The sequence below is a fragment of the Macrotis lagotis genome, chromosome 3 (genome assembly GCF_037893015.1).
Source record: "Macrotis lagotis isolate mMagLag1 chromosome 3, bilby.v1.9.chrom.fasta, whole genome shotgun sequence".
Classification (NCBI taxonomy): Eukaryota; Metazoa; Chordata; class Mammalia; order Peramelemorphia; family Peramelidae; genus Macrotis; species Macrotis lagotis.
Window position 1 is genome coordinate 109,339,230 of NC_133660.1, and position 144,179 is coordinate 109,483,408.

At 32.4% G+C, this 144,179-nt stretch overlaps 1 protein-coding gene across 1 annotated transcript; it reads right to left on the bottom strand.

The window, feature by feature from the left end:
- Window positions 1–9,479: 9,479 nt before the first annotated feature.
- On the bottom strand, window positions 9,480–110,712 carry GLRB (glycine receptor beta). The gene is made up of 9 exons (XM_074227428.1): window positions 110,591–110,712; window positions 81,976–82,082; window positions 79,085–79,152; window positions 44,698–44,927; window positions 44,504–44,586; window positions 39,144–39,284; window positions 30,253–30,405; window positions 17,131–17,423; window positions 9,480–9,776 (listed from the first exon to the last, which is right to left on the bottom strand). The coding sequence occupies exons 1-9, from the start codon at window positions 110,710–110,712 to the stop codon at window positions 9,480–9,482; spliced, it is 1,494 nt and encodes a 497-aa protein (XP_074083529.1).
- Between the last annotated feature and the right edge of the window lie 33,467 nt (window positions 110,713–144,179).

Below are 144,179 nucleotides of genomic sequence, written 5' to 3' on the forward strand. Positions count from 1 at the left end.
ATAGTAATATAGTAAAAAGATGAAATCAATGGGTTATAAAGGAATGTACTAGGAGAAAGAGAAAAAATAAGAAGAGGAAGAAGGAGCTAAAATAATTCACATAAGAGTCAAGACAAAGTTTTTTCAATGGACTGGAATGGGGGAAGGCAAGGGGGAATGAGTGGGCCCTCATTCTCATCAGAAATGGTTCAGAGAGGAAATAGCATATGTACTTAATAGGGTTTAGAAATCTATCTCACCCCAGAGAAAAATGAGAGGAAAGGGATGGGATAAGGGGGAATGGGGGGAGGGAAGGGGGAGGGAAGATTGTGGGACATTTAAATACAACACACTTTTGAACAGGGAGAGGGTGAAAGGAGAGAGAGAGAATAGAATAAATAAGAGTGGGAAGGAATACAGTGGAGGGAAATACAGTTAGTAATAGCAAATGTGGGAGAAATATTGAAGCAACTTCTGGATAAAAAAGCAACTTATCCCTGAGACAGAGTCACTGGTATCTGAATACAGACTGAAGCTCATTTTTTTCCTCTCACTAAAATATATTTATATACATACATATATATGAATATATATATACATATAAATATATATTGATATTGATATTATGATGATTCATCTATTGCCTTGGGTGAACTTTCTGGTGACATGACATTTAATACTAAGAGAACAAAGAATACATTGTTCATTACCAAAACTACTCTCAAATTTTTGGTGTGATATAGAATAATGACTCAGAAGCATAGATTTAGCTTTGGAGGATCATCTTGTCTAACTCTCTTATTTTACAGATAAGGAAATTAAGATCAGAGACAATTGGTCAATTGAGTAAAAAGTAGCAGAGACAGTTTGAACTTAAGTGTTCTTAGTTCAATTCCAAAATTCCTTCCACAATAATATAATTAGTATAGTTGAAATTTAATGAGAAAATAATGTGCATAGATTGGTCATACAATCCTTCCATTTGAAAAAAAAAATTAAAAGGCCATCAATTCTCAGATTAATGGATAAAGATACCTTGGAAGATAGGAAGGTAGGGGGAAAAACATTTAGATGCTTTTTATGTTTTTATTAATTTCATTTAAACCTCACAAACCAGGGAGACAGGTACATTATAATTATTCATATTTCATGCATGAGGAAACTGAGAAAGAAGTTAAATGAATGCTGAGGTAAAACAGTTAAAAAGTATTTGAAGTCTTTCTGACTGCAGGCCTGATCTAACCATTATATCACATGTTAGAGTTTTTTAAACTGATTGTCAGCTAGATTAAATTATTTTAGGAAGGATTTTTATGACTCTCCATTCCCATGGCTTCCTAGAATAGATAGACCCCATACAATATAGATTTTTATCTTTTGGATAAAAATCATCAAACTTACAAGTGACAAAGTTGCAGAGGACAGCTAGTATATTAGATGATAAAGTCAATGTTCAAAAAAGATTTTGACAGTTATAGCACTGGATTCAATCCAATGAGATGAAATTTAATAAGGATAAATTTCAAGTCTTATTCTAAGGTGCAGAAATAATTGGCTTCACATGTAAAAGATGGGGGAGGCATTGTAGAAGAGCAGCTTTCCTGAATAACATTTTAGTTCATAATAAATTTCAAGCTTAGAAATGACAATTATATATAACATTGCATCCAAAGTTTGTGCATCCTTGCATGGAAAATGTTGTGTCCAGAAGAGAGGTGAGAATTCTATTGATATACTTTAGTCTTGTTCAACCACATTTACACTATTGTGTTCAATTTCGAATGTCATATTTCAGCACAGTCATTCATGGAAAAACTGAGGACCATCCCAGTTCCAGGACCAACCAGGATCCTGAAGGACCATAAATTTTAAGTAAATGATAATAAGTAGCCTGGAGATATATCTATTTACATATACATAGTTGTGTATAGATATTAGATTCCTCTCATATATTTATATGTATACATAATATGAATTTATATATTCACACTTTTACTTACATTTATGCACATTTACTTAGTGGTGATTTAAAAGCTACTTTATATATTTGAAAATATTTGTCTCCATTTAAGAAAACTTTCCTAACATTTTACCTAACATTTACTGGGTCACACACCTCCTGATTGGGACCCCCAGATCTTGAGAAGCTCACAACTCATCTATTTCCTGCTCACTCCCTAATCTGCTCCATCTCCATACTGGCTGCCTTGTCTCCAAGAAGTCTGGGTTGAAAGGTCTTTGCAGACCAAAGGAATCAAGAAAGTCTTTCTAAAGGAAGTAGCACATGGAAATTGAAGGACAGAAAGTCAGCAAATCAAGGAATAGGTGGTGTTAGGGAACTTCAGGTATAGATTAGAGTCTAAGCAAAGATATAGTTTAGTAACAAGAAAGCATTTTTGTATTAGAGACAAAAAAAAAAGGATCACTTGACCTTAGTCCTTAGTAGGATGTTGTTACCCTAATCTTTACCCAATTATTATGGTTTGTTTGTGGCATAGACTAATTAAAAGAATTTGGGGGACACAAGCTCACAATCAGGAATGTAATAACGTAATAAGGATTATAAATCTTAAATCAAATACTTATTAATCCTAAATTAGTTAACTGCTTGGTTCCTTGGATATTAAGAAGAGAATCAGAAAGAATAGGCAATGTATTCTTGGAACATTCTACAGCACTTTTTTTTGGCTACCTGGTGAAATGCTGTGGCTTACAATCTCAGTGCCAGTCTTCCTTTTTTTTTTTTTTTTTTTTTTTTTTTTTTTTTTTTTTTAGGTTTTCACAAGGCAAACGGGGTTAAGTGGCTTGCCCAAGGCCACACAGCTAGGTAATTATTAAGTGTCTGAGACCGGATTTGAACCCCCTGAATCCAGGGACAGTGCTTTATCCACTATGCCACCCAGCTACCCCTAAGTCTTCCTTTAATAGAGAGTTCATTAGCCACTGAAGAATCACCAGAAGCACAACCGCTGATGACCATGCAGAGGTAAAGCCCAGCAGGTGGTAGCAGAGAGCTGCTTGGCAAATACAATACCAGCAAAAACAATGGAAGGGAGAGTAGAGATGCAAAGTCCAAAGGAAAGTAGCTTGAAGACATCACCAAAGAACATTTGCAGCTCTTTAGTATTAAAAGGAGATTGTGCAAAGCTACAGCACAATGAGTGCTCAGGTGGGTTCAGGGAGCAAAATGTTCCAGTTCATCTGCCTTAGATTATTTTTTTTTTAGGTTTTTGCAAGGCAAATGGAGTTAAGTGGCTTGCCCAAGGCCACACAGCTAGGTAATTATTAGGTGTCTGAGACTGGATTTGAACCCAGGTATTCCTGACTCCAGGGCTGGTGCTTTAACCACTGTGCCACCTAGCCGCCCCTATCTGCCTTAGATTATAAGAAGAGAAGTATGATGAAGCAGGAAAGATAGAATGACATCAGATGGTGGATGACCTTGAACACCATACAGAACAGTGTGAAATTTACTTGGAAATAAATAAAAATCATCTAGAAATTTCAAAACTGTTTTCAAAGAGTGAATTCAAAAACTCAGTAGTCAATAATCTTCTAATGAATAGGCTTGCGAGCACACAAGTAAATGACAGTGAAATTCTGTTGAAAAATAGACTTTGTATAATGTTATGGAAGACTTCTATATTATAATTTCAAGTTCCATATAATTTATAAGTGAAATATTATCATTGAAATCAGAAATCTTGAATCTGTTTGAGATCTACAGAGCAAAACAAAAATAAAAGCAATATTGCATTTAATGAACCGATGTGCTACGAATTTGAAATATCAAACATATGTGTAAATAGGAAATTCTAAATGATTACACCATATAACAGTAAAACATAGTAGATTGTGGGTAAAATCAATAAATTTTTACTACCATTATTGCTTATGTTTTTTGGTTTCTCAACAAGCATGTAAAGGAATGCTCCAAAGGACAGTTGAATTCAGATATATGAAATAAGCTAAGTCTAAAAGAAATCGCAATTTAATTTCTTTAAAAAAAATACTTTTCTCTTACATAGCCAAAAAATAAAAAGTTCTGTTTTGTCATGATCAATAACATAGGGTAAGGAAATAGTAATTAACTAATAACTCTATGCTCCAATGACAGCAATTGAAGATGGCCTGTAGTGGCTGCTTTGAAGTGCTTAGTAAATCAATCTGTCAGGTAGTCATTAAAGATGACAAGCTGTCAATGAAATTTAATTGAGTTGTAGTTGTCTGGCACTGCAAGATTAGATTTACCATAAGCATTTGGAGATTAGGCTTAGATGAAGATTTTGAGAACAAATATTTTCTACTATCATAAATGGCATCAGAAAATAAAATATAACTAATATAAATAAAGCAAATAAAATTTTAAAAGACTTCTGCCAGTAAGATTTTCATTAAGATATGACTTGGGGTTTTGTTGTTGCTGTTATTATTATTGTTTTTAATTGCTGAAGATTCAGATAAATCTACTTCATATAATAAATTTTATCTGAAAAATTGGATTTATTACATTAAAAATTTTAACATAAATTTTGTTGGTGAAAATAAAAAATATCACATTCCACATATTTCTTGTTTTAGAGAATATAACTTATATTCCTAGCAATATTAAAGTACTAGAATTATTATATGGTTTAATCAGATTGCTTTTCTTCTAAATCTTCAATCAATCTTACTTTTCTGTCTTTCTTTTAGTTCTTTATCATAAATTCATAAATATTATTGAACCTACATTTAACTCTCTCCTAGCATTGTCATTGACTTTGTTGCTTTATGAATATTACAATATTTCCTTACAACATTTCAATCATATGACTTTGAGCTCAAATATTGCTATAGCTCTATTTAGTTCTTTATTTACCAGTTACCATGCCACTGATAGTTTTAGTTAAAAAGTACTATCTTTTCATTTAAAATAGTTCCATTCATGTAATGTTTTCATATTGAAGATAAAATTATCAAGTGCCTACTATTCTACAGACATACAAGGACATCACATAAAAATATCTAGGTATATACAAGTTGTATAAAGTATACATATATATATATATATATATATATATATATATAGAGAGAGAGAGAGAGAGAGAGAGAGAGAGAGAGAGAGAGAGAGAGAGAGAGAGAGAGTCATAGAGTCATTGGTAGCCTAGGAAGTTCTTGTATAAGCTTATGTAAAATCTGAAATTTGGTCTAAATCTTGAAGGAATTCATGGAAAGTAAGAGGCAGAGGTAGGCATTTCAAGAATGGAAGAATTGTACAAAAGGACAGAGATCAGAGGAGTATCCTATAGGAACATTTGGAAGAAAATAATGACACGGTAAGGACTGAGAGGAATTCATGGAAATGGTAAACTGTAAGAGAATAAGAAAGATATAAGGAGACCAGGTTTAATTGTCAGAGAGATTTATATTTAAATCTAGAAGAAATGGGAATAATTTGGAGTTTACTGTGTTGGGGTGAGGAATGTTTTGGTTATACCTACATTTTAGAAAAATAACCTTGGCTGATGGATGGAAGTTGTCTAGAATGGAAAGAGTTGAGGCAAGGAGATAAATTGAAAGACAATAGTTCAGTAGGCATCATAGCTGTGTGAGTAGACAGTAGGTGGTGCAGTGGAAAAAGTACTGGCCTTAAAGTCAGCAGGATAGGATCTAGCCTCAGACACTTGAGACTTACTAGCTATGTGACGCTGGGCTTGCCTTGCATTCAGAGCCATCTCTAGTCATCCTGATTCATATCTGGCCACTGGATCCAGATGGTTCTGGAGGAGAAAGTGAGGCTGGTGACTTAGAACAATATCCTCTTCACTCAAATCCAATTCATGTGTTTGTCTTGGCATCACCTCCCATGAAGTCTTGGTCTTCTTTGAGAATGAAGGACAAAAATCAAAAGAGAGAAAAGATACATAGGAGAGATGGTAAAGCAGACAAGATTTGAAAATAGATTGAATATGTGGGGTGAGAGTAATGAGTCAAGGATGACAAAGTTGTTGACCTAGATGCACAAGTATATGGTGGTACTCAAGTAATTGGCAGATTGAGAAGAAAAGATTTAGGGGAAAATTGTTTTGCTTTGGATATGTTGGGTTTGGGAAGTCTGTGGGATATCTAGTTCAAACCATCAATAAAACAGTTGATGTGGGAATAGAATTATATAAGGATACACACACAAAACTGCATATATATATATATATATATATATATATATATATATATATATAATAAACATATATTTAACTTGCAAAGATGATAATTTAAACTAAAGAAGTAGATGAAATCATCAGATGAGAGGAGTAATAAAATATATGACAGATCTTGGGAGACACCCATTGTTAAGAGCATAGCAAGAATAAAGAAACAACAAAGGAGATCAAAGATAAGTCCAACAGATAGGGCCTACTATTTCATATGGATCCCAGTTATTCCTTATTTTTTTTCAATCATTTTCTTCCTAGTTGCCTTGCCTTCTAGGTCAGAGAAACCATGTCCTGAGGATTTATCCCCTTTAATTTCAGAACTTTTTTGGGAACTCTACTTATATGACTGGTGTTTCCTAATCCCTATTATTTCAGGCTGGTCATATGTATGACTCACTCTATTGCCTAGTCATCCTCTCACTGAAAGTTTTTTCCCCCTACTTAGAACTGTATTCCACTCCCTCACTTCCATTTGTTTCCAGGTCTGTAACCATTAGGTAATCAATTTAGGCATTACTTCTAGGAAGATTTGGTTCATTTATTACCCGATGCTTTTATTCAACTTCCCTGGAACTTTCAAAATCAAAATCAAAATCAAAATCTTTATCTACCACTTTCCTACATATGTAGTTAATCTCTAATAAAAGTATCTTAAAAGCAGGGATACTTTCCTTTATATTGGAAACTCATGGAATAGGTATCCTTTTGAAGAATCAATCACTTCATGAAATTAATGATATTTATGAATCTTTGAGTGACTGTCAATAATTATTAGAAAAAATAGTTATATAATTTAAATTTTGCTTCACTTGGGCATGTTTTTGTAAAAATATATAAAAATTCATTGTACATATAATATAAAGTCTAAATACCAATAAATATCTAGAAAAATAATTACTTAATTCTATAAAGTTATTTGTTTTTCATTCCATTCCTTAAGCTGCTATTTATATGCCTTAACAAGAGTTTTTCTAGATGCCTGACATTCATAATTGAAAGTATATTTATATTTCCACAAATAGGTACGAAATCCCAAGTTATACATTTCACACAAAGGAACAATCTCAAAAAAAGTTTCCAAGCTACCCGCACCTCTGAACAAGGTAGATGACATTAAAAAAAAAACTACCTTTAAGAACATAATTATAAACAGTTACTCATGTCATATAATTTGGAATACACACAACTCAGTTTTGGTTCTGCAGTGTAAAATAAAGACACACCAGGCATAAGCATTAAAATATTAGGATTATTAGGATTCTTTTATTTTGTAAAATATTTCACAATAATATTGTTACACAGCAGAAAATAAATTAATTAACACAGATTACTACAGATAAGAGGTACCATGAATTGAGAAAAACCTGCCTTACAATTTTCTTTTATGAGGTCTAATTTCTTTTAGTTGACATGATCAAAAACATTCAATAAAAATGGAATTTAGAGTGCTATTAAAGTACAAGTAAGTTCCAAAAGGATAAAAGGATTTTAAAGAAAAAAATGAAGATAATTTTGTATACAACCCATCAAATAAATGTTATTCTATTCTTTAGGACTTTGTGATTACCAGAAATGTTGCCACTTTGCAATTGTTCCTTCTTTAATCAATTGGTTAAGTCTATTAACATTTTACTTGTTTTTTTTTTTTTTTGCTATTTAAGTAATCTGATTTCATCTAATCCCATGTACATATATAGTACATATACAGCCAGAACATAGCACATTAGCATAGACATAATTTGGCAACTAAAGGGTGCTGAGAGACTATCATGTGCTTATTGTCTTTCCAGTTTAGAAAATATTAATGACTTTTGAAGAGTAATTAAAAAAATCAACATATGATACCAATGATTCAAATATAGCAATCAGAAGAAATAAACAATGGCAATATTATTTTAAACTGATACCTATAAAGGAACCTTAATATAGAATTTAGTTTTTATTGGGATGTGATTTACCAAAATCTTTGAATTTCAACATTGGAATTCTAAGATAAAATATAAAGACTTGAAAACATTTCCCAAATAAGAAGCATATGCATCATCAAATTTGAAATCACTTTTTAGGTTGGAAGGGGTCAAGTTGGTGAATATGAACTGGAGAACAGGGTGAGGAAAAAAATAGAATTCCTTTAAACAGCACCAAAGTTCTAAATTATTTTACTCTTTAGATAAATTGATAAAAACAAAAGACCAATGCAAAAATCGTGAATAAAATGTCTTACAACAAGTCACAAAAGAAATGGGGAAGCAAAAGAACTACAATTCACTCAAAGTTTATAAATGTGATTAAATATATGTCTGCACAATTACATAAAAGTTATGTGCATAATTATTTAAAACTATTAGAAATAATCTAATATTCTTTTGTAATTATAGACCTTTTTAACATGCCAAAATATATCTAACTATGGGACATTTTTGCTCCTTTGAGGAATCACCCATTTATTGCCTCTATATTCAAAAGAAAACATTACTCTTTCTTTCTTGAAGGCACTATGGTATTGTGCCCTCAGTATCACTTCAATTTCAATCCTATTCAACAATTATGTGCTATTTAATTTAAAAAAAATACTTCAGAGATTTTACTTTCTAAAGTATTTTGGTTTTTTTGCCTTTCCTAATTTGCTCTTTCTCATTTCATCAAAAAACAGGGCATGATCCATTTTCACACTCTCCCACACTCCTCCAAGTTTCCCTCTATGTTATGGCACCTTTTAAATGAATTCTTTTTATATAATTAGCAATTCTCTAGCTTTAATCTTCTTCACCGAGTGCAGGTTGGAATAACTGATTTTTTTCAACTTGCAAAGTTAAATGAACTGAATCATAACTTAACTTGCTCTTCAATAGTACCATAGAAAATTATATAGGAACAAAAATGACTTTATCTGAAAGCTACAAGGAAGGAGCACTGAAATTTTACATATACTGGAAAATTGACATTAACCAGAGCGCGTGCACATCGGTTTCTCATTTGTCCAGTTCACCTAAAATATTTTCATGTATATGGAAACAGTAGTTATTTGAGTTTGATCAGTGATGTAGTGTGAGTTATTTTTCACATATTCCTAGAGCAGGATGTATGCTGTACATATATACACATTAACTGGTCAGAGCACAGACATTACAGTGTCATGCTTTCATTCAAAATTAAGATGTCGTATTCTCATTACAATCCCACGACATCAAAATGCAATTATATTGCTTCAAAAATGCAAATGATTTAACAGACTGGTCTTTGTGATTGAGAAGAGCAATGATGAAATGGTCTTACACTTTGCATAAATGGACAAAAAATACATCATAAATATATCGACCAATATATAACATTGAAGAACAAGAAACAGAAAGGAAATAATGCCCTTGCATAAAGATCAATTCTCTTTGCCGCTGTAGGAATAACTGGTTTGGCAGGGGGAGGCTTCTTGTTGTTCTTTGCCTGAGACTTGCCCAGTCCATTGTTGACTTCAATGGGTTTTCCATAACAGTCATAGTTAGACAACTCAAAATCTCTAGGTAAGCTACCAACAATACTGAAGTCATTCGATCTCAGGTCAGATTTGGAAGTACAGACTTTTTTGCATCTGGTTTCACCAACCTGAGAAATGAAGAATTGTAGAGAAAATATGCATAGAACACTTTTCCATTTATAAATAAACTTTATAGAGTACATATTTTGAGATAACTTCAGCAATAGATAGGTATTACATTAAGAATTTGTTAATTTCTCCTAGCATTTTTTGAGCAAAAAGAATCAAGAAATAAACAACTTATCATTAAATTAGTTGAATACTTATGGTTCCATAGCACTGCCTGTATCAAATTATTCATGCCAAACAACAAAACAATATACCTACATAAATCATCAGTATTTCTATATACTACCAACAAAATTCAACAGCAAAATATAGAAAAAGAAATGCCAATTAAAATAATAACAGACAATATAAAAATACTTGGAGATCTAACTGCAAAAACAAATCAATATATAATGTGAACACAATTACAAAACACCTTTAAACAATTGAGAAAATATTAATTTCTCATGGATTGGCCAAGACAATGCAATAAAAATGACAATTCTAGCTAAGTTAATTTACTCATTTGGTGCATACCAATCAAATTATACAAGAATTATTTTATAAAGCTAGAAAAAATAGTAACAAAATTCATCAGGGAGTTAAAAGGTCAAGAATAAAAGATAATCAGTAAAATATGTTAAAGGAGGGTGGTTTAGCATTTTAAGATTTTAAAATCTATTTCAAAATAGTAAACATCAAAAATAATCTGGTACTTGCTAAGAATAGTGTGATGGATCAGTAAAATGTTTAGGTACACAATACAGAGTACTAAATGACTATTAAAACATTAGTGCTTGATAAACCCAAAGATCCAAGCTTTTAAGGTAAGAAATCAACATTTGACTAAAATTTCTAAGAATACTGGAAACTAGTTTTGCAGACACTAGTCATAAACCAATATCTCGCACCATATACAAAGATAAGGTCAAAATGGATAAATAATTTAGACATAAAGGATGGTATAATTTAATTAGGGAAGTATGGGGAAATGTGCCTTTCAGTTCTATGCATAAGGTTAAGACTTTATGACAAAAGGGGAATTAGAGAATGTCACAAAATGAAAAATGGATACTTTTGATGAAAGAAAATTTAAAAGATTTTGCACAAATAATTAATGCAATAAAAATCAGAGAGAACAAAAATAAACTAAGACTCTAATAAAGGTCTCATTTCTCAAAAATAGGGAACTAAGACAAATTTATAAAAAAGAAGAAAATTTGTCCAGATCATCTTGAATTCTCAATTGCCTTGGAAAAATGCATTAAGTGAAATACATACATATACACACACACAAGCACACACACACACACACACACACATTTAAATGTACACAAGCTTTCTTTAACATTCTGATTGACAGTTACTAATTCTGGGATATCAAGACAATTCTGTGTACCAGTTTTTCTCTACTAACAGTATAATGGCATAGATCATAGCAGTTTTACCTAATGAGCAACTATCATTATTTATTGTGGGACAAGACTAGACAACTCAAGATATTGGGATATTCTGAAATCTTAGAACGTTCTAAGTCTCTTTTAGACTTCTTTTAGTAGTCTAAAACTCAGAAAATGAACTTCAAAGAATACATTACTGTAATCTCCCTGCTTTATATTGCAAAAATATAAGATATATAAGATTAAGTTTTTAGAATCCACTCAATTAAAATAAAACTTTAGGATTATAGTGTATTCTGCTAATAGACATCTGACATATATGATTTCAAAACAATAGTTTCCTCTTTTTTATATTCAAGGTCAAAACTAAGAAAACTGCTACAAATCTTATGCTTTGTACGATCATGATTTTGATATCTGTAAATAAATAGAGGACAAGGGTCAGGTTTAGATGTCATACTATCCAAAGCTAGAGTAATGGATTTTAAATTTTAATTACATTTCCATAAACAACTATCATTTAATATTCTGAACAATTTTTAAGGCATAACTGAAGGTACTGATCTTCTGTTGAACCTCTCCCCTACCTTACTCTTAGATGATGGCAATAGCCTCCTGGTTTATTTCCTTCCTCAAGTCTTTCTATTCCAATTCATCATAGACTCAACAATCAAAATGATCTTGCTTTAAAAAAAGGAATCATACAGTCTTTCCTCTAATTCAAAAGTTCCAGTGGCTACCTATTACCTCCAAAATCAAACATAAAAACCTTCAGGTTGACTTATAAAACCTCTCAAAACTTGATTCTTTCCTATTTTTCCAGTCTTCTCATTCCTACTTCTCCCTTCTCCATTCCAGTTATGAACTCTAAAGTGCAATGAAACTGAAAATTTTGGATTCCACACACACAACCTACAGTTAAAAATGGGGAACTAAGACATTTATAAAAATAAGAACCTTCCTGCAGTTGGCTCGCCTTTTTTAATTGACTATCTCTTAAACCTAGAATTCTCTCTCTCCTTTCCTATAAATCCTAGATTCTCTGTCTTCCTTCAAATTAAGCCCCATCTTCTTTGCAGTCTTCGTTAATCTTAATGCCTTTCCTCTGAAACTACCACCAATTTACCTTGTCTGCGCAGCTGTTTGTACGTTGTTTCTCACTCCTTATATTATCCTTGAGAATAGAGATTTTTGTTTTGTTTTGTTTTATTATTTTGTATTCCTGGTGATTAATACAGTGCCTTCCAATAGTAGTGACATAGTAAATGCTGGTTGGTCGACTGATTATCTATACGATTTATACGAAGTCTATTCCAAATATAAATTTGTAGTATTCTTATTCTGATCATTAAATGGGAAATAATTGAAATATAATATGTAATATATGTAATAGATAATAAAATAAACTTAACTTTAAGAAAAAGAGTGATAATGCTAATTGCCCTAAAAGTTAATTATAAAAGAAGTCAGAGATGACTTGTAATTACAATGGATGTTGTCAATTCTGGAGAAGTTCGCAATTTCTACCTTTCTAATTCATGTGGGTTTTATGTGATTTGAAAACTTTAAAAGAGGACACATTAGATGCTCTATTCAGACTTAAGCATGACTTTTATTAGCTTTATGGATAATATCCAAAGAAAAATATATGCAGGAAATGATTATTAGTAACAAATAAGAAAACTGTTTCCCTGTAACACAAAAACTGACAAAACCATACTCAGAATACACACTTAAAAGGTGATATTATACATATCTAACTTAAATTTTATATTGTTTTAATATGCCTCTTTGAAAAGTATGGAACTTATTTCCCCTTCCCTCATGAACTTATATCACTTTCCAAAATTGCTGGTAGCAGAAATTTAGCATTGTCATAATAAGGTATTAAAGGTTCATAGGTGAAAAAGAAATAAATGGTCCTCAGTTCTTTAATTGTTTCATACTTGGACCTTTTTGCTACGAGTATATTAAAAATTGAGACTCTTTTGGGCAAAACAGAATTGATGCTAAAGAGAAGAAATGATTAGTATGCTGGAAAAGTACATAAAATCTTTTGTGATCTTGTATTGATCTAAAAGATGATATTCTGCTTAATCTTACAAGTTTTATTTGGGTTCTGATTTAAGAAACCAGAGTCAGGCAAGAATTAACTTATTTTATGAACATCTACAGAAAGGATTGTGTTTCCTCTTTGACTTAATGAGTGGAATTTGTTATATCATCTGCATGGGGAGTTCTCAATGTAGAGTTTTCCTCTGATAATGCAAATCACCACCTCGATTTCTCTATTACTTAGCAATTAAGTTCTAAGAAATTACCTGAGACACACAGATGTTAAATGATGTGTCCAGGATCACAGCTAGTAAGTATCAAAGGTGAAATTTGAATCCAAATATTGTAAATTCAAATGCTAGCCCTTGGTCCATTTTTGTCATGACACCTAAGACTATCTAAATAAATAGAAAACTGATCAAAACACTATCATGGAAGCGTCAGAAACATATACATTTATCTATTCATGGCTGTGAAATTCTGAAGTGCACTGCAGAGTCCAAATTTATAAAATATATATTTGAAAATTACATCCTAGAATCTGAGGATAGCTAGGAAGCACGATATGTAGTTTTTCTCTGTCATTTTCTTTTCTCAATAGAAGTAGTATTTTTCTTAAATTGACTTTAAATATAGTTCAGTTTCCAATTGCTATTATTCTTTAGTTTTCATTATCATCATCATTATCATAATCATTATAATTATTATTATTATGACAGAGACAATTATAATATAATGTGTTATTATGATGTAAATTATTCAGCAATGCTTGTATTTTGGAAGACAACATATTTTAGAATCAATAAATTCCTGAAAAGAAAAACATTATTGTATTTTTACATCAAAGCTGCTAATACAAGACAATCTAAGCATTTGTGCAACCAACTTGCATCCCTAGTTGCCATGTGGTTATTTCTTAACATATTTCAAAATTATTGGAAACTTATTTTAATAATTTTTAATACTTTCTTATTTTCCAATTTTATACAATAGTAGTTTCTACCTATCATTTTTCCATAAGGTTTTGAATTTTACAATTTCCCCCCACAATCCATTCCCTCCTCCTCCCCACCCACAGAAGGCAGTCTGATAATCTTTACATTGTTTCCATAATATGCATTGATTAAAATTGAATGTGTTGAAAGAAAAATTATATCCTTGAGGAAAAATAGAATATTAGAGATAGCAAAATTATGTAGTACATAAGAAAACTTTTTTTTGAAATTTAAACTCTACACTTCTTTCTTTGGATACAGAGGTATTCTCAATCACAGTTACCCTAAAATTGTCCCTGATTATTGCACTGATGGAATGATCACCTCCCCCAAAGTTGCTATTAGCATGTACAATGTTCTGGTTCTGCTCATCTCACTCACCTCAGTTCATGCAAGTCTTTCCAGGTTTCTCTAAAATCCCATCCCTCCTGGTTTCTAATATAATAATAGTGTTCCATAATGTACATATGCCAAAATTTGTTCAGCCGTTTTCCCCAGTTAATGAACATTCACTCGATTTCCAGTTCTTTTTCACCACAAACAGAACTGCTATGAATATTTTTGTTCAAGACATGTTTTTACCCTTTTTCACGGATTTCTTCTGAATACAGACCCAGTAGAGGTATTTCTGGATCAAAGGATATCCACGTTTTTATTACCCTTTGGGTGTAATTCTAAATTGATCTCCAGAAAAGTTGGATCAATTCACAGCTCCATCAACAATGCATTAATGTCCCACTAGATTTCCCACATCCCTTCCAACATTGCTCATTGTCCTTTCTGGTCATATTGGCCAATTTGAGAGGCATGTAAATCATCAAAGATGCTTTAATATGCATTTCTCTAATCAGTAATGATTTTGAGAAGTTTTTCATATGACTATAAATATCTTTGATTTCCTCATCTGTAAATTGCCTTTGTATATCCTCTGAACATTTGTCAATTGGGGAGTGGCTTTTTAATAAACTTGACTGAGTTCTCTATATATTTTAGAAATGACTCCTTTGTCACAAACACTAGTTATAAAAATTATTTCCCAATTTACTATATTTCTTTTGATCTTGGTTATAGGGGTTTTTGTTTGTGCAAAATCTTTTTAATTTAATGTAATCAAAATTATACAATTTGTTTTCAATGATATTCTCCATTTCTTCCTTGGTCATAAACTGCTTTCCTTTCCACAGTTCTGACAGGTAAACTATACCTTGATCTCCTGGTTTGCTTATAATATTGTCATTTATGTGTAAATCCTGCACCCATTTTGCTCTTATCTTGGTATAGGGTGTGAGATGTTGGTCTAATCCAAGTTTCTGCCATACTATTTTCCAATTTTCCCAACATTTTTTTTTATCAAAGATAAAGTTCTTATTCCAGAAACTGAGTGGGCTCTTTGGGTTTATCAAAAAGCAGATTACTATAATCATTTTCTGCTATCTCTTTTGCACCTAATCTATTCCACTGATCCACCACTCTATTTTTAGTCAGTACCAGACAGTTTTGATGATTAATGCTTTATAATATAATTTTAGATCTGCTAGGACTAAGGTACCTTCTTTTGCACTTTTTTTTCATTAAATCTCTTGATATTCTTGACTTTCTGTTTCTCCTAATGAATTTAGTTACAATTTTTTTTGTAGCTCATTAATGTAATTTTTTGGAAGTTTGATTGGTAAGACAATAAATAAGTGGTTTAATTTAGGTAGAATTGTCATTTTTATTATATTAGCTCAGCATATCCATGAACAGTTGATAGTTGCCCAGTTTTTTAAATCTGAATTTATTTGTGTCTAATGTTAATACTAAAACTGAATTAACTTATCCTGCCAAATTCTCATAAAAAATCCTGTGTCAAAGTACAAAGGTCAAGTTTTATATACATACATATATATATATATATATTATATAAATAATTGTTCTCTCATTCAATAATAATAATATTAAATCCTATTTCCTCCAGAAAACCAAAATCTCTCAGTATTCTTAACAGGATTCTAGCTTTAAGTGTCACTGGTTTGATTCAATATTAACATTCAAAGCCTATAGGCCTGTTGTTCTGGTAGCCCAAGAGTAGCATGGCTAGTAGCGAATTAAAATGTTGAATTACTTAGATAGGTTATACTACTTAGGGGTGCCTATTAGTTTGATTTTAAAGAATATTTGTGAAAAGGAAACGTAAAACATAGTATAACAGTACATGAGTTCAGTGAATTCATTCCATGCACAACTGCAGCAAAATAAAAATTTCATATCCTATAAAATTCTAGAAGATTTTTGCTTAGTAACTATAGTCCTTGTAGTTAAAAATATATATTTCCAGTTTAACTTACAGTTTGCAATATAACCAATTAAAGCTCTTCCTTCTTTAGATTAGTGCACTAAAACAATAGGCCTTGGGGAAAATGAAAATTTATTTTTTCCCTTACTTTTCTTTTTTTTAAAGTACTGTTTTGCTTTTGTGTATTTTTTCAACGAGTTGTATTTTAGATAGCAAGTATTCTTTTCATCTACCACTTTTTTCATTTTATTCTTAGTTTTTTGTTATGTGAGATAAGTGTCATATTGTAGAGAAAACTGGACATGGACACAGAAAGAATTAAATTCAGATTCTGTCTCACACATTTACAAGCTTTTTGTCACTGGACAAGTCATTTATCCCCTCTACACCCCCAGTTTTCTCATCTGTAAAATGGTGAAAATAATAACACTTATCTCACAATGCCATGGTGAAGATCAAGTTAAATAATATATGCACAGTGCTTCATAAATTTTACTCTGTAAATGATAGCTAGTCTTTTAATTTTAATCTCCAAGGATAAAAAACTGCACAAAAATTCCAAGTCCTTTTGACCAATAGAAATAATGGCTGTCCTGTGAGGTTGCAATGAGAATAAGGAAAGATTTTACCTGGGTAAAAGTATTCTCACCTGTAAAGTGCTGATGTGAACAGGAGTCCCTGTACCATTGACTGTGTTCTTCTTAGCTGCATTTCCACCTTTCCCTTCAGCTTGCTCTGCCTTGGCAATCCTGGCTTTCTCTGCTTCAATTCGTTTGGGATTGTTTAACATCACTTGAACAACAGCATATTCTACCAGTGATGCAAACCCAAAGAGAAGGCAAGCAATTAACCAAACATCAAGGGCCTTCACATAGGATACTTTGGGAAGTTCAGCAGCAAGTGTAGTGCATTCAGATGCCAAACTGAGGACTGAGAAGATACCTATAAAAGGAGAAATTCACAGTGTAAGAAAAAAATCAGCATTTTTTCCTCCATTTTTATTCATTCTCAATATTGCACACAACTCAATGTCTATAGTGCCCCTACCAATGGTCCATTTAAATAAGATGCACAAATCTCTTGCCAGAGATTAATAGATGTGCTTTGTAAATACTTAGTTATTTTGAAAAATAAAATAAAAAATTTGAATCACATTATTTTAAGATGTACAGATCCTGTATTTAATTGATTAAAATCTTATTTTATTTTCCTGTAATCCTAATAAGGTCAATGTGTCTATGTATAGTATTCTATGGCATATCCAGTTATATCCATTGTCTGAATTTTTGGCTTATTTTCAGACTATTTTCAGACTTATAGTACCATTTTATTCTACCCTGTGAATCAAAAGAAAAATATAAAATCAGCAAAATTCTTATTAAGCAGACATAATAAATATAATTTATTTAGATGGACAAAAGGGGAAAAGATTGTAAAGGACATATCTAATTCAGTCTCTTGAATCTATTTGATTAAAAACTGGTGTAACAGAATAGTAGTGAGGCAGAAATTAGGATTATACCAATAGCATCTTACAGTATCATCAAGAAAAACTCCTATATATGACCTAAATATAAAAAGGTAATATAAACAAATTAAAGGAGCAAGTGGACAATTATCTTTTGGACCAATGAAAACTTTAAGACTAAATCAGTGATATAATCATATATAACAAAAGAATAATTTTGATTATATAAAAATTTTATTTGCACAAATAATTCTTATGTAGTAAAAACTAGAAGTGGAACAAATAATTTGGAAAAATAAGATTTCATTTAAAAATGCATAAGGAATTGATTCAAACTTCTTAAGACTAGGTGAAAGTCATTCTCCAATTATATATCTATATATTATATAGTATATACATATATATATATAGTATATATAGTATATTAAGTGAAATTGTTCAAATTACCAATAATCATATGAAAAAAAGTCTAAATGACCAACAGAGAAATATAAATTAACCCAATTTTCCACCTCTATCAGATAAGCAGTGATAATAAAAGAAGAAATTGACAAATCTTGATAGGTTTGTGGGAAAATAGGTGATTTCATGAACTGTTGTTGGAGTTGTGGAATAGTTCAATCATTCTTGAAAGCATTTAAAAATATGCTCAGAAATTTAAAAAAGCAAATCTTTTTTTATGCCATTATTAGGTCCATATATCAATGTAATCAGAAAAAGAGGAAAAGGATCTATATGTACAGAAATAATTATAATACCTGCTTCCATGGTAGCCAAAGGTTTCAAACTAAGGAGTGATCCTCCATTTAGAGAATGGCCAAATCAATTATTACATAGGAATTGCATATGTGAATTAGAAATTATGAAACTGAATCAGAGCAAAAATGAGCAGAACCAATGGAACACATCATATGATGATAAGAATTTTGTAGTGAGAAAATACTTGGGAAGACATTAGTACACAATGTAATGACAAGCCATGAATTCAAAAGAGATGATGAATCATGCCATTTATCACTTGACTGAGGGATAAAGTGAAAGTTCAGGAAAAGATACTTTTTTGGACACTGTTAATGTAGGAATTTCTTTCCAGACCCTGTATGAATATGAGAGTTATTTTTAAAAATTCTTTTATTGATGTGTGTGAGGGGAAGGATAGGGAATATTTTTAATACCTGAAAAACAGAAATTATAGACTATTAAGAACAAAAATATTCTGCATTGTACATATTATTTATAATGACAAAAAACAAATAATCCTGAAATTAGCTGATAGCTAATGGATTTGATGGCTAATGGGATTGGAGAATAATGGCTAGTGGTAAATCACAGAGAGGACAATTTCTGGTGTATAGCAATGGAAAGTAACCATCATGTTGAAGCAAGTTTGTAGAGAGCAATTCAATGACATCTATAGAAGACAAAAGGAATTGTTTAGTGGCACTTTCATAAGCTGTCCCTCTGTCAATCTGACATACTCACATATATTTCCTAAATTTCCATCTCCTCATGTTATACAGACAGTATATTCGTTAATTCTTGAAATTTAATTTAATTCTTTAAAATGTCCACTTTTCCACTGTGTCTATACTTGTAGTAATTCAAAATTTATATAGAGAAGAATGATGCATATTGTTTTCATTTATACTTCTATTTAATTAAAATTCATTGTGAACCAACTATGTTATCAGACTGACTATTAAAGAGGTAAGGCTCATTAGATCCAATAGTTTGGATACTAAGTCTTAGAGTCTGAGATGGGTAACTAGAGGATCTCAGAATGTTGATTTTGGTCATAGAGTAGAAGCTGTGGACTATATTAATAATAAATATTCATATTCCTTAATGATAGCAACCATGAAACAAGGGATATTCCAGATAAACTGAAAAATCTTAGTATATGATATTCCAGAAACAGTAATGGCACATTGAATCAAAAAACAATAAGAAATCCAATATTGAAAATATATCTCTTGTATATTTCTCAAACAGGAAATATTACAACTTGAGAGCTGTGAAATTATCAACAAGTCAATGAAAAACTTGCTTTGGTTATATCTTAAAAATATTTTAGGGAAGAAAAATGAAGCCTGAACATATAAGTAGCTATTCACAAAATGAGATCTATTTCAAAGATATGTATTTGAATGTCAAAGCAACTTCAAATGATTAATACTTTATATGAAGTATATTTTTCCTATTCATTTGGGGTAAAAGGAATACAGGAAGAGAGAAGAAAATTGGAGGAAAAAAGAAAAGGGAAAATCTTTGGAAATATGTGATAAAAGACAAAAATCCTCAAGAGAAATCTATCAACTATAGTATATCGTGAAATAACAATCTGGGCAAATTTTGAAAATTTATTAATAAATGCCAAATTAGATTATTGTTATTCTTGGCCAGCCAGAGTAACAATGTGTGTTTCTAACAGAAAAGATAAATATGAATTCTTGGAAGTACATAATCATCAAACATACTTTAATATGCCATTGATAATTGAAATTTATCCGCATATTTCTCCATTTTTAATTTCTTCCTTGTTATCAATAGGACCACCCATATTATATCCAACATCCCCTTTACTGTTTAGTCTTCAGAATTGCACTCTCATGTCTCCCTAGTATTTTAGGAAAAAAATAATAATTTCAACAACCCAATATTTGCAAGGAGATAGGCCAATGTTTGTTTTTACAAAGTGCTATGGAATTGCTAGTTATTATCATAATTATAATTATTATTATTATTAGGCATACTAGACTAGAAAAAGCACTGACACTGACAATTCAAGAAGACGTATTTAAATATGGTTCCTTCATTTTCTAGTTAAATAGTTAAATAACATTTTTTCTTGGGACCCAGATTTCTCAAATGAGTGTGCTGTTGATGATTTATTTCAGGGATGTCTGAGTCTTCGTAACCACATTTAGAATTTTCTTGGCAAAGATACTAGAATGGTTTGTTATTTATTTCTCCATTTCATTTTACAGACGAGGAAACTAAGACAAATAGCAATGACCTACCCAGAATGACACAGTAAATATCTGAAACAAGACTTAAACTTGGGGTAAAAAATCTTCTTGACTACAGGCCCAGCACTCTGTCCACTATGCCATTTAATTGCCCTTAAAATGAGGATAGGGATCACATTTTATCTAAAGTATGTTGTATCTCCAATATTTTATCTTCTTTTTGCTAACATTTTATATAGTTTCATAGGCCCAATGCCTTGCTCTTCTAATTTATCTTCACATCAACTGTCAAGCACAATTTCTATTCATTATTAAATAATTTTCTATTAGTTCTCATTAATCATCATATAAAATCCACAACACTTTAATTTGTCCTTCTAAATCGTTTCACTTCTTTTATCAACCACTTATCCTTACCCCAAACTGTTCTTTCTTATTCCTTTCCTTTTCAGGGTTGCTACTTGAGATAAAGAACCTGTTAAGAATTTTCCACATACAATGACTGCTTCATGCAGCTATCTCCACAGATCCTTTTTGGATCACCACACTCATCTGTAGTCTTTGTCCATTACTTTTGAGCAATTATGACATATTTAAATATGTGAATCTACCCTCCAGTTATGTTCCATAAAACACAAAGAAGGATATTAGATCTTTTATTTATTATTTTTGACCACCCTTATATTTAAGCAAATATAAGCATATGTTTCTTGCCTGCTTTTACCTTAAGTTTATTTTTTATGAGAAAAAGAAGTTTGGGGATCTTTTAAAGGCATCAAATTGTGAAGAGAAAAAAATACAGCTTCATTAATTTGTGGATTCATTCTAGACTTCAAATAAAATATTAATGATCATATTACTTCTAGTTTAGAATCTTGGTAACCTGAGATGAGTCTTATTTTATTCATCTTTTAACAAAGTATTTTCCTGAAAATAAGGAACAGTATGAAAACAGAACAATTATTTTATTTCCAGACATAAAATACTTCTTGAGACCCAAATATACATATATGTATAAGTATATGTATTTATATATTCCATATATGTGGATATTCACTTATATAAGATTGATGTATATAATATACATACATCTAATTTATAACCTACCTTTTTGTCCACTAATAATTTCAAATAGAATTTTGACATTTGACTTAGTATTCCTCACAAAGGACCAAAAATATAACTTAAATTTTAGGATAAATTGAAGTTGATTTGTAGTTTCAAATATAAAATAATGGGGAGCACCTAAGATGCTAAGTCTTGGAACAGATGATATGATTTTCACTTAAAAGACTATGCTACATCTAGTAAAACTATGAATTAACTAATCCATCTGACTCTTAAAATATTTTAACTGAGTCATTAAGGGTAAAACTTGTTTTTTCTTCATAATATATTGTTATTCATGTATAAAAGAGTAATTCTTATTTTGTCTTCTATTTTTCTGGTTCTCATAAAATGGTCCTTAGTTTATAATGTACATTCTTTTAAAATAAGAAATTATAATTGATTCAAAAAGGATTTTGCTACAGAAAAACTTTGGTTTTATGCTGTATATCAAAGAAAAAGATGAAACTGACTTTCAAATAGATTGTCAAATGTCTAAAGCAATTCTTAAAAGTGAAATATAAAAATGTTAAGCTAGGATAATAGATAAAATTAAACTAAATATATTTTATCCAATGCTAATTATTTATTTCTTAAGCACAGTGATCTGATTTATTAAACTTTAGAAGGCTGACATAATCTCCATAACAAGAAAAATATCTAAGTTTATATTAAAAGTCAGTCTTTTAAAACTGCTAAAATGAGATTACAATGAATTTGCAATAATAGACTATAATGTATATTGCAAATTAATTGAATAATATTATTAGTTAGTAATGGTTCTGGTGATACAAGACAGATGTGTAGTAATCATTACATAATAGAAATTAGCCAAGGTTCATGTTTAAATTATAAGCAGAAGACAGTCAGCATCCTTTTGGACATATTTTTTTTTCTGCTCCATATTCATAAATATACATAATTGCACATGTTTGTATGTATATTTTGTTTATGTGTACATGTATATTTATATATAAATGTGAAATTAACATGTCTGTACAGACTCAATCCAACAAATCCCATTTTCTGTCTCAAAAACAATGGAAAACTCCTTTCCTTTAATAACCTGTTTTTTTAATGGGTCTATAAGTCTCAAAAGTAGTTAGATGATTCCACCTTTTGGTTGCACAAACCTGGTTTAAAAGTATAAAAATAGAGAGTAATGAACATAAATCTTCCTATTCAGTCTTATTTCAAATGATCAACAACAAAAAAATGCAAAATCCAGATAATAAATATATATGGGCACTTCTCCACTGAGCTTCTCAAGTACAGTGCTTTCATAGATCCATAATAAAGAATACTACATATTTTAAAGGCATTGGATAATGACATGACTCCAACATTTGTAGCTCTCAAGGTGGAAATGGCATAATAAAATATCATATCACATTATGTATCAAGACAGAGAAGAATTACTAGGAACACGGTACACCTATCAAAGAATACAATGGAGGTTTTTGTGCTGATAAAACAAAAAGGAGTAACCAGAAAAGGATTTCCAAGGACATTGAATTACTCAAACAGTATGGTAGCCTTATATTAGCAAGCATCTCTCATCCTGTTTTAAACAATTGTCATATTAGTTTGACACCTATCTTTTAAAACAAAGTTGCTACTATGGTTTCTATCTGTGCTTTTCTATATTCTATATTAAAATTATTCGACCAGATTTAACCAGCATTAATGATAATCTGAAAAAACATTGAAAATAAATCAATTCCAGCCAGGATTTATAGATGTATTCACTCTCTTAACCTTCTTGAATGAAAGAATTAGTATGTAGTTTTTTTTTTTATTATTCAAATAAACTGTGGTAAAATCATCCCTCTTAACCTACTGGAAATTTATTCAATCCTTTTATTCTAAATGTAAAAAGTTTTATGTTATAAACTTGAATTATTATGGAGGCAACTCAAAAGGCTTTCAATTAGGAACACTGTGTTTCTTTTACCTCATTTCCTTTACCTTCTTCTCTTCACTTCACAACACAACAGTACAGTCTTGTTCCAGGAAAGATGTTTGACCATTTTTGACATAGTAAATCTTTCTAAATATGACTGTCCCTATATTTAAAAAAGACCAGGTTGAGTCTTCTGGGTGAAAATATTTCCATTTTTATTTGATGGAAAGAAACAAGATTTAGAAACTATCAGGATTTCACTATTTTTGACCTATGTAAAACTGCATTCTTTCAGATAAAACAATGGAAGAAGATTCTTAAAAGTACTAATTGGTAGTTGGATACAATAATGACTAGAGAAATGGACCTAGAGTCAGGGAAGATTTGGTTTCAATTCTATTCTCAGACATTTACGAACTGTGCAACCATATATAAATCACTTAACATCTGATTTCCTCAGCTTCCTTATTTGTAAAATGAGGATAATAATAGCACCACTCCTAGTATTTTTGTGAGGATAAAATGAGAGCATATTTGTAAAGTGTTTCACAAATTTTAAGATAATATATAAATATTATTTATTATTTATTATTTATTATTTATTTATTATTACTACTACTACATTACTATTGTTATTGCAATTGCTGCTACCGTTCCTGCTGCTACAACTATCACTACTATCACCACCACCACCACTACTATCACTATCCCCACTAATACTATTACTGCTGCTGCTTCTGCTATTACTACTACTACTACTACTTCTACTACTACTACTGTTCCTCCTCCTCCTCCTACTAGTACTAGTACTGCTACCACTACTGGTAATAATAATAATAATAATAATAATAATAATAATAATAATAATAATAATACTGCTACTACTACTACTGCTACTGTTGCTGGTACTGCTGCTACTCCAACTACTACTACTACTGTTACTAGTGCTACCATTACACTAAAAGAAGAAATATAAAAAGGGCTAGTCTTTGGAAAGAAGAGATGAATACTCTCTCCAAAATTCTGGCCAATTGGATATCTGGGTATATTCAATAATTGAGTATCAAGTTCACTTCAAACAATTTTGACAAGAATCAAAACTTTCTTTTGAAATATAAGATCTACTTTGCTAATTTTCTGTGTGTGTCCCTATCATACTATTTGCACCATTTTAAAATTATGGTCAACTTTCAATTTTATTAATAGAAGAGAAAAGGATAGAAATAAAAAAATAAGTATTCTTTATATTAATGCTGAAAGGGAAAAATAAAGCTTCTATAAACAAGTAAGTTATATAGTATAAGACTTGATCAGAAAAGGATAAAAAGGTGAAGCTATTTTTTTCTACACAAGTCATTTGTATGTCAGTATCTATCTGTAGCAGAATAGATAGTTTTTTTGGAAACTTTTTGTAAGTTGGATTTTTTTTCTAGGTCACATTTTTTTAAAAATTTATTTCACTTTGTCAATGGGTACCTCATAGAAAGCTTTTCATTACTTATAACCTTGAAGGCAGAGCCTTTTTTGCCTTTCCTTGGACATTCAGTACTTAGTGTGGTGCTTGGAATATAGGAGTTTAATAAATTTTGTGATGGTAAGGATAATGAGGAGGAGGTTGAGAAGAAGGAAATGTTTGGCTCATATAAAATTAAAAAAGGTTTTAATTCTTGATCATTAAAGTAATAAAGGTAAGAAAAAATGTCAAAGAATAGATTGAATTATTTTGCAAGATAAAAAATCCTTATGTAAAGGGAATTCCCAACTTCTAAAAACCTAGTTTGGAAATCTTATTGTTCATATATTGAGTTTGTACAGTGAGATAAAAATGGAATTTAAAATACACTTTTAATTCAAGTGTACTGATTCTAATTTTAAAATAGTGTTGCAAATTGTGAATGTATAATTAATGTAACTACCTATTTCATACATATTTATTAAAAGTATAAATTTCATCGTGTTCACTTTTTCCTCTGGAAGGATCATAGTGTTGCCAGATAGTTTACACTTGGTTGTAATCCTACCTAATTTTTTCCTTTTAGAATACCATATTCTAAGCCCTCTACTTCTTTACCATGGCTTGCAGCTGCTAAGTATTATGTGATCCTTACTGTTGGCTGCACATTTTTTGAAATATTTCTTTCTGGTTGCTTGAAGTATTTTCTCTTTGCCCTTAAAGTTTGGGAATTTGTCTATAATATTTCCGGAAATTTTCACATTGAGATAGCTTTCATCTGGTTTGTTTCCATCTAGGTTGGTTTTTCTTGACAATTTCTTGAAATAGGAGCTCTTGGTTCCTTTTTTTTTTTTTTTGGAGCATGATTACCAAGCAGTTCAATAATTCTAAAATTAACTCTTATCAATCTACTTTCTAGGTGAGTTGTTTTTCTGATTATTGTATATTGCATAATTTCATTACCTTTGATTTTGTTTTATTATTTCTTGATGTCACATGGAGTCATTAACGTCCATGTGTTTAATATTAATTTTTAAGGAATGACTTTCATTGAAGAAACTACATAGTTTTCTCTTTGGCCATTTTTGTGATTTTTAAGGAATTATTTTTATCAGATAATTTTATACCTCTTTTTTCATTTGACTAATTCTGTTTGTAATTATTTTCTTTATTTTGTACCTCTTGCTACCAAGTTTTTAATTCCCTTTTCTTAATTTTGTTCTTTTGTTCTTTTCTTTACCTAATTTTCTCTCAACCACTCATTTCATTTTGAAAGTTGATTTTTAAATTCTTCTAGGAATTCTTCTTAGATTTTTGTCAACTTGCAATTTCCCTCTTTTGATGATATCGGTAGCAAAAGCAATAAAAATCCATATGATTATATAAATAGATAAAGAATACAAACTTGACAAAAATATAACTCATTCTTATTAAGAATACGAGGAAATTTAAGGAAATGGAGTCTAATCTATACTCAAAATTAGGAATTATCTGTAAGGCAGATAAACTTAAAAATCTTCCTAATAACCTCAGAGATAAGCAAAATTGTCCATTATCACCATTATTATTCAGCATTGTATTGGAAATGCTACTTATAGCAATAAAAAAAGAAATACGTAATTGGAAGTTCAAAAATAGGAAATGAGAAATAAAACTATCATTCTTTGTAGATGATCTGATATTAAACTTAGAGACCTTTAAGTGAATCAACTAGAAAAACTAATTGAAACAATTAACAACTTCACCAAAATCACAGGATATCAACCTCACAGAAATCATTAGCATTTTATATCTTCCCCAAAAACGCCAGCAGCAAAGGATAACAAGAGAAATTTCATACAAAATAATGGTAGACAATATAAAATACTAGGGAGTCTATCTGCCAACACAAAGCCAAGTATTATATGAACACAATTACAAAACACTTTTCACTCAATTAAAGACAGATCTAAATAATTGGAAAATATTAATTGCTCGTTCATATGCCAAGTCAATGTAATAAAAATTACAAATATAAATTAAATTACTTATTCAGGACAGTACCAAACTCCCAAAGAATTATTTATTTAGCTAGAAAAAATAGCAAAATTCACATTTAAAAATATTTGAGAATATCAAGAAAAATAGTGGGAAAAATCTGAAGGAAGGTGGCCTAGCAATATCAGATTTCAAATTATATTGCAAAGTTGTAATCATCAAAATAATCAGGTAATGGCAATGGATCAAACTAGTTACATAATATATTATGATGAGACTAGTATTTGATAAACACAAAGACCCACAATTTGGGGGTAAGAATCTGCCATTCACAAAATATTCTGGGGCAATTGGAAAGTAGTTTGGAAAAAAAGGAATTATAGATCATTATCTTATAATGTATACCAAGAGAGTCAAAAATGGATAAATGATTTAGACATAAAGGGTGATGTCATAAGTAAATTAGGAAACACTATTGATGAAACACTACTGTGCCATAAAAATGCTAAGCTCATTGATTTTTAGAAGCATATGGATAGATGCACAAAATAATGAAGACTGAAATGAACAGACCCAACAGAACCTTGTAAAGAGTAGTAACAATATTATTTTAAGAACAACTTTGAGCAACTAATTATAAAGACCCAAATTAACCTCAAAGGGCATATAAAAATGCTATTCATATTCAGAGAATGAACTGATAAAGAGAAGTATGTTTAGAATAATTTTACATGTATATTTATATGTAAGTGTACATATACACACATATTTGTGTCTAATAGAAGTCATCTCTAGGGTGCAGTTGGATAGAAAAGAAAATAAAGAGAAGAAATTAATGTGATAGATTATATATTTAAAAAGAAAAGCAAATTGTATACAAATAATGCAATCATCTTAATGCTACTATGGAAAGAAAAGTCTTGTTTTATTTCATAAATTAAAAATAAATAAAATTTTAAAATAAGTTAATTATAAGAATATGGAACAATGTGCTTTTTAGATCTATGGATAATTGAATAGTGTATTGCTAAACAAGAGGTATAGAGGATCATGGAAAATAAAATAGATTATGTTTTTATTTCTTGAAATTAAAAGATATTCCTCAAACAAAATTAATGTAGTCAAATTAGAAAATTCGAAATTATAGCAAATTTATCTGACAAACACCTTATTTCTCAAAAACATAAGGAATCCAGGCAAATTTTTAAAAAAAGATTCATTTTCCAATTGATAAATTGACAAAGAATATAAATAGGCAGTTTTCAGAAGATATAAAAATCATCAATGCTCACATGAAAAATGCGCTAAATCTCTACAGAATAAAGTACTTCAATATAAAAAACCACTGTGAAATACTAGGTCATACCTATAAGATAGGATAACATGAAAAAAAATAGAAAAATGACAAATACTGAAGAGGATGTGGAAAAATTGGGACATAAATACACTGTTGTTATAGATATGAACCAGTTCCATTGGTTATATACAAAGGGTCATAAAACTGTGCAAACACTTTTAACCCAGTAATACCACTATTGGGTCTATTTATACTAGTTAGTTTTATGGGGACAAAGAACTGGAAACAAGATATGGTTCAATTGGAGAATGAATGAACAATTTGCTGTATATGATAGTGGTGGAATACTACTGTGCTATAAGACATGACTTGCAGGATGATTTCAGAAAAACCTGGGAAGATTTATATGATCTGAGGCAAATTAAAGAATATAGAATATAGAATCAGGAGGACAGACATTATATATATGTTGAACTGAAAGATTGCTACTCTGATCATGATAACTACTCAAGACAATTCCAAAGATGTATGATAAAAATACTATTCATTTCTGAGTAGAGATTGAAGCATACTTTGTTTTAACTTTATTTTTCTGTTTTTGTTGCATGACTAATATGGAAATATGTCTTGCATGATTTTCCATGTATAATTGATATATCTTTCTTGCCTTCTCAAAAGTTTTTCACATAATTGAGAAATATCTAATAAAAATAAAAATATATTTTAAAAGGAAAGGAAATAAATGTGATGATTAAAAATGCATTGAAGAATATAAAAAGATTTAATGAAGAAAATCCATAGCCCAAAATTCAATGACAGTGCTAGGTACTGAATAGTCTGAAGAGAGGGAAGACAGACTATTATCCTGCTAATATAGTCACAAGGAAACAGATAAGGGAAGTTCCAGTATTTATTGAAGAGGCAACTTTACCTTTTATAACCATGACATAAAAAGTAGACCAATCAGAGATTATTTATTGTAGGGTACTGCCTATCTCAAAAGCCCTGAGATTATTGCTGAATTATTGCAATATATGCAACTATTCATAGGTAAGACTATGAGTCATCAAAAAAGTTTAATTTATTTCCAATAAAGTTAGAATACATGAACAATATTATAGAAAAAGTACTATCAAAATAGTCAATTTTTAAGAATTTGGAGTACTTATAGGAATAAGTTTTAGTTATCTAAAAAATCTTCATGTATAAAAACTAGGACAGTTGGAGACCTGGATGATACTCCTGGTTCCCCCAGTATGATCTTGCAAAGACCTCATACATGAAAAGTGAAAGTTAATATAGATTACTTCTGAAGTGACTTTCTATTCTAAATTCTACTTCTCAATTAAATATTATGCATTTATTTATTTTGTCCTAATTATTTCAAAGATTTCTGGTGTGCATTAGTTCTAGAGAATAGGTTATACATTGTAAAAAAAAAATACCGGAATATTAGATCAGAGAGGAAAAATTAGATAGCTCTTGCTTTTTAAAAATTCATTTCTAAACATTTTGTACTCCCAAACACCTGAACAAGGGAAAACTAAGGACTCAAAGACTTTAATAATAAATAAGGGTGGAGGGAGGGTTACATTACCCAATGGAACTCTTGCAGCACTTGCATCAGGATTGATCCAAAAAGATAGCCAGGACAGGACTACAATGAGCAGAGTAGGGGCATACACACCCATCATGTAAAATCCCACTTGTCTTCTCAGTGTAAAGATTACTTCTACACACGTGTAATAGCCTTTCAGAAACAAATATATAAATATGTTATATGTTGAAAAGCAATATTTTCAAACATCAGCAAATGAACCACTTACCTGTTGATTGTGGGTCATTACTATTTGAATCAAATTGAAAAAATAAATCCCCTTGGCACTGTGGATAGAGCACCAGCCCTGGAGTCGGGAGGACCTGAGTTCAAATGCAGTTTTAGATACTTAATAATTACCTAGCTGTGTGTCCTTGGGCAAGTCACTTAACCCCCCACTGCCTTGCAAAAACCAAATAAAATAAAATAAAAATAAAGAAAAAGCAAATCCCACAACCATCCACCATGCCTCCCATGAAAAAATTTCCTTCGAGTGGACAAAAAAATAAATACACATTTCTAAGAAATGAAAATAATTCAATGAAAGGTTAATCATCACAATGTAGGACCTGGTTCCTCTGAATTTTCCAAATTTCATCATAACATTGAAACACAGAGACCACATCCTGCTGCAATCTTTCAATATCCAGAGTTAGAAGTCTTTCTTCAGAAAATCAGAAATGGCCTTTCAATGTTTTCATTACTCATGGGAATTACTCAAGGAAGAGGATGTGCAATATTTGCTTAATGGGTATCAAATCAAAAGAATACTACTGGATTAACATCACAGATAGATCAAATAGCCTGTTTATGGGGAAGGATGGAGGCAGAGGGTTTAGAGAAAAGTTATTCACAACTATTGGAAGGGATCAAAATTCAAAAGCAACTGTGCATTTTCAAAATAGTTGTGCATAACTCAAAATAAGAGTGAATAAGGTGCTTGAATAGAAATGTTAGCAATAGATAAGAAAAATGAGTAAATAGATAGTATGAATAGTCTTGTAATAAAAACATTTGACCCCTGTTGTCCCTAATCCTGTCCCATTTGTTTACTCCTGTGACATGTCCAAATTTAATTTTCATTTGCCAAAATCAATGTTGGGAAAATCTACAGCAATGAAGACATTAGATTTTGACTTCTAGACAATCAAATAATTCATCCCCATTGAAGAATAACCTTGAAAGTTAATAACACATTTCTGATATTCTCATAGCCAGTATGTACTGCCAGATTGCAAAGGGAGGCATCAAAAATGTTGGTAGAGTACTGATAAAAATTAAGCATTTGAGAGTACTTGAGAACATTAAAAATTTTTCTATGTTAATAATTTAAATTAAAAATTCAAGCCTATTTTAAACCTCAACTAACAAATTAATTTACTATTTTATACAAAATAAACTAATTCATAAATTGGGTTTAATTATATAGTGATGCCTAATCCCATATAATAGACATTTAAAAATATGTTGAGAATAGATATTGAGTTGTTGTCCCCAAAAAAGGGAAATTATGTTGTGACTTTTTTTTCCTCCAGTTTTTATCCAATAAACTGTTTTTTTTTCCCTGAAACTTTGAATTTTCAAATATTTTTCTATACTGACATATTGGAATACATATTGATCAAATAACTTCATTTTACCAGGCCTAAAATTAATGTTGATGGGTCATATATTGAGAAATAAATTAAGCTAAAGATCAATTCTATTTGTGATGATTCAGCATCCTCTTTTCATTTATGATCAAAGTTGCTGTCATCAGTAAGTTTAAGAAAACATTAAAATTTTGGGACATGGAGAAGGCATCATTAGAAGTTGAACTTCCTATGTACTAAATTTTTCATGTGTATGTTGTGAGGAAGAAGGAAATGTAGTCTTTCTTTACAGAGCTGATTATACACAAAATGCTTCACTAAAATTTTCTTCTTGGATAAACCCACAACATATGTTTATAATTGTCAATCATATGAAACATCTCCAAATATATATCATTGCTTCAGGTTGCCGATTACTCAAACTTGGAGGGGATCACTGTTTCCTATATGAGATTTTTGAACTGCCTCTGTTTTATTATGGAATTTTATGTTGCAGATAATTACCTATACACCTTTTGTATATAAAACATATGGAAGTCACAGTGCTTTGCTTCCCAAATGAATTTGGCATTGTTTCAAGTAGCTTCATATTTTCCAGATATAGTCTCAGTTTAGTATAATTTTCTTATTTGGAAATGACTTATTTTTCATTCCATTCAATGGAAATTGAATGACAATTTTGATAAAATCTGTGTTTTGAGGAAGATTGAAGCCAGATCTTTGGAACAGGGCACACTACTCACTAGACTTGTGGGTGGGTACCTGGATGACTTCAGCAGTAAAGCACACAGAGGAACATTTTTAGTAATTTAGTTGATAAATCTTTATGAGAAATGCTTCTCAGATCCTGGCATTGAATCTTTTTTCTATTACCTATACCATTTGGGGGATAGGGAGAGGGAGAGAGAGAAAGACAGACAGATAAAGCAAAGGAAAAAAAGAAGAATGGGAGAGACAGAGACTTATACATTCAGCTAATTATTAACATTGAAGATTGGGCATATTAAATTTACTAACTATTCTTAGTATAGTTTATTTTTTTATTTATTTGAATCAACAATAAATTTCCAATTCAAGGTTTCTGAATATAAATATGATCAGATATTTAATTTAACAGGAAAAAAAATGACCTGACTTATAGGAAGGAAAATGAATCTGTCACTGATGGGTATATTAAAACTTGAGAAAACATGTAAAAATGTCCATGTTAATTGATATGACTTCTTCTTAAATCTAACTTTTCTACCAAATTATTTGTTCCAACTTTGTTAAGTATCCCAGCTTTATGTTTCAATATTGATCCAATTCAATCACTAATAATTCATTTAAACAATCCCTCCAAGAAAATGAGAAAATGGAATATTTTTTCATCATAACATGATTTTAAGTTCAAATAGTTTAGAATAGTTTCTCAAAATTGATACTTTTAATTATCTATATTAAGACACATTCAAAATTTAAAAATAATCTTTCTGAAAGATGTTTTAAATGAGAATAGTTTCTTTTTTTCTAAATTATATGTAAATAGGGTAAAGTTTAATGCCATTGGGTTTATTTCCATATAGAAGTGTACATCAGTTGACTCACTACAGAATTGGTTTCTATACAAATTAGTAAATTAACAGAGAGAAATTCTATATGACAGAAAAAATGTCATTTTTTTTTCCTTTTGCTTCCAGATGCAGAGTGAATCTTCAACAATGAAATCAATTCAGCATTTTGAAAAACATCATCTGGGTGAAGTTCCTTTTAAAATGTATGCTCAAAATCTATATCTGCTTTGCATTGTTTTATCCAATATCCTATAAACAGTAACATGTCCTTGTGGTCAATTATTAACTGTTCTTTCTAAAATGGTCTTGATGACTTTAGTAATGCATTATTTCTAATCTGAACATTATTATTCATGTATGATATCCATACTTCAACAAGAAAATAATATGTAATAAAAGACTGTCAAATGTTTGAAATACTTAGCTCATAGTATCAAATGGTTATCATCTATAAAGAAATTATATTAACAAAAGATGGTATTTATTTTTGACAGAAAATAAAAGATCAAAGAAGTTGAAAAAGTGACCCTGTTGAGAAAAGTATTTTATTCATTTTTGAGGTTATTCTTTCATGTCCTAAAAAAGACATTATAATGTCTGGAAATATAAAGAATTTCCTTAATTTAAGTTGTGTCATAAATGTAAGATAACTTATTCAGTGAATGTATTTACTGTCAGATATACTGTCAGATATGGAAGGGTTGCACAAGTTAACTTTCCATCAGTTTACTCATCAAAATGTCATCTCAATACAATTTCTATAATGAGCTTTTAGGAATCAGACTCATGAACAAAATACTATTTTGTGTATTTCCCAAGAGATTAGCATATCAGAGGGGACAAAAGTCACAGCTTACAAGTGCACAATAACATAAGGAGATACCTTTTATTTGTGAAGTGGTAGGGGGAGGATTCAAGAATCATAATCAAATAAATCTCTAAAGAAAATGCAAAAGCTAGGAAAAAATTGATTTTTCATTATATAAATGTGAAAGCCATGTGATACAGTGGATAAACACTCCAGGCCTGAAATCAGAAAGACCTGAATTCAAATACTTATTAACAGGGTGAATCATTTAATCTCTGTTTGTCTTAGTTTCTTCATCTGTAAAATAAGGATAAAAAAAATCCTACCACCTAGCATCTTTGTACGGATCAAATGAGATAATCATTGTAAAGTGCTTTACAAAATGCTCAACTTATAGTTAGTTCTGTATAAATATAAATCTATTTGTTTTAAAGAAATCAAAGGATTGCAGGCAGTTAGGTGACACAGTGAATAGGGCAGCAAGGTAAGGCAGTGGATAGAGCACCAACTCTGAAGTCAAGAGGACTTGAGCTCAAATCTGGCCTCAGACTCTTAATAATTACCTAGCTGTATGACTGACTGTGGACAAGTCACTTAACTCCACTGCCCTACAAAACACCAGAAAGAAAGAAAGAAAGAAAGAAAGAAAGAAAGAAAGAAAGAAAGAAAGAAAGAAAGAAAGGAAGGAAGAAAGAAAGAAAGAAAGAAAGAAAGAAAGAAAGAAAGAAAGAAAGAAAGAAAGAAAGAAAGAAAGGAAGGAAGGAAGAAAGGAAGGAAGAAAGAGAAACTAAGGAAGGAAGGAAGAAAGAAAGAAAGGAAGAAAGAAAGAAAGAAAGAAAGAAAGAAAGAAAGAAAGAAAGGTCAAAGATCAAAGTTTTCGGGTAAATAAAATCAATGTAACTAGAAGAGACATAAGTGAGAAAAACCATTGTAGCAAATATCTGATAAAAGTCATATGCACAGGATTTATAAGGATCTGTGATAAATGTATTTAAAGCCAAGAGTAAATACACAATATATAGTCAAAGGAAATAAGAAGTTTCAAAAAGAAGAAATACAAACTTAACAATCATATAAACCAAGGCTTCAAACCATAAATAACAATAGTAATGGAAATTCAAGCAACTCTAAAGAGAAAATGTTGACATAAATTTGGATATAGTAAATATTGTGAGGGTTTAGTAAAATGGACCTGGTAATAGATATTTTGGTGAATATTAAGATTAGTCTAAATTTTCTGGAAAACAATTTGGAATTCTTTGAAAAAGTTAAATTAAACTAATTTATATATACTTTAACCCATTCTCACTACCCATGCTCAAAGACATCAAAGATAGAAATATTACACACACACACACACACACACACACACACACACACACACACACACATATATACGTATATTAAAATATCCAATGTTGCAACAAAGTAAACAAAAAACTGGAAGTAGGTGACCATTGATTGAACAAAGTTTCATCTATAAATATGGAATATATCAGACTCTGTTGTATTTGAAGATTTCCTCCAATTAATTTGAAAAACTTCAGGACATAAATCATGGATCACATGGCAAGTTAAGTGTTGGAGGCTAAATTTTAACTCCGGGTTTTCCTGATTCCAAGTCAAGAAAGAAGTAGAAAGAGAAAGAGGGAAGGGAAGAGAAAGATATGGTCAGACAGACAGAGAGAGACATAGAGAAAGACAGAGACCTGAAGAGTCAAAGAGTTCAGAGAAAGAAAGTGAGAGAGCTTGAGAAAGAATTTTGAGAGATTAGAGACTTTGGAATTTCCTGAGTCAACTATGGCAAATGTAATATCATTACATCATAGGAAACCAAAAGCATTAAAAATTCTGGAAAAAAAAACCCAGAAGATTTACAAAGTAAAGCAGAAGTAGAAAAATAAACATAATAGTTACATTAATATAATTGAAGAAAAAATAAATTAATGTAAATTAAGAAAATACAATGCAGCTAAATTAGGTTAAATGTAATAAAAATTAAGATTCCTGAGGACAGATAAGAAAACATACTTCCTTTTTGTCAGTAGTGAGATAAGGATGGGGAGGTTAGATCCTGAACACTACATACATTGACAAATTTTTCTTTGTTACAAGGAAGGGTTTACAGTAGAACATTGGATAAATTAGAAATAATTGCGGCATAAAAATTAAATAACTTTTAAATTCACGTTTTTAAATTAATTATATTATTAAATAATCATTTGAACTTATTAAAGTTAATAATTTTAAAATAGACCACAAATTAACATTTAAGTTAGGACTTGACTCATCTAAAATATAGCATTACTCTATTTTGCTAAAATTATGCTAATATATAATTCTATAAATTATATATTATTTTAATTACAACATGATATGCAATTGGATACTTTTTAAAAAATAGCTATATCTATCTATATCTATATAGATATAGATGATATAGATATAGAAATAGATAGATATAGATATATAGATATAGATGCCAAATCCACCCCCCTCAAGGAACTACATACTTCATTCTTTATGTTTACTTTATAGGCATTCACTGCTACAAAAGGCAGTTTGGCATGCTAAGTTCATGTAGACATCCAGATATCACTGAATCAGTCCACCCTTTTAATCATCTATAACTGGATAACTATTACTGCTGCAAAGAATTTAGGTTTCTAATGTATTAATAAACAAAGATATTCAGTTTGTTTTCTAAATCATATATGGTATTGATAACTTTTTTAAAAAATTGAAGAGTATTAATTATTAAACTTTTATGCAATAATCAAAAGCATTTGCATTCAGTTTATAGTTGAATGGCTCATTTAAAAGGATGTAGAAGTTCCTCAATTATAATAATAGCTAAAATTTATATACTGCTTACTAAGTGAAGGACACTAAGTACTTTAAAAGTATTACCTCATTTGATCCTTTCAAATCCCAAAGGAGGAAAAAGGTTAGCAGAGATTAAGTGACTTGCCCAGGGCCATATAGCTAGTAAATGTGTGAGTGCTGAATTGAATTCAGGTCTTTCTGAGTGTAATCATAGTTGACTCAATTCCTGAATAACAGCAAACATGTTAAGAGAACTTTGACAAAAAAACTAATGTATTTTCATTTCTACAAATGTTAGAAATAATTTAATGAATGAGTTCAATTAGTGTTTTTTTCAGATCAGCTTCTCCTTTATTGTTTTCCAGTTCTTATTCTAAAGTGCTTTGTGTTTGATAAAAGTTATGTGAAGTAGTATAAATTAATAAAAATACAGCAAACTTCTTTGACAAAGACTTCTTTCATCAAATGTATGAGAAACTAAGCCAAATTTATAAAATTCATAATTTTTAATTTATAAATTTGTAGAAAATTACAAAGTTCTAAAAATTAGGAAAAACAAGAGCCATTATTCAATGGCAATTGTCAAGAGGCAATTTTGAGAAGATTAAATCAAAGCTATTTTATAGTTTAAAATATTCTAAATCATTATTGATTAGAGAATGGCAAGTTAAAATAACACTGAGGTGCTACCTCATATATAACAGAAATGGCAAATGCTGGAAGAAATAAGGAAAAATAGATACACAAATGAATTGTTAGTTGAGTTGTGAACTGTTCCAATTATTTTGTAGAACAATTTGGAACTGTGGTTAAAAGGTTATAAAATTATATACTCTCTTTATCCCACCAATACCATTAATAAATCTATATCCCAAAGAGATCAAAGAACATGGAAAAGGAACTCTACATAAAAAAACATCCTCTTTTTTTGTTTTGACAGAGAATTGGAAATTGAGGGCATGCCCATCCAATTGAGGAATGACTTAAAAAATTCTGACACATTTTTGAGATTGAGTTCTATTGTGCTATTAGAAATTTTGAGGGAATGGTTTCAGGACATAAGGGGAAGATATATAAGAACTGATACAGAGTGAAGTGAGCAGAACCAGAAGAGCATTTTATACAGAAACAGTAGTATTGCCGAGATGATCAACTGTGAAAGACTTAGATATTCTAATCAATTTTAATCAATAATCTAATCTAAGACAATGCCAAATGACTCATGCTGAAAATGTTATCCACAACCAGTGAGAGAACTGATGACTCTGAGTACAAATTGAAATAATGTTTTTTTCACTCTATTTTTTATTTTTGCTTTTCTTTTTTGTGATTTGACTAGTATGGAATTATCTACACGATTTTCCATATATAACTGATATCATTTAACTTTGTTTTCTCAATAACTGAAGGAGGGGTGAGAAGAGATGGAAAGAATTTGGAAGTCAATTTTTTTTAAAGACTGCTAAAAATAAATAATATTTTATTTGGGAAAATGGATTAAATGTCCTGCTCTCCTTGAGGGCAGGGATTTGTCTTTTGTCTTTCTATATATTTTTATTCCCTACATTTTACAAAGTACCTAGTACTGTTTTAATAAATGTTTATTGATTGGCTGATAGATTGATTCTCTGATCAGGACAAAGGTTGAAGAATATTTTGTTTTCCCTCAAAATGAAGCACACATGTCATCCATTACCCTAAAGCTGGCAAAATAAGGCATTGCTTGATTTTTCATGGAAATAAACAAACTCAATAACAATTTCATTTCCAATATGTTTTGCTGCTCAATGAGATCTTGCCAGAAATGATATTTCTTGATTTCACTGTAGAAACAATTTTCTCAGTGCAAGGTACAATTTCAGCACATAAAATTTAAGGAGTTTTACTGAAGATTTCAGATACAGAAATTATATACAAGAAAGGTCAAAATCAATAGTGTAAGATATCTTAATAAATGTGAAAGTTTTTATAAATTAAATAATACTAGTTTTTAGTAATTTCAAATTTAGTTTACATAGTTCACTTTTATTCTACCCTTTGTCATTTATCTTATTATCAACATGAAGAGTGTTATCTGATTCAGATTTTCTTTTTATCCTAAAATTTACTTACCAGTGCCTTTATAGTATTTGGTACAGTTACCATATTCAATATCTTCTTTTTTAATATCAAACTGTGGTAATGCTATTTTCTCCAACTGGACAGCATCCCCTGACTGCCAGATAAATCGCAAATCATCCGTTGTGTAACCAACTTTATGAAAAATAGAAACAAACAAAAATAAAAAACCAGTTAGTTTCAATTCTCTAATTACATTAGACAAAAATGTATTTATGAATAGCATGCACATAATAACCTTGATTTTAATTTTTTTCCTCTAGATGATTTGAAATTTTAACATAGCAAAGGTTATAAAATAATTTCATTGCATTTTCTTTTGTACAATTAGCTCTTAAAAGAATATATAAACATATGTGATGCTAACTGGACAGAGTCCAATACTTAGAATGACCTGTTTTCAAAACCCAGGTCTGTAACTAGCTATGAGATCTTGAGCAAGTCACATTTTGGACCTGATTTTGCTCTTCTTTATAGAGGAAAATGATCAGAAGATAGACTAAATGATCTCTACAGAGCTTTGCTAGATCTAACTTCTTTGACTACTATATATATATATATATATATATATATGTATATACATATATATATATGTGTGTGTATATATATATACATATAATTCCAAGCCCATAACTTTATCATAATTTCTATAAAAAGTTATCATATAACCTGCTTTTTTATACCTTGCATAATTATTCTAATATAGCCTTTTTATTGTCCCCAGATCAACATTAGCATTTTATGGAATTTAGGCATATCTCAAATTAGCTTATATAATATCATATAAAAGAGGGGCCATAAAATGTCAAATTACAAAGCATGTACAAAGGAAAAATAGCCAAGTATCTAAACTATTATATTTCTAAGTGCTATTACAGCTGCTGATATCACCTTTGGTACCCATGTGCCAGGATTCAAGCTTCTGAAACAAGTGACTTCAAAGTTATCTTTTGTATTTAAAGATGCCTATTGATCATGATCATCAATAGCATAAATGTCTCTCTAAAGTGGGATGTCCTGCATAAGATTAACTTGAAGTTTCAAAAACCAGAAAGCAAACTTTCCAGTTTTTGTACAATTTTGTTACTTGAGTGAAAGATGAAAATTCACTTTGAAAAAATAATGAGCATATAAGTATTTTCCAAAAGTATGATTCCAACTTTTTAAAATATGACAAGGTCATTTAGAGTGTCCATAATAGAAATCTAAAAAAAAAGAAATGAATGTACTAAATAAAATTTCAGAGTGAGTTCACAGTGATTTAGTGGCTCAAGGAATCAGAATTTCCAATTAAATTTCAAAGTTTCCAACCCTAAATGTCAAAGAATTGCTTATTGGATCTGAATAGGGTTCTTTCCCATCTAAGATTTAGTATTGTCTCAGGAAAAGCAGAGGAAAGATAGATAGATAGATAGATAATAGATAGATAGATAGATAGATAGATAGATAGATAGATAGATAGATGGAGAGAGAGAGAAAACAGAAGTAAAGCCCTGCTGCACCAGAGAACTAAACCTATCCTAAGTAGATATTAAAGATTATATGGACGTAAAGTAAGTTAGTAAAATGGTATGTGAAATTCTTGGAGGTGAATAATATCTTTGATATGGTTACAAATTATGACAGAATTATTTATGTATGTACTTTTTATGGCATTAACTGATGCAAAATATCTAACCTTGACTAGATGACAGTAGATATGACCTAAATTTATAAATTTAGTTAGTTCTCCCTCCCTTGAGCGCTAGATTTCATGCCACATGCATATGTTGCACTATTACTTTGTATTTCATTTTAATTAATTTTAATTTAATCTCTTCAAAAAAGTATTACTCTAAGGAATCTCATGAAGTTGTCACTCTTAACAAATATATTTCAACAACTACTAGAAATATTGAAGTGGCCATTGATGTCATTCAGTCCCATAACGACATAGAAGTTGCACGGAATTACAAATGGCCAAAAATAAAAATACCATGAAGTACCAGTGCATAACTGCTACAAGAGAGGCTAATTAATACTCAAAAAACAAGTGAAGACCTTCAGAGGGAATTAGCTATGAGACAAGTTGTTACTGATTCTTCTGTAGTGCCACAAAGGCTGCCTGATGATGGAGGAATAGAAAGAAGACTGGAATTTAGGACACACACACACACACACACACACACACACACACACACACACATATATACATACACACAAACAAGCACATGCACACACAGAGACAGCACACAATAATAGCAGCAGAACCAAAGTACTGTTAATCATTATTATGGAAGGGGGAAATTTCAGTAAGACAGTACAATGAAGAGGGTTCTAAAGACTGGAAAGGGGTAATTTTCAATGGTGAAATGTACTTTCACTTAAAAATATAACCAAAGTGCTGCAAGTCTTCCATATTAACCTGTAAGATCTAAGTATCTTCCTTAATAAAATATCCCACTTCTCTCCATCAAATTTTAGTGAGCAGGTGACATTATAGTTCTTGTCCACTTTGAAAGTATGATTAAATATAATAAATATATTTATATTTAGAGAAACAAAATTATTCTGCAATTATACAAATTTCTAAAAAAAATGAGATACTACAAAAAAAGCACTTACATCATGGTACATCACATGAAAAATTAAGAAAATGAATTACAAAATGGAGATTAAAAGGCTTCAAAGGCCTGAGGAGATATGACCTAGTGTAAGACATACTAGTAGGAGTAATAATTATTATCCAACAGCTCCTATAAGTTCTCCAAGAGTAATCTAAGAAGAAAATTAAATCAAGAAGTCATTAGAAAACTAAATGAGAAACTCTAGTGGGTCTTCTTTCTAACCCAAAATAGTAAACATCCAAAAAAAAATGAAGAGTCTTGGAAAAATTGTTATTGTAATGATGATATTAAAAGAAGTAAAAAATAATAGAAGGGGGAAAGGATAAATGGGGAAAGAGATTAGAGACTCAGTAATTGAATTTAAAGAATTTAATTTTTAAAAATGAAAAAAAAGGCCTGGTAACTCACCTTATTTAAAACTCATTAAAATTTGGAATTATTGTCAAGGCTATATTTAGGAAAATCATATATCAAAGATATATATTTAATCTCCAATATGATAAAAGTGATTTTTAAATAAGATAATTAAAGAATATATGTATGAAAATTTTATAAACTCAATTCCAAATTCTGTAAATCAATTGATTGCCTTAATGTGAGAACATATTAAAAAATTTAAAAATTTGTCAAGCTTGTATAAAGTTTATTACATGTTAGCATTTTACATTGTCCCAGTTAATTTGCATTTGTCCCAGTCAATTGCCACAATATTAGTCATGTATAGGGTTTGGGACTCTGAACTGGTAATTTTTTCTGACCAAGAAATTCTCATTGTGCAAGTCCCCTTCATCAAGAAAGATCCACAATTTCCATATAGCTTACAGCCTTAGTAATATTTTAGCAGAAAATAGAAAACAACTGACATTTGATTTTCTTCATTTTCCTACTCTTACAGAGAAATTCATTGATACTCAGTGGGTTCATTTTCCTGTCATCTAAAATAAAAAAAAAACTTTTTCCCATTTGACAGGTTCTAGCTTCCTAGAAAGCATGTATTTGAGAAAGACAAGAAAACCAGCATCCTACTCAGATATAAATCTCCTGAAGGCTCCAGGAGTCCCTATTTAACTGAATAGGACTTGATGTGTGTTCCTTTGTCTTCTGTTTTCATACAGATAACTACAAGAGATAATGAATAACTGTAGTGATTCTTTCCTCATATCCAGTGGCATAGTTCATTTAGAGAATCATCAAGATCACAAAAGAGGTATACTACATTAAGTCACATAATTAGCATCTTCTCTTCATGGATATAAGAACAAAGGTTCATATATCATTGAAATTGCATCCCTAAGCTCAAATATTATTTGAAAGACCACTGTCACCAAAGAACTTACAGAAGACAGATCTGGAAAAAAAAAGATTCAAATGGAATTTCATAGAGGAGATGAATAAAAAAAATACTTGTTCAATTTACTCCCTGGAAACCAGGGTAGCAGCTGTCAGTTGGTTATCTGGTTCTGAAATACTCACTAAAACTAAACCCAACTCCATGGCGGGGTGGGTATCACAATACAACAAAAATAACCCAGTAAATGGGTATATTCTGTATATTTTGTTTAATGGCAGGATGATTTCAGAATTTTAAAGCACAGATGGTGAAGATATGCAATGCTGACATAACTCAAGGATCCTGTATAATCTTGGAGCATACAATATAAAGACTCTATTGTTCATTTCTCAAACATATAGATTACTGAAGGCTGCCCTTGGGTCTATCTGGGAATAGGATCAAATACTAAATGCATAGTCTTGGAAACATCCAGAAATTTTCCTTTTGATAGCTGCGTGAACTTTCTTAAATAAGGGAAAAATCACTGTGCAATTTTAAGTTCCATTTCAGCACATTACAAAGAAAAATTTAATAATCACTGAACCATAGTAGTCTGTAAAGTATGTTGTCCAGCCAGGGTATGCATGATATTGAACAGAATGTCTTAATACAATGCAGAAAAAATAGTAACTTATTCATTTATTACTGGAAGTGACTTGTGGAACTTTGTGCTTGATTAAAATATTTAGCGACTTCGAATAAAAATATAGTTGGTAAATACAATGATAAACTTCTGAATGGGACTAATTTTATTTTGTTGATATTATTTTGCCATTATTTTCCAAAATATATCTAATATTAAGCTATCCCAAATTAAAATAATTCTCATCTTGTGTTTCATAGTCAAAGAATGAAAAAAGGACAGATTTGTGATTTATTTTGGTAGGGGGAACACCTACATGAAGAAATTGCATCTTTCAATATAGATCAGTATCTTGTCTACAACTTACAGGTCTAGAGTGTTGAAACAACAGCACTTAGAAGTTAAAAGACATACTTAGGGTAATATAGTTAGCATGTGACAGAGGTGGTTCTTGAACCCTAACTTGCCTGGTTTTCAATGCTATCATTCAATTCATTAGGACAGGCTACTTCTTCAGTTAAAGAATAAAACTACTCATTAAAAAAACCTTGTAAGATTATACAAGCTGTTTTTCTTTCTTCTTCCCTGCAATAATTCAATACTTAGAAATTTGCAAAAATCTATAATGCAAACAATAGAATAATAAAATGAGTATAATTTTTTGAAGAAATAGAATTAATACGTCCCTAAATAAAGAGGAAATTAGTGAAATGTTTATAATTAATAGCATTCATTTTTTATAATTATTCTCTATAATGTTAAAGATATATACAACTATTTGTTTTAGGCATGTTTAAATGAATTCATATAATGCAGAATATTATATACATACAGCTTTCCAATTGCATCTTGCAACGTTGTGTATCCATAGGAAATAAGGTCAAATCCAAAGGGCAAGAGAGAGTAATAGATAATCTGAAAATATAAATATAGTGCTTAGACACCAATGAAAACAACTCTCAAGTGTACCACTGTTTTTAGAAGAAAAAGATAAATGTGCATATTGGGTCAAATATGATACAGTACCTCATACTAACTAAGACATCTCCATCCCGAAATATAAACAGGAGGATATTTTCCTGTGTAACATCATGAAAATTTGCACTCTTTTCATTGGCAAAAAATAGGTCAGGCTTCCAAAGACACTTGAACATGGTAGGATCCACTGTCAGTGCATCTGAGCCCCTAAAATCATTAGGAAGCTTCAGCCGAGGATCATTCCATTTTTGCCTCAGGAAGATGTTAACCCTATAGTCCTAATTATGAAAAAAGAGAAAAAATTATGTCTTGCTAATAAAAGAAAATGTTAAAAAGCTTAGAATGAAGTTCAATAGTTTCCAACAAATATCTTAAGTTTATTGAACTAAAACTTTACTAAATTTTATTTTTTGAACAATGAGTAAACAAATTACTAATAATATAAACATCAAAAATTCAATGTTCTTTTATCTATTAGTATCATATAAATTTGCTTGATTCTATGAGGCAAGTAAGGAAAATTTTAAATGGAAGAAAAGAAAACTCTTTTTTAAGTGATGTAAGATTTCAGTTGCATACACCTTCCATTTTCCCAAATGAAATACTAAGAAAGGCTTACATTATCAGTTGCCAACCAAGCTGTGAAATATGTGCAGCTGGTGATGAGTTTCCAGGGCCAGAGAAATTAAGGTTCATGACACTCTGTGTATTCTTCCATGTCTTTATAGAACTACCGAAGAGGAGGGGAAAAAAGCAGCTTACTCTAATCACAGGCAGAAAGAGGATTTCTAAGACTGTAGCAACACTTCAATCATCTCTTTGGCTTGCTTATAATGTATTATAAGGGAATCAAACATTTTCAGAGATGAGAGGTCCCCTGATCCAATCCATCCCCCCCCCCAAAAAAAAATCTCTTCTCAACAAATGGACATCAAGCTTTGTTTAAGACTTGTTTAGAGACTTCGCATAAACTGCCTCCTGAAGCTACAGATTTCACTTCAGGAATCCTGAGTCACAGGGATCTATGGAATTTATAATAAGATAAGCTGAGAACTCTAGTGCTGTTAAGTTTTGTGTCCTATTTTTAAGACCCCATTTGGGGTTTTCTTGTCAAAGATATTGCAGTATTTTACCATTCCCTCTCTAGGTCATCTTACAAATGAGGCAACTTAAGTGACTCAACCAGAGTAATACATTTAAGAAGTGTTTTAGGCTAGATTGGAACTTGAGTAGATGAATCTTCCTGACTCCCAACCCACTGCCCTAACCATTGTACCACCTATCTGCCCATTTTGAAAACTATTTTTTTAATCTAAATGCTTTCTTTTATAATTTATTCTGAGAAAGGGCTCACAGGTTTTATTTATCTGATGGCCCAAAGGGTCTATGACACCAAACACAAAATGGTCAAACTTTTGTCTGGCTTAAGCATAAGACTCATCCCTCTTTCATATGACAACTCATTAAGGATAACTGTCTTATCACCTCTCCCACAATCTTCTCTTCTCTTCTCTACCCCAAACATTCCCAGTTTCTTTAACTAACTCTCACAAGGCAGGATCTCAAGATTCTTCATCAGCCTGGTTGTCCTCCTCTGGAAGAAAATCTTCTCAAAAAAACATGTAAGCATCCTTGCAAGTAATCACCCCAAGCTTCCATTCAAACACACTACTCATTCTTCAGAAGAATGATAAAAGCTTCTAGATTTGAAAAACTATGTTTGAGAAGCTATTGGAAATAGAAGAGGTGTGTTTGAATTTTAAAGTTTTATATTGATAGTAATTAAAATGTGTTTTCAATATGCTCAAACATTTTAAAATCAAAGGACTTCATTATAATATCCAAGAGATGAACTGAGAAAAACAAATTATGATGACAAGTGAGCTGCGATCTCTTATTGGTAGTCACAGCTATCTTGCAGGGATTACTATGCATGATAGGCAATAATACTTCATATTATTTGGGACTAACTGGTGTAAAGGTTTTTCAGAAATCATATTGTTTTATAAATTTTGTAAAAAGCATGATATACTTTTATATTACATTAACAATAACTTTCATAATGTTGTCCCATGCCCTGCCTTCTGACACATTAACCACCAAATATCAACACACACACACACATGCAAACATACAAATTTACACAAGGAAAAAAAGCCCTCTACTGTCTTTCTAAATAATTTTGCAGATGAGATTCAAGATGTACCTTCCTCAAACTGAGTTCCCTCTATTATAAATGACAGTATATCATGATTCCAGTACTGTCAATGGCAAAGCAGTGGCTAGCTCTCTGGACCTGAAGTTAGGAAAACCGGACTAAATCTGGTCTCAAATACTAGCTATCTACGCAAGTAATTTTACCTCTAACGACCTCAGTTTTCTCATTTGTAAAATGGGGATCCATTCAAAAGTTTTTATGAAGATAAAATGTAATATTTGTAAAATGTTTTGAAAACCTAAAACTATGTAACTACTAGCTTTTCTCATCAAAGTAATTTAACATTCACTAATATAGATATCATGACACATTATAAAATGGGGTTCAGATGTGGATGCTGCTTTTATAATGAATATTCCTAAGAAGAGTGGCACTGTGAGTAATGAATAGGTGTGAAATAATGCTTGACTTGAAGTCAGAAAGAGTTAGGTAAAAATTCCGCCTTAGACATTATCTAGAACCTTGTGTAGATTATTTGACCTGTACATTATTGGAACAGTTTCTGTTATTAGTTATTAAGTGTTAGATTTATAAAGGGAGTTCCCAAGTCAAAAACATAGACACCTCACATCTTCATATATTAATAGATAGAGAATTTCCAAATAAGGGCAATTAGGACAAGGAAAAACAAAATGAGACTCAAATAAAGAATGTTTAACATAGAAAAGAAAACCTTAGTGAAATATGATTGTTGTTCATTAATTCAGCTATACTTGACTCTTAAGTGATCCCATGGACCATAGCACATGAAGTCCTTCTAAACTACACAATTTCCCATTCTGCCCAAGCTCATGTTCATTATTTCCTTGACACTATCTAGCCATCTCCTCTTCTGCTGTCCTCTTCTACTTTTGCCGTTTTTTCCCCAACTCTCATCAGAGCCTTTTGTTTCTAATGGGTCTTCTCTTCTCATTATGTGATCAAAGTATTTAAGCTTCAGTATTTTTCATTCTAATGAGTAGTCTGAATTAATTTCTTTAAATATTGACTAATTTTATCCCCTTGTTGTTCAAGGGACTCTTAAAAGTATTCTATAGCAACACAATTGGCACCACAAAAAACATAGTTTTGACAATATGGACAAAAATATAACAAAAATATGCCAAAATTTTGATAAGGTGATGCTTTTTAGTATGCTGTCCAGATTTGTCATAGCATTTTTTTCCAAAAGGAAAGCTTTTTTTTTTTTAATTTCATGGGTGCAATCAACCTTTGTCCCAATCTTCAGACCAATACTTCTATTTCTTCTGACTCTACCAGGAAATTATGGGACTGGATACCTTAATTTTTTGTTTATTTTTAATATAAGTGTTTTTAAATGTAAATCTTTAATGTTGTTTTATGTTGATTAATTTCTTATGTTTAATTCATTTTACTTTTAAATAGTTTAAACTATTTATGTCTAATTAATTCCTGAATTTATATTTAATTTCTTTTCAAGTTAAGCTTTAAGTCAGCTTTAATACTCTCCTCTTTTTAATTCTTTACTTTCTGCCACTAGATTTCTATAACATGTATATCCAAGATTGCTGTCCCAGTAACCTTAATTCTAGCTTTTGATTGTGTACTTCTTGTGAAGTACTTTATTATAAATTAAATAAATAGGAAGAAAATAACTTTATTATATTTTCTAATCTTAAACCAAATTAATTATTCCATATTCAATTCTAATTATTGCTTCTTAACTCACAAGCAGTTTCCTCAAAAGAAAAAGATTATCTGGTATTACCATCTCTGAGGACTTGCCACATTTTGTTGTGATTCACACAGATAAAAACTTTCATGTAGTCAATGAAGTGGAAGTATATGTTGTTGTTTTTTTCTGGAACTCCCTTGTTTTCTTCATAATCTAACAATGTGAACAATTTGGTCTTTAGTTCCTCTGACTCTTTGAAAAGCAGCCTGCATTTCTAGTAATTCTTGGTTAACTCATTGCTAAAGTATAGTTTGCAGAATCTTAAGCATAACATTTCTGACATGTGAAATGAGCACAGTAGTTCAGTAATTTGAATATTCTTTTCCAATCCAGTTTACCCAAATTTGCTGACGTATTGAATGTTGCACTTCAACAGCATCATCTTTTAGGATTTTAAATAGTTCAGCTAGAATTCTTTCATTTTCGTTACCCTTTTTGTTAGCAGGGCTTCCTAAGGGTCCATTTGACTTCATTCTTTAGGATTTCTGACTGAAGATCAATAACCATACCATAACACGTATGAGTGATATTAAGATATTCCCTGCATAGTTCTTTATATTCTCAACAAATCTTCTTTACCTTTTCTCTTTCTATTTAATATACAATATGATAGCTGTCTTTACCTAAAGAATTTTTATGTGGAATGAATGATTAAATTCATGATGCATACTTATATTGATTAATTACAAAAGTATTTGTTAAGTATTTTGTGAAAAAGGAGACAGTACTTAAATTAGAGTTCTGGCCAGGGAGGGATATTTTAACAAACAAAGTCACTGGGATGATGATGAGTGGAGCATAGAAAAGTAGAGCAACATGTTATTTCCTGTAAGCAGTGGTGTTATTGATACAATTATGGTTGAAGAGTTGGAAAGGAATGGTGTGAAATGTATGCTTAAAGTAGTAGAGGGGGCAGAGCCAGCTATTTGATAGTGAGCCATATGACTTGCTTAGGAATGAGAAAAAAAAAACGATTCCAGAATGAGATATCCTCCAGGGCAAACTCTCCAAACCATTCTATACTAGACTTGTTCTGTTTGGCCCTAGAGGCCAGGGAGTAGAAAAAGTAGTCTTAAATTGTAAAGTGGCAAATTAGACTTGATCCAATATAAAACATTTTAGAATTTTTAGTGATCCAAAATTAGAGAGAGTTGTCTTAAGAAGTATTAGGTTGGGGCAGCTAGGTGGTGTAGTGGATAAAGTACTGGCCCTGGAGTCAGGAGTACCTGGGTTCAAATCCAGTCTCAGACACTTAATAATTACCTAGCTGTGTGGCCTTGGGCAAGCCACTTAACCCCATTTGCCTTGCAAAAAAAAGAAGTATTAGGTTAATCCCATAAAAGACTTTCAAATGAAATCTGAATGACCTCCTGATATGATATAGAAATAATTCTTCCGGGGGTGGAGCCAAGATGGAGGCATGAAGGTAGAAATTTATGGAAACTTGTTCCCCCCAAATTTCCAAAAGCTGTCAGATAATGACTCTAGTCAAAATTTAGAGGGGCAGAACCCAAAGAAAGTCTGAATGATACAATTTCCCAGTCCAAAACAACTTAGAAGTTCCACAGGAAATCTGTTTCACCAGGATTGGGGGGGTTGGAAAAAGCTTCTGTGAGCACAGCTACAACTGGTCAGGTGCCTATATCCCTGGGGTGCCTCATTGTGGCAGTGGGGGCAGTTTCCAGACCTCCTGGCCCAGGGATCACCAAGAACAGCTTGAAGGGGTGGTGAAAGAACACTGCCACATCAGAGTGAGTACAGTGCAAACTCTGACTTCAGAGAAGCCCAGTGGTGAAAGCCTGCATTGGGAATCAGGGAAGCCAGCCTGCACCTCCAGACCACAGGCATGGTAAGGGGGTCTGAGGAGACTGCACAAGTTTCTCTGCTCTCCTTGGGGCAGGACTGTGCTGTTTGCCCACAATCAGATCCAGGTTGCAGTTTGGGCTCTTATACCGCCATAGCCAAGCAGGGACCCTCCTCACAGCTCCAGGGCAGAGGAGCAGGCCTGTGGTCATGCACATAACAAAGCACAAGCAAGAGAGTAGTCAGAGTTTTCTCATAAGATCTGGGTGGAATTAAAGTCCCTATGGGTGTCCCCAAAACCCCCCAAAGCTTTGGAAGTGTGGTAAATCAGTCATAGGCTGAGGAAATGAGCAAACAAAAGATAAAGAAGAATCTGATCACAGAAAATTACTTTGGTCCCATGGAAGATTCAGAAGATGATAAAATCCAAAACCTCCAAGAGAAATAGAAAATGGACTCAGGCTATGGAAGAGCTCAAAAAAGACTTTGAAAAACAATTAAGGGAGGTAGAGGAAAAATTGGGAGGAGAAATGAAAGCAATGCAGATAAAATCATGAAAACCAATCAACAGCCTGGTGAAATAAATACAAAAAATACTGAAGAAAATAATATGTTAAAAACCATTTTAGGTTAAATGGAAAAAAGCAACACAGAAGGCAAATGAGGAGAAGAATTCCTTAAAAAAGCAGAATTGGCCAGTTGGAAAAAGATAAAAAAGCTCTCTGAAGAAAATAACTCCTTCAAATGCAAAATGGAACTAAAGGAAGCTGATGACTTTGTGAGAAATCCGGAAGAAATAAAACTATTCGCCAAAAGCCAAAAATTTAGAAGAAAATGTGAAATATATCATTGGAAAAACAACCAAACTCAAAAAACAGATCCAGAAGAGATCATTTAAAAATTATTGGGCTACCTGAAAGTCATGACCAGGAAAAGAACCTAGACTTCATTGCTATATTATATAGCAAAATTGCCTTGAGGTCCTAGAAGCAGAGGGTAAAATAAAAACTGAGGGAATTCACCAATCACGTCCTGAAAGAGATCCCAAAAGAAAAAAACTCCTAGGAATGTTTTAGCCAAATTCCAAAATGCTCAAGTCAAAGAGAAAATACTAAAAGTTGCCAGAAATAAACAATTCAAACGCCATGTTTCTATAGTCAGGATTACAGAGGATCTGGCAACATCTACATTAAGGGCTCAAAGGGATTAGAATATGATATTCTGGAAGACAAAGATATTGGTTTACAATCAAGATTCAACTACCCAGCAAAACTGAACAACCTCTTTCAGGGGAAAAGATGGATTTTCAATGGAACAGGGGACTTTCTAACTTTCCTGTTGAAATAACCAGAGTTCAACAAAAATGCTGATCTCCAAGTACAGGACTCAGGTGAACCACAGAGGGGATAAACGGGAAGGACTAATTATGAGGAACATAATGATGTTAAAACTGCTTGTATTCCTGCATGGGAAGAAGATACTGATAACTCATGAATTTTCTCATTTATAAGAGCAGTTACAAGGAGCATATATAGACAAGGTACAGGAAGGAGTTGAGTATGATGGTATAATATAGTAAAATGAAGAAGTCAATGAGTGATAAAGGAAAGTACTGGGAGGAAGTGAAAAGAGAGGAAGAAGGGGTTAAGATATTTCACATCAGAGTCAAGAAAAAGCTTTACCAATTGAGTGGAACAGTGGAAGGCAAGGGGGAATGAGTGAGCCTTCATTCTCATCAGAAATGGCTCAGAGAGGAAATAACATACACACTTAATAGGGTATGGAAATCTATTTTACCCTAGAGAAAAATGAGAAGAAAGGGATGGGATAAGGGGGAATGGGGAAGGGAAGGAGGAAATAGATTAGAGAAGAGAGGGAAGATCATGTGAGAGGATACTCAGATACAACACATTTTTGAACAGGGACAAGGTGAAAGGAGAGTGTCAATAGCATAAATGAGAGGGGGAAGGAATAGAGTGGAGGGAAATACAGCTAGTAACAGCAACTGTGGGAAAAATGATGAAGCAACTTTTTTGGTGTATTTATGATAAAAGAAGGAAACTCATTCCAGAAATAGAGCTATTAGAATCTGAACATACATTGTAGTACATTTTTTCTCTCTCACTATTTTTGAGGTTTCTTATCTTTTTTTGGGGGGGGAGGGTTTGTGTTTACTTCACAAGATTATTGTAATAATATAAAATAAACAAACAAAAAAAGAAAGAAATACTTTTTCTAAGATTGGCTCTAAGGGCTCTCTTTCAAATCTGAGTTGTAAGAATTCTGTATACAAACCAATAAAATTAAAAAAATATTTTTCCTCATATGAAGTTCACAGTATTATGTGCAGAAAAGTACCCTGCTCATACATATAGTTTAATATATTCTCTCCATATGAATTTCATTTTTCTAAATATTAGCCAAAGTATCATAAAATTTTCTCCCCACTAACATCTCTCTCCCTCTCTCTCTCTCTCTCTCTCTCTCTCTCTCTCTCTATATATATATATATATATATATATATATATATATATATATATGTGTGTGTGTGTGTGTGTGTGTGTGTATATATATGTATATATAAATGTCTTTATATCATTTGTCAACAAGTCAAGGACAGAACATTTTAATAAGGACAAACCTGATAAATATAGAGAAAGGACATTGTGAGCCTTTGGCATGTTAAGAACAACAGTTAAGTAAATATATATATTGAATTTCAGGATGATATGCCTTTGTTCAAATATATAATTGTCCTAAATATTAAGATAAAGTACAATAGAAATATTTCTCCATATTAATAAATAGTTGTCTATTCTAGCAAAATTATTTCACAAGAGGCCTACATTCTTCAGTGTCTATCTATCCACTGCATTTGCCCTGGTGCAACCTGACACTGATATTATCTTGAATGCAGTCTAAATTTGATTTCAGTCTGAAATTTATATCCTCAAAGGACAAATCTGAAACCAGTCTTCCAGTCCTTAATTTCATTCCAGAGGCACTACTGTATAAATTATCCCTTCCATATTTACTTAATGATTCCTAAAAATCCATCATTCTTTACCTTATAGTTGAATTCATGTAAAAATGGAAAATGTCCATGACAGGACTAATCTTTTCTATATTACTAATCATTTACCTGTTTTCAGTAAATTTCAGAACATTTCCTAGGAAATGTCTTGATAAAAGAACAAAAAAAGAAAGAGAACCTTAGAATAAGTGAAAAACAGGTGACTGAGTGGCTAATAAAGTTGTAAGCAACAATTCCATCTACTTCACAATTTTCCCTATTTCTTTTCAGTGATGTCAGATGTTTTTGTAACGTGGTCATTCAGTAACCCAATGAAACATAGTGTAACAGACCCTGCCATCCTCCACTATCACCTGATGTCTATCCAAGTTCACATTCTTTGTTTTCATGACTCTATCTATCCATCTCAACCTCTTCTGTCAGGCAGAATCAAGATGGCAGGGTGAAGGCAGCATTTCCTGGGAACTCCTTCCCCCCAAAACTCCAAAAGCCAACAAATTATGACTCTAACCAAAATTTAGAGGAGCAGAACCTACAGAAAGATTGAGTGATATATTTTCCCAGTCCAAGATAACTTAGAAGAAAGGTGTGTTTCACCAGGTCTGTGAATTAGAAAAAGCCCTGGTCATAGCACAGCCCCAGAACAGCTTGAAGAAGCAGGGAGAGAATTCTACTACACCAGAATGAGTGTGTAGTGAGGGAGCAAAGGCCGCAGAGCCTGCATCAAGAATCTGGAGAGGGCAGACAGCACCCCCAGAGCACAGCCCAAATTTTGGTAGGGGATTGGGGAAGACTTCAGAGATTTCTCTGTTCTCTGTCAGGGTGGGACTCTGCTATTTGCCCACACTCTGATCCAGGTTGCAGTTTTGGCTAGGTAGCCAAGTGGGACTCCTCCTTGCAGCTTCAGGTTAGAGGGAGGTGTGGTGGTCATCTACATATCAAAGCACAGGCAAGAGAGCATAAGACCTTGGAGGAATAAAGGTCCCAGTGGAGTGTCCTCCCCAAAAACCCCAAAGCCCTGGAAGTGATGTAAATTAGTCCTGGGCTGAGTAAATGAGTAAACTACAGAAAAAGAAGAACAGGACCATAGAGAATTACTTTAGTCCCATGGAAAATCAAAACACATAATCAGATGATGACAAAATCAAAATGTCTGCATACAAAACCTCCAAGAGAAATAGAAAATGGGCTCAGACTATGGATGAGCTCAAAAAAGACTTCAATTTCAGTATTTAAACTTTTGTGAAAAGTCTGATATAATTTCTTTAAGTATGGAATAATTTGACCTCTTTACTTTCCAAGGGACTTTCAAAAGTCTTCTCCAACACAATTCAACAGTGTCAATTGTGTAGCCCTTAGCTTTATGTATAAACTAACATAAGGAAACTATTCAGTGTTTCTTATGCTTCTGATGATACCATATGACTGTGAATCATTGAACAATTCCTTTTTTCTATCTTTTTCCATCTCACCTATCTCTTGTGCATTCTCTTCCACTCTTACATGCATGAAATCAAAATGTGCATACATATATTAAAAGATAGCTTTAGAATCAGGAGGACCTGGGTCTGACACATGCCACCTGTTCAACCCTAGGCAAGTCACTCAACATTCTTAAGGATGGAAATTGTAGAGCAGATAACAATCTGTCCTGGCAAATGCCTTTGCATTTACTAGAATTCCAGGGAATTCCCTTGACTAATGAAACCACTAATTTTGAGTGAAAATATTGTGTGCTATATACTATAAATTGAGAAATCTTTATAGTATTTTATCAATTCTCAAAGGAATTTCATCATTATGATACATACATACATACACATACACATATACACACAAACACACACACACAAACAAATTTAGGCTGGTAACTATTGATGTCTTTCCTATTATTTTGAGAAGACAGAAACCTCCATTATTTTCTCCAGTGGTTTGATATCTTCCCCAGTTATAGAAAGATTAAAATCTTATCCTTTTGCAATTCTAAAAGACATGATAGAAAATACCATCCATATCCAGACCAAAAATTACTAGGTTTAATTTTTAAAAGTTGTCACACATCATAACTTTTTTCTCTAAGGATTTAGTTCATTATTAACATGGATCTAGGTTTAGCATGGTTATGCATGTAAAGCTTATATTAGATTTCCTTCCATCAGAGGCAGAGGGAGTACTGGAGAAAAATGTAAATCTCAAAATCTTGCAAAAATGATGGATGAAGGGGCGGCTAGGTGGCATAGTGGATAAAGCACCGGCCTTGGAGTCAGGAGTACCTGGGTTCAAATCCGGTCTCAGACACTTAATAATTACCTAGCTGTGTGGCCTTGGGCAAGCCACTTAACCCCGTTTGCCTTGCAAAAACCTAAAAAAAATGATAGATGAAAAACTACCATTGAATGTAGTTGGAAAAATAATATTAATATTTAATTAAAAAATAAAAAACTGATTGAGCTTTTTAAAAAATGAAATTTTCAAACTTTCATCATGTCTATGATGGAAATCTTATGTCCATCCTTAGTCTGATGCTTTTTTTTTCTTTAGTGCTGCTTCTATTGGCTCATATCAAGATCTAAGTTACTAAAATTCAAATGCATTGATTCTACTGTCCTCAATAAAGACAATATTACTAGTGTCTGAGGCTGGATTTAAATTCTCATCCACCTGACTCCAAGGCCAATGCTCTATTGCCATCTAGGCAATAAGTACAATAAAGATAAATACTTTTAATTATTTTGTAATTAAAATTTTCACAGATCTATCTCATTTTATGTTTATTATTATCCTTACAGTTCTATTTATAGAGGGTATTGAGAAGATCTGTTTTGGTTGGATCTCAAGCCAGCTTATTTGTTAGTTCTTGAAGACTTTTTGCTCTTCTCCAGATTCTGGGGTTTTGTTTTTTTTTTGGTACTGCCCATAATTCATCACACTTCTCTTTAATATTTTGCAAATGACATCAGCAAATGAATTATATCTTACTTGCACTATATCTCTGTTTATTAAAAAATTCTGGGGCAGCTAGGTGGTACATGGGGCAACTAGGTCGGGCAGTGGATAGAGCACCAGGCCTGGAGTCAGGAGTATCTGAGTTCAAATCTGGCCTCAGACACTTAAATAATTACCTAACTGTGTGGCCTTGGGCAACCCACTTAACCCCATTGCCTTGCAAAAAACCTAAAAAGAAAAAAAAAATTCTGAGTTGTTTTGATTTCTTTGTTGGATTTACTGTTTTACATCAATTAAGTTTCTAAAATATTAGCAATGATTCTTTTCATTTCTTTTTTAAATTATTTTTATTTTTATCAAATTTTACAATTTTCCCCCTAATCTTGCTTATCTCCCCTCACCCCCACAGAAGGCAGTCTGATCATTTTTACATTGTTTCCATGCAATATACTGATCAAAACTGAATGTGTTGAGAGAAAAATCATATCCTAAGGAAAAAAATGAAATATAATACATAGCAAAATTAGATAATAAGATAACTTTTTTTTAAATTAAAGGTAATGGTCCTTGGTCTTTATTTACATTTCACAATTCTTTCTTTGGATATCTCACAGACACCCCAAAATTGTCCCTGATTGTTGCACTGTTGAAATGAGCAAGTCCATTAAGTTTGATCATCCACCCAATGTTGCTGTTATGGTATACAGTTTCCTTCTGGTTCTGCTCATTTACTTTATTTCTGCATATTATTCATTGTGTTTTAAAATGAATTATAAACAAAATTAATTGACCAACAATTATTAGGTATCTGCTATGTTCAATGAACTGGGGATAGAAGCACAAATAACAAAACATCGTTTTTCATGATCTCTTCAGGGTATATAGACACAGTAGTAGTAGTATTGCTACATCAGAGAGTATTCACATCTTTATTGCCCTTTGGCCTAATTCCAAATTACTCTTCAGAAAGGTTGGATGAGTTCACAGCTCCACCAATAGTGTATTTGTGTCACAGATTTCCTATATCCCTTCCAACATTGTTCATTGTCCTTTCTGGTCATATTGGCTAGTCTGCAAGGTGTAAAGTGGTACCTCAGAGATGCTTTAATTTGCATTACTCTAATAAATAAAGATTTAGAGCAATTTTTTCACATGACTATAGAACACTTTAATTTCCCCATTTCTAAATTGCCTCAGCATATACAGTGACCATTTGTCAATTGGGGAATGACTTTTTTTAAAATAAATTTGACTCTGTTCTCTATATATTTTAGAAATGAGAACTTTGTCAGTAATACTAGTTGGAAACATTGTTTCCTAATTTACTACATTTCTTTTGATCTTGGTTACAGTGGTTTTGTTTGTGCAAAAGCCTTTTAATTTAATGTAATCAAAATTACCTAGTTTGTTTTTCATCGTGTTCTCCATCTCTTCCTTGGTCACAAACTGATTCCCTTTCCATAGATCAGACAGGTAAACTATCCCTTGTTCTCCTAGCTTGTTTATAATATTTTCTTTTATTTCTAAATCCTGTATGCATTTGATCTTATCTTAGTATAGGTTGATCCAAATTTCTGCCATACTAAATTCTATTTTTCTCAACAGTTTTTATCAAAGAGCGAGTTTTTATCCCAAAAGCTGAACTCTTTAAGTTTATAAAAAATGAGATTACTATAATCATTTCCTGTTATCTCTTTTGCACCTTATTTCTTAGTCAATACCAGACAGTTTTGATGACTGGTGCTTTATAATTTTGGATCTGGTAGGGCTAAGCCATCTTCATTTGCCCTTTTTATCATTAAATCTCTGGAAATTGTTGACTTTTTATTTTTCCATATGAATTTACTTGCACTTTTTTTCCCTAGCTCAATGAACTATTTTTTTTTTTTGGAATTTTGATTAGTAGGGCACTAAATAAATAGCTTAATTTAGGTAGAATTGTCATTTTTATTATATTAGCTTGGCCTATGCATGAGAAGTTGATTTTGCCCAGTTACTTAAACCTGATTTTATTTGTGTGAGAAGTTGTTTTATTTATTTTAATAGAATTTCTGAGATTGCCTTGGCCGTTAGACTCTGAAATGTTTTATATTGTTTAAAGTTACTTTGAATAAGAATTCTCTTTCTAGCTCTTGCTGCTGTATCTTGCTAGCAATATATATATATATATATATATATATATATATATATATATATATATTTGTATGTATATACTGAAGATTTATGAGGGTTTGTTTTATATACTGAGACTTTGCTAAAGTTGCTAACAGTTCCTAGTAGTTTTTAAGATGATTTTTTAGGATTCTAGGTATACCATTATGTCATCTGCAAAAAAAAGTGAAAGTTTTGTTTCTTCCTTCCCAATTCTAATTCCATTTTTTTCCTCTCTTATTGCTGAAGCTAACATTTCTGATACAATATTAAATGTTTAGTGGTAGTAACAGGCATCCTTGTTCCACCCATGTTCTTATTGGGAATGCCTCTAGCTTATCCCCATTGCATATAACACTTCTTAATGGTTTCAGATAGATAATGCTACTAATTCTAAGGAACAATCTATTTATTCCTATGGTTTCTAGTGTTTTTTAGAAGGAATGTATTTTGTCAAAGGCTTTTTCAGCATATATTGAGAAAATCATATGATTTCTGATAGGTTTGTTATTGATATAGTTAATTATATTAACAGAATTCCTAATATTGAACTAACGCTGCATTCTTGGGATAAATCCTGCTTGGTCCTAGTAAATTATCCTAGTGATAACTTGCTATAATCACTCTGCTAAGATTTTATTTAAGATTTTTTTTATTTTTTGCAAGGCAATGGGGTTAAGTGGCTTCCCCAAGACCACACAGCTAGATAATTATCAAGTGTCTGAGGCCAGATTTGAACTCAGGTTCTCCTGACTCTAGGGGCCGGTGCTCTATCCACTGTCACCTAGTGGACCCTATTTAAGATTTTTGAATCTATTGTCTTTATAGAGATAGATCTATAATTTTCTTTATTTGTTTTGACTCTTCCTGGTTTAGGTATCAGAGCTATATTGCTGTCATAGAAAGAGTGTGGGAGTTACATCTTCACCTATTTTTCCAAAGAGTTTATAAAGACTTGGAACCAATTGTTCCTCAAATATTTGAAAAAATTCTGCTTGTGAATACATCTATCCCTGGAGATTTTTTTAAGGTAGTACAATAATGACTTACTGAATTTATTTTTCTGACATAGGGTTATTTAGGTATTTAATTTCCTCTTTATTTGCGCTGCACAACTTATGTTTTTGTAAATATTTATCACTTAGATTAACAAATTTATTGGCATACAGTTAGGCAAAATAATTCCAAATTATTACTTTAATTTCCTCCTCATTGGTGGTAAGTTCACCTTTTTCATTTATGATACCAGTAATTTGGTTCTCTTCTTTTTATCAAATTAACCAGAGGTTTAACAATTTTATTTGTTTTTTTTTCATAAAACCAACTCTTGGTTTTATTTATTAGTTCAATTATTTTTTGCTTTCAATTTTATTAATTTCTCCTTTAATTTTTAGAATATCTAATTTGTTATTTAATTTGGGGATTTTATTCTGCTCTTTCTCTAATTGTTTTTTAGTTGCATGGTTATTTCATTGATTTCCTCTTTCTCTGATTTATTCATGTGAGCATTTAAAGATATAATATATTCCTGGACAACTAATTGCTTTGACTGTATCCCATAAGTTTCACTATGTTGCCTAATTATTGACATTATTTAGTATGAAATCATTAATTATTTCTCTAATTTGTTGTTTGATCCACTCATTCTTTAAAATGAGCTCATTTAATTTCCAATTAGTTTTAGGTCTCTCTGTCCCTGGCATTATGATTTTTATTGCATTATGATCTGAGAAGCATATATTCACTATTTCTTCCTTTCTGCATTTGATTATAATGTTTTTATGCCCTAGTCCATGATGAATTTTTGTGTAAGTGCCATTTTTACTGAAGAGGATAAAAGTATATTCCTTTCTATCGCCAATCAGTTTCCTCCAAAAGTCTATCATGTCTGGGTTTTCTGACATTCTATTACTCTCCTTAACTTCTTTCTTGTTTATTTTATGGTTAGATTTATCTAAAACTAAGAAGGGAGGTTGAAGTCTCCCACCAGTAGAGTTTGCTGTCTATGTCTTCCTGTAACTCATTCAACTTTTCCTCTAAGAATCTGGATGCTATACTACTTGGTACATGCATATTTACTATTGAAATTGAAATATGGTACTTTAGGAGTGTGTAGATTCCTTCCTTATCTCTTTTAATGAGATCTATTTTTGCAGCTACTCTGTCTGAGATAAGGATTGCTACCCCTACTTTTTTCACTTCAGCTGAAGCAAAATATATTTGCTCTAACCTTTTACTATTGATCTATATGTACTTTGTGTTTTAATGAATTTCTTGTAAGCAACTTACTGTAGGATTCTGGGTTTTTAATCCATTCTGCTAATCATTTATGTTTTATTGGAGAATTCATCCCATTCACATTCAAAGTTATTATTAATAACTCTTTATTGCCCTCCCTGCTATCTTCCCTCTGTTTGTATTTTTCTCCATTTTTCACTTTATCCATATTCCCCAGTATTTTTTCTGAATACCACCACCTTCAGTGTGTTTGCTATCTTATATCTTATATCTATATATCTATATATCTTATATGCTATATTATATCTTATATCCCCTTTCCATTTGCCCCTTCGTCCTTCCTTTCCTTCTGTTAGTTCTTCTTTTCCTCCCCCTCCCCCTTTCCTCTTTTAATACTTGAAAAGTAAGATAAGTTTCTTAGCTTTAAGTAAGTGTGTGTATGTTAACTTTAAGCCAAAACTGATGAGAGTAAGATTCAAGCAGTTCTCACCTCCTCCTCCCTTTATCCCCTCTACCAAAATAGTTCTTTAAGGCTTCATGTAATGTGATTTTTCCCCATTCAATCACTTCCATCCTCCCGTCTCTTTACTATCTCCCCTTTTTTAAGGAGATAATGTTTTTAAATCATTCTATCAGAGTCACAGATAAGTCATGAGCCCATGACTTCTGGCTAAGTATATGTTCTCTAATAGATTTACAATTCTGAAGCATTAGGAGAATCTTTTTTCCAGGTGGGGATATAAGCCAGTTTCATCTTATTGGACAACACTTTTTTTTTCTTTTCCCTTTTCTTACCTTTTCGTGTGTTGGTTTTCCTGTTTGAAGTCCTAATTGTATATTTAGTTCTGGTCTTTTCATTAGGAAAAATTGGAAGCCTCCTATTTTTTTGAATGTTCATCTTTTCCCCTTGGAAAAAAAAAAGGCTCAGTTTTGCCAGATAGTGAATTCTTGGCTGCATTCTAAGCTCCCTTGTTCTTTAGAATATTGCACTCCAGCTCCTTTAATCCCTTAATGTTGACACATCCAGGTCCTGTGTGATCCTCATTGTGGATGCTTGGTATCTAAATTGTTTCTTTCTGGCTGCTGGCTTGGTTACAATATTCCTTGTTGTTTTTGTTTTGGGATCCCTTTCTGGAGGGGATTGATGTATTCTTTCAATAACTATTTTGCCCTTTGGTTCCATGATATTGGGGCAGTTTTCCAGCACTAATTCCTATAATATTGAGTCCAGGCTTTTTTTTCTTCAGTGTTTTCAGGAAGCCCAATGATTCTTAAAGTTGTCTTTCCTGGATTTATTCTTGAGGTTAGTGGTTTTGCTGATGAGCATTTTCTTCTATCTTTTTTGACATTTTGGTTTTGTATAACAGATTATTGTTGTCTCATGAAGTCATTAGTTTCCACAGATTCCATTTTTTAGAGAAGAATATTTTCTTCATTTACCTTTTGCAACTCCTTTTCCAATGGGTCAATTCTATTTTTGAAGGAGTTTTCCATTTTCCCAATTAAGGTTTTGAGAGAATTATTTTTCTTTTTGCATTTCTCCAATTGTATTCCCTAGGGATTTGCTTTTTTCAATGTGTTAATTTTCTCTTGAGTTTCTTTTCCCAAATTTTCCATTTGAATTTTAAACTCCTTCCTGATCTCTTCTAAGAAGTCTTTCTGGGATGAAGAACAATTCATATCCCTCTCAGAAGTTTTAGCTCTCTCTGCCAGTTAGGATCTTTGTCTTCGATGTAACTTTCAATGGAACCCCTTTCTGCAGGCCTTTCTTTTTCCTAGGATGTTGCGTTCACAGACCCTTTAAAAACCTTAGAGGATTTGCTCCCTGGGATGGCCAGTGGGCTGGCCAGTGGGAGTGCTAAATGCTTTCTCTGGAGTGTCTGCCAACATTTTTTGTGGTCCATTCCCTAGACCTGGGTTTGTGTGTGTGGGGGGGGGGGGGCGGGAGCAGCAGGGTCTGAATTATCCTTGGATAATATGGGCTGGGCCCTTGGGCTAAATAGTTAATCTTATTATTCACTTTGGACTGAGAGAGACCTGTTGGCGACACCTGAGCCTGGTGGGGGTGGGGAGGTTGCTACTCTGTTTTGGGTAGAGTCCTTTTCTCTCACCAGAGTGGGGGGGCTCAACAGGAAACATGGGGACTCTGCTGAAAATATGGGGTACCCAGGCCTGGATTGATGTCTAGCCACCGCACTGGAGCTCTCCCCCAGCTATGCTGCTCTTCTGCCTGCTCACAAAGCCAAAACTTCCAAAGCTGTTCTCAGGTTAGTCCTGAGTGGTCTCACCTCACTGCCCCTTGGTTGGCTCTCTGCTCTCTGTCCCTGGTTCATCCACATTCCTCTGAGGCAGGTCTTGTTGGTAGATATTCTTCTCCTTTGCTCTTTCTGGATTTTGTGGATCTGAATTCTGTTATGAGGCTTGATTTATATTAATTCTGATTGTCTGGCTTCTCTCTGCCATCTTGGCAAGAAGTATCTAGTTCATTTTATTTCTTTATATAATTCTAATTTTTAGATGGCAATACAAGCTTAACGTGACCATACTTAACTACTATAGTTACATTTAGTTTTTTTCTTCCCTTTTTATACAGTTTTTTTGCTTCATTTGGACAGTCAATAATTTTATTCATAGCGAAAATGTTATTGAAGTTAATGTAATTGAAGTTAATCTGTTCCTCCAAGGACAGATAAACTGTTAACTAGTCACTGTAAAAATGATCTCAAATTGAGAAGGTTCTAGTTAAATTAATATTTATAAATGGGCTACAAACCATGTGATTATAGAATCTTTAATCTCCCCACAAATACACTTTATTGATAACCTTCCACCATCACTGCATCAAAGGAAATAGAATACTTAAATAACCCTATCTTAGAAAAAGAAATTAAGCATATAATCAATAAATTCTCTATTAAAAAGTTAAATGACCATTTAAATTTACAAGTGAGTTAAACCAAATATTTAAAAATCATGAATCCCAATATTATATAAACTATATGAAAGGTAGTTAAAGGGAGAGAACAGAAACAAAAAAAAAACTATTGAAAAATTTTCTTAATGAATATCAATACAAAAGTTTGATTAAATACTAGCAAGGTGATTATAACAGTATATCACAATAATCATTTACTATGATCATGTGTCTACATCCAAAGTGGAAAATACCAGTAATACATTTCTGGTTCAATTTTAGGAAATTTATTAGCATCATTATCAATAATTACATCAATAATTGACCAGCAGCAAAAATCAAATAATTATCTCAGTAGAAATAGAAAAAAGCTTTTGACATAATACAACATTCATTACTTTTAAAAACATTAGAAGTTATGAGAATAAATGGAGCCTTTTCTAAATTGATATATAGTGTCTAAATAAATTAAGATCAAAGATTATCTTTAATACAGATAAATCTGAAACCTTCCCAATAAGATCAGGAGTGAAGCAAAAATGTTCATTATTTCCACTATTGTTCAATATCATATTTTATATATTAACTATAGCAAAAAAGACAAGAAAAAAATTGAAGGAACAATATTATGTAATAAGGTAATAAGAGAGAGATGAATACAAAACGAAGGGAACAGAATCAGAAGAACATTGTACAAAATAACAGCAATATTTTAAGAATGATCAACTGTGAAAGATTCAGTTACTTTGCTCCATAAAATGATCCAATCAATTCCAAGTGAACAATAATGAGAAAATATTATCCACCTCCAGAAAGATAAGCACTAAACTCTGAATACTTTTTGCTTATATTTAACTTTATTTTCTTTGTTTTCTTTCATATCACTAATATGAAAATTGATCTGCATTGTTTCACATCTATAATCACTTTCAAATTGCTTGCCTTCTCAAGGAGGACAGGAGGGTAGACGGGAGAGAATTTGGAATTCTAACATTAAAATTTAATGTTAGAAAACTTATGTAATTGGGAATTATTTAATGAATTAAATACAATTATATTTTTAAAAAACAGGTTCATGTCAAAGCCTCTCATGGGAGGATCAAATATAAATGGAGATCGACTATATAATATTCACTAACACATATCATAATGCACACAAAATTTATATAGCATTAGTCTTACCTCAATAAACTTACAATAGGATAGGGGAGATAAGAGATGCAAATAATTATAATCAGAGAGTACTTAATATATGCATCAGGTAAAGAAATATTCATATATATTTAACCTATATACATATGTATGAGCTTGTATGTGGGTGTGAACTCAGGCTATAGTCAAGATCACTTAGAAGCACAATTCATGGACAAGATGATATATAAATTTGATTGCAAAGGATGTATACAATATTTAAAGTATCCAGAGATATTAAATGGTATGAGAAGATAGAAATGAAGATAGCATTCAACACAAAGAGAATATTATGAGCAAAGATGAGAAAGATTAGCTTCAAAACAGTATACCAAAGAAGGCCCAGAGGAAGGAAAAGCTCAAAAATAGCCACATCCAGGAATATAATCAATTGATTAGCAATAAAGTTTTATAACTCAACATATTTAGACTCTATAGGTAAGGACAAGGGCAAGAAAATATAAAGTATGTATTGTATAAAGAGCTGAAATTGTATAATGGCATTAATTCATATTTTATAACTCTTTATGGATCATAGTTTTTCCTCCAAAAGTTACTTTATGAAATTGTCAGAATAAGTAGTATTGTCCCTTTTCTGGTTGAGACAAAACTGAGCTATAAATTGTAATAAGTATTCAAAATTGAATAGGATATGATACCTAACCCTAAGAAGGTTTCACTAATAATAGGGCATGTGACACTTAATCAAATAACCATAATAAGTCAATATTTAATAAATTCCATATTTAAAGAATGAACATGTGAGTTCAGCAGAAAGGAAGATTATTCATGGAGGAGATGATATTTGAATTAGATGCAAAGGATGAGTAAGATGTAAAGAAGTGAAATGGGGGAGGGGAGAGAGCAAAAGAAGGACATTCCAAGTGGTTAATGAATTCCCTCAAAATCATACTTGTAAGTATTCCTTAAAATAAGAAAAAGGAGGGGAAAGAATCTAAGGCAAATTTCCCCCAAAATATCCTAAATCCTTGAAAGATGAGACAACAGTGACAAATTTGTTCAATTATGCTATGGTTATTAATATCAAGTGAGGCATAAAATGAGATGACCTATTTCTACCATGGCATTTGCACCTGTCATGGCAGATGCCTAAAGAAAAATCCAAATGGAAAAAGCATTTCCTATAAATGGTGAGATCACCTGGAAGTTCCTGTTTTCAAATGAAAGTGATTTTTTACTTCATTTAGTCTTAATATATTTTAAAGTCTCAAATAAAATCAATATTTATTCAAAATTGTTGAGCCTAATTATCAACACAGGAAAAAATTGTGAATGTAGGTAGCCTTTTCAGATTATGCTGTATGTTTGGATGGGTACTTCATAAAACTGATCTAAAATATATCACTCGTAAAGACACTTAGTATGTACGATTAACTGGATCCAGAAATAAATAGAAGAGATTGGGGCAGATTGCATTTTTAAAAGTATACTGTGCTTTTATTGTTGCATAACTTCTCTCTTAAAAACAAGACCTCTTTAAACATAAAACTTCTTTTCATGCTGGATACTACAGTCTCCAAAAAATTAAAGTTGTCAGCTAACCAAAAGGCATTGGAGAAACACATGGCAGGTGTGACTAGATGAAGCATATCACCACTGAAGAATTTCCTGTAAAAGGGTTAGAAAGAATATTAGAAAAATGCATCACCAGAAAAGGAGATGGTTAGGTCATGTTAAAAGAGCAAGGGACAACCAATGGAGAGCCAAGTGCTGAAATGATATCCAAGCAAGGGCAAGAAAGTGAGGATGAATCTCACATGTTGACTGGATCAGTTTTGAAATGCATATGTATGAAAAGACATGAATAAGAACTTAGTCAAATATATGAAAGCAGGTACCTAATCCAGTCTCCAGCATAGGTGAAGCTGAATTCAAGCATTCAGTAAATATTAATTGATTGATGATTTATTGGATCACTCTGATGATGATTGTTATTAAAATAAATACCATATAGTATAGTATGTATAGTAATGATAGATATTTTCTAATGACTCAGTCTCTAGTGGTAATTCTAAAACTGTTTTGTGTAATAAGAAAATTGTTGTAATAAGGGTATAACCTCACAAAATGATTCCTTTAAAGAATAATATTCTTTTGGAAGTTTTAGGAATATTTTAAGAAAGTCATCACTTTCTTGGAAAATCGCTTCAGCTTTCTGATCTTTTTTATCTATAAAATAAGGAACATTTTATGATTTATATTCATGTTGCATGCATATTTTTATGTCACTGCATCAATAGATATTTTATTGTATGTTTCTCTGAATGTAATTGAACTTCTGCCTACTGTTTAGAATATTAAATAAGGAACTAGATTGTGCTGAGCAGAAACCCAATCAGAACCTAAGACTGATGCAAGGACTTTACTCATAATTATACATCTTATGAAATCCATATATCTTATCTGAAAACTGTCCCCATACTGATCAATCAGTTAGTGTTTCTATGTTCATTTGATTGTACACGGATATTTGGAGGGAGTGGAACACCTCTTTTTCTTCGGTTTCAGGAAATTTTACCTGTTAACTCCCAACTTGGAAAATCTCTAATCTGCCCTCCAATTAGAAATTAGTTTACCTAACCTTACATTTGGATTGTTTTCTTTTAGTTTGTTGGACTTATTTTATTAATTATTTTGATGTATAAAAATCTGTCACCCCCCACTGTATTTGGGGTCCAGTGCCAAAACTCAGGAAGGCACCTGGTCCCAATTAGTTATGCAATTGGAAAGCATTGCTAACTAAATCAAGATGCTCAGAAGCTCAAAACTTTGGTTCTTCAGTCATTTCATCTTGCACCCACCACATAATGGACCAAATCACTGACATTTGAAAAGAAATTGCATGAGTCTATGATCATAGAGTTACCAATTCAGAGATGAAAGGACCTTTAGAAAGTATTTAATCTAACCTCCTCATGTTAAAGCTGAGACGCTGGGAAATATTGTTATATAGAATTTTGGTATATGATATATATGAATTTCAATATTGCCTCATATATGTTAGTCGACAAGCATTTTTAATCACCTGCCTTGGATCATGTTAGCCCACTGTGCTAAACATTGAGGATATAAAGAAAGGCAAAAGGTAGCCCTGATTCTCAATGAGTAGTTCACAGAGCATTATGGAAGACAACATGCAAACAACCATGTAAAATTAAGATGCATACAATACAAATTTGAGATAATAGAGGGAAGCAATTTGGATTAAGGGGAGTCAAAAAAGGCTTCTTGTAGAAAATGGAAAACTGAAGTTGAAATATGAGGAGGGAGATTATTTCAGCCAGTGAAACTGTCTGGAGATGGATTATATTGGGTGAAGAAGAGTATGGATTTCATTTTCATAGTATCTTCCAGTACCATTGAGGGCAAGGGAGTAGAAATTTAATGTGTAAGAACAATTGAAAAAGTAGAAGTGTACTAGGTTGTAACATTACTGGGGACAAGTCACTTAATATCTTTCATTCTCATTATTTTCCTCTATAAAAATAATCATAACAGCACAGACCTCATTGTTGTGAGGAAAGGGGAGGTAAAGAGATAGGCACGCACTTAGCACCAGTAATATAAAATGAAGCACTTTACAATATTCTCTCATTTGATCCTTACAACTCTGGGAGTAGATGCCATTATGATTCTCATTTGAAGAAACTGAAGAAAACAAATTAGGTGACTTGCTCAAGGTCACTCAATGAATAAATGTTAGACTAGATTTTAACCCAGAACTTCCTGACTATAAGCCTGATGCTCCTTATCAGCCAAGAATCAAATGAGATAACATATGAAAAGTACTCTGCAAAATTAAAGCACTCTGCAAATGCCATTTATCATGGAAAGACTTGACCAATGTCACAAAGAGCCAGCATTTGAATCTAGAACCTCTGGCTCTAAGTTTAGCACTCTCTTCACCTTATCAAGTTACTTTGACTATTATTGATCATGAGATGACAGACTGACTGAAAGACATCTTAGGGAGCATCTAGTTTATCCTCTTCATTTTACAGATTAGGACACAAAAGCCCAGAAATGCTGCGGTCTTACTGGCAATAAGAATTTCTATCTATGTGGTTCATTTCAAAATCACTAGGTTAAAATTTGTACAATTTATTCCCACATTTGATCTGGCTGTCCACCTCTGGTATCCTTTGCCTCCTCTTCTCAGCTTAGTGATCTTTCTGACTTCTTTAAGTGCCAACTAAAATTTATCTTCTATAGGAAGCCTTCCCTGATCTCTCATTCCTAGTACTGCCCTTCCTCTTAATTGCTCCCTATCTATCCTATATATATAGCTTAATAGCATATATTTTGTTTCCATGTTTTCCCACCCCACCCATTAGATTATAAACTCCTTGAGAGAAGAGACTGTTATTTTTTTTTTACTATTTTTGTATCCCCAGGGCTTAGCATAGGACCTGGTCCATAATAGGCACTTAATAAATATTTATTGACTGACTGACCTACAGGCTAAAGCTGAAAAAGCTACCATGTTTATTCAATACCTCATTATTGTTTATCACACATCAAACCAGTTTGTCTGCCTTTCTCTTTCACAATAATACAAGATTAAGTCACCTTGTGGGAAACTGGTCTGCATCGCAGCCTTAGTATGTTTCCCAAACTATGTTCTCTGCTTTCAGCTGTCCCATTCTGCAACAGCTGTTTAAGCCTTTCCCTTAATTAATATCATTCTCCATGTGTTTAGGTCAGAGTACTGTTCCAGTGACCACCACTTCAATCTGAGTGGGTTGGCTGCTTCCCAAGCCTCCTTGTTAGGGACCATGTCCTGCTATTTAATGAAGCTAGAAAGAAAGAAAAGCATGTGTATGTGTGATTCTGTTTTAAGACAATTTCTGTAAATATATCATAATTCTTTATTCCTTAACCTACTATGTTTTAGAGCAGAAAAGTATTTCTTATAAGACAAATATCACTTGGAATGCTATAATTTAAACACATATTTGTGATTAAATATTTAAAAAGATACAATATATTTATGTGTTTGGTTCATGTTTTTATGAGTACATTGGAAGCACTCTGTAAAAGTATGAATTTTTATGGTATCCATTAGTAGAGCTCTCTTTGAACACGGTTCCTAAATTTTCAGAGCTTCTAGATTTTTTCCATTGAACAGTATAGAAGTGCCCTTTCAATAATGACTTATTTTTTCAGTGGAAATTACTTAACTGTGTTTTAATTAGTTGGTGACAAATGGGGTTCATTACTAATTTCTAATAATACACTATTACTCATTATCTGGATAATGAATGTTTTCCAATATTCTGCAATCCAACATCCAAATCATATACTCTCTTTAGGTCAATAAACCAAACATTGTACAATTAGAAATAACCCAGGGTTACTTTTCATTGGGATTTTTTGAAGATGGATATCTGCTATACCAAACAAAAGCAGTAAAAACTAGGGTTACTTGTCACTTAGCCTGTGAGGTACACATACCATCTCAGTTAATGATTTACTGGCCTTAAGTTATAAACAGTCACAACAACAAACCCCAACCTGTTCCAATCTAAAAGGATCTCATAGTTCTCATAGCATCTGGCTGCATCACAATTAAAGGTCTGTCAGCAGCATTGTTATATACATTATTATCAATCTCGTTTCAGAAGGATTTAAAATTTAGCTGTTGGCTAAGCTTAGTAATTTAATGAAGGGATTGAAATGCAACAAAATGTCAGTACTAAGCTCTTAGGTCATGCTTTAATTGTGTTTTGCAAGAATAAATTAAAAAAAAAACTTTTATTTGGAAAATATTTCTTATGGCACTACATCTAGTTTCTCCAAATAGTTGACTTTTATAGTTCAGGAGAATGGAGAGAGGAGACACAATTTAGGTGATTGCCCTGATCTATCTTCACCTGCCAGCATTTTTAAAAAAAATTTATATACAGTGGTTAAGCTGGACCCAAATTATTTCAGTTAAATAAAGCCCTGTAAATTGAAGGTGGTTGTACCAAAGCTAGCAGCACCTACACAGTTACCCCATTTATTTCATACTCCTTTAGTTATATTCTCAACCCTACTGGATGATATCACTGAAATAGCAAGTGAAAAGGTAAATTAATAGTGAGATCATATAGCAAGGGTGGGGAAAGGTAAGAAGAAAGATTTCAATGTAAAACCTTGAAGACTTAGAAGGGCTTAAAAAATATCCATTAAATAGAATGGAAGTAGAATGGATAAAATTGGGTGTTTTTGATTAATAAAAATATACATTAGTCCTTTAAGTTTCTCCTTAATAAAAATAATGATTAGCTCTAGTGAGACCCATTTAACAGAATCCCTAAATGAAAAACAGATTGACTGGGGAAGTTGAAAAAAATGTTATAGGAAATTACATGTGTGAGCAGAAACCTCTTAGAAACTTCTAGAAAGAGAAAAAGGTTAAGGAATAAGCAAAAATGTTTATTTCAAATAATGGATATTTTTTAAAAATTCTATGGATACAATAGGGCGTGACTAAGTTACTTCCTTAAATAAAGCTCCAATATGCTTCAATAGACCAAAATCAAAGAGGTGAACTGATATGAGAAAAATTACAATTTGTGAAATGTAGGTTTCATTTTTTTTATCCTATGCAGTACTGATGCACTGATTAAAGAGGGGGTAAAATTGCTACCACAATGTATTATTTGGTTAATTGTCCTCCCCATTCTGCTCTTTACTAAATCACAAAATCTGACCAAATTTCTCACCCTCAGTCCTCGCCTACTATAGTCTCAACAAACACAATTCAATACCTATCATGCCACTGTGTTATTATAGAGTGAACAAACAAACTTTAGCTTCTTCCATCTGATTTAGCCCAACACACAAAACCCTGATGCTCAGGACATTCTTTAGCTGCACAAGACCTTTCAACATGTGCCTTTTAGATAAATCTAGTTTATTCCCATACATTCACACACTCAGTTCCAACTACATTAAACTATTAAACCTTTTCCTATACATAACATCCCATTTTCCTTCTGTCCACTCTAGGCATTTTTCAGATCAACTTCCTCATAAGGACAAGTGGCATCCATTGGTTCATTGAAAATACAGAAAACAGCTGATTGGCAAAATATGCTCAAAATCTAAATCCTAGGAAACTGAACTTCTTCCTTACCATACTTTGTCTATTTACTCCACTAATACAGATGCATTAGTGAGCAATATTCTCCCCAATTTCTCTAAAAACTCAGATTAGGAAAGTCCTTCAAATAACCAATATTTTCTATCTAAAATAATAAATATCTATTTTTCAAAATTCTCAGTTAAAATTTTTTCAGCCACAATATACTAAACATGTTTACCTAAACTATTGAATATCCAGGATTTTGGACTATGAGTATACATAGGACTTTAAGCATGGGTGGTTTAAGCAGCAAGTCTACTTCCCTTTCCTAGGTTCTCCCATTTGTGTCTCTATGGGCCATTCCTATTTGAGCTTTTTTTGTTAATGTCAGCTGGTTTCCACATGGCAACAGTTAGCTCTCTGCTTCACCTTCAGTTTCCATACTTCATCTCCTAGAATAAGTAATCACTTATGTCATATGATGGACTGAAAAGACTACTTCACCTGAAGGCAGAAGGCCTGGGCTAACATCACAATTGAGTTACTTATGCATATATGACCTCAGTCCAATCACTACTAAGGACTTGAGTGCCTTCATTTAGAAAATGATGCTTTCTGAGGTTCTTTCTATCTCTAAAAGTATGTCCCTGTGACTACTTAACATAGTTATTAGTAGGAATAATTGGATATTAGAAAATACCAAGCCCTGGTGAGAAAGCACCTGAATTTTGAGTTTCCTCTTGTTTTAACAAGATGATAGGGTTTAAGAAGTGATTTTACTCTATACAAATTCACATATAAAGTCACTAGAGGTGGCCAAATTGATGGAGCAGACACCTTGGAGAAAAGAAAGCCTAAATTCAAATCTGGTCTTACATATTTTCCTCATAGGTGATCCTGGAAAATCATTTAAACTCTACATACCTTAAATTCCTCAACTGTAAAAATGAGGATCATAGTAATGCCTACCTCTAGATAGGCATTACTATGATCCTCATTTTTACAGTGTGCCTGGAACATAGTAACTGATGAATAAAAGTTTATCTCATTACTTCCACTATATTACTAATGGATTCATATAATTCAATTAAATTCATTCAACATTTATTAAGTATCTATTGTATACTAGGTTAAGCTTAGCTATACCAACATACAAGAAAAAGTCCCTGCAGCCAATATTCTATTTGGTCAATATAATAAAAGGGAAAATTATTAATTCGTAATATCCATATTAAGTTACTTCAAGAGGAAGAAGTGGGGAAAGGGCAGAACAGGAAAGGTTTCATGAAGGAAGTTGAACCGCTTCAAAGGAAGCTATCAATTTTGCAAGGCAGAGATGAGGATAAATTGCATTCCAGATATAGAGATAACCTGGTACAGGAAGTTAGGAAATGAAATCTTATGTAAAGAGAAAGGATAGAGTCCAGTGTAGCTGGATCATATTCTTCTTGATATCATTGGGGATTTTCTTGGAAAACATACTAAAAGATACTAAAATCATTTGTCATTTCTTCTTCCAGATCATTTTGTAGATGAGAAATCAAGGCAAACAGTGTTAAGTGACTTGCCTACAACTAAGAAGTGTCTGAGGTCAGCTTTGAATTCATGAAGATGAATCTTTCTGATTTCAAGTCTAGTGCTCTATCCACCATGCCATTTAACTGCCCATCTTGTGTATGGTTTTTATTGCAAGCTGATGAGCTGGTAATGATTCATTAAATATATCTAGAGAAGGAGGAACAGGGTGAGGAAGTAGACTGATGGGGTGAAATCTATTTATAAATGGAATAAAGAAGGTCTCATTTCATGTAGTGAGAGTATAGAGTTAGTCATTATATGACAATAGCATAACATTACTATATAAATTATAAATAAACAATTTAAATCTCTAGACATAATTGTCAGTTTAGGTAAATGGAGTTTTTTCTTAATATTTAACTCTTCTCACTTTAGAGAATTTTCCATAAAAATAAAATCATAAAAACTAGGATATTTAATTTTAATTTAGGTCATCAGATGATTTTCTTTGGGTTGTCAATGCTATCATTTGTTTTCATGATGAATTCTACAATTTTCCTAAACAATGAAAATTGGAAGTATTTATTTTTATGATAACTACATGCCTACATGCCTTCTGACATTCCTATCTAATAAGCAACAATGTCTCAGGGCATTTATCTTTGAGAAAACTGAATAAATCCATAAAACATCATGAGAAGGGAAATATCTGGGGCATATTGTTCATCTTTTCAAAATTTACTTCTTATGCTTTGTTGAATTATGCTTTTCCCATGTCTCAATTCTATGCATTTGTGGTCCGTTCAGATGTATTAAACACACACACACACACACACACATAAATATCTTCAAAACAAATGTTTTATATACCCAAAGTAGTATATAAAATTCCACTTAATGAACAGTTATATTCAAGAACTTAGTGTTCAGAAGGTACCAAAAAAAGTGATATTTCAAAAATATTTTATGAGTCAATCACAAATGATTTAAGAGCTAAGTGTCAGATAAAAGTTCTAAGTGTGAACTTAGAAAGATTGGTAAAAAATAGCTGTTAACATTCTAATGAGGAAGATGATTTAAAGAGAAAAACCAAACAAACAAAAAGCTCACCATGATATATATACACTAATAGTATTGGAAATGGAGAGCTAGAAAAAGGACTCTTGTAGAAAGTGGGAGATGAGATGAAATGCAAAAGGAGGAGCTAGATTTTAACTCTCAAAACATTTACATCAATGTAAAGTGAAAAAAGAGCTGCAAGTTACCTAGTTATTTTGGACATTTCAGACAGCCAATCTGAAAAATCCAACTTTTATAACATAGTTATAACATATTAATATGTTAATAACATATTAATGGCACATCAAAATTTTTTTATTTCACAATATAAACACATATTCTAAAAATTCCTATAACACATTTACCTATATCACACAGTTAGATATTTAGCACTTTTTGTGCCAAGTTGGTGAAAACTGGACTTTCTTTGTATTATCTTTGCTCTTGGCAAGTTGTCTTACACATCATTATCATTATTTGTGCACATAATTTATTCAGCCAACCATTGATGAACATATGAGAAAGGAAAAGACACATTTTCAAAAACGGGATTCTATGTCTTACCATATATATACACAGAAACACATATGACAAAAACATAATAGAGAATTCAAGAATCCACCCTGACTATTGTTATTGCCTTTAAGAATTTCTTTGTTTCAATGAAGCAAAGAACCATCTTTAAGTGTTTCTTCAATATATATTTTCTTTTTAAGAGATTCTTTGATAGGAAAAATAGAATTGTTTGACAAAGTTCTGTTTATTAATATCATTAGGCATAAAGGGAGAGAGATGTATCTTTGCCAAAGGTATTTGATACTATCATATAGAATGTCTAATTTTTATTTAGGTTTTTTTCAGACATTTCTGACTCTTCATGACCTAATTTGGGATTTTCTAGGCAAAGATACTGGAGTTGTTTGCCATTTCCTTCTCTAGCTCATTTTATAGATAAATAAACTGAGGTTAAGTGACTTATCCAGTATTACACAGCCAGTAAAAATGTGAGATCAGATCTGAACTAAGGAAGATGAATCTTCTTGATTCCAGGTCTGGGAACTCTATCCTTTGTGCCTCCTAACTGCCCTCAGGATGTCCAGGATAGAGTTCAAATGGAAGAGAAATTCCTTACATATGATGAAGTCCTGAAGCTCCTGTTTATAGATGGCAAAGTACTTCTTCAATGGAAAACATTATCAGGAAAAAAAGTTAAACCAAAATATTCAATTAAGAAAAAACAGGTTGGTGGAGAACGACTATCTCATTATGATGTGCATTTAATCGATCATTACCTAAATCTTGGACTCTGGTAATGGATAATAAAATGAATAAAGAAACAAAGAGGGTTAAATTAGATTTTGGGAAACTGATGCTACCAATTAATTATTGCTGCTGAATCATTTTTCTGACATGTTCAACAATTCATATCTTCATTTGAAATTTTCTTGACAAAGACACTGGAGTGATTGGTCATTTCCTTCTCCAGTTTTGCTCAATTTATAAATGTGAAAACTGAGGCAAACTGTGTTAAGTAACTTGTCAAACATCACACAGTTATTTGACCTTGGATGGATTTGAACTCAGGTCTTCCTGACTCCAGCCATGGTATTGCATTTCATATACCACCTAGCTACTCCTTCAATTAATTATATGTTTCTAAATCACTCCAGGGTTAATAATAACCCCACACATCTCTGAAACAAAAAATCACCAATATGCTTCTGGTGACAATAATATGGATACAAATCATAAAGCACTTAGTCCCTAGCACATTGTAGATTCTATATAATATTTATTCTATTCCCTTTCCTCATTTTCTCTCCATCTGCAAAGAAGCAAATCTGTATCTCATTCAAAGGGCACAAATTGACTCATACTAGCAATGACAAACCAAGACAAAAACTCTGCATAAAAGATACCCTCAAATAAATTATAATCAGAAAAAAGTGAAACTCATCATGGATCAGAGCAAAGAATAAGAGAAAAGTAATTCGCATAGTGTTTGGTATCCACAAAATACTGAGGCCTAGAAAAAGGTTCCAAAATTTCTAGGTGAGGACTCTTGGCCAGGATTTTACATTTAATTTTTGTTGATAAGAATGAGAAATCATGGATAGATTATAAGATTCTTTATAATGATAACTATCTTTGAAAGACTCATGAATTCTGATCAATACAATAACCAACCATGATTCCAAATATCAAATTAAAATGTATACATATGGACACACACACACACACACACACACACACACACACATATATATATATATATATGTAAGTATCTGTATATGACTTTGACGATATATGTACACACTAAACATAATATGTGTGTACATATAAATATAGATACTTATATAATTACCTATATATTTGCACAAGTTCATACAAGAATATGTTTTGCTAAATTGGTGTCTTATTTGCAAGAATTTCCTTTATTTTATCTTTGTCATTAAGAGTGATAGGAGGGGTTTGGCTAGGTGGCATAGAGGATAGAGCACTGGCCCTGGAGTCAGGAGTACCTGAGTTCAAGTCTGGCCTCAGACACTTAATAATAACCTAGCTGTGTGATCTTGGGCAAGCCACTTAACCCCACTTGCCTTTCAAAAACCTAAAAAAAACCCAACAAAGAATAATAGGAGGCAGAGAAAATGAATTCTCATTAATTAGAAAAAATGAATTAGATTAAAATTAAACTATCTGGGGAAACAAGGTATTTGCTATATGAAATGTTAAGTAAAACTTTAAGAATTATATGTAAAATACTAGATATGGTTCAAAAATAATACAAATTCCAAGTGTCAAATGAATTTCAAAAGCAATACTAGTTATGAATTTACATTAGAGTTGAAGATGAAAAGGTTTTATAGAAGAGGCAAATTTCCAAATACGTTGTGAGGAATGGGTAGAATCTTAATATGAAGAGATGTGGAGAAAGAATTACAAATGGGAGGAACAATGTTTGGAAAGATACACAGTGAGATTTTAAATTGTATAAATTAGGGGACAATGAGTAGAATGAGTCTTTCAGAATAAAGGATTTGAAGGAGATATGTTTGAAAGATTTAAAAAATGGAATTCCTAAGAATTATAAGGAATTCTCTTTATGTCCTCAATTCTAAACACTTCTTTTCTCCAGGGCAATACAATAAAACTCCGTCTAAATGAGAACTGAGATACTGACAGACATTCATTGGATTCTGATGAGGTATTACCAACCCTGACACCTGAAGATACAAAAGAATCTTCATGGAAGAAATATCAAATATAAATCAAAATTCTAGACTCAAATTAGAATAAGGAGTTGGATTTAGAGGGTCAACAATAGTGTTAGAAAATCCTGGATTCAAATTTTGACTTTAACATGATAACAGTATAACTGAGGGCAAACCACTTAAAATCTTGGTGCCCAGACAACTTGTTAAGACTATGTTACTGAACTTTTACCTATATGAGTAGATGGCATTTATATATAAAGAATTTTCCATACAAATAAAATCAACACTCCCTTCCTCCAGAAAACAAAACAACAACCAATATGATAGGGTTATGCAGGATAAACTCCAACAGTGGAGATACTAGAGGTCAGAAGACCAACAAAAGTACTACAAAAAATACAACAGACTCATCAAATCTTTCATAGTTATATACTGGGTCTGACCAAACAAGTTTTCAATTAAGAAAGCATCACTTACCACTTCCACTGGTCTGTTCGGTGGTGTAGGCAAGTAGACTGCATCTTATTTCTGACCAAAAAGGTTACTCCAAAACTAAACAGCAGTGCGTATTCTATTTATGAGACTTTTAAAAGAGAATATACACTGGTGTTTAGTTTGGGAGTATCTTGGTCTGCCTTGTGGAATGGATATGAATTTTGGACTTGCTTCCAAAGTCTCCTTTAAAACCAATCTCTAGAAATGTTCACATACAGACCATGGCAATAATACCTGTCTTGACTTATTTGTTTTTTTGTTTGTTTGTTTTTATTTTCCCCTAGGTAAAGCAATGATATCATTAGGTTAGCAATGATTCCAAACACACCATTACCCTCTTCCTAGTCTTCAAATGACATATTCTATAATCTCCTTGTTTAAAATGCATTACTAGGCCTCTATAGTCTATGGAATATGATTTATGGCAGATATATAGATAGATAAACCTATCTATACATAACACAGAATTGTGACAAGTGTAGTTTCAGTATTCCCAGGGCATAGATTTTTTTCTTGATTGTGATCAGTTAGATATTCAGGTATGTTAATTCTTTCAAGCTACTAGAATATCATGTAGCATTATTGCTACATTTCATCTAGGAAGTAAATTAGACTGGGGAAAATGGAATTCTCTGTTCCATACAGATTGATAAAACCCTGAAAGCCTTTAAATATTTTATTCTAACGATAGATACCTATTCCATATATTATATATATGTATGTATACACTTCAAATAAGAATCTAACCTTTTCAAATTAAAACTTCATATGATCCTTCATTTAAAGCTTAACTGTACAAAATGAGGACAGATGAAAATATTTAGACTCATCTGGACATGAATATTCAAATTTTATTCTTACCATTGTTGTCTCTTGTATAGAACCAAAGCTGTTAATAAAAATATTGACCACCACATCAACTGGAATACCTATAAATACAAAGAGGAGTTTGTGTAAATAACAGGGTCAGAAATATCTTTCTTCTAAGCAACATGGATTTAACGTTCATTGTGGTTTTATAGAATCACTATAGTATGGTTTTTGAAATATTTTCTTCACTTCAGCAATTACTACTGACAATATATTGCCTAGTGTAATGCAATGAGCATTGCATTCAATGATGGGAGAATTGACTTTGAATCCTTCCTCCATCCCATGCTAGCCAAATTACCATGGGTATGATATTATCTCTTTGTCTCAGTTTCCTCTATTAGAAAATGGGGATTAAAAATCCCTGCAGCACATATATCAAAGTACTATGTGAAGATCAAATGATAAAATATGTATAAATTTCTCTACAGAACTTAAATTGTAAAAAAGGTTGATTATCCCATCCCCACCCTACCCCCAAAACTTTAGATAATATATGTATATATATATATATGTATGTATGTATGTATAGTATGTGTGTTGAATTTGCTACTCTGAAAGAATATTAAACACTGATGTTACTATTTACTATTAAGGATATATATTTGTATATTTATATACATACAAAATTCACGGAAGGATATATATATGGAAATATACAAACATATATATATATACAAATACATAAATATAGACAAAGATTTTTTTAAATGTGATTTTAAAAAAGTTTCCTCCTACAAAGGTATTCATGGTATTCATGTTCTTCATTAAAAGATTATCAAAATATAGTTTAATGGTTTGCATATTTCTATGAACATTTTCAATATTGGCATTTAACCATTTAAGGAAACTTAATTTAATGGGGAAAGAAGCAATGTCATTGTATTTGATGCTAATTATAAACCTTTGCTCTAAACTTTGACTAAATTTTTTTTTTAAATCAAACTTACATGAAATTCATACTGGAGCTGCTCACCTCACTTTCATGAGAGAAAAAAACACATTTACAGGAGGGCTTTTGCAATAATTCTGCAGTCCCCTTTCTTGTTGCTTTGTGGACTTCTGGTGGATTAGGGAGGGGGGTAATGGCAGAGTGGGGTGCAGAGCAAAGGGAAAATGTGCAGTTGCCCTTTTAACCACATAACCACCTACTGATGAAAAACAGGTGGTGAATGGGTTTATGGTGGACATGTGACAACCCAGGCCATGGCTGATGTTGAAAGTAACTGAATAGGCCCTGGTAATGAACAAAACCCCTTATTTTTACAACAGAGTTGTGTAACTTTAGTTGACTCGAAGCAGCTGCAGACTGTTTTTCCTCTGTAAAGGAAGAAAAAACCTTATGATGTTAATCTGATATATGTTCATACCTGTCCTTAACTGCACAACTGGGATTAGTGTTTTCCAGGGGAGCCTTTTCATATATTTCATTTCTAAATCATCAGAAATAAGGTCTGCACAATCTGCTCATGATTTTAATTTCATTTTATGACAAGTATGGTTTTAGTTCTCATAAGGTGTGGGATAGGATTTTCTTAGAAGAGAAGCAAATCTTAATTATAGAAAACTCATTCTATTTTATCCGCAAAGGTAGCACTTTTTGATTAAGCAGCTAGAAAGAAGAAATGGAGTTTTGTTTTCTCCTATAATTTCTATACAAATAAATATGTTTCATTAAATATATATGTATACACACACACACATATATGTGTGTTTGTGTGTGTGTGTGTGTGTGTGTGTGTGTGTATAGATAAACATATATATGCAGGCATCATGGTGGACCACTACACTTGTAGTCATGAAGACTTTTGTTTCAAACCCTAATCATAAATTGTACTACGTCTGTGACCCCTAAGCAAGTGTTTTAACTTCTTTGTCTATCAGGAAACTTTTGATAATCTCCAAACTCCCTTCTAGCTCTACATTTTTGATCTGTATTCTAAGTCATGGAGGAACTCTCACCTGTGCTGATGGAGGATTCCCTGTATTTACAAAAGGTGTTCTCATTTGAGATCTTTAACTGAAAAGTCATGATGTAATACAAATATTAATCTACTATATAAATGTGGTAATGATTTTATTCTCAGTTAATTGTATTTAAGCTGTAAAGAGGTCCAATAGAATAATTATAATTATCTCCAATGTCCATATATATATATGAATTATTTTAATAATATGTCATTTTACATTTTACAAATATGCAAATTTGACAAATAAAAATTCTAGAAAGATGTGGGCTATAATGAAGAAATGCTTTGTCAAAGAAAAATTTTAGAGGTTTTTCAAATGGTACATAACAAACTCAGTAACTACAATTCATTAACAGACATCACCTTTAAAGCAAAAGGACAAGATGAGTTATAATCAACTAGCATCCACGCAGTAATAATGTGAGATACTAACATTACGATTTTTCCCTTCAAGGATTTAGTAAGTATAAATTTAAAACAGGTTGTTCAACTTTTCTGCTAAAAACATTTTAATATGTTACTCCCCTTCCTCTTCTCCCCCCAAAATTAAAGACAATTAAAAAATTATCTCATATATTAGTGTGGTTTATTTTCATGCAGATTGCTTGCCACAGGACAATTTATATTCTCTGAAATAAAACTTTGAATTTAATATTATTAGCTTATAAACTAATCCTACTCCTCCAATACTAGCATTTTTTAAACTTTAGCAGCATCCACCTACTATGGGAGAAAAAAAAAACACAACATATAAGAGGGGATGATAGGACTTGCCAGTTTCAAATCATTGTGAATTATTTTCCATGCCCCTTTCCAAATGAGAAGATTTTTTATACAGATTTTTATATTGCATTTTTAAGAAGGCTTAAGTCTTAAGGTTCAAAGGATGAAGATACTTTCATAAAGACAAACCTTTGAAATTTGGTCTGATCCTGGGATCATAACTGACTAATAGTCTATTCAAGATATTGCTTGTGGAATTAGCTGGCACTCTGGCAAGGTCTTCAGCAGATTGCTGCCTGTAAAAGAAAAAGAAGGAAAAAGTTAGTATTACTATTGAAATAGCAAGCAATAGTATTAACACTAAGAAATAGCTTTCTAGGGGTAGCTAGGTGGCACAGTGGATAAAGCACCGGCCCTGGAGTCAGGAGTACCTGGGTTCAAATCCGGTCTCAGACACTTAATAATTACCTAGCTGTGTGGCCTTGGGTAAGCCACTTAACCCCATTTGCCTTTCAAAAAAAACCTAAAAAAAAAAAAAGAAATAGCTCTCTACCCATGCCAAAATGTTGATCTCAGCATAATCTGCAACCAATGTAGTTTTTCATTATACACTTTAGAGGGAATTAGATCTTATCAAGAGGATTTAGTAGAGCATAATAAATGCATCATCCAAGCAAAAATTCGAACACTTTTTAACTCGGGGGCCATCATCAATAAAAATCAATCAAAAATATTTACCAACTACCCCTTTTTCATTATTTCCCCAATTCCTATAGATCAATTTAAACCAAAATATTCATTTCTATTAAGAAGCTTGTAATCTAAAATATGAAACTACCCAAAAGACAAGACAAAGTCCAAGAACATACATGAATTAAAAAGGTGATTTGAAAAAATATTTAGCATTAACATCATACAAGGTAAGCATAAAAGTACATAGAAGAAGGCAGTAAAGTTAAGATGAAGAAGCTATAGCTCAATAATACCAATGCCTATACATGATCTTACTCCGAAGGAACATGTTCATTCCATTGTATTCATTTTTAAATGTTAGTGTTGAGGGGGCACATACTGTGAAGGAAACATTTAGTAAAATAATTTCCTCTACAATACAATTATTATCTTCATGGTACAAGTAAGAATTCCTGTCATATCTTCAATAGTACAGGAAGGCAGTTATGTTTAAATATGACTTTACATATTTAATATTTATATGACCCTGGACAAGGTATTTATCCTCTGTCTGCCTAGTTTCTTCATCCAAAAAGATGGGCCAAATAATAGAATATTATTCTCAAAGTTGTGAAGATAAAATAAGATATTATTCCTAAAGCACTTTGCAAACCTGCCATTACTGTATAAATGCTGGCTATTATTATTGCTATTTTCAAACTATTGTCCTTTCTTCTGACAACTTTAACTGAAAAAAGTTACTTAAAATCATTTAAAGATTCAAGAGATTATATGACTTTACTGAAGATTCTTCCATAGTAAGTTAAAAATACTTTACCTCCAGGTCTTGGGATTATGATTCACTATTTGACAAAATCTTGCATAATACTAGAAGGCAGCCTGTCATAATTTAGAGTGAGACTAACATCCCACACTCTATATACAAAAAGCTCCAAATAGATATGACTTAGGCATAAACTGTATCATCATAAACAAATCAGACGAGCAAGTAAGGATATTCCTTTAACAATTATAAGTAAGGGAAAACTTCATCACCAAAAAAAATGAGAGGAGTCCAGAAGAAAAATGAGCAATTTTGATAACATAAAATTGAAAAGTTTCTGTTCATATACATCAAATTAAATTAAAAGTTAATAGTTAATAGAAAAAAATTTTGTAGCAAGTTGTTCCAATAAAGACTACATATTCAAAATTTATAAGGAATGGATCTAAATATATGAAAGTGAAATCTAGTCCCCAATGGGTAAAAGGGCAAAAAAATTAACAAAAGTTGTCAAAAGTCATATGGAAAAATGTTCCAAATCACTGGCAGTAAGAGAAATGTAAATTAACAAAACGCTAAATTTCTACCTAAGCAGTACATGATTGAGAAAAATAACAAAAAAGGAAAACCGATGCTTTTGTTAAGGGACAGGATTAGGAAAACAAATACTATTGACATAACTGTGAGTTGTCCTTTTGCAGAGTAGCTTTTCAAAAAAATTATAAGCTATATTTGTCTTTTGACCCAGCAATATCAATTCTAGCTCTATAATACAAATAGGTCAAAGAAAGTAGAAAGATAGCCATATGAACAAAAATATTTACAGTAGTTTTGTATTGGGGTTGCAAAAAAACAACAGCTTGAAACTAGGAGACTATCTATTAATTAGATTATACCTGAACAAATTTTGGTATATAAATATTATGAAATATTTTTAACTATAAGAAATGACAAAATGGATGGTTTTAGAGAAAGGTGGGAAGACTATATGAACTGACAGTCATGGGAGCAGAACTTGAGTAACAATTCATGTTATAACAAGAATGTAGAAAAAATTTTTTGAAAGATTTAAGAACTTTGATAAATACCCAGAGGACTAATAATGAAATATGCTACGCACCTCCTGTCAGAGAAGTACTAGACTCAAGATTCAAAAGAAAATATACATTTCTCATGGAAATATGTTTTTCTTAACTATACATAATTGTTACAAAAACTTTAACTTTTGCTTTTGTTTTTATTTGTTTGTTTAACTTGTTGAAGGAGTGTTGGTAGAAAATATTAGCAATATAATTATTAATAAATAAAAGAATGGGGGAAGCACCAGCCCTGGAGTCAGGAGTACCTGAGTTCAAATCCAGCCTCAGACATTTAATAATTACCTAGTTGTATGGCCTTGGGCAAGCCGTTTAACCCCATTTGCCTTGCAAAAAAAACAAACAAAACAAAAGAAAAAAAAACAAAAACAAATAAATAAATAGATGAAAGAAAGAAAGAAAGAAAGAAAGAAAGAAAGAAAGAAAGAAAGAAAGAAAGAAAGAAAGAAAGAAAAGATCACTGAAACATTTTTGATATACAATAGAAATGCCTGGATCAGAAGAAACCATTCAAAAACAGTTTTAAAAATTACAGGTTGAATTGATTATATTTTTAATAAGAAAAACAAATTGCACGTAACATCAGTGAAGCTACATTCACAATCTTTTTTTTTTACATTGTACATTTTATGTGAGAATAATCGATTCTTATTCAGTGTTGTTAAGTTCAAGTCCTCAATATAAAAAGAAAAAAAAACAATCCATCTTATAGGTGTCACAGAACAATGTTAAACTTATTTTCCAGTTTTAAAAAAGGATCATTATCAAGTAATATTCAGTTGTTTGTTTGCTTGTTTTATAAATTTAGAAAATATTCTGAAAATACTTAAATATTCTGGGAAAACATATAAACTGAATTAACTCCTGGAAGTAGCCCCTTAAATTTCATCTACTCAATAAATTAATTTTCACTGGATCTAATTATAATCTGATTCAAATTAATGGGAGTGTACTAAGGGCAAGAAATTTTGCTAGTATATAACAACTGAATGAGATAAAAATCATTGCCCTAGGAAAGCTAAGGCTATCTACTAAGATAGGAAGATATGTACTAAGGAGATAAGATGGTTACAAGTAAGCAAAATACAAATTAAAACAGATAAGTGTACATCTGGTATAGTGGCTGGAGAGTGAGTTCTATAATCAGGTAGACCAAAGTTCATACCTGATGTATACTGATTATTTGACCATGAGCAAATTACATAACCCCTGAGTGACTCCACAGACTATCAAGGACAAATAAGAATATCTTATAAAATTAATTAGTAATCTTCATCAGGGAGGGGAATCTCCACCCCCAGAATTCTCCATATTTATGAAATCATAACCTCAGACCATGATCTTTGTGCCACCATCCCTCCTTACCTCCCCCTCCCCGCAACATGAATGGTTTAAAAAAAATTGAAGGGATAGATTTTTCCACTTGATTATCTGGGAAGGTTGCAAGGAAGAAGTGTTAAAAAAAAAAGTAGGACTTTTAGACTCAGTGAAGATATCAGCTAAGGGAAATTAATTTTAGGGAAAGTATCTAATGTGAACAAAAAAATCAGAAGTGGTACTTAATTAAAATTTAATATTTTTTATAAAACTACATTTTATTGAACTTTTGTTTTTACAATGCCTGTTTCCTATTATATCCTCCCCATAGAGCTGTCTCTTACGATAAAGAATTTTTTAAAGGGGGGAGTGGGGAGAGAAAAAGACAGAGGCAGAGAGAGCAAACTCAATAATACACTAAAAATATTTCAATGTATTTCAACTAAATGAATTTTATAACCACATGAATTAAAGAAATGCAGCTTTGATGAATACTATGGTGTGAGCTATGGTAGCCTAGGAAATAGTTCTCAAAAATAATTATTTTGAAAAAAATTTAAATTTGCTCTTCCTACATTTATCATTGTTGCCCTTTAGCCATCAACACTTTCCTTTTACTTCTCTCCAGAGCAAAAATCTGCACACAAGAAAGAATATCTACTTCCAGCAAATAAATTCAGAGTTTCTTGATAGATACTTCCCTCCATCAAAAAAAACCAAAAAAGAAAATTATTTCTGATTCTCATTTGAAATATACACACTCCAGTGCTGATATGGGATACATGTTGAATTCTAAAAGTCAGCATTCAAATAGACTCTAAAATGTATGGTCTGCAATAAAATTTCACATACATATCGTGTAAAAGGAAGAGTTTTTCTAGTGAATTTTCCAAACGCAATGTCTACCATATTCAGTATTGGAGAACATCTAATATGATTTCCATATAGTTATACACTGAAAACTTATTTATGAAGTACAATTTTATATAGGCCTTTTATTCTGAAGGGTTTCAAAACATTTGCACGTATTAAAATCTCCCATATTCCTAAAATATCTTTTCAAAGTAAGAAAATTGCAATTATTCTAATGAAAACTAGTTTATTGAGGGTATGTGACTATCACTAATTGATGAAATCCATGTTAAAAATAAAATCTATAATTGTTTTTTCACTTACAATGCAGACATAACTTTAATTATGAGAGTTTGTTTTCCTGACCATATAGAGAGTAGACTAGATTATCTTATATTATGTTATATTTATATTATATTATATATTATATTATGTGAGGTCTTTCCAAGACCTCATAATCAGGGATTCTTGGATCTTCTGAATTTCATACAATTACTCTATATTTAACTAAGCTATTTCAATAAATCTATTGATAATTTGATATATTATGCACTGTTATTAAAATTCGTGTACAAAAATAATAGGGTCTGAAACCTAGAAGAAAAACTCCTCCACAGACAAAAATAATCAATTAACTAGAAAAAGATATTTTTCTATTAAGAAAAAAAAGCAATCTTTGCATGTCTGAATCAGAGCTGTTGTCATTACTAATATGTAAAGTTATGTGTGGAATGCATATAGTTTTACAGCTATATGATGTAACACATTCCTCTACTACAGGAAAATTCATACTCAGGGAGGTAGATTTAAATTCTCACTTGACCATTAACTTGCAAAATCCATTCTTTGCTACCTTTTCTTTGGTTATTCTGTCACCCCCAAAAGTGGCTAAGTTCCATTTTAAAATGGAACATAGAAAACTATACATTCAATAATTAACTAAATTACATTACAGTTCTCTCTAGATAGGAATATTTTTTTCCTGAAAAGGATTTTTTTAATTAAGAATGTCCTTTGCAATTCTATCATAAAAATGAGAATAAACAGCCATCCTTCCTTCCAAAATGCAGACCAAATTCCATTCTGTGTCAATCTCATTGGTCTCCATATGGAGCATCGAAGGCCAACTAGGAAGTGCAGTGGATAAAGCACTGGTCTTGGGGTCAGGAAAACAGGAATTTGAAGTTAGCCTCAGACACTTGGCACCTTTGTGGCCCTGGGCAAGTCTCTGATTGCCTCCATCCAGGCCATTTCTAGTCATCCTGATTCACATCTGGCCATTAGATCCAAATAGCTCTGGAGGAGAAAGTAAGGCTGGTGACTTAGCATAGAAATCCCTTAACTCAAATCCAATTCATGTGCTTGTCATGACATCATGTCCCTGATGTCATGGTCTTCTTTGAGAATGAAAGACAAACATCATCATTATCATTGAGCATAGATAGGCTCAACTTGGGAAGGAAAGTAGGTCAATAAAGAAGCAAGAGATTTATTTATTATTAGTAGAATCTTTACAAAACAGGAGCTTCAATCAGTATTTTTTTATGAGGAGGCAATGTGCTCTTATTTAGTCATCACAAGAATTCTGGAAATTCTCTGAAAGAGAAAGAAGAGCAGAGGAAGAAAAATATATTCTAATTTTGGCATTACCTCCCTGATAGTATGGTATTCTTTGAAAATGAAGGAAAATATTATTAATGTCTTCATACTCACCATCATGTGCAACTATATGATTTAGCTGTAAATGGACTTGGAGTAACCAATGTGTCCATTATACTTTCTGACTATTATCTACCATAGTGATGAAGATGTTTGTTCCTTCACTTTTTGAGAAGGACTGTAACATCGGGAGGGTGGTACCAAGACATTCAGGTGAATTGGAATTGTATGAAGAGAATGCTGTGCTAAATCATCATACTACCATTCTCCTCTGGAGCCATCTGGATCCAGTGACCATATATGAATCAGGATGACTAAAGATGGCCATGGGTGCAGGGCAATCAATTTGCCCAAGGTCACACAACCAGTAATCAGATTTGAACACAGGTCCTCCTGACTTCAAGGCCAGCACTCTTAATCACTGTGCCATCCATCTATCAATGAATACTAACAAGGAAGCAATTTGTAAATAGAGGAAGAGGGAGAAAAACAGCCCAAGAAATAACAAGTTCTAGTTCATAATGGTTGTAATCCTAGAAGTTGTAAGTTACTTTCCTCACATGACCACATGATATTGCTCAACCCTAAATGCTTTTATATAAATACCAAATAAAATTTGATTTGTTGGAATCCTGAGAGGTGTTTGAGAAGAGAATACTCAGTATTTCACAAAGAATATTCTAAAAAGATCACATCTTTACAACTACACAATTGACTTACAGGTAGAGATCTTACCATGTTTACAGTTTGTTGATTATTAAAAAAAAAACCACACATTTGTTTTGAGTTGAATGTTGCCTTAAAGGTTCCATCTAACAGAGTATCTCCTATACATTAGTAGAAAAAATAAAAGATCCATAGAACCTTGGGTTTATAGGTAGAAGGCATCTTAGAGTCTACTGAAATCCTCATTTTACATGAGGAAACTGAGATTAACTATTTTTCTTAGGATTACAGAGTATCTGAGTCAAGATTTTAAACTATGTCTACTTGAATCCAAGTCCAATACCATACTCACAATGCCAAACTGCTTGCTTCATTTTTCAGATGTAATAATTAAGAACCAAGATGATTGGACCTTCTCATAACTAACACTGACTTAGGAATAAAACAAGAAAACATGTCCATCAAAGATGAACTAGTCACGGGGGACTTCTGGGGCAGAGCTAAGATGGTGACCCCAAGCTAACATGCTCCTGGATCCTTTCCCTACCAGAGGTAAATGAAGCCTCTACTTTGACAGAGCCCAGCAAGAAAAAGAGAAGATTCAAAGAAGTTTTCAACTGCAGACACCGTGGAGGATCTTCAGTGAAGGTCTGTTTCTTTGGGAGGGAAAGGGGAAATAAAGTCCAGAGGCTGGAGAGCAGGAGGCTCTTAACAACAGTGCATTTGAGGTCTGGACAGCATAATAATAACAGAGGTCCCAGCAGCTGGAAAGCAAGCCAGCAGGGAGGACTCCAGCTCCAAAAAACATCTGAATTCTGGGAACACAGGGGTAAAAGACAGGACTGGGTCTGATACAAACCACTTTTAAGTCAGAACCTGGACATAAAGGAGGAAAAAAACCAAACAAATCTCTGCAAAGACATGGCCTGGACTGCCTAGGTAACACCTTGGCCCAGGATCAGATCCCAGCCCCAGCAAAAAAGGAAAAAAAAAAAGATGAATCAATCACATAGTGAGAGCAGGGAAGAATTGCCATGTTGCTCATGTTCTCTGTACAAGGTAAAAAAAAAAGTAAGGAAAGTTTGAGACATTAATATTCATTAGAGTACCTTTTATATATATATATGCCTATGTGTTTGTATCATTCCTTGGGTGATTCCTTATGGATTCAAATTTAGGGGAAGAGGATAGGGTGAATTTTTAAGAATTTGGGGAGTTATTTATTTATAATTTATTACAACACATTGATAGCTAATACCATAGCATAGATTTTGGAAATTCATTATATGGATTCTGTATTTTTTTCATAAAACATAATATATACTCTCTTAAAATACTAGATTTAGTCATAAAACTTAATGGAATATTATATTTACATACTGAAAATTACATTGCAAAGCTTAGATTTTTGAGTCATCTTTCAAAAAGCTAAAATCATTTGCATTCAATAAATATCATTTATAATATATTAATGAATGTCTTATTTCTTAAAGTTTATTATAATTGTCTCCTACTATTAACAGATGGAATTGTGATGTGAAGAGATTTAAAGACAGATAGTGATGCTGCCTCTATCATTAGTGGGTCTTTAATTGGTTTACATTTATTTGAAAACTGTGGGTGTGCACTAGTATGTGTGGGGTGCTGCTTGTTATTTTAATAGCATTCAAGAAAGAAGATAAAGAACAGAATGTTCCACATCACTATTGAATTTCTCTTTCCATTTATACTTCAGGAATTGTTAGAGCCTGTTTGGAAATGTTTTCTTTTTATGCTTTGTCTACTTCATATGTATACTCTTACATCATCCATGGCTCAAAGGAGAAAACTGTCATGAACTAGAATCATCGACTAGAGGAAAAAAAACTGAATTATAGGCCTTAAATTTGACTATTCCAAAAATATTCAAAGGCTGTCTCTTGATCATTTTTATCTTTATGCCACAGAAGAAAATCTTCATTCCACAATTTCCACAATGATAATGTTTTATTTACTTACTGCTTTCTATAAGGAATTGTGAATGCTTTCTACTTTCATTATTCTTCATTGATTTTATGTTAAATTATACTTTTAGTTCATAATCAAATTAAATATAAACCAAACAATATGATTTCTTGTGAAGGCATTCTCTGTACTACCCAAAAGGCAAGATAAAGATTTGGAGCAGAAAACAAACCTTGGTTATAATCCTAACTCTAATTAGTAACCAGTCCAAAACTCAGTTTAAAAAGGAAAATGATAAGCTAGAGAAAATTCTGAAAGAAGCCAACAGGATGTAAGTGACCTTCAGTCTATTTTATATATAAACTAGTTGAAATGATTTGGTACATTTATTTGGAGGGAAAACAGCATTAGGAAGGACATGAAGAGTATATTCAAATATTTAAAGGGTTGCTATGAAGAAGGGTTTGGATTTTTGCCCTTTGTCCACTGAGGTCCTAATAATTAAAACTAAAGAAAAGTTAAATGGATATTTTCAATAAATAGTGCCCCCTCCTTAGAAATCTTCAAGCAGAAGCTGAATAATGACATCTCAGTTATATTATAATGGGAATTCCTTTCTTGTTAGAGATCAACTTGATAGTTCCTGATGTCATTCTCAAGTGAATATCTATGGCTCTATAGGACTTAACTGTCTTGCATGCCAGTTTTTTCATCTTTACAATTGGGTTAATGAAACTTGTACCTTTTTTCTTGCCACAGAAATTGTATAAAATCAAATGAAAGAATAAATGATAAAAAAACAGCATAAGATTTTCCAAAAAAAACAGAGACTGGGGGTCAGGAGTAAATAACTAACATTGTTGGTAGTTAATTCTATCTCCATCATCTCTCAAGATCTGTTTGCTTATCTCTAAATTTGTACTAGGGCACCTTCTAGAACATTCTATTACTCCATATAAACAATACAGAAGCAAAGTTATATAAATCAAAGGTACAGTTTTAGTTGAGTCAAAAGAGTTTAGTTCGAACTATGAAAGCCCATATCTATTTTCTTTAAGAAAAGTGAGTCCTTCTATTGCTTTACAATATGGTTGTGGGGGAGTTGTCAAAAGTCTGTTTGTTCATATATATCAGTCGAATTTATAACTAATTCCTTTAAGGATGAGATTTAAAATTAAATTATACCAAAAGTCAAATCTTAGAATTAAAACTATATAGGATTATTTATAAAATAGTTCTGTCAACAAAACACTATAAAGTAATAAGATCATTGCAAGTTTACTTGTATCAACTGTAAATTCATTTTAATTGACCTTTGTATGATTCTCTCCCATTGTTTTTGTTTATATGGAGTTGTTTAGTGCTTCAAATTGTAGGAAAAATATTTTTTTTCTACAGAAAAAAAATAACCAGTAAAAGATGTAAGGCATTGCCAATTTTACAAGTGAATAGGTTCATGCCTGGAAAAAAGTAAAAAAGTTTACTTGGATTTAAAAAAAAATTCATATATAAGTAAATAGTTTTCAAATGTTGCAGAAAATTAACTTTGGTTTAAATATAAAGGCTTAAATCACCTTGTAAAGGATATGCAATGTCTCTTTTGTATATGAACTGTCTTGTTGTTCAAATGATCAGAAAAACACTTTTGTTCATTAAAAAGTCATTAATGTAAATGTGAAGAACAAGTTTTTGGAGTCACAGTCCTGAAACTGGGGGAAGGGGGAATCCCTAAGGCTATCAAGAATATTAACCCTTTAGTTCATTTGTCTTTAACTGTTTTTAAGATATATAAAGCTAAAACTAACACAATGAAAAACCATGTTGTCTATAGATGAAGGAATGTACAGATATGAACTGTAGATTTCATAGGAAAAAATGATGCATTTTATTCATATAAATCCAGTCATTATAAGAGACACTGATTTAAGCTATTGAAAGCAGTGAGGAGTTTGGAGAAGGCTGGCTAGATTGGTCAAGGTCAGGATCAAAAGGGAAGACACAATAGGGAGTATTCAAAAAATAGTTCTGTTAATCTGAATAAAACCAGATAATACAGAAATGGCTGGTGGGTGAATAAATAAAAAAAAATTCATGGCTCTTCAAAATTACACAATTTTAAATGGAGACTCTCAAAAGTGTTTGATGCTCTCTTAAGTGTCAGAGGGAAAAGTAAAAAAGAGGAAAAGTTTTTCAACAACTTTACAACTGTAAGAAAGGATGCTGAGGTCTAATTTGACTGAGCAGATAGTGAATGATTCTTTGAGGTTTTTCTATATAAATCCAGTATAGTTTTATAGTTATCGAGTTTAAAGAGAAATTCTATCAAAATCAAGAGATAACATTTGCTTACTAACTTTTTAAGGGTGATTATTTACTGAAAAAGTTTCTGTGCAAGACAAGAGAAAATGTCTAGTAGGAGAGCAGTGAAGATCAGAAGAGAAGTGGTTTCATATAGTATTACAAATGTACCAATGACATAAAAAAAAGACCTGACATCAGGAAGACCTAAGTTCAAATCCAGCCTTAGCCACTTACTAATTCTGACCCTGGGCAAGTCATTTAACTCCTGTTTACCTTAGTTTCTTTATCTATAAAAAGAGGATAATAATAATAATAGCCACTATCTTGGTGGGTTGTTGTGAGGACCCAATGAGATAATAATTGAAAAATTATTATCATGGTGCTCTGTGTATAGGCACTATATAAGATAGAATATTATAATTTGTTATTATTGCTATTGTAGTTGTTATCAAAACCTTTAGTTCAGCATTATGAATTTACCCCAAATACCTGGACTTTCCTCAATTATGTGTTTTCTGCCATTTTTTTGTAAGTATGTGATCATTCCACTTCAACCCACCACCAATGTGATATTATTTCTTTACCTTTATAACTGTGATATTATTTCTTTTTCCTTATTGTTAAGTAGTTGTGGTCAGGAGTTAAATGTGTTATGATTTTGAGTATAAATGAAAATGTATCAGTAGGAGTTTAGTTGCTAAAGTTGCGAGTAAAAGAAATGGGTCTTCCTACGACCCTGGAAGAGTGAGCTTCGAGGCATGATAATTTCTCTTGCAAACTTTACCTGCTAATATGAGGGCAGGTTGAAAGAAGTAAACTGGTCCATGCTGATTAGGCATTTACACCTTTGTGAGAATAATGACATATTATCATATGGGCAAAGATAACTCACATACGCATTTACATTTTATATAGCTCCCCTACACACATGCACATAACATAATACACATACACGCAATTAAAATTGAATAGAAATTTTGTCAAAAATACTTTATCTACTTCCAGGTCATGTGAGCAACAGGATAGAGGACTAAACTTTTTCCATACTAAACCTCTCCAAAGCAGAAATTATGTACCAAAAATCTCAACTTTATCTATCTTTGTGATCTAAGATAATCAAGAATCCAAAACAAACAAAAAAAGGTTTTAAAAAAAACTTTTGGGGCAGCTAGGTGGCGCACTGGACAGAGCACCAGCCCTGGAGTCAGGAGTACCTGAATTCAAATTTGACTTCAGACAGTTAATAATTACCTAGCTTTGTGGCTTTGGGCAAGCTACTTAATCTCATTTGCCTTGCAAAATCCTAAACAAAACAAAACAAAACAAAGCAACACCTTTTCCCTTGCTATGTCATTAAAAATGCCAGCATATTTTGAACTCTAATTTTTAGAGAGTGTACAACAGTCAGAAGAAGGGAGTACAAAAGATTACCAGTCCGTTTCTTTTCAAAAGCAGCATCTATTAAAAGTGTTGTATAGGAAATGGTTTTACATACATGAATTCTACTCTCCTTCTTACAGCACATGTTGCAAAAGAGTTGTGTGCTGTTAGCTCAATTCCCGAGTATTTTATAGAAAGTTCATATTCTCTCATTTGGACATTTTCTTTCTTTGGATTACAAATTTAAAAAGACTAACCACACAAGTGTGGTGGGTGATTGCAAGTAGGAAAAAACATAGATTTGGGGAGCCATCATTTTATAACCCCCCAAAATATTTATACAATACACAACTTACCTACATCTAAACATTAGAGAAACTGGAGGTAGAAATGACCTCTATTTCAAGTTGTGCCTGAATAAGCATACCTTCTACAATACATTCAGCAGGTACTGATACAGTCTTTTTTAAAGCTGTCAGTAATAGGGAAGCCCCTATTTTCTTATAGAATCCATTCCATCTTTTGATAGCTCTAATTCAAACCAGTGCTCCTTGTTCTTCCCTATGAGAAGAAGCCAAGGGAAACAAGTTCAAGCACTTCCCATGTGACAAGGGTTCAGTAAAGAAAGATATAGTGACCTTTCAATGTCTTTATTTTGCCAGATTAACCCACCTCAGTTCCTTCAATGCCTTCTCATAAGGCAAGACTGCTTCAGGACTAGAACAAAACTTCAAAAATTATGAAATATGTCAATTCTATTCAATGTAGTTCAATGTAAATTGGGTATGCAATGCACTATGCTAGGCATTAGGTTCTTGTTATTCATTAGTGGGTCAGTCAATAAACATTTATTTAGCATTTACTGTGTACCACATACCATGCTAGAATAAAAAAGATTTCTATCACTGGTTATTTCTTACGTAATTTCTAATCTGACAAGTTTCATGTGTTTCAAAAGCAAAGAAAATTACCTCCATTGATAAAGATTTCATTGCATTAGCTATAAACAGAATATAATCAAAGACCAAAACATCATATTGATTATAAAAAAAATCAAAATTTTCTGAGATCTTGCATACTAAAGTTAAAAGACCACATTAAACAGTTATTCTCCTTTTGAATGTACTCTCTTTATAATTTGATTGGTATAAGAATGATAAGAGGTGGGTGGCTAGGTGGCACAATGGACAGAGCACTGGCCCTGGAGTCAGGAGTACCTGAGTTCAAATCTGGCCTCAGACACTTAATAATTACCTAGCTATGTGGCCTTGGGCAAGCCACTTAACCCCATTGCGTTGCAAAAAAAGAAATAAAAAGAATGATAAGAGATTTTGCTTATAGTTGTTCTAGACTGACACCACTCTCAGTGATCTAAAAGTAAACCAAAAGTTTTAACCTTTTACTTGGCACAAAAATCTTAACACTCCCACTGATACTCTTTCAATTTAAAAATGGAACTATTTTATTAAATCTCAGATCTTTTCATAAGCACTATCTAATAAGTCCCAGGCTATAAAGACAAAATAAATCTCTCTGCATTGGGAAGAAAATTCGTTGTATGAAACATAAAGACAAAAAAATTCTCAATGCAGGGGTTGATCAATAAATAATGTCAAGCACAATAGGATATCATCTAAAGTAATAAAAGGTAGTTTTTATGTTATGGGTGCACTTAAAATGAAACTTGCTAAAAACATTAGAGTACGGACAAATCTCAGAATTCATTAGCAATTGTTATATACTTTATGACTTTATTAATTATAATTTTAAAAATAATCATTTCTGAATGATGTAAAATTTTTCTCCTAATTTACAATTATTCCATTAGTAAAATGAGCATGAAAATAGATCATTAGAAGATAAGTATCTCTGAAAGTCAAATATGACGAAATACTGATACAAAGTATTATTTTGATTTTAGGAAAAAATGACTGGAATTCCATGTGGAAGGTGAAATTTCATGCCCAGTACATATAAATGTTTATCCTACAAGATTACTACAAGAATATTACTTTCTACTTCCTCTTACATAGGATTAAGCATGTTACTTTACTCATTGTTACAACAATATGCCATCTTGAAGCCTGATAGAACCATGCATTTCAAGTAAGATATCTTCAAGTGATTTCCATCTGTGTTTTTCAGATGGTAAAAGAGCTTACTGTAGGTGAGCTTAGTCAATTCTTGTAACAAACATATTTGTCAGATTGATCAAGACCAGTCCAATACCCAAACTTTTTCCTGAATAGTTCCATGTTCTTCAATAATCTGTAGAAGTGAAAGAGTGGAATGTAAATATTGATTCCCTTGGTAGAGGACCAAAGAATACAACAAAAATAACTGCACTTACTTTTTACTTGCACAATTAACTCTCCATTATCCATTAGCACACTATTCCTGAGGAATTTGTTTGTCTTTAGAACTCTTGAATTACTTCATTCTTTCACTAATGTAGTCTGCCTGGGTCTAACCCAGCAGAAAATGAAAGGGAAAATTTGAATGTATTAAGTTATCTGGAATTTTCTCTCACATCTTAACTTGACTGGACCTCTGGGACAATTGCTTTTTCTTCAAAAACCTTTGATCATTCCCCTGTGTCCTCTTCTCCTACCAGCAATGTTGGATGTCATGCAGAATGCAAGTTTTGATGTACAAAAGACACCTGCATTCAAGATTATACTTCTTGATGCAAGATGGTGACATTACTGCTGTCCTTTTAGTGAATGGAATTATTTGGAAAATAAAAAACAAATCTAAATTTAAGTTCCATTATTTTGTCAAATGTCATATAAATTTCCAAAGTATAAGTGAAAATCATAGTATAAAACAAATCATAGTAAAACACAAAGGTTAGGTTAAAAAATTAAATTTTAATAATTTGGCAGTTATATACTAATTGAAGGATAACATAGCATATTACATGGATTACAATCTCGAAGGCATGGCAAACATTTAAATTCAAGTCCTGATATATGTATACATACATATGCAGCTATATATACATATAAATACATATATATATATACACATATGCATTCATTCATACATATATACTGGTGGCTTTATATATTTGTTCCTATACACAGTGCATCAATGTAATGAAATATGTATATGGACATTATCTGTGAATATAAGTATGTATACACGTGTGTCTATATATGTATATACATGCATATATATATATATTGGTATATATAGATATATAGATATATATATATATATTTAGAGCTAATTGTACAAGTGTGCTCTAGCAGTGATGATCAAGAGATGATCTAAGTTCGATAAACAGAGGGTCATATATTGATATTACAAGTTAGAATCATTCCTTTGATCATGACATTTATAGTTACTGATAATGATTTACCTTCTTCTCATGGTTCTTGGACTGGTCCCAAAAGTAACTCCAGTTAAGTAGACCTAGGAGTATATATAACACCAAATGTCATCTTATTTCTCAAGTGTCTTAGATCCTGTGAACAGAAAGAAGAAAAGAAAGAAAAGAAAAACTATCAGCATATACAAATGAGTTATACAGTTTTATATATACATTAATTCTTAAGGATTCAATATTAGCACAAAACTCATTATGATTTCAATAAGAGGTTTCTAGTTAACTCACCTGTATCTCTTGTGAAGATCCTGAAGATCATCTTCAGTTTCATTCCTGAAAGTCTGTGGAAAATGGTATATACATTCTATGTTTCACTTCTGTGTTGGGAATTCCTGTTGATCTTTTACATCCTTTGTGTTGGGGGGAGTCATCTTGTAGAGCCATCAAATTTCAGGAAATAGTTAAGGATGGAATAATAATATCTAGTACAAATAGTGAAAAGGTGTGGTACCACGGAATGTACTCTGAGTATTTAGAGTCAGGGTACATTGGTCTCAATCCCAGACTTTCCACTTGCTACACAAATGATGTTAGGCAAGCAATTGAACCTTTCTAGGACTCTGTTCTTATGAACAATGAGGGTGGGATTAATAGTGGGTACTATTTAGGAGTACATGCTAAGATTTTCTTCAATGGCACCTTAAGTAGTAAATAATTGAAGAATATAATGAGGAGCATATTGTTAGCCTGAGTGTTCACAGCACATTATGTGGTTGTTGTTGTTGCTGGTGGTGGTGGTGATGCTGGTTGTGATAATGGTGGTGGTGGTGGTGGTGATGAAAAGGCCTTGAAGAACAAAAAATGTCAGGAATCACTGTATTAGATGGAAGAATTAAGTTTGAATATTATCTGAAACACTCATGTATCCCTGGGTCAGGTACTTATCTTTTCTCTCTTAGAGCCTTCATCTGTAAAAGGGATATAATAATATCAACCACTTTGTATGGTTGTTATAGAAATCTAATCAGGAAACATGAAAAACCTCGAAGTAGTATATTATTATTATTATTATTATTATTATTAAAATTATATCCTTCCAGATCTAACTCTATTATCTCATAATCATATATATATATATATATGTATATATATATATGATTATAAAGTATAAACTTTGCAGATGAGAAGAGCTGAAGTAGAAATATGATTCTTTAGGAAAATATATATATTGCAAGTCATCAGAAAGAGTAGAAATTTGAGTATCTGAATAAACCAAATGAATTAAATATTCCATTATTTAAATGACTATAATTTGAGACATATACTTTGATGAATCCAATATTTCATCAGTATAGTTGTTTCAATTATCAATATTTGAATAATATTTCCATTCTTTTGATTTGTCCAACTTTTTCTCCAAATATTCCAAGAAATATTGATTCAGCTACCTACAGGACAAGGACAACTTTTGATTTGCCTTTAATATTTAAAAGAGCATGTAGATTGTTCATCTATGGTCAATCATTTCTATATGACTAGTCCATATACATACATATATATTTATGTATACATATATATGGAGAGAGTGCATATGAACATACATATTTATATGTATGTATACATATATTCATACTTATATATGTGTTCATACCTACTTCTATGTATATATGAATTTAGATATATACACATTACATATACTCAATAATGTTCTTTATGTTTCCTCTTATAAACAAACCAACGTGCATAAAATATTAGAGCATAAGTATACACTTTGAATTACTTTAAATTTTGATTCTTCCAAAACCATGATGATCCATAATCCAAAAGTCTAAAATATTACTGAGAGAATGGTGGAATTAAAAGATGAGTTTCTGATTAATATGGAACTATGCTTTCAAATAAATAATTGATATCCTATTTATTGCATTCTCAGTAGGTAGAGTTGGGACTGGAGAGAGGGAAATAATTTTAAACCTATTTTTAAATGAATTCTAAAAATAAATAAACTTTTAAAGAGAGATGGGCTTTTGTAGCAACAGTTTGGTGATGCCCAAAGGGAGAATAGCCTATTTTAAGAAAGCACTGGTAAACTGTGTGGTCTCACAAAAATACATGGTAATCAATTAGCAGACTGAAAAATTCAAACTCTCTATACCATTTCAATTAAGAGAAAATTATGAACAGATGTTCAAGACAAATGTCAAAGGAATTTAAATAACAACACAGAAAAGGCTGCTATAGAGTGTAGCAAAATAGCTGGATTAACATGCCTGGTATGCCACTTGTTTCACTGACAGGTATATTTCAATACAAAGAATCCCACAAAGCCTCTGTTGTTAAGATTAACATTTGCTAAGCGTGATGTGGAATCCTCAGGCATGTGGATGCCTATTTTCAAGAATGCAATGAGATTCAGATATATCTGTCTTTCCTTAAAGATGAACAGCAAAGGTCAACTGCTTCATTTATCCAAAATATTCAATTACTGAGTTTAATAATGTTCTACTATTGTCCTAAATAGTACTCCTGAGATAGGATTCCATAATTATGTCATTCATTTAGAGATTTTGATGAGCATAAATTTGTATAACTTCTTTTATGAAGTAATTTATTTACAAAAGAATTCTGAAGATCAATGCCATGTGAAATAGAAATCATGCACCTATTTTGGGTAGTTAAATTAAAAATAAATTTCAATGATTTTTTACAAGTTCTATTATCCACCATGATATTTTATAGAAATAACTTCTTCCAAGGTACCAGTTACAAAAAGTGACAGAAAATTTGTGAGATTTGGGTCAGAACAGCTTGGTTCAAATCTTAGGCCTGCCATTTGCTACTTGTGTGATCTTGGGCAAGTGTATGGACCACTTTAGACCTCAGTTTGCTCATCTTCAAAAAGAGGGAGTTTGATTCCATGGTCTAGGATTCCTTCTAGTTCTAAAATCTAAGATATATTTGGGGAAACTAATTTCTTTCATTTATAAAATTTGATAAAAAATTTATTTTCATTTGAATTTCATCTCAGGTACCATATTTTTCTTTAATCCTTTCCTGGATGCTGAATACAATGCACACACATATCACTCGTGACATACACATATACATATGTACTCCTGTAAAATTTTTAGAGCCCTTTACATTTAATCTAACTTGTGCTTTGCATATGTCTATTAAAGAATACTAATGGGTCCCTTGAACTTTAATTAACACCATGCCATATGTCTATTGGATTATAAACTCACTAAGGGTAGAGACCACATCATTTTCAACTAGGTATACCAAGTACCTAAGAGGGTGCAAATACTTAGTAGATACTTGTTAAGTTGAATTAATTGAATCTATAGATGATAAATAGCAATAAATAAAAGTTCCACCCAGAAAATGAATGTTACACAATATGAGAATTAGATATTAGTATCAAGCTATCAGGTAATCTATTTGATTTAAAAATTTTTAATTCTGTACTATTCTTTCTTCTTCTTCTTCTTCTTCTTCTTCTTCTTCTTCTTCTTCTTCTTCATCATCTTCTTCTTATTTAGATTCCATATTTAACATAAAATAACAAAAGTGGAGGTGGAGCCAAGATGGCAGAGTAAAGGAAACACTACAGTAAAAGTTCTATAAGCATTCTCTTCTAAATAACTTTAAAGTAATATTTCAAATAAAATTCTGGAGCAGCAGAAGCACCAAAAGATCAGCCCAAGACAACTTAGGAAGTGTGATGAAAAACCCACGATGTGAGATTGACCCAGAGCCCACGTGGAAGGAAACCTAGTTGTGGGACACTGTGTGGGACAACTACACAATAGCAATAGCTATTATATCTAATATCTAATAGTCAGAAAAAGATTACAGAGAACCAATGTGCCAACACTGGGAAGAGGACCAGATTTTGTTTAGCACCTTTATTCTCTATATTCATTTCTTGACCAGAGTTCAAAGGCAGAGAGATGCAATTTTGGTCATGAGGGAGCAAGGGAATTGAGAAACAATATTTTTGACAGTGCCAAGGGCCCTTCCAAGGTAAGGACCAGAATATAGACCAGAAGACCCCCACTTGCAGACAGACCAACATTAATATAAAGTTCAAAGTCAAGAAATAGTTTAGAAAATGAGCATCAACAACAATAAAAATAACTCAACTACAAAATCTATAAAGATGACAGGGAAAACACAATCTCAAAAGACAATGATGTCAAAACAGCTTCTAGCAAAATCTCAAAGAAAAATGTGAATTGCACAAAAGTCAAATAAGAAATACTAGAAGAGCTAAAATGGTTTTCAAAATCAAATAAAAGTGGCAGAGGGAAAAATAAATAAAAAAGTAAGATCAAAGGAAGACAATTATTAAAGGACAATTAATAAGGACAACTAGGAGATACAATGTATAGAGCACTGTTCCTGGAATCAGGAGGATTTGAATTCAAATCCAGCCTCAAACAATTGATACTGACTAGCTTTGTGACTTGAGTCAAGTCACTTAACCCGATTGCCCACAAAAAAAATAGAAAAATCAATTATCAACTTGATAAAAGAAGAACCAAAAATAATAAAGAAAACACATTAAAATCAAATTGGCTAAATGGAAATAAAGTTCACTGAAAAAAATTGCTTTAAATTTAAAATTGGTCAAATGGAAGCTACTGACTTTATGAGTCATCAAGAAATAAAAAAAAAAACAAAGGTAAAAGAATAAAAAAGTAGAAGAAAATGAGAAATACTTCATCAGAAAAACAATTGACTTGGAAAATAAATTGAATTTAAGATTTAATGGACTGGGGAAGCAAGGTGGTGCAGTGGTTAGATAACTGGCCCTGGAGTCAGAAGTAACTGAGTTCAAATCCAGCTTCAGACACTTAATAATTACCTAGCTGTGTGGCCTTGGGCAAGTCATTTAACCCCATTGCCTTACAAAAACTAAAAAAGAAACAAACAAAAAGGTAAGCCTTAATGGTCTACCTGAAAGCCATGATCAAAGAAAGAACCTAGATATTATATTTTAAGAAATTAGCAATGAAAACTCCCCTCAAAACTCAAATCAAAATGTCAAATAGACCCTGAAAGAATCAAACAGTATATGAAAGAGATCACAAAAATGAAAACTTTCAGGAATATAGTCAAATTCCAAATCTCCCAAGTCAAAGAGAAAATACTGCAAGTAGACAGAAGGAAACTATTTAAATATTGTGGATCCACATAATATTTAGCAGCTACCACATTAAAGTAGTAGAGTGCTTGGAAGGCAAAGGAACTAGAATTACAACCAAAAACAACCTACCAAGTCAAACAGAATATAATCCTTCAACGGAAAAATGGATATTTAATGAAATAAAAGACTTTTAAGTAGTTAGGATAAAAGACCAAAGCAGAAGACTTTTAAATACAAGACTTAAAAGAAGAATTCAAAGATAAACATGGAATAGAAAAAAAGGTAAGATACTTAATAAGGTTAAAATAGCAAAGTAATTCTATTTTAATTACCTTTTGTGTTATAGAGATGATTCTGGCTTTCTGCAAGTCAAGTCAGCACAATAGAAACTGATAATTCTGACCAGGCTAGAAAATTTTTTAATACAAATCCAAAGACAGATGATCAGATAGGTTTGGACCTAGCTAAGTTTATATCAGCCAGTCACTCACTTTGGAGTCTGTTAAATTTTAAAAATATATATTTAGATTACTCTTATTTGATGTAATTGTTTTCCTTGAATTTCATTAAAAGTGGTAATGCTTTGGATTTTATTTTATGCATGTACAAACATTCTCAAAAGGGTCCAAATATTTCACCAGACTGCCAAAGGATGCATGACATAAACCAAAATGACTAAGAAATCTTGCTTAAGGTGATGAATATTTTAATCATAGCAACTTCCAAAACTTTCTGTTGAGAAGTCAAGTGTAATTTGTTTCAATGAAAAAACAACCATACCAACAAAATACAAATATTTAAAATATGAAATATCATCCTCACAGTATAAGCTATTGGTATTTTGATTAGGTCCATATTACACTTGAGTACTTCAGGCAGAGTGTAAGAATAAAATAAATTCAAGTCAATACATTTTACTACTTTATAGCAAATTTCTTAGAAATCTGGCATAGAAGGAAATTAGCAATAATAAATTCTAGGAATTATCTGCACTCTTCAAGTAGCCGTAGTATCTTTGTTTTGTTTTGTTTTTTCATTGAAATTAAGTAATTTGTAATCAAAATATTGAGACAACTGATCTATTAAAAGGGGTATATTATACTTCATAGAAAAGAGAAGATGAAACATTTTTGTCACTATTGATTTTCAATACTCTCTTGCAAAGAAAAAAAAAGAAAATAGCATGACCTCCATTGGTTAAGCTGAGCATTTGTTACAATTTAAAAAAAAAATGTATGTGTCCTTTCCATTATACCTGCTAAATCTTTGGCAAAGAAAGATTGGATTTTTTTTATAGTACTGGTAAAAAATAAAATAATACAAAAAAACAAAGCAAAGAAAAACTCTTTCTCTTTATTTTTCTTACCTCCTCCTTTCATAAACATTTAGAACATAATACAACCAAAAAAATCTAAGATTAAAGTATGCCAACAGAAAGTGTTATTTTGCATAGAATATAGACAAAAATGGGAGGTGTACTATTTCCAAGCTCAAGTATCTAGCCCCTCCAGAAAGTGGGGAAGGTATATTGCCTAGAATATGCTTACCATTTTTATAGTGCCTAATGTTTTAGCAAGCCATTGTGCTAAATGCTTTTTTTAAAATATCTGATTTGATCCTCACAAGAACCCTCACAGAAACTTTACAAATGAAAAGACATGTTAATTTTTAATTGATTTGCTCAGGATCAAACAACTAGTAAGAATCTCAAATTGCATTTAAACTCAGATCATTCTAATTTGGGTAAAATATTCTGGGCACTAATGGGAATTGTAATCAGAGGATCTGGGTTTGAACACCATCTCTATGTGACCCTAGGCAAGTCATTTTACCTCTAAAAACTTTGAGTTTCTTCCTCTGTAAATCGACATGGTTGAATGAGGCAACCTTTAAGGTTCCTTTCTAGCTAAACTTCAAATATTTTCCCCTAAGAATTTAGAGTTTATAGTATTCTTCCTCAGGACCAACCCACCAAGAATAAAATATCACAATCATCATTTCGCAGACAAGAAAATGATTTCTAAGTTAATAAATGACATGTACAATCATAAAAGCTCAGATCCATCTGAAGTGGAGCTGGAACCCAAGTTCAGGTCGTTTTCATCTGTCACAATACTTCTCAGAGAAGTAGCATACCATTTTATCAAAGTGAAATAAGAACTATTTTATAGGAACCTTTCTCCAACAGTGTTCTTTTGTATTACAACTGCAGGTAATAAGCATTCTACATAATAATATAGTATAAACAAAAGGACATACATTTTACAAAGTTATACAAAGTCCATTAGGATTTTAAAATGAATAATTTACAAATATCTGATATTAAAAGTAATAATTCTTGGATTAATTGACTAGGGGAAAATGTTGCTTAACTTATCACTCAGGGTTTTAATCAGAGATAACCAAGAAAATAACATTTTTTGAGTTTTTCAAGTTAAACAACAATAGATTTTAAAAATATGTTTGATTTTTGTTTCCCCTCAATTTTTTGCAAATATATAAGGTGCTAGAATTAACGGTATATTACTCAACCATTGTTTCTTTCAATTTAATCAATATTCATTGTGTGCATACAATTGACAATATGCAGAACTGATGAAACTAGAAAGATTAAATAGGACATGATACCTACCCTTAAAGAGTTTATACCCTAGTAGGAGAAAGAAACAGTATATGTACATATACATATACACGTGTGTGTATATACATATATACATATATGTATATATGTACATATTAGTAGAAAGAGGAAGGTTGTGTGTTTTCTAATGGGTACACAAAATAATACTTAAACTCTCTACTTCATAGATTAAAAAACCACTTTGCAAATCTCAAAGTACTATAGGAATGGGAGGTATCGATACTGTTATATAGATGAAAAGTAGAAACTTTTCATATGAGATGGGTTATAAGAGAAGTCTTCAAGAATTAAAATGAGAAACCTGATTAATTATAGATTTGAAAATTAATTTGAAAAGTTCTTCATCAGTTGTAATTTTAGATCTTAAAAAGCAACATAGGGCGGCTAGGTGGCATAGTGGATAAAATACCGGCCTTGGAGTCAGGAGTACCTGGGTTCAAATCCGGTCTCAGACACTTAATAGTTACCTAGCTGTGTGGCCTTGGGCAAGCCACTTAACTCCCATTTGCCTTGCAATGACCTTTAAAAAAAGCAACATATCCCTTTTTCCCCATATGCAGAAAATAGAACTAAGATTTAAACAAATAAAATTCGAAGCAGGAGGTAATATTCCATGGTCACATGACTAGAATAAAATTTGAAATGCTATGGTGACTTTCACTGAAGCAAGGATATATTTTATAGTTCCATAATTGATTCATTGTGATTACATCTGAACACTGCAGACAGAGTCACTAAGCTTGTAGCATATTATGCAGAAGGGTGAGTCAATAGTTGTTCTTTTGAACCCAGCTACATTTGGTCTTCTTTCTTTTTAAAGTAAAACTTATCCAAAAAAAAAGATAGCTACTGAAAAAAAAACCTGGATGATCTATATGTTTAGCCCTGAATTCTATTGCTATCTTGTTTGGGAAATCCACAAGTCAAGGATTTCACATTTGCCATCCTTCAATTTTGTAAATATTTTATGTTTAGTTAAGGCTCTTAATTCAAAGTTACAAAGTTAGAATATTCCCAAACATCATGACTAAACCAATACTTTTTTTGAATCCTAGTTGAAAAATTGAAGAGTATGGTACCAAGGGGTCTTATCTGAAATAAAATAATTCTTGTTTTAGAGGATGAATTCATAATCAAGAGGCAAATAGGTAGAAAGGACAATGAAGTAAGTGTCAGAAAACTGGAATCTAGTTCAAAGTTCAGCTCTAGCACTTATTAGACTTTTAGGTGAATCACTTAACATCTCTGATCACTATCTGTCAAATGGGGAGAATATTACAGACCAAGTACAATAGAAGATCAATACTAAAATTCTGATAAAATTTTTCTTTTCTCACATCAACTTAAGAACATGTCTTTAAAAAGCAAGAATTTGGTAAGCATGTGATTTACATAAAGATCAACATTAATATTCTAGACTTGAATTTAAGTAATCCATGTAATTTTTGTGGGTTGCTTTGTAAAAAATTAATCAAAGTAAATTTTTAAAAACTATTGCTATGCTTATCTTTAGTAATATAATAAATCACTTATTTTAGCACTCCCCCCCAAAGTCCAAAATATCCACTAATAAATTTACAGAATACTATTGAAAAATCTTTACCTTTTATTCAATATTCAATCATCTATCTGTTACTATTTCACAGGATGACAGGTAGGATGTGGATAGCAAACCAGATCTAGAGTCAGGAAACCTGGGTTCAAATTTTGCCTCTGACACAAAATTGCTTTTTGAGCCTGGGTAGCATTGAACTTCTCCAGGCCCCAAGCAACTTTCTGAGAAGTTGAAGAATAGCTGCTGCTCTGCATTGGTAGGGGTTTCCTCACTGAGAATGTTCTCTACCAATAAAATCACAAGTTCAGACATTTAATCCCACTAAAACTGAGAAAAAGCTATTATTATATTATTCCCTAAAGAAAAATACAAATCTGGCACATACTCCCTCCCCTTCCACCTTTAATAAAGTTCTTGATCTATTGTGTAAGTATATGTGTGATGAATCCCTTTATCAATCTGTTTAAAGCCCATGGACTTAAAGAAGAATTTTTGTTACCTCTATTCATAATTGAAGGAAATGTATTTTAGTTTGAGATTAGTAAAAGTAAAGATGCATTTTTTTTCTCTAGCCAGAGCACCTAGAATAATAGTATGACATGAATTACATCAAGGAACGTGCTTTTGTGATCTAAAGCAAATAAACATTTTTTTTTGAATCAGAACTTTAATTTTGGAACTATTCAATGAAAAATGAAATCAGAGACTTCCTAAACTCTATGATAAATGCAAAAATAAATGACTCCAGCCTATGAAATATCGATCTTGTTATACAAATTACAAAACAAGTTTGCACAGGCTTATCACTCTTTAGTTATGCCTGTATACACCCATTAAATATTTAAAGTGAGTAATTATGAAAATAAAATTTTATTTTGCAGATCATGTCAGCAACTCTGTGGTATTTTTTATTATTCTGAATACAGACTTACTTGAGAATTATGTAGGAGTCCCACCAAAAAATTCAAGGCATAGTGGCAAATCATACCTTCAAATATCAATTATCATTAAACATAATTAAAATTCTAAAGATGAAGTTTGTTAAGTCTAACTTGACAAAATTTCAGATTGAGGAGCATCAAATTTACCACAACAGAGTAATAATTTCATTTTTATTTACTCAATTTAATTATAAATTAATGACTAAGAGATGCTAAACATATATAATTACCTTTGATATGCTATAAATTAATATGATAGTTGCGTTCTGAAATGAGACAGAATGTTCGAATATGCAATAATTACGTAACTATTTATTTGGATAGCAAATATATACATTCCAAAAACAAAACTCCTCCAAAACACATATATATTCCAAGTTCATCAGAGATTTGTAAAGGTTGATAAGAAATATTCACTAGGACAATACACTGAAATGAGCTACTATCAAGCTAAAAAAGAAAACATTAACATGTATTGACTATGGAACCCTGAAATCATATTTAAAATTTAAATTTTTGCTTAAATTTAAATATTTAAAATTTAAATATTTGCTTAAATAATTTAAATAAATCTCTTAAAAGTATAGCTGCTTTGGAGAAATAAAACAATGTAAGAATCCACAATAATAGTATGTAATCAATTTTCTTCCTTAATGATTCAACTGGGCTTGATGATAATATTAAAATACCCAAAGCATGAAAGATTTCCAATATTCTCAGTAAAGATGAAACTACCTTGTGAAAGAGCATGTAGATTATCAGTGTCTACAATCCGTGTCCTCCTTCTGCTCTAAAGAGAGTAGAAGAAATCTGTTGAACTTTTAACTACCGCTTTTCATTCATTCCCATTTTTATCAAGGTTCAACCCAGTACTACTATGTCACTCCTGTATCTCTTCCTCAAATTATCCTTTACTTATTACTACGTGTACATATTGTCTATTCTTTTAGAATGCATACTTCGTGAATGTAGGGAACAATTTTATGTTTGTTTTTGCTTTGCATCCCAAACACTGATATCACATTGAGGGAATAAAAATAAATTTTTGTTGACTTGTTGAACTACATTGGAAGGTAATACACAGATAAAGAGCTCTCCCTAATAGATGACACACACTGAAAGATATATGAATTCAACAACTAACAAAAAAGCACTGTCGATTTCAGGAGTTTGAAAATGACATATGAAGTGTGTGAATATACAAATATGTGTGTATGCATATGAATATATGCTTATATTATATATATGTAATTGTGTGTATTAAAAAATTGATGTTTCTCTAGCATTAAACTTTTTTTCTCCATAAGAAAGTTTAGGTGAAAGCATTCCAGCATTTTTAGAAATTTACTATATCTATCTATATTCACTTACAAATATATATATATAGAAAGATAGATAGATAAACCATATATATCATGTACATATGCATAATATATATGTACATATATGCATAATCTAGAATTAATCCTAGCAATTTTATCCCTCAAAAAGTAGTGTTTTTCACACAGAACAATTTAAAAGGACTCCAAAATCTCTTATGAATCTCCAATGTAACAATGATCTACATTTTCAAGAAGAAATGACAAAGGAGTAATATAATATTGATGAGAGAAATATGGATTATTTTAAATTCATAATTGATAATTTGATTTTTTAACCAAATTGAATTTTCATTACAGTTATACTACAGAGGTTACCTAATTACCTATCACATGGCAATATTTATGCTACTAGATCTTTATTTCATTTAGAGGCAAGCCAATTTTTTTTTAAGCAAAGCTTTTTCAGAAGGCTATTATCCATTGTGATTCATTAGTTATAGAAATTGATTATGAAAAAATTAGTCAACACTGAAACATAAACTCTTGCCTTAGACATTTGGCACCTTAAATTTACACATTGCCACCAATTTTAAAAATACTGTGAAAATTATTTTACTAATTTTTTCAGTTTCTGTTTCTTTAAAAAAAATCACATTCATTAAAATGGTAAATAAGGTAATCACAGTTATTTCATTGCTTAGGTAGATGCCCATTCATTACACACACATACACACATACATGTTTATATGTATATGCATATTTACACATATGTGCTTATATGTGTTCAGAAAGAGAGGTTTTATGCACACACACATGTATACATGCACACAACCACAGAGATATCCAGACAACTTTAGCAGACTTTTTTCCTGACACATTCTAAAGAAAATGGAGCTTCAGTAACCCATGAAAAGTTTTTAGTCTGAGTAAGGGAGTTATGATGGGGATTTTTAATGTCTTTCTAGAAATTTGAAAATTTTACAAGTTCGTGGCATTTAATTTGAATTTTTTGTTACATAACGGAAGCTACCATTCAACATACTATCTCTCACCTTACCTTGTTCTAAATAAAAGAGAAACATGTTTAACTCCTAATGGGAAGCACTAATTCTGTGTTTACAATATGTTCCCTTTAGAGGTGAAAAAAATCAATCACTATTTGTCTGCATATAAAAATATAAAGCACATACGATGGGCACAGATACTGCTTCTTTTTCCCCTTCCCTTTCTTGGAAGACTTCTCTTTAGAATAGACTTCTTCAACCCAGAAGGAGAATAAGATAAGAAAGAGAATCCCCCAAAAGAACTTCATCTTGAAATAAGTCCAGAATGATCTATAAGAAAGGGAAACAAAGAAATGTTTATACTAGTGAAGTTAATGACAAATACCTGAATTTCTATTGCAGTGTACCTTAATTGTACCAAAAGGGTCTACACTCATTGTCTTTTCAAATCTTTAGAGTTTAAATCTCTTTAGCAGAAATCTGAGTTGAAACACCACATGCTCATCTTCAACCTATTAACGTTCTTCTCATGAGTATGTCATATTGATGGAAAAAATGCTGTGGAGGGAATTTACAAGGACTCAAAAAACACCAAATATGTATGGAATTTTATTAATCTCAATTTTAAAATTCTAACAAATATAAATAAAGCTAAAAGACAAAGTAATTATTAGGATAGTTTCAAACTATACATCCCATTCAGAACTATTTCTATGCTGAGGTTAAAATCAATATCAATAAGTCAATAAAAATTTATTAAACATCCTCTTTGTGCTAAACACTGGATTGTTAAAGTGTTAAACAAAGAAAAAGGTTGTTTGCTTTTCTCAAGGCAGATATGAGCCAGTAAAGTATTTAACTATACAGTATTAAATCATAAAAATAGTGTCCCTATAGTCAAAAGTAACATTAAAGAAGTGATACAACAACCATTCTGGGCCATATGCTTGATCACATTCAATATTTTTCATGCTGCAGTCCAGAGTCATATTTTTCACCCCTAAAGATGAAAATAGCTTCTGCCTCTGCATCTTTTACTTTCAGTACCATGAACAGCTTCCTCACTGTCTACCCAAGAGTGAAAGAGGCATTCCAATTTCTTTAATGCCATTGCCTTCTTCCCTCTTTGCCTTAGAGATTTTCACGGTCTCTCAAAACGAATGTTTTAAACGGTTTTAAATGATCTTCTTTATCACTGGACCATTTCCTTGCCTATTCCCCAAGGAGAAATAAAGTAGGCCCCTTTCTTTGCTCCTTTTACTGTAGGCATGGCTAATGGCAACTGCAGAAAGGTCTCAGTTGCCAACCACAGCATCAATGGTTCCCTTCCCCCATTATAGAAGGGGCCCTAGTTCATTCTGAGAAACACTCACCCATGCCATTAAGTCCCTCCTTCACCTTGATTCCCTGGGGGGAGGGGGGAGAGTAGAGGGAGAAGAATGGGTAGAGGAGGCCCTCCCCAAAAGCAGCAGGTTGGAATGGAAGCTTTCTTCCTTCAGTTACCAACCCCCAACCTTTCCAAAGCCAGCAATAATGACTGATGGGGCTTATTGGCAGAAAGATTGCTGTTGGGATCCCCTTTCCTTCAGTTTCCCAGTCCATTCCCTCTCCATCAGCACCCCTTGATAAGACAGGGCACTGAAGGTGATGGAGATGCAGTCTCCTCATTCTTCCCCATACTCCTGCGCCGCAGTCCCTGCCTCCCCCTAAAGGAGCTTACTCCCTCTTCTTGCCCCATCCTTCAATGGGTCTATTTAGCCCGGTTCCTAAAACCCAGCCAGCTCGCCTGCATCCTCGGCCCAGACAAGCTCTCCTCCTCCTCCCCCCCTCCCCGACCCTTAGTTGGTACCCTGGTACTCACCTCCAAGGCGCCCCCAGTCCGAGTCAGCCCACAGAGCGGAAAGCGCCGAGCAGGCAAGCGCCTTGGCCGGTGCACTGGCCCGCGGCGGAGGCGGGGGCAGCCCGGGGTCCACGCTGGGCTGCCAGCCTAGCCAAGGGGGCAGTTCTCCCCCTGATGGCCCGAGCCCAGCTGCGGCTGACGCGCCTGCTCCGAGCAGCGGAGCCTGCGCCGTAGCGAGAGCGCCTAGCAGCCGGGCGTCCTCGGCGCGGTCAGGACCCCGCTGCGGGCATCGCCAAGCTGCAGTCCCGGAGCGGAGCGAGGATGCAGGCGCGGGATGAAGGGGGGGGGGCGGTGCTGGGGCGGAGGACCAGGCTCGGGGCTTCCCTGACCTGAACAGGGCTCCGGGAACCTTTGGGGCTTTGGCAAGGGTAGCAAGCTCTCTGCGAGGGCACAGAAGAGATGGTCAGCGGGGGCAGAGACACTTGTTTGGGACGGTGGAATGGGATGGTTTCGGTTTGTGACCGCTTAGCATCCAAATCAGACAAAAATAGGATGGGCTCGTTTGTTCCCAGTGTACCCAGGTCAGGGAATTTACTAAATTAATTCCTCAACGTCAATCCCCAAGCGCCCCAAAGATTTTTGACAAGGTTAAGGTCATCCTTCTTAAATTTTTCTGTATTTCTTTCCGTGCTGAGAAATGAGTTCATGATACATTGAATTATTATTACCCATTAGACTTGAATATGGCCCTTGCTCTCTGAGAGCTGTCAATTTTCGACTCATTTGGTTTGTTGTTTTCTAAAATTTGGTGCTGTTTGGAGGGCAAGCTGCTCCTAAAGGATGATGAAATGAAGAGATTTGTTTTGTTTTTTTTTCTATCACCATTTGAGCTTGGTTTGTTCTTCTTTTGTGGCTAATAATGCAAATCAAGATCTTTTAGTGGGTCAAGGTCATCGTGGCATTGTGCTGCAGAAGACAGGAGTTCTGGTCAACAGATTCCCAAATTGCAGGATACCGGAAAAATAAACCCCAGCTTTTCCTAAAGCCATTTTGGTTTCCCTAGGATGATACTCTATAAACATAGTAAAAATGAAATTTAATTTTAAAATAATCTTCTTCTTAAGTTTGACCTTAGTAAACTTCAAAATTTCAAGGTCCTTGAAGTAGCCATGACTTTGGACTTTGAAAGTATCTGAAAACAATATGCAATGATAATTAAGGGTTTGGGTAATGATACTTCTAAAGGAATCGGGTTCAAATAATTTTAAAAAGTAGCTGATGGAGGGATTTTTTGCAATCTTTTAAGTATGTGAAGAAATGTTAAATAAGGAATGGGTGAACAGCTTTTCAATTCTTAGGTGAGAGAGAAAAAATGTTTCAGAAAAAAAAGTTTACAATTTGGAAAGGCCTTATAGTACTCTATAATTCTGAGAATGCATTGCTTCTGTACAGTGTTTTGCAATTTACATTATCTCCTTTGATCTTGTGTGAAAAGTAATTATCATCCCCATTTGACAAATGGGAAAACAGACTTGAAAGGGTAATGTGACTTGCCCAAATTCAGGTTTTTAATTACTGGAAGAATTTTCATTTAAACTCAGGGCTTCTGACACTAAGCTGAGAATGCAACCATTTCCTCAAGAAGTTTGTAAAGGCCCTTTTCTCCTTTGTATGCCTTGCATGTTATTCTGCCCAAAAGCAACAGAATAGGATAGAAGATAAATCACCTAAGGAAGGCTCATCCAGTTCATTAAATCTGGCATACAGAATTGACAATGTTTTGAAGGAATATCAAATAATACCCTGACCTTATTTTAAGGAATTTAATTCTAATACACTCTCCCACCTCCCAATGCCCCCTCTAAATGGAAAGGAAAACAAACCCATTTGACATTAAATATAAAATATTTAGTACTATAAAAGCAGGATATTTGCTTTTAAACTTAATTTTACTATATTTCTCATTTATAAACTAGAATATAATTTATTTTTCATTCTTATTTTAGACACACCACTCACCATAGACATATCATACACCGGTCCTGGTCTCAGTTTGCTTATCTGTATAATGAAGGGATTGAATTTGATAAATTCCCTTCTAGCTCTAAATTTCTAGGGATTATATTCTCTTCAATTCAATAAAATGTTATCAATTCACTATTCAAATAAAAATGAGCAAGGAATATTTAATTCTCCATCTTTCTATGCCCAGCAACCAGCCTAGCTCCTTGAGTAAAATTTGATACCTCAGAAAAGGCATGATGACATTCATTTAACTATTCCACTAAACTCATCTCAACCCTTCAATCCCTTCACATTACATGGGATTCTTGTACATGTCTTTACATAAATGACTCAGAAAAGGATTTAACAAGTATGCTCAAATTCTTTTTTCTGGTTCTTTAATGCTATAGGTACCAATGCACCCTTCAAGCTGCACATCTGTTATCCTTTATTCTTGCTTTATGACCTGATGCTACAGCATCTCCCATGTACAGGTCACTGATTTTTGGTAATGTACCACAGTCAGTTTAAAAACCGCTATGCATGTTTGCATCTTCCTTTAGGTCACCTGTTCTTTTGATTCTTATGTAACATGATTTTTCTATGATTGCTAAATATACAGCAACAATGGAGAATACTGATTCTAAAAGATGAGATCTTGAAATAGCAAGCATTTCAAAAATTCCTTAAAGCACAGTGAAATTTCCCAAATACAATAAAAGCCACTCTCTGCTGTGGAATCCGTTGTTTGAGTCCATTAATCTTCCATGTGCAGAAGCTACATATCTACTCATAAACTGACCAACTCAATGGACTGCCTATCCAAGTGCTGCAATTTTCCTAAAGTGGATGGTTAGCTTGATCTTTTTTCACAAGACTTCATTGAGGTTTTATAGTGTTCTAGAACACAATACAATCAGCAAAATATTATTCCCTAATAGAATCTAGATGACATTTCCATTAACAGAAATTTTTTTTAATTTGGTAACTGTAAGCATGATGCTGATTGATACATTCCAAGTATTTAATAAACATTAATCTCCCTATTGTATATGCATGGATTGATGCCAATAATCTTTGAATAATGGGCAAATGGAATTATTTCCATATTTAAGTTGGACAAATAACATCTCATGATTTTAGATGACCTTGTTGGAAGACAAATTCCAGGACTTCATTTTAGTCTACTGAAAAAAAGTGGATTTTTTTTCAGGGGAGGGAAATGTTTTTTAATCAATAAACTGTAGAGTCATCAAGGTCTTAGGTTGTCTAAACTTCTCAAACATGTATCATAAAGAATTTTTTAAAATCATCTATAAAAATCCACCTATTATTTTTACATATTTTAATTAAGGATATATTTATTAAGATCATTATTGTAAGATTCAAGGGACATAAAAAAAAAACTAGAGATAGGAGTTGGTAGTTCTTGATGTCATCTGGTAAAAAGTGTCAACATCCATCTTTTTCTGTTGTTTTAAAATCATCCTTTTTTACGATATTTTGAAAATTGATTCCTTAGTGTCTATACAATTATGTCACCTCCAGAACAGATTTGTACATCTGTGTACTTGATTAAGTCAAGAGCTCTTCCTTATTTTATTCTCTTTAATGTAATTAACAATGGATTAATGTAATTAACAGTGGGTACTTCGTAAATGCATTACATTATTAAATGATAAACAAATGTCTGGGGGCAGCTAGGTGGCGCAGTGAATAGATGCCGCAGCCCTGGAATCAGGAGGACCTGAGTTCAAATCCATCCTCGTAATTTCCTAGCTGTGTGATCTTGGGCAAATCACTTAACCCCATTGCTTTGCAAAAACTAAAAAGTAAAATGAATGAATAAATGTCTGTTGAACTGAAATGAATTTAATTTATTTTTAGTATGAGAATATCATTTAATACTTGAAGATTCTGAAAAAATTTTAAAGTAGTTTTTGTATTTTGAATCTATAATTTCAAACTATCCTCATTTTAATATTAACAATTAATTTATGAAAACAATTTTGAAACAATTTTCTCTGATAAAGTTCTCATTTCTTGAATATAAAGAACTGAATTAAATTCTCCAACTGACAAATGATCAAAAGATATGAACAGTTTTCAGATGAAGTTATTAATGCTATCTATAGTTATTTTTAAATGTTGTAGCAGTGTAGATTGGAGAAATGGAAATTAAAATAATTCTTAGGTACTAACATACCTATTGGATTGGTTAATTGGACAGAAAAGGAAAATGATGAATGTTGGAAGGGATTTTGGGGAAATGAGACATCAATGCACTATTATTGGAGTTGTGAACTGCTTCAACCATTCCATTGAGAAATTTGGAACTATGCCTAAAGGGCTATAAAACCCTGCTACCCTTTGACCTAGCAATGCCACTGCAAGGTCTGTATTCCAAAAGAGATAAAAGAAAGGAAAATTACCTATATACAAATATACATATATGTATATTTTTACATATATATGTATACACACACATACAAGGATGTTTGTAGTCACACTTTTCTGGTGGCAAGGAAATGGAAATTCAAAGGTTATCCATCAGTTGAGCAATGGTTAAATAAATTATGGTATGAGATTATGATGAAATGCTATTTTATTATAAGAAATGATGAGCAGAATGTACTCAAAATAACTGTATGAGCTGATGAGCTGATGCAAAATAAAATGCACTGAGTTCAAAGTAACAGAAAAAACTTAGGATGAGCAGTTATGAATAACAGCTTTTTTCAGTTATATAGTGACCAAGACTACCCTACAGGACTTATGATAAAGAATGCTATCCATTCCTAAATAAAGAGCTGATGGTGTCTGAATACAGAGCGAAGCATACTTTTTTTAACTTTATTTTTGCTGAGTTTGTGGGGGGTATTGATGTTTTCTTTCATAACATGACTATTATGGAAATATTTTGTATGACTACACAATTATAACCTATATCAAACTGCTTGCTTTTTCAAAGATGTGGGATGTGGTGAAAGGTAGGGAGAGAATTTGGAACTCAAAGTTTTAAAGCTGAATATTAAAAATTGTTTTTACATGTAACTATGGGAAAATAAAATACTAAATAAATATTTTTTAAATAGAAAAGAAAAGATTTTAGGCTTCAAAATACCAAGCTGATTTTCTAAGGAAATATGTGAATATATTTCATAACTTTAAATTGTTTATTAAAAAGTACATTTTTCAAAATATTTCATACTTTGATTTATTTCTCTATTCCCTTTTTTGAATTTATGACAATTTGTATGTGCTTGAAAAAAAGAAAAACAATTGCTTGATGTTTTTAGGCTAACATATCATGTAGATTACAAATCCTAAAATAGGTCAGATAAGGCTAAAGAATTTATCAAAGTAGTATTCCAAAATGTAAACTGGATCTAAATAATCTTTAAGCACATACTATATTTATTGAAATTTTCTTTTCCTCATTAGGTAAAAAGATTAATGACATTTTATTAATATGGTCCTTTAGACCATTTTTCTTTTTTATGGTTCCCAGGTATGTGTAAAAAAGGTAGTATTACTTATATTCTTAGGTGATTCTAAGATCATCTCACTGGAACAGGTAACTCTCTCCATCTTGCTTTTCTCTTCCAAGGAAGAATTTCAATGTTAGATAAATTATGTAGATTATTATTACTCTGTAGACTACTGACTCAACACCCTACAAGATACTTTTGGTGTTTTGAATACTTTTTATAGACTAAGTTTACAAAACCATTAACTTCATAGTGATTTAGGTTTTCTAGTTTCATTTCCACCTATAACTAATGGAATAAATACAGTAATTTTTAGTATACATGACTTTTTAAAGAAAAGCTCTATTTCAATCAGTATGAGCCTTACTCCACTCTTTCCCTACTCTACCACTCATTTGCACTGGTGAACTGGTGAATCACCAAATCCCCAACCATGTTTTCTCATTCTATATAATTCCTATCCCTGCTATTCCAAAGTTTCCCCATAGAGTTATCTACCAAACTAGAAGTATGCTTCTGAGAATTTTCATATGCATTTTGATATTAAAAAATGTTCAGAAATAATCATCCTTTCTGCAAAAAAAATGAGTAGATATTTCTTTGCTAAAGACTTTACAATATCATCTTATTTTATACTCATAATAATCGTGGGTATTAGATGCTATTTTCAACATCCTCATTTTATGTATAAGGACACTAAAGTTACAACTTTGCCTAATATCTAAGTGCCTAAGTAGTCTGAGGCAGAACTGGGTTTAATAATGCACTACATCCCCTACCTGTGTCATTGAGTAAGATGATGTCACCCAGTATTTATCACCTTTTTTAAAAAAATTACTTTTTATTTATTTATGCATTACTAAAATAGTTTTGTTTTAAGAGTAAATATAATCCCTCCCTTACAAAAATAAAAAATCTCACAAGAAAAAAAAAATGAAAAAAAGAGAGAGAAAAATGTGCTTCAGCCTGTATGCTGATACCATCAGCTATGCCTTGTGGTGGTTAGCATTCCTTATCATAAGTCCATCAGAGAAGTTACTTCCACAGTTGTGATTTTGCTGATTGTAATTCCCTCCATCCATTTCTCCCCACTACCAATTATTGTATTTTCTCTCTTTTTTTTCACTCTGTCCCTCATCAAAATTGTGCTGTGGGACAGAGCACCAGCCCTGGGGCCAAGAGGTCCCAAAACTGCATCCCACCCCAGAGATCCAGCACCCACCCATCTCCAAGGTCCTGGACAGGCAATCTAATCCCACCACTTTGCAAAAAGTAAAAGAGAAAATGTGTTATATCTGACTATCCTCTCCCATGATCTATCCTTTTCTTTATCCTCTACCTTCCCTGTCCCATTTCTCCTATCACCTTTCTTTCCTTTTTCCTTCTAGTTTTCTATGCCCTATTAGGTATATATGTTGTTTCCTTTCTGAGCCATTTTCAATGAGACTGAAGCTCCCTCATTCTTTTTCACTTTCTTCATTTTCATACCATTGCAAACTCTTTTACATGAAATATCTTAGACGATTTTATCACTCCTTTTCTTTCTCTCAGTACATTGCCCTTTTCACCCATTGATACAATTTAAAAAATATATATATTATACCTTCAAATTCAGCTCTCTAATTATATAATATATAAGAAAAACAAATTCCAGTGGCTAGGTTCTAGCAGAGTTCACTATATGTCTAAAACCAAGATAGATTTTTTGCCCAATCTGCCTGCAGATCAACAACCCCTTCAGCAGAATTCTCTGTTGCCTACAGATTCAGTTTGTACCAGTCATTTTGATCTAGAAAAGTATTCTCAACACTGACCATATCTAAATTCAAGTGGATCAACTCAAAGAGCAAGGAATTGTCTTTTGCTTTCCTCCCCTCCCCTCCCCTCCCCTTGACTAAAAAAGCTCCTTCTAACTGCTCTAATAAATGAGAAGGTTCATATGAGTATTACCAGTATCATCTTTCCATGCAGGAATATACACAGTTCATCATGATTTTCAGCTCTGGTCATCTCAATAGGAACATCTGAAATTCCCCTGTTTCATTGAAAGTCCATCTTTTCCCCTGGAAGAGGATGTTCAGTTTTACTAGGTAGTTGATTCTTGGTTGCTTTCCAAGCACTTTTGCCTTCTGGAATATTATATTCCAAGCCCTAGGAGCCCTTAATGTGAATGCTGCTAAGTCCTGTGTGATCCTGACTGTAGTTCCATAGTATTTCAATTGTTTTGTTCTGGCTGCCTTGTAGTATTTTCTCTTTGGCTTGGGAGTTCTGGAACTTGGCTATAATAATCCTGGGGGCTAATTTTTTAGATCCTTTTCAGTAGGAGTTCGGTGGATTCTCTCAATTTATATTTTGCCATCTGCTTCTAGGATATCAGGGCAATTTTCCTGTAGAAATTCTTTAAAAATGTAATCAAGGCTCTTTTCCTGATCATGACTTTCAGGTAGCCCAATAATTTTTAAATTGTCTCTTCTTGATTTGTTTTCAAGATCTGTTGTTTTTTTAATAAGATATTTCACGTTTTCTTCTAGTTTTTCATTCTTTTGATATTGTTATATTGTGTCTTGATTCCCACAAAGTCATCAACTTCTTTTAGGTCCATTTTATATTTGAAGGATTTGTTTTCTTCAGAGAGCTTTTTTATCTCCTTTTCCATCTAGACAGTTCTGCTATTTAAGGTAATTCTCCTCATAAACTTTTTGAACTGTTTTTTGCCCATTTTATCTAAACCTGTTTTTAGTATGTTATTTTCTCTAGTATTTTTTGTATCTCCTTGACTAACCTTTTGATTTGGTTTTCATGGTTTTCCTGCATCTCCCTCATTTCTCTTCCCAATTTTCTCTCTACCTCCCTTACTTGATTTTCCAAATCTTTTATGAGGTCTGAAATATCCTGAGACCAACTACTATATTTCTTGAGGATTTAGATACAGAAGCTGGAATTTTCTCATCTTCTATGTGTTTTGGTCCTCCATGGGACCAAAGTATTTGTCTATACTTTTTTCAACCTCGTTTCCCCAGCCTGTGCCTCCTTTTGGGGTGCTTCCCAAGCTTTTGAGTATTATTGGGATACCCCTGCAAGGACCTCTCAGCATGTAAGATTCTGACTGCTCTCCTGCTTGTGTTCTGATCTGTGAATGGCAATAAGGAGCTCCCAGACTGAGACTAGGGTCTGAATATGAACAAAAAACAGGATTTCAGTCCCAGGGTCAGAGGAGAGACCTCAACAGCTCCCCCACCCCCTTGCCTTACATGGACTGAATGCTCTGGGAGCAGCTGCCAGCTATGTATGCCTGCTTCCATTTCCTGGGATCTGGGCTGTGCTGAGGGCCAGAGCTATGCTAGTGGCCAGGGCTGCACTGAATGCCACCCTGGTTCCCACACACTCTGGCAGAGATTTTCCCACTTATCTTTCAAGTTGAGCTTCGTGTTCCCTGGGTTACAAAGTCAGGAAACTGCTTCAGCTGTGGGCTGCCTGGGACTCAGGCACCCAGGCCCATTGGGCTGTTCTGGGAAGACTGGAGTTCCTTCACTCTCGTGCAATGATAGTGATTGTGCTGCTGCCCCCTCTACCCCCAACCCCGCAGTGGAACTAAATTTTTCCATGATTTTCCAGGCTACCTTGGGCTGGAGAATTGCCTCACTGGATCTTTCTGTGCATTCTGTGCCCCGAAAATTTAGTTAGAGCCATAATTTTAAGGTTTTGAAATATTTTTGAGGGAGCTCCTAGGAAAGGCTGTTCTCATGCCACCATCTTGGCTCCACCCCACAAGATTTATCATCTTTTTAGACTATCTTACAGTGAACTAATTAACCTTTAAAAACAATTCTTCCCCAGAAGATAATTGAATTCTTTTTTCTCTTCACCTGATTTGTGCTACTTAGTGCAATCTTAATAATGAACAAAATAATTATCCATGTATTTTTTTATAAAAGGCAGACTATTAGATTATAAAGGAAGACTATTATTATATAAGTTCCTGAGAAACAGTCTAACATAGATTTTGCTAACAGAGATAGTGGGAGTATAAACCCAAGTGTTTATTTCTATCATAAAGTATAGAGAGTAGCAGAGATTGGTTAGACAAATGTGTTAAATTAAACATTCATCATCTGATTTGTACTATTCATGAATATATACAGCAAAAAAAAAATAGGCTAGTGTTAGGAGATTCTGGGAAGTTATGACCTCAAATTGGTCAAGATATTCAAAGAATTCTCAGTCATGTATTATTCCAAATGCATACTTCATTCCAAACTCTTTTTTCCTACACAGTTCCTGTTCCCTGAAATGATTTTTTTTTTCATTTTTCATTTTAAATTTTAATCTTTCAGGATTTGAAACTTCATGAGGCTTTCTTTAGGAGAATTCAGTTCACTTTCTAAGTCATTTTCTCTCAAGTGCCTTTCTTGAATTCCTTTATTCCACTTATATTCTCTCTCCCAGGAGTGCCTGGAACCATATCAGGAAATTCCTAACATGGGTATACAGCATTTCAAACTCATTCTTAGCTGAAAAAGTGATTCTGCTAAAGTAAAGGTCTGATCATACCACCCTCACATTCAGTAAATTCCAAAGGATCATTATTACTCCACAATCAAATATAAAATCTTCTGTAAAACAAGATACACCCTAACAGCAACATGGGGGTGATGATCAATCTTATGGACTTGCTCATTCCATCAGTGCAACAATCCAGGACATTTTGGGGCTATCTGTGATGGAGAATACCATCTGCATCCAGAGAAAGAATCGTGGGGTTTGACCAAAGACCAAAGACTATTACCTTCAATTTAGAAAAAAGACTTTATCTTTTTATGTAATCTTGCTATCTCATATACTTTATTTTTCTTCCTTAAGGATATGATTTCTCTCTCAACACATTCAATTTGGATCAATGTATACCATAGAAACAATGTAAAGACTGATAAATTGCCTTCTGTGAGGGGTGGGGAGAGGGAAGCAAGATTAAGGGAAAATTTGTAAAACTCAAAATAAATAAAACCTTTAAAAGGAAAAAAAAATAAAGTCTTTTGTTTGGGGCTTAAAGATCTTTATGACCTTATCCCTTCCTACCTTTCTAAACTTATTGCATTTCACATCCTTTAATATGCATTATCATTTAGATACAATAGCTTACTCTATTCCTCATACATAATACTTGGTTTCCCATCTTCATACACATACTCACACAAATATACACACATATTCAATAAGCAGAAATTCTCTCCTTCCTTGTGTCTATCTCTCAGTTTCCCCTAACTTTTAAAGAGACTGAGACTAATCCCATCTTCTGGGATGCCCTTCCTTATCCACTAGTTACTAATGATTTTACCTTCAAGATAAATTTCCCTCTATGCTGACTATATCTAGTTATTTTTATTTTTTCTTTTGCATTGGAATACGAGTTGCTAGGTACTAGTTTTGCCTTTCTACTTATCCTTAGAACTTAGAAAAATTCTTGGTACATAGTATTTGCTTAATAAATATGAAGTATTTATCATAGGTAAATAGCTAGAGACAGATCTACAAACCCAAACATATACATACACATTCATATTGTAGGAATGTAATCTCACTTCTACCTAAGTCTGGGGTGGTTTTCCATGATGGTATATATTTTGGATGAAACATAACCTCCAATAGAATGAGAAAATATAAGATATCTGATGGAAAAAAGCAATTTTACCTGAAAATAAATCAAGAAAAGATAATTTAAGAATCACTGGATTCCCTAAGAACTATGATTTTTATTTTAATACTGAACACCATTTTAAAAATAAATCACAAATTAAAACTTTACAGGTCTAAAAGTAAAAACACAAATAAAAAAAGAGGGCAAAGTGAAAAAGTGAAAATAAAAAGAATTCATCAATCACATCTTGAAACTTCTAATTCAAAAGATACAAAAATATCAACTAAACTCTAGGGTTTCAATGTCAAAGAAAAATAATATATTGTAAGCAACCAACCAGCAACACACAAGACCTTGCAGTTTCTACTTAAAAATAGGACGGAATCTTGGAATATATTAAGATTTTAGGTTAAATCACCAGAGAGATAATAGCCCCAACTCAGAGGCTATCCTTTCTCAACACCTCTAAAATTACAAATGGTGATCATTGATTAAGATTCATTTGCATGAAGACAAACTCTATAATGAAATAACATCAATAATGTGTATATGTGTGTATATAAATACACATATATAGATACATGAATTAAATGGATTAACATCCAAGATCTTACAAGAAAAGTAAATTTAGGAAGAAGTACATAACAAAACCATAGGTGCTGGGAAATTCAATGTGCCCCACTCAAATAGAAATGAACTTAACAAAAAGGTAAACAATAAAGAAACTGAATAGAATTTCAGAAGAATTAGAAATGACAATCTCTAGTAATTACTGAATTGAAATAGAAAGGAATATACATGTTCTCATCTGTGCAAGGCATCTTTAAAAAATTGAACATGTGCTTGGATATAAAATTCTCATAAAGAAATGCAGAATGACTTTAATTCATTTTGTCCATGTGATTCTTATTGCATTCTGGCAATCTGGTTGGGGAGGGGGAGAAGAATGAGAAAATAATTCTTACTATTTCCATTTCTGCACTCTCCTGCTACCTTCATCACTGAATGACCTCTACAACTCTGAGTTTCATTCTATGTAAATTTTATCACCCCATGAAAATTCTAGTACCTCTTTACTACTAACCTCCAGGGCATTCTTTTTCCTTTTTAATAAGTTCAGCACCTAGTTGACAATTTTCACTACAACCCTAACTACTGGTCTCTTATTAGAGCTCTCTCTCTCTCTCTCTCTCTCTCTCTCTCTCTCTCTCTCTCTCTCTCCCTCCCTCCCTCATTTCTAATTTCCCAGTTTCTCCTTTAGTCATTTCCCATTACCTACTTTCCTCAAATACACAAAAAGATTGTCATGTCTTTGATCATTATTACAACACCCACAGGAATTTATTCAACTTCTATTTTCACAAATTCTGAAATTCCTTTACCTCATTGTTAACTTATGTTTATTTTTTCCATTCTACTTCTCCTCTTTTATGACCCTAAAGTTATTCTTCATTCTTACCCTGACCACAAATCTCTCTAACCCTCAGTTATTTCCCAGACCATCACCCCAAACTGGCATATATTCTGATCTTTCCCCTATTTCTATCCTTTAATGAACTAGTTCAAATCTTTAGTATTGTCTACACTCAGGTCCCTTAGTCTCTTTTCCTTTTGCTGTTCCTCCCTAGTCAAGCTTTAATCTAATATTAGCCCCACCATCTGGTACTTTTGGTCCTATCCATGTATTCATGTAGCTGGTTTCACCACAAATTTGTGTTATATAAAGTCAAATGAGTCACTGCTGCAGTAAAGCAATCATTTCAGACCACAAAGCTGATTCAATAACTTATTTTTTATAGTGACTCTTCCATCCACTTTTCAAACCTCCCATGACAGCCTATCACTATTTCAGCTTTGGATCTTTTGGATATTTCATTGAAAAAAGTGAGGTTATTCATCAGAAGCTCTCTCTTTTAACCTCCTCCTCTATTCAGGTCACTGAGATATGTTCCCTATTTCTGTCTTTTTTTGCAAAGAGATGATCTTTCCTGCCATCTATGGATATAGTCATTTCTCCTCCTTCCTAAAAAAATTCTGATCTCTCTCTCTCTCTCTCTCTCTCTCTCTCTCTCTCTCTCTCATAGTCAGATAGTCAGACTCCTGGAGACAGCCATCTACAATAGAATTTCTTTTTATGGGGAGGTTTGCAAGGCAGTTGGTTTAAGTTACTTGCCCAAGGTCACACAACTAGGTAATTATTAAGTGTCTGAGAGCAGATTTGAACTCAGATCCTTCCTCCTGACTCCAGGACCATTGCTCTAATCACTGTGCAACCTGGCTGTCCCTGCAATAGATTTCTTCACTTCTCTTCTCCTTTTTTTCATCTCTTTATTGTCCTTCAGACACCAATCATTGGTCCACACACTTTCTTTCCTTTTAGCACTACTTTTATTTTCCTCCCTCTAAAAGTGGTTTGTTTTGCATATGTCTATTCCCTCCTTTACTACAATCTCCCCCTTAATTCCTGATTCCCTCCTACCTAAAAAAGGGTGCCAACAATCTTGTGAACTGATTATATATAGAATCATCTTCCCCATATATACGTGAACATATATGATGTAAAGTTATTGATGCAGCAACAATTACCAATAAGTTGTTATCATTCATTTGAAAATATCTAAAAGAGTGTAGTAGAGGTGGTGTAAAAGTTGAATTCAGAAAATAAAATAGGATGTGAATATATACTGACTATATATACATTATATATATATATATATATATATATATATATGTCATAAATTGATAATTAAATTCAGGGAATTGATGAGATCCAAGAAAGAGAAAGAGAGACAGATTGACAGTCATACAGATACAGAGAGACAGAGAGAGACAGATGGAAAGACAAAAGTAAGAAAGAGAAAAGCTATCATATAGATAAAGTACAGCCAAGAGAGGACAGTCCCATGAACAGGAAAGCAAATCTATGAGGAGATAATGATCAAAAGTGTCTAATGCTTCAGGGAATTCAAGAAAAATAAAGATTGAGAAAATAACCAATAATCATGTATTTGATAACGTGGAAGACAGCAATTTTAGTTAAAAAATAAAACTAAAATTTAGCCTACAATGTGCTAAGAATTGAATGAAGGAAATCAAAGCAAGTGGGGTAAATAGCTTTTTAAAAAGTAGTTTGCAGGGGCAGCTAGGTGGCGCAGTGGATAAAGCACCAGCCCTGGAGTCAGGAGTACCTGGGTTTAGATCCTGTCTCAGGCACTTAATAATAACCTAGCTGTGTGGCCTTGAGCAAACCACTTAACCACACTTGCCCTGCAAAAACACCTTAAAAAATTAAAATAAAGGAGTTGCAAAAGGAGAAGGGATTATAACTTGGAAGTGTAGAAGAGTCATTTAAAGATTTTTGGTTTTCCTTCTATTTTTAATGAGAAAGACCTAGTTATAGATGTGATCAGTGTGAAAGAAAGAAGAGAGAAGCCAGTGAGAAGGAAATGCAATTGTACAGGCCAAGTTTTCAGAAGATTTGAGAGGGGATTCGATCAAGATGTGTTTGTTTTTTAATGAGAAAGATCAGCTCTTACTCACGAACTGAGTAAAGTTAAAAAGAGAAAAGAATGGGAGTGGAGAGGTGATGGCAAATTGTAGTTTTGAGAATATAACAGAGAAACCAAGGCAAGCAGTCAATATTTTGTGACAAAAATGAATCCAAGTACTTAATTGAAGAGGAAGTGTCAAAGATAGGTAAAAAAGCAGTATAGGAGGTTCTAGGAGAAGACTCATGATTCCCCAAATCCTTCATTTCTATTAGATATGTTCTTTTTCCTCATTTAAAAATTAGAATAACAAAAGCTGACTTTTGAACTATAATAACAGCTCATATATTAAAGGACATGCTTGACCTGTGATTTTATTGCTATTGAGAACTGAACCAAAGTTGTATGGAAGTTGTGGTCTTATAATTCTTGCCTAGAAAAATGAAACTATATTTTAGGTTTAATTATTCTTTAAGGAAATGAATTTTGCATTTCCATTACCACACACCTGTTATTTAATGTCTTGACCTAGACATAAACAATAAATCCTTAGTTTACAAAATTCTAAATTTATTAATAATATTTTAGCAGATCTTTTACTTGATTTGATCATAAAACAAGCAATTTATGTATCTTGTAATTACTATAATTGTTTCTTTCTTATTTGTCAGTTTATTCTATTTGTGATTGTTTTTCTTATATAATAATAACTGGGAAGACTGATAATCTTTAAACTTATTTTATATTTTTTTGGCAAGGCAATCTAGGTAAGTGACTTGCCCAAGGTCATACAGCTAGGTAATTATTACGTGTCTGAGGTGGATTTGAGCTCAGGCCCTCCTGACTCCAGGGCAGGTTCTCTCCTGAGTCATCTTATTTTATGTTCTAATATTTTTCTGAATCTATTCATTATTTCCATTAATTTTGATAAATCATCATATTATATACAAATAGAAAGATTTTAACATTTTATTTACTATACATTTCTCTTTAATTTCTTTTGCCATACTGAAATTAATCAACATATATATAAACACTCATCAAGTATCTTACTATTACATCAGGCATTGTGTTAAATTCTAGAGACACAAAAAGAAGCACAAGACAATTCTTCTCTCAAGGAGTTTACAAGGTGATTGGGAGACTATATGACAAATATGTGCAAAGTAAGCTATAAGCAGAATAAATAGGAAATAGTTAAAAGAGGAAAATTATTAGAATTAAGAGTTAGGGAAGGTTTACCATAGAAGAGTTGGGACTTAGAGGAAGTCATCTAACACATTTAAAATTGTGCTGAGGGTGTGGCTAGGTGGCACAATGGATAAAGCACTGGCCCTGGAGTCAGGAGTACCTGGGTTCAAATCCGGTCTCAGACACGTAATAATTACCTAGCTGGGTGGTCTTGGGCAATCCACTTAACCCCATTTGCCTTGCAAAAACCTAAAATAAAATAAAAAAATAAAATACTAATCACAAAGTTACACTAAATTCTCTGATTTTACCTTTTTTCTTTGGGGAAAGATCAATAATTTTCCACACTAGATCTTGATTGCCAATATTAGAAGAGGTACTGCATTCAACTTTAGCTTTTTTCTTAGGACTGGGACTGAACTTTCCTGATTGGTAGATGAGTAAAAACATACTCAACTCAGTCCAGATAATAAGATTATATTTTAATCTTATGAAAATAAAAAGTTTACCATTGACATCCTCATCTTACTTCAACATAATTAATTAACCAAATATGAATCACTAGTACTTTTCTCCTCATCAACTTTATGTAAACATACAACCAAGATGGGAAAGTAGAAATCCCACATATAACAATCTATGGTGTATGCAAAGTGGTTTATAACCAAAGAGTATTATTTAAATGAAAGCTATGTTATTTTAATACCAAAGTTATGTTATTCTTTGCTCCACTAAATGTTATATATACAAACAACCAAACAACTACATTACAGAGCTAGGGAAAATATTAGCAAAATTCATCTGAAGCAAAAAAGTTAAGAATAGCAAGGGGATTAATGGGAAAAAATGTGAATAAAAGTGGTTTAGCTTTACCAGATCTAAAGCTATACTATAAGGCAGCAGCCTGGTACAGGTTAAGAAATAGAGAAAAGGATCAGTGGATTAGGACAGCTTCAAAAGGAAAAGTAGTAATGACTTCAGTAAACTACTGTTTGACAATCCCAATGACATTAGCTTCTGGGATAAGATCTCACTATTTGATAAAAATTTGGGGGAAAAGTGGAAAACAGAATGGCAAAAAACCAGACATAGATCCACATCTCACACCCCATACCAAAATAAGGACAAATGGGTACAGGATTTAGACATAAAGGGCAACACCATAGACAAATTAATAAAACTAGAAATACTCTATCGGATCTATGGAAAGAGGATATATTTATGACTAAACAAGAAGTCAATTACATTATAAAGTGCAAAATGAATGATTCTGGTTAATTATTTTTTTCTTTAAGAAAGATTTTATTCATTTTGAGTTTTACAATTTTTCCCCATTCTTGCTTCCCTCCCCTGACCCCCACACAGAAGGCAGTCTGTTAGTCTTTACATTGTTTCCATGGTATGCATTGATCTAAGTTGAATGTGATGAGAGAGAAATCATATCCTTAAGGAAGAAAATAAAGTATAAGAGATATCAAAATTACATAATTCCATAACTTTTTTTTTTCTAAATTGAATGTAATAGTCTTTGGTCTTTGATCAAACTCCACAATTCTTTCTCTGAATGCATATGGTATTCTCCATCAAAGATATCCCAAAATTGTCCCTGATTGATGCACCGATGAATGAGTATGGGGGTTGATCATCACCCCCATGTTGCTGTTAGGGTGAACAGTGGTTTTCTGGTTCTCCTCATCTCACTCAGTATCAATACATGCAAATCCTTCCATGCTTCCCTGAATTCCCTTCCCTCCTGTTTTCCAATAGAACAATAGTGCTCCATAACATACATAGACCACAGTTTGTTAAGCCATTCCCCAAATGAAGTTCATTCACTTAATTTCCAATTCTTTCCCACCACAGATAGGACTGCTATGAATATTTATGTAAAGGTGAAGTTTTTACATTTTTTCATAATCTCTTCAGGGTATAGACCAAGTAGTGGTATTGCTGGATCAAAGGGTATGCACATTTTTGTTGCTTTTTGGGCATAATTTGAAATTTCTCTCCAGAAATGTTGGATGAGTTCACAGCTCCACCAACAACATATTAGTATCCCAGATTTCTCATATCCCTTCCAACATTGATCATTGTCCTTTCTGGTCATATTGACCAGTCTAAGAGGTGTGAATTGATACCTTAGAGATGCTTTAATTTGCATTTCTCTAATAAGTAATGATTTTGGAGCAATTTTTCAAATGAGTATGAATTGCTTTGATTTCCTCAACTGTAAATTGCCTTTGCATATTCTTTGATCATCTGTCAATTGGGGAATGGCTTTTTTTTTTGAAAATTTGATTCAGGTTAATTCTTTAAAGGTGTTGTGGAGACCACCTCCCTTTTAGGGCTGAGAATACCCCTGAACTTGTGAATAGTGGCAGATATGGGATTTTTTAGACCCTAATGTCTGAATGAAACTACTTTCTCAGGGCAGAGCTAAGATGGTAGTGTGAAGACAGCATTTCCTGGGAACTCCATCCCCCCCCCAAAAAAAATACTCCAAAAGCCATCAAATTATAACTCTAGCCAAAATATAGAGAGGCAGAACCCACAGAAAGACTGAATGATATATTTTCTCAGTCCAAGATAACTTAGAAGCTCCATGAGAAAAGTGTGTTTCATCAGGACTGGGAGTTGGAAAAAATCCCTGGCCACAGCAAGCACCGCCCAACCCAGCCCAAGAATCACTGGAAACAGCTTGAAGGGGCCGTGAGAGAACTCTGCTACAACAGGATGAGTGTGGAGTGAGGATTACAGATTGCAGAACCCGCAACTAGAATTGGGAGAAATAAGCCTGCACCTCCAGAGCACAGCCCACAAGATGGTAAAGGGTGAGGGGAGACTGCAAAAATCTCTCTACTCTCCCTGGGGTAGGACTTTGCTGTTTACCCACACTCAGATCTACCTTGCACTTTGGCCTTCCATACTAAGATAGCAGGAATCCTCCTCAGAGCTCCAGGGCAGAGGAGAGTGCCTGTGATCATCTACATATGAAAACACAGACAAGAGAGCATAAGACCTTGAAGGAATAAAGGTGGGGGGTGTCCCAAAAATAACCCCAAAATCTTGGATGTGCTGTAAATTAGTCTTAGGCTGAGGAAATGAGTAAAGAGGATGTTTAGTTTTGCTAAGTAGTTGATTCTCAGTTGTAAACCAAGATCTTTTGCCTTCCGGAATATCATATTCCAATCCCTGCGAGCCCTTAATGTAGATGCTGCCAGATGCTGTGTAATCCTGACTATGGAGCCAGGATCGTTGAATTTTTTTCTTTTTGCAGCTTTTAGAATTTTCTCTTTCACTTGGGGGTTTTGGAATTTGGCTATAATATTCCTGGAAGTTTTTCTTTTGGTATTTCTTTCAGGAGGTGATCAGTGTATTCCCTTTGTAATTATTTTCAAAAAGGTTCTGAATCTGCCTTGGCAGATACACTCGGAGGAATTTTATATTGTCTAAGGTTGCTATGAATGGAAGTTCTCTTTCCAGCTAGTTCTGTTTTACCTTTCTATATCATATATATATATATATATATATATATATATATATATATATATGCATATATATATACATATATATATAAATTTGAGAATTTATGAGGGTTTATTTTCTAACATGAGACATTGCTAAAGTTGCTAATTATTTCTAGTAGTTTTTTAGATGACTTTTTGTGATTCTCTAGGTAAACTATTATGTCATATACAAAGAGTGAGAGTTTTGTCTCTTCCTTCCCAATTCTAATTCCTTCAATTTCTTTTTCTTCTCCTATTGTTGAAGCCAACATTTCTAATGCAATATTGAATAGTAGTGGTGATAATGGGCATCCTTGTTTCACCCCTGATCTTATTGGGAATGCCTCTAGCCTATCACTGATGCGTATAATGTTTGTTGATGGTTTCAGAGAGATACTGCTTATTATTCTGAGGAACAATCCATTTATTCCTTACTCTCTAGTGTTTTTAATAGGAATGGGTGTGTATTTTGTCAAAAGTTTTTTCAGCTTCTATTAATATAATCATATGATTTCTGATAGGTTTGTTATTGATATAATTAATTATGCCAATAGTTTTCTTAATACTGAACCAACCCTGCACTTATCCAACTGGGATAAATATTACTTGATCATAATGTATTATCCCATCCTAGTGATAACTTATTGTAATCATTTTGCTAAGATTTTATTTAAGATTTTTGCATCTATATTCATCAGGGAGATAGGTCTATAATTTTCTTTCTCTGTTTTAACTCTTCCTGGTTTAGGTATCAGCACCATATTGGTGTCATAGAAAGAGTTAGACAGAGTTCCATCTTCACCTATTTTTCCAAAAAGTTTATATAAAATTGGAACCAATTGATCCTTAAATGTTTGATAGAATTCGCTTGTGAATCCATCTTTCCCTGGAGATTTTTTCTTAGGGAGCTCAATAATGGTTTGTTGAATTTCTTTTTCTGAGATAGGGTTATTTAGCCCTTTAATTTCCTCTTCATTTAATCTCAGCAATTTATATTTTTGTAAAAATTTGTCCATTTCACTTAGATTGTCAAATTTATTGGCATAGAGTTGGGCAAAATAATTCCTGAATTATTACTTTAATTTCCTCCTTATTGGCAGTGAGTTCACTTTTTTCATTTATGATATTAGCAATTTGGTTTTCTTCTTTCTTTTTTTCAATCAAATTGACCACAGTTTTATCAATTTTATTGGTTTTGCATAAAGTCAGCTCTTGGTTTTATTTATTAGTTCAATAGTTTTCTTGTTTTCAATTTTATTAATTTCTCCTTTGATTTTTTAGAATTTATAATTTAGTATTTAATTGGTAGGTTGTAATTTTTTCTTCCTCTAATTTTTTTAGTTATACATTTAGTTCATTGAATTCTTCTTTCTCTAATTTATGCATGTAAGCATTTATTCATGTAAGCATTTAAACATATATCTCCTGACAGCCACCCTGAATGTATCCCATAAGTTTTGGTATGTTGTTTCATTATTGTCATTATCTAAGATGAAATAATTAATTCTTTCTATAATTTGTTGCTTGATCCACTCATTCTTTAAAGTGACCTTATTTAGTTTCCAATTAGTACTGTATCTATATCTCCATAATCCAATATTGTATATGATTTTTATTTCATTATGATCTGTGAAAGCTGTGTTCACTATTCCTGCCTTTCTGCAATAGATCATTAAGTTTTTATGACCAGTTTTTGTGTAAGTGCTATGTACTGCAGAATAAAAAGTATATTCCTTTCTATCCCCATTCAATTTCCTTCATAAGTCTATCATATGTAGGTTTTCTAATAATCTATTTACCTCCTTAACTTCCTTCTTGTTTATTTTATGATTTGATTTATCTAAATCTGAGAGTGAGAGGTTGAGTTCTCCCACTAGTAGAGTTTTTCTGTCTGTGTCTTCCTGTAGCTCTTTGAACTTCTACTCTAAGTATTTGGATGCTATACCATTGCATGCATCCATATTTAGTATTGAAATTACTTTATTGTCTATGGTACCTTTTAGGAGGATATAGTTTCCTTCATTATCTCTTTTAAAGCTATCTTTTTTTTGCTGCTGCTTTATCTGAGATAAGGATTGCTACCCCTGCTTTTTTTTACTCCAACCTTTTACCTTCTCTCTCTCTCTCTCTCTCTCTCTCTCTCTGTATATATATATATATATATATATATATATATATATATATATATATATATATATATAATCATATGAAATTGCTCCAAATCTTTATTTATTAGAGAAATGCAAATTAAAATAATGCTCACCGTTCAGATTGACCAAGATGACAAAAGAGGGAAATGATCAATGTTGGAGAGGTAGTGGGAGGACTGGAACATTAAGCCATTGTTGATGGAGTTGTGAACTGATCCAACCATTCTGGAGAGCAATATAGAACTATGCCCAAATAGCTACAAAACTGATCATATCCTTTCACCAAGCAATTGCTATTTCAGGTCTATATACAAAAGAAATTATAAAAAAATGGGAAAAGTCCCACGTGTTCCAAAATATTCATAGCAGCTCTTTTTGTAATGACAAAGAATTGTAAATTGAGGGGATACCCATCAATTGGGGAATAGTTAAACAAGCAATTGTACATGAATAATATGGAATATTATTGTTTTATAAGAAACCAGGAATGGTCAGCTCTAGAGAAGCATGGAATAAATTAAAAGATATGATGAAGAGCAAAGGGAGCAGAACCAAGAGAACAATACACACATTAACAACATTGTGAGATGATCAACCCTGATGAATGCAGATGTTCTCAGCACCTCAGAGAGCTAGGACAACTCTATTAGACTGCCTATTGATGATGCTATCCTCATCCAGAGGAAGAATAAACAAAACAAAACAAAACAAAACAAAACAAAATCCTTTAGAATCTGATGAACATTCCATTCACTTAAAAAAAAAATCTCTTGTATATCTCTTTCCCTTAATCCTAATTCCTCATACTGAAAACAACTAATCTGTAAACATGTTTAACACAAATGTGTATGTACAATATTAATCTGACTGTTTGCCACTCAGGAGAGGGGGAGTGGGAAAGGAGGTGGAAAGAAATTTTGTAACTTAAAAATATGCAAAGGCATATGGATGATTGTTGAAAATCTTTCATAATATGTATCTGAAAAAATAAAATGTCAATAAAAGGAAAGTTATATACATTTCTCCCATTTTTAAGTGGTAAAAATGAATCTAGGAATTTCTAAAACTTACCATGCAGTTAATCATCAGATTTTAGTTAATAAGATGCCTTAAAACAGGATATAAAATTCCATGACTTAATTGATTCATGATGAAAATTTGGACAAGTACTGAACACCTCAATTAAGGGACAAAGTAAATGTCTGTGATAAAACCCAAATGCAAACAATTAGGGAGTGGGAGTGGGAAAATGTTCATAAAATTTAAATTCTATATATCTCAATTCTTAAAACATCTTAAAATAAACAATTCTTCCCAGGTATCTTAAAATAAAATATAATCTCTTCAGTCATCTCTTCAAAGAATTACCCAGGACCAAAAAGCTTCAGTGTCCAAAGAAAAAAATAATGTGTGTGGGTGTGTGTATTCTAAAATAATTAATTAAAATATTAAGGTGCCAGAATCAGTATCAAAAAACTTTTAGTAGCTAACTTAAAAATAAATAGTAAATAAGTGCCTACTTTCCTAAACCCAGAAGGACACAAAGGAAGGTAAAACTTCCTTGCTCCCATGGAGTTAACAATTTAATGAGACAGGCAATATAGGGATAACTACATACAATCAAGTAATCAACAGAAGGCAGAGAATTAGAATTACATCCTTCTGTAATTATATGCAATATATAGTTAAATATATAATATAAAAATATAAATATATACATGTGAATGTAAATATAATGTATTATATAAGCAAAATAGTATTGTGTGTGATTCTCAGACTCAGAAAATTTAATACTAAGCAATAGAGTTTTAATGACTGTTTGGAATTCTATTGTATATCAGGACCCATGAACTAAAAGGAGTAAAAGTCTTAAAAGTCAAAAGTAGAGAGATAGAATATCTTGTTCAGAAGAGCAGTGTCATTTTTATAAAGAGTATCTTTGGGGAATAAGGTATAAGAAGACTGGAAAAGTAAAGGGCAGAGGAGCCAGGTTATAAAAGTCTTTGAAAATCAAACAGAGGATTTTTTAGGGTTTTTTTTTTTTTTTGCTTGTTTGTTTTTGCAAGGCAAATGGAGCTAAGTGGCTTGTCCAAGGCCACAAAGCTAGGGAATTATTAAGTGTCTGAGGCCAGATTTGAACTCAGGTACTCCTGACTCCAGGGTTGGTGTTCTATCCACTGCGTCACCTAGCTGCCCAAAACAGAGTTTTTTTTTTATATAAGATTCTGGAGACAATTGGAGCTGCTGGTATTTTTTGATTAGGGACTTACAATGGTGAAATATTCTCTCTCTCTCTCTCTCTCTCTCTCTCTCTCTCTCTCTCTCTCTCTCTCTCTCTTTGCGAGGCAAATGGGGTTAAGTGGCTTGCCCAAAGCCACACAGCTAGGTAATTTTTAAGTTTCTGAGACCAGATTTGAACCCAGGTACTCCTGACTCCAGGGCTGGTGCTTTATCCACTGGGCCACCTAGATGCCCCCTGAAATATTCTCTTAAGGAAAATAACTTTGGAAGTTGAATAGAAGATAGATTGAAGTGGGAATAGATTTGAAGAAGGCAGAACCAACAGCAGACTAATGTAGCAATCTAAATATAAAGTGATAACGGGCTGCATCAGTTTGGCATTAGTGTTGGAGGAAGAAGAGAATGCAGAGATGTAACAGATTGTATACGAGAATATGAGATGGTGAAATTAAGGATTATATCTAAATTGTGAGCCTGAGGGAATAAGAGAATGGCATTGCCTTCCACAGTAACAGGGAAGTTAGATGTAGGGAAGAGTTTGGGGAAAAGATAATGTATTCAGTTTTGGACATGTTGAGTTTAAAATGCCTATTTGTATCTAGTTTGAGATATCTGAAAGGTGGATGGAAATGTGAGATGAGATCAGAAGACAAGTTAAAACAGGAAAGACAAATTTGAGAAACATCAGTATAGAGATGACAGTTAAATCCACATCAAGTGAAAAGAAGAAAAAGAGGAGTGTTCCAAGGATGACTTTCTATGGGAAACTTAAATGGCTGAGGATCCAACAAAGCAAACTGAGGAATAATCTGGTATGTGAAGGACCAGGAGGAGTAGGGTTTGAAAATTTAGGAGAAAACAATGATACTATCAATTAGAAAAGGGTGATCAACACCGGTAAAAGCTGGAGAGAGATTGAAGAGAATACTGGTGAAAAAAATGTCACTGGTTTTGGCAACTAAGAAATCAATGATAACTGGGGAGGTTGCAGTTTCAATGAAATGATGAAATCACAAGTCAGATTATAAGAGGTTAAGAAGAGAATGAATCTATTGTATAAAGACTTTTCTAGGAATTTAGCCAGGAAAGACAAAAGAGTTATCCAAAAATAGTTAGTAGGAAAGGAAGGACCAAGTGAGAGGTTTATTTTTTAATTAATTAATTGATTGATTTTTCATCTGTATGTACATGTATATTTTTAAATTACAAAATTTCCTTCCACCCTCCCTTCCTACCCCCCTCCCTTCAGCAGCTAACAATCAGGTTAGTATTGTACATATGTATTTTTGGCTAAACATGTTTACAGATTAGTCATTTTAGGAATGAGGAATTAAGATTAAGGGAAAAGATGCACAAGAGATAATTTTTATAAAGTGATCATCAGATTCTGAAGGGTTTTTTTTTTTGTTTTGTTTTGTTTTTCTTCCTCTGGATAGGAATAACATTGTCCATAACCAGTCTAATATGGTTGTCTTAGTTCCCTGAATTGATGAGAGACAAGTGAAAGTTTTTTGGGGTTTTTTTTCAGGATAGGAGAGTCATAGACTTGTATATAGGCAATAAGGAATGAGTTGTTAGGCAGGAAGAGATTGAAGTAATGGAATGGGGATTACTGCATGAAAAATATAAAGAAGAAAATCAAATGGAAGGGGATCACTTGTGAAGGTAGAGGGGTTGGTCTCTAGAAGGGGTCAGATATTTTTGTACAAGGCAAGATTAAAGAAGGAGATAATTCAGAAAGTATTTCAAATGATGGGAGATGAGGAAAAGGGGAAGAGAGGAAGGTTACAGTCAATAGCCTCTTTTTTCATATAAAATATAAGGTAAGGTTCTTAGCTAAAAGGAGAGGAATAGAAGACACGGGAAATTTGAGGAGAGATAAGGTATGGAAGAGCCATTTGGAGAGTGGGATAGTGAGTTAAGAAGGGAGGTATAAGAAACATTGCCTAATATTTGCCAATTACTAGTTGAGGCAATGTACCATAAGTTTATAACTGCTGCAACTAGCATGATTGTCTGATTTTTCTTCACCTTCATTAAGTAACATTAATGTAGGAATGAAGGTAGTTGGTGATTGGAGTCATTTGAGGCTGAGCCTTAGCAGAGTACAATCTGGGTTTGTTAAGGGATCCAGGAATTCAAGAGAAGAAAACGGTGTATAATTTATAGTCACAATGAAACTCTCTCTCTATGTGTACAACCTGGGTTAGTGACTATAAAGGAGGTCCTCCCTGGTGAGTGAAGGGAAAGAGGTCATACCAGTTTTCTGAAATCTACATTCCAATAAGGCAAAGAAGGTCTGTTTACCCTCCCAATTTTTTGCAATAGTTTAATTAGTACAACTTTTTTCATCTTCATCCAAAACTCCACTCTCTACAGAAACTGCCCTTCTAATATGTCCACACACACACACATACAATGTTCCCAATAACTTTCTTACCAGAACAAAGAGTATGACCTGGAGGTTTTAACACTTTCATCTCTCAATTCCCTAATCTAATAACCTTTTTTTTTCTTAATTTGTATTGTTTATAACATGTCTGAAATCCTGTAACTTGTCATTGACTACCAACTTTTTCACTTTGAAATTCTTTTCAATTTTTAAAATTTCATTTTTATCAGTACCAATATTCTCATCCCATCCTCTTGAGGTAAGAAAAACATAATCTATTGCATACATATGCATGTATGCATTTTTAACATATATATATATATATATATATATATATATATATATATATATATATAAAGTACTATCCAAAAATAGTAGGAAGGAAAGGATCAAGTGAAAGGTTTTTTTTAATTAATTTATGTTTTTATCCATATGTTCATGTATATTTTTAATTTACATAATTTCCTTCCAAACTTCCTTCCCATCCCCCTCCCCTCAGTAGTGAGCAATCGTGTTCATCAGATTGTGAAGGGTTGGGTTTTTTTTGGTTTGTTTTGCTTTGTTTTGTTTTTCTTCCTCTAGATGGGAATAACATTGTCCATAGCCAGCCAGTCTAATACAGTGTCTTAGCTCCCTGAATTGTTGAGAGGCAAGTGAAAGTTTTTTTTTTTTTTCAGACTAGAAGAGTCATGGACTTGTATATAGGCATTAAGGAATGAGCTGTTAGAGAGGAAAAGATGGAAAATAAGTAATTACAAAGAAGGGAGACCCTGTATATGTGTTCTTACATAGCAAATATCATATGTAATATATGTTAGAGAAAGAGAGAGAGAGAGAGAGAGAGAGAGAGAGAGAGAGAGAGAGAGAAGAGAGAGAAGAAAATATATTTCAGAGTATATCTGAGTTCATTAGTTCTTTATCTGCAGGTAGATAGATTGTTTCACCACGAATCCTTTGGAATGCTTGTTAGATATTCTCTTAATCAGAGTTACTAAATCTTTCAAAGTTTATTATTTTTAAAATACTATTTTTGTACAAGTTATTCTCCTAATTCTGTTCACTGTACTTTGCATCAGTTCACACATTCTTCCCAGGTTTTAGTCCCATTCATCATATCTTATAGCATAATAGTATTCCATCACTTTCATATACCATAACTTGTTTAGTCATTCCCCAATTGAGAGGTATCCTCTCAGTTTCCTATTCTTCCTCACCACACAAAAAATGCTGCTATAAGTATTTTTAATATAAGTCCTTTTTTCTTTATTAATCATTTTAGGGTATAGATCTAAGAATGGCATTGTTAGGTCAATGGAAAGGTAAAATCTAAAAGCTTTGAAAGAATAATTCCAAATTACTTTCTGGAATAATTGAATTAATACACAGTCTCTTTAATAGTATATTAGCAAGGGGGTAGCTAGGTGGCACAGTGGATAGAGCACCAGTCCTGGAGTCAGGAGGACCTAAGTTCAAATTAGGCATCAGACACTTAATAATTACTTAGCTGTGTGACCTTGGGCAAGTCACTTAACCCCATTGTCTTGTAAAAAAAAAGAAAAAAAATAGTGTATTAACAGGTCTGTTTTCTCACACCTCTCCAGCATATGCTATTTTCATTTTCTGTCATGTTAACCAACCTGATGTTTGTGAGGTAGCAATACATAGTTGCTTTAATTTGCTTTTCTCTAATCAGTACTTATTTAGAGCATTTTATGTCTATTTATAACTGATTTCTTCTTTTGAAAATTGCCTGTTCATTTTAAATAATTTATTAATTGGGGAATGACTCATGTTCTTATAGATTTGGCTCAGTTCTCAATATATTTGAGAAATTAGGTTTTTATCAGAGAAACAACATAAACTTTTTTCTGTTTCCTGTTTTCCTTCTAATTTTAACTAATTTTGTACATTTCATGGAATCAAAATTATTAATTCTATTGTTTGACCATAAATTCTTCCCTTTTTCATTCATCTGATAGGTATATTTTTCCACATTTCCCTAATTTACTTCTGATAAAATTGTTATGTCTATTTCACTTATACATTGTGACCTTATCTTAGTATGTATATAATGTGAAAGGTTGGTCTTTGCTTACTTCTTTCAAACTGGCTTCCGACTGCCTCAGCATTTTTTGTCAAATGATGAGTTCTTAATTCATCCCATTGATCCATCACTCAGTTTCTTAAACAGCACCAGATTATTATTTTTTGTTTGTTTTTCACAAGGCAATTGGGTTAAAAGACTTTCCCACAGCTAGGTAATTATTATTAAGAGTCTGCAGTAGTATTTGAACTCAGATTCTCCTGACTCCTAGACCAGTGTTCTGATCACTGCACCACCTAGCTGCCCCAACACCAGATTATTTTGATGTTAACTCCTTTGTAATAGAGTTTGAAATTTGGTATTGATAAGCTGCCTTCCTTCACATTTCTTCTCATTGATTCCCTTGATATTCTTGAACTTTTGTTCTTCCACATGAATTATGTTATGATTTTTTTCTAGTTTTATAAAATAATTCTTTGGCAATTTGACTGCCATCATGCTAAATAAGTAAAGTAACCTAAGTAGAATTTCCATTTTCATTATATTGTTTTAATGAATATTTTTTCTACTGCTTGTCTTTATTTGAATGAAAAGTGTTTTGTAACTGTGTTTATACAGTTCCTGGGTTTGTCTTGGCAGTTGAACTTACAAGTATTGTATTGTATTGTGTTGTATACTTTCTGCAGTTATTTTAAATGCAATTTCTATCTCTTCCTGCTGGGGTTTTATTGGTGACATATAGAAAAATGGTGGTGATTTTTACGAGTTTATTTTACATCCTGTTATTTGTGAACTGTTTCAGTTAGTTTCATTTTTGACTAGATTCTGTAGGGTTCTCTAAGTATGCTATCATATTATCTGCAAAGAGTGATAGTTTTGCTCCTACATTGTCGTTATTTTATTCCTTAAATTGTTGTCATTGCTATAGCTAGTATTTCTCTAATAAAATATTACATAATAGTGGTAATATCCTTGTTTCATCTATTATATTACTGGGAAGATTTCTAGTATATCCCTACTACAGATGATTAAGTTTATTTTTAGATAGATACTACATATCATTTTTAAAACCTCCTTTATTCCTATGATTTTTAAATAGGAAAGTATACAGCAATTTTTTATTATTTTATTCATATACATAAATATGCTTTATTCAAAGCTATATTATACGTGATATTTCAAATATCAAAGCTATATTATATATGTGATATTTCATGTTATTCTTATTGTTCACTTATAACATTAATAAAATCTGTCTTTAAGTCTCTCCTACTCTAGAAATTCTTGTCTCTGTCACATAGCCTTGACTACAATTAATGTTGAAAAATTTCTTTCTGAAATATGTTAAAAATAAAGCTAGTATCATACAGCTGAAGTCAATTTATATGGTTTTAAATTTTAGTTCTTCAATTTTTCTATTTTTGTGATTGTAGCTATTTATACTCAGTAGAATTTTTTTATTAATTTTCTAATTATCAGTGTCTAATATCAGGACTTGTCCTATTTTCCCTATTTCTTTCATTACTTTCATTTTTGTCACATATACATTTTAAAATATCCACTTTGATATCCTGTATTCAAAGATTTTGGTGACTTCAATTTATTTGTGATTTAATGCATAATTTCTTTGGATCTATTTTTATTTTAATGAAAAAAATAGTTTTTTTTGGTAGACTGGATCTGTTCATCTGGATATTAGATTTCAGTGCAGTAGTATATGAATCAAATTCTATGTTATACCCTCATGAATCACCTTCAAACACATACAAAATTACGTATACAAATGAAGTTATTCATTGATATTGCAAAATAAAATCTTCTACTAAAATTTTCCAGTAATTAGTGAAAAAAGTATTATCTGAATATTTGCTTTAACTACTTGTATATCATCAATAAGTGGCTAAGAATTCATATATTTGTAGTAGCTAACATTTTGAAATCTATAGTAAATGTCAAAAATATGTGAATAATACAAAAATGTAAATATTTTCCCAACATAAAAAGTTGTGGACAATATTATAAAATAACTTTATTTTGTCTTTATTTTCTTATCTTTCTTTTATGAATTCCTCCACACCTCAGATGTTTAGTTACTTCATGTGACCATTACAGTTCTTCACTCATCTCTCCTCCCTCAGCCTTCCATCATGCTATGAAATTTAGCTTTTCCTCCTTCCTATCTTTATTTATTTAGGTTATTATTTCCAGACTTTATCCCTGTGTGATTTTCAATGAGTTATTTAACTACTCTGAATTTTGAGTTTTCTCGCCTATAATTGGAAATAATAATACCCATACTACCTTTAATGATGGACTTTGTTTCTGCATCAAAGATACTGGGGGAGGTTAGATGGTGTATGACTTTGGGCATGTAATTTTAGTGTATAGGGTGTGTTCAGGAAAGACTAGTACCTCTGGTGTGAGGACTGCTGAAATCTTTTCAGTGCTGCTTTCAAACTTTGATGTCCACTTAAGCCATCTAACTCTCACCTATTATTCCAATAAGCTGTAGCATGCAGAGCGACCACAACCCCATTAATCCATTTCAACAGATGGGTTAAACCAGGATGAGGGTAACTGAGGGAGTCTCAAACTCATTAGTGACTTTTGGGGAGTGTCTCCTCCAAATATGTGAAGTCTTCCCCTGGTGGAATGTGAAGATGAGAATGTTTTGTTCCAATAATTATGAAGGCAGCTGAAGCAGGTTTTATGGAGCACTTAGACCCTGATTAGACATTGAAGTTGCCAAGGGCATCCACTGCATCTAGAGCCTACACTAGTTATCTTGACTCTGTCTTGATGCACTGGATGCCAAAAACTTTAAAAGAGAGAGAGTGAGAGGGCAGCTAGGTGGCGCAGTGGATAAAGCACCGGCCCTGGAGTCAGGATTACCTGGGTTCAAATCCGGTCTCAAACATTTAATAATTACCTAGCTGTGTGGCCTTGGGCAAGCCACTTAACCCTATTTGCCATGCAAAAACCTTAAAAAAAAAGGAAAAAAAAGAGAGAGGTAGATGACTTCATGCAAATCTACCTTACTTTAATTCAATTTACGAATGCATCAAAAGACATCACACCCTACCACTTTACCTTTCCTCAAAGTCCTGTGGTGACAGGCAAGTGATAAGCAGCAGGCACAGATACATTGGAGCCTATAGTCACAACCCTGCACAGGACATAGGGTTGTTTCCCTACTGAAAGCAGCAGTGAGATTCAGCAGCCCCCTGGGCAGCTAAGCAGCCCTTTGAAGGATCACACTGCTCACCTTCTGATGTGAGGAAAGCGTTAGAAAACATGCCCTAAAAATCATCTTCTTACCAAACCCTGGCCTCATTATCATGGCAGGCAGGGATCCCACAGTGAGGTTGAGAGAAAAAAAATCTTAAAAACTTCTTCAAAGAACATTCCATTCACCATCAGTGCGTGCAATTTGGGCACATTCATAGATAACACAAGATCCAATCAATAGACCTGAAAGACAAATAGCTCTTATTGCAAGAGAACTCAGCAGGTATCATATCCAAATTGTAAACCTGAGTGAAATAAGACCGGCAAATCCAAATTGTAAACCTGAGTGAAATAAGACCGGCAAATGAAGACCATCTAACTGAAGTGGGAGCTGGATACATGTTTTGTTTTGTTTTGTTTTTCTTTTCTGGAGTGGCCGCAGTGAAGGGGAAAATCATGAATCTGGGATAGGTTTTGCAATCAAAACTAAAGTAGTCAATATTCTTGAATTCCTGCCAAAAGGAGTGAATGACAGGCTTATGACAACAATATTGCCACTTTCAGG

Excerpts from the sequence above, each read along its gene's own strand:
- GLRB (XM_074227428.1), bottom strand. The coding sequence starts at position 110,712 with ATGAAGTTCTTTTGGGGGATTCTCTTTCTTATCTTATTCTCCTTCTGG. Across the intron at positions 79,153-81,975 it reads GATCAGACCAAATTTCAAAG|GTATTCCAGTTGATGTGGTG; the intron begins GTTTGTCTTTAT and ends TTGTATTTATAG. Across the intron at positions 44,587-44,697 it reads GATGTCTTAGTTAGTATGAG|ATTATCTATTACTCTCTCTT; the intron begins GTACTGTATCAT and ends TTATATTTTCAG.